This window comes from Oryza sativa, chromosome 2 (assembly GCF_034140825.1).
Source record: "Oryza sativa Japonica Group chromosome 2, ASM3414082v1".
In the NCBI taxonomy this organism is placed as follows: domain Eukaryota; kingdom Viridiplantae; phylum Streptophyta; class Magnoliopsida; order Poales; family Poaceae; genus Oryza; species Oryza sativa.
This window is the reverse complement of record NC_089036.1, coordinates 22,875,380-23,010,000: the sequence shown is the minus strand read 5'-3', so window position 1 is coordinate 23,010,000 and position 134,621 is coordinate 22,875,380. Positions and strand designations below refer to the sequence as shown.

At 39.9% G+C, this 134,621-nt stretch overlaps 11 protein-coding genes, 1 long non-coding RNA gene and 1 other non-coding gene across 24 annotated transcripts; 9 read left to right on the top strand and 4 right to left on the bottom strand.

Annotated features, from left to right (window-relative positions):
* Positions 1–31,089: 31,089 nt before the first annotated feature.
* On the bottom strand, positions 31,090–33,923 carry LOC4329799 (uncharacterized). The gene is made up of 8 exons (XM_015768993.3): positions 33,747–33,923; positions 33,474–33,651; positions 33,040–33,080; positions 32,580–32,945; positions 32,246–32,458; positions 32,068–32,160; positions 31,519–31,623; positions 31,090–31,434 (listed from the first exon to the last, which is right to left on the bottom strand). Exons 1-8 carry the CDS (start codon positions 33,921–33,923, stop codon positions 31,090–31,092), a joined length of 1,518 nt encoding a protein of 505 aa, XP_015624479.1.
* Positions 33,924–36,743: 2,820 nt separating this feature from the next.
* On the bottom strand, positions 36,744–42,286 carry LOC112937912 (uncharacterized). Its single transcript, XM_026023087.2, has 4 exons — positions 42,126–42,286; positions 37,761–40,190; positions 37,593–37,680; positions 36,744–37,511 (listed from the first exon to the last, which is right to left on the bottom strand). Exons 1-4 carry the CDS (start codon positions 42,284–42,286, stop codon positions 36,744–36,746), a joined length of 3,447 nt encoding a protein of 1,148 aa, XP_025878872.2.
* Positions 42,287–45,932: 3,646 nt separating this feature from the next.
* Positions 45,933–47,184, top strand: LOC9272019 (uncharacterized). The gene is made up of 2 exons (XR_010739053.1): positions 45,933–46,119; positions 46,557–47,184. It is a non-coding gene; the product is annotated as an uncharacterized protein (transcript).
* Positions 47,185–49,496: 2,312 nt separating this feature from the next.
* LOC4329797 (uncharacterized) lies at positions 49,497–50,641 on the top strand. The gene is made up of 2 exons (XM_015768647.3): positions 49,497–49,679; positions 50,067–50,641. The coding sequence occupies exon 2, from the start codon at positions 50,067–50,069 to the stop codon at positions 50,583–50,585; it is 519 nt and encodes a 172-aa protein (XP_015624133.2). The 5' UTR covers positions 49,497–49,679; the 3' UTR covers positions 50,586–50,641.
* Positions 50,642–52,753: 2,112 nt separating this feature from the next.
* On the top strand, positions 52,754–53,664 carry LOC4329796 (heavy metal-associated isoprenylated plant protein 46). Its single transcript, XM_015768615.3, has 2 exons — positions 52,754–52,857; positions 52,982–53,664. Exons 1-2 carry the CDS (start codon positions 52,852–52,854, stop codon positions 53,504–53,506), a joined length of 531 nt encoding a protein of 176 aa, XP_015624101.1. The 5' UTR covers positions 52,754–52,851; the 3' UTR covers positions 53,507–53,664.
* A 5,094-nt stretch (positions 53,665–58,758) lies between these two features.
* On the top strand, positions 58,759–60,280 carry LOC4329795 (heavy metal-associated isoprenylated plant protein 16). Its single transcript, XM_015768507.3, has 3 exons — positions 58,759–58,854; positions 59,133–59,211; positions 59,305–60,280. Exons 1-3 carry the CDS (start codon positions 58,849–58,851, stop codon positions 59,958–59,960), a joined length of 741 nt encoding a protein of 246 aa, XP_015623993.1. The 5' UTR covers positions 58,759–58,848; the 3' UTR covers positions 59,961–60,280.
* Positions 60,281–65,703: 5,423 nt separating this feature from the next.
* LOC4329794 (uncharacterized) lies at positions 65,704–69,053 on the top strand. The gene is made up of 4 exons (XM_015767380.3): positions 65,704–65,887; positions 66,011–66,113; positions 67,536–67,916; positions 68,582–69,053. The coding sequence occupies exons 1-4, from the start codon at positions 65,790–65,792 to the stop codon at positions 68,708–68,710; spliced, it is 711 nt and encodes a 236-aa protein (XP_015622866.1). The 5' UTR covers positions 65,704–65,789; the 3' UTR covers positions 68,711–69,053.
* Positions 69,054–70,708: 1,655 nt separating this feature from the next.
* Positions 70,709–75,796, top strand: LOC4329793 (pentatricopeptide repeat-containing protein At5g65560). The gene is made up of 3 exons (XM_066307502.1): positions 70,709–73,535; positions 74,342–74,724; positions 75,460–75,796. The coding sequence occupies exon 1, from the start codon at positions 70,826–70,828 to the stop codon at positions 73,361–73,363; it is 2,538 nt and encodes an 845-aa protein (XP_066163599.1). The 5' UTR covers positions 70,709–70,825; the 3' UTR covers positions 73,364–73,535; positions 74,342–74,724; positions 75,460–75,796.
* Positions 75,797–79,514: 3,718 nt separating this feature from the next.
* LOC4329792 (uncharacterized) lies at positions 79,515–83,433 on the top strand. Of its 2 annotated transcripts, none has more exons than XM_015770901.3 (4): positions 79,515–79,714; positions 80,568–80,786; positions 80,887–80,970; positions 82,260–83,433. In XM_015770901.3, exons 2-4 carry the CDS (start codon positions 80,624–80,626, stop codon positions 83,021–83,023), a joined length of 1,011 nt encoding a protein of 336 aa, XP_015626387.1. In that variant the 5' UTR covers positions 79,515–79,714; positions 80,568–80,623; the 3' UTR covers positions 83,024–83,433. The 2 variants fall into 2 exon arrangements, with proteins under 2 accessions (XP_015626387.1, XP_015626386.1); XM_015770900.3 differs by having other exon boundaries at positions 80,568–80,801.
* Positions 83,434–87,565: 4,132 nt separating this feature from the next.
* On the top strand, positions 87,566–92,319 carry LOC9269114 (uncharacterized). 2 transcript variants are annotated; one of them, XM_015772098.3, is made up of 5 exons: positions 87,566–87,729; positions 89,095–89,184; positions 90,157–90,860; positions 91,060–91,781; positions 91,910–92,319. In XM_015772098.3, exons 3-5 carry the CDS (start codon positions 90,285–90,287, stop codon positions 92,016–92,018), a joined length of 1,407 nt encoding a protein of 468 aa, XP_015627584.1. In that variant the 5' UTR covers positions 87,566–87,729; positions 89,095–89,184; positions 90,157–90,284; the 3' UTR covers positions 92,019–92,319. The 2 variants fall into 2 exon arrangements, with proteins under 2 accessions (XP_015627584.1, XP_066163845.1); XM_066307748.1 differs by having other exon boundaries at positions 89,566–90,860.
* Positions 92,320–93,327: 1,008 nt separating this feature from the next.
* LOC112937814 (uncharacterized) lies at positions 93,328–94,927 on the bottom strand. The gene is made up of 2 exons (XR_003240398.2): positions 94,145–94,927; positions 93,328–93,675 (listed from the first exon to the last, which is right to left on the bottom strand). It is a non-coding gene; the product is annotated as an uncharacterized lncRNA (long non-coding RNA).
* A 4,514-nt stretch (positions 94,928–99,441) lies between these two features.
* LOC4329786 (protein PHYLLO, chloroplastic) lies at positions 99,442–113,170 on the bottom strand. 10 transcript variants are annotated; one of them, XM_066307276.1, is made up of 27 exons: positions 112,735–113,170; positions 112,213–112,409; positions 112,013–112,130; positions 111,263–111,379; positions 111,034–111,135; positions 110,350–110,406; positions 109,793–109,861; positions 109,304–109,414; positions 109,046–109,240; positions 108,716–108,814; positions 107,615–108,181; positions 107,269–107,493; positions 106,499–106,801; positions 106,130–106,197; positions 105,732–105,890; positions 105,362–105,607; positions 105,157–105,288; positions 104,486–104,594; positions 103,554–103,706; positions 103,236–103,478; positions 102,975–103,142; positions 102,681–102,824; positions 102,138–102,599; positions 101,046–101,342; positions 100,813–100,970; positions 100,591–100,698; positions 99,442–100,363 (listed from the first exon to the last, which is right to left on the bottom strand). In XM_066307276.1, exons 1-27 carry the CDS (start codon positions 113,125–113,127, stop codon positions 100,105–100,107), a joined length of 5,259 nt encoding a protein of 1,752 aa, XP_066163373.1. In that variant the 5' UTR covers positions 113,128–113,170; the 3' UTR covers positions 99,442–100,104. The 10 variants fall into 10 exon arrangements, with proteins under 10 accessions (XP_066163373.1, XP_066163375.1, XP_015626291.1 ...); XM_066307278.1 differs by having other exon boundaries at positions 103,236–103,331; XM_015770805.2 differs by having other exon boundaries at positions 105,362–105,487.
* A 2,949-nt stretch (positions 113,171–116,119) lies between these two features.
* Positions 116,120–120,739, top strand: LOC4329785 (ASC1-like protein 1). Its single transcript, NM_001416695.1, has 6 exons — positions 116,120–116,447; positions 118,248–118,471; positions 118,557–118,712; positions 118,898–119,083; positions 119,873–120,054; positions 120,247–120,739. The coding sequence occupies exons 1-6, from the start codon at positions 116,298–116,300 to the stop codon at positions 120,276–120,278; spliced, it is 930 nt and encodes a 309-aa protein (NP_001403624.1). The 5' UTR covers positions 116,120–116,297; the 3' UTR covers positions 120,279–120,739.
* The last annotated feature ends 13,882 nt before the right edge of the window (positions 120,740–134,621 follow it).

The following is a 134,621-nucleotide window of genomic DNA, read 5'->3' as shown; positions in this document are numbered from 1 at the left end:
CGAGCGTTGCTGCGGGAGTTTAGTATGATATTAATTAGTATAAATAATGTATAAGATAGATAGATGATATAAACTTATGTAAATTGATATAGTTTATGATAATTTAAGTAGCATATATAATGATGATTCAAATGTAAAAATAAGATGTTGTAGCTTTATGAAAGAAGAAAAGAAGGTAGGTAATTTGGACCATAGATAAATCATCTAAGGGCCAAAAACAATTGATGTGATATGGCTTAATGAGAGAAGAAAATGAAGTCGGTAATTTTAACCACAGATTAATCATCTAAGTGCTAAAAACAATTGCTGTAATATAACTTAATGAGAGAAAAAAAAATAACTACATTAACTAACTGATGATGAACTATATAGGTATATAGGATATTATAAAAAAACGATGAAGATATATTGAAATATTAACATGCTTGCATTTTAAAACTCTAAAATATAATAAATTATAGAATTATAGATAATATAGCATATTGGTATGATGTTTTAAGGTGTAATAATTGTTAGTGGATGATGATGTGATATCTTTGTATGTTGAGATTTAGAATTTAGTGGGTTTGTTAGTGGATAATGATGTGGTATCTTTGCATGTTAAGCTTTAAAATTTAGTGGGTTGTAACTTCATAGTAAGATCGGATTTCCTTCCACTAATGATATTTGATGTTCAGTATAAGATTCGATCAAATGACTTCTGAAATCAGTATTATACAATAGTACTTAGTGAAAAGAAGGGTATGCATAGATTTTTCTTGAAAAATAATATCATAATCTTATTAGATTCTATAAATTTATCTGATATATATTTTTAGGACGGCTAAAAAGAGATACTACAAGTTCGTTCTAAAGGTCTATAAATTATTCTCATGTTAATCAAAGTAAAAGGAGGAAAAGAAACAAAATTACCATGAGATCGTGGTAAATCCAGGTTTATAAAGTTGTATATTAATCAAAATGATATAATTATGTGCAAAATACAATTCAAAAGATAGGGGAGGGGAGTTGTGAATTGTATGCCAAATCTGTTCCATATAAAGTAGGATTTGCATCTATGGAAACAAAAACTAAAAATTATACTCCCGTTGTTTGATAGAGATTGGTGTTCTAATTCTAAAATTCAATTTAGCATGATGCAGAAAACTTATTTGTTCTAATGTAAAGTTGAAGGTAAAAATTTAAAGATCTTATCCTAAACGTCAATGTTTATGACCAGAGGGAGTAAATTACAACCATAAAAATCTACTATGCTTGCAAGCGTTTAATTATTGGAAAGTGATGGGAATGTCACTACTATAAGAATGATTTTTTATGGCAACCAAAGTAGGCCTGTGATAATTAAATATTACGCCAACTGCCAGCGCCAATCCATTTTCGCTAGCGGTCTTCATATGGTAGCCTCCGGTAAAAATGAATTTGCAGAAGCGGCTACGTCATATTGTTTGCCTACGATAATACTGGCGAGTCCTGAAAAAATGACAGAGCGACACCACTCGTTCCACAACCATCAGCACCAAAAAAGAATCCGCTCATCAATGCCAAAATCCACATAAGTTATCCTCAAAGTTAAAAAAATTCCACATATATTATTCCCAAAGTTAACAAATCCATAAATCATCACAATTTACAATCACAAATTTCTATTCACGGGTTTTCAATTGGATCAGTCCCCATCTCCAAACGAACTAACCGGTGGATCGTTGTCGCTCCCGGTAATCGTCGCCATCACCGAGACGAAGACCGAGCACCGCCGCCACCCAAAGGATCTGGAGCTCCCTAAATCCGCCGCCCACGCCTGAGCTTCGCCACCAGATGCACCGCCCGTGCACTGAGCCATCACAGGATCCGCCGCCCACCTCCCACGACCGAGCTTAACCGCCTATGGTGACCTCACCACCCCAGGCCTCCGGATCCACCGCCATGGCCCTGAGCTGCCGCCTACTGGATCTAGGAGAGAGGAGTGGGTGGAGGAGCCGCCGAAACCTTCTCAAGGACCAGCTGTCGTCATCATCGTCGTGGCAACCTTCGCCAGATCCACCGCAACCGCCCCACTTCTTCACTGTCGAGGAGGCGTATCTAGCAATCTCAAGCATCGCTCACCACTGGATTCGTCCCCTCCACCGTCACCGCTGCTGCCCACCTCCCGGCCACGGATCCGTTGCCCGTGCCCCTCCCACGGCTGAATCCACCATCCGTGACACTCCGGTGGCCAGGTCTACCGCCCACGCCCCTCCCGCGGTTGGGTTAGCTACCCGTAGCACTCCGATGGCCAGGTCCACCGCCCGCACCCCTTGAGTCGCCGTCGCTGTTGAGATGAAGAGGAGAGGCTGAGGGTGTGGGGGTTGGGGAGGGGGTGAGATTGGGGAAGAGGAGATGAAGTTTTAGGAGGGGTGAGATGGGTGATTTTTTAATATAGCGACTTTTTTTTCAATCGGTGCTCCTTATACGCCGTCCAATTTTCGCTAGTGAGGTATTTTTGCAAGTGGATCTCTTAAGTGACAGCCAGTGAAAATGATGACCGGAATCTCTCTCAAGTATCTTTACAAGTGTGTAGTCATTAAACCGATCAGTAAAAATAAAAGGATGGTGCTATGAAAAATTGTTTTTGTAGTAGTGTGTTTTATATAGACTGTGAAATGATAATGAAATTAACACCAAGTAGGACTGAAGAAGCATGATAATTGACGTAGTAAAATTATATAGAGAGAGAACATGTTAATATCTCTGAATTTCTCAAGAGCAAGACAAAAGTATATACGTTTACAGTTTAGCTTCTAGGCCACTCAATCTAAGACAGTTTCTTTCCTCCTAAAGAATGGAAAAGCTTCAGTAATTCTGTTTCTAATGCTTAATTAGTAGGAGTTGTTTGCTGTTTAGTACTAACCTGTTCTTAAGCCGGACTATTAAAGTATTTTTCTCTGAAATACTCTCTCCGTTTCAGGTTATAACATGTTTTAACTTTGGTTAAAGTCAAACTGCTTTAAATTTAACTAAGGTTATAGACAAATATAGTAATATTTACATTACCAAATTAGTTTTATTAAATTAATAATTAAATATAGTTTTATAATAAATTTATCTTGGGTCAAAAATATTACTATTTTGGGACAATTGCATCCATACCCCCACTTTCAAAGCATATTGTTGTTTTACCCTCATTTTTTAGGGTTTGCAGTTTTACCCCCACTTTTTGAATCTGAATAAGCCGTCTACCCCCATTTATAATAGCTGGTTTTAACGGTGTTAGAGGTAGAGAAAATGACATTTATACCCTTGGCGATTATTGTATTTTTGCCCCTATTTTTTGAGCTTGGTATGATTTTGCTCCTATTTCGTGATTTCAGCTTGTGTGATTGTTATAAATAATTCAAATAAGAGCATCTCTTGTGATGTTTTAGTACTTTAACAAAAAAAAATCATAAATACTAGGCAATTACAAAATTTGAACAAAATTTCAACAACATTTCGATATAATTTTGATACAACTAGCACAGTCGATATATAGCAAGCATTACAAAGTGTCCACGAACAAGCACCGGTGACCTGCTTCCTCAGCAGCAGAAGCGGTTGATGACCAACGCACCAAACGCTGGAGAACACATGGCCACCAATCCAGCCGTTCTGGCAGCGGCAGCGGTAGTGGGTTCGACTTCGACCACCGACCGCCTAACTTGCCGCAACCGAAGCAGGAGCAGCATCATCGATTCATGGCAGAGCCGCGGCTGCCGGCTTGGTTACGCCTGGGAGCGGCGCGCGCGCGTGCCCGCCCTCCGGCTGGGTACCGCCTGTGAGCGGCACGCGCTCCCGCCCGCCCTCGCCGCGGCCGCGGCCGCCGCCTCGCGCACGCCCTCCCCGCCTCTGCCGCCTCGCGCGCGCCCTCGCGGCGGCCGCCGCCGCTGCGCCACGCACACGCACTCGCCGCTAGGGACCGACGCACGGGGTGGAGGACACAGACTCAACCTTTGTTTTATTTCGTTTTGTATTTCTTTAACATAAATTGTGGGTCCCACCAAACGGCCGTTACAAGTGAGGCTAGACGGCTAATTCAGATTTAAAAAGTAGGGGTAAAACTGCAAACCCTAAAAAGCGGGGGTAAAACAACAATTGGTTTTGAAAGTGTGGACATGGATGGAATTGCCCCTACTATTTTTTTATATAAATTACTTGTTTAAACTTAAAACAGTTTGACTTTGAAACATCTTATAACCTAAAATGGAGGGAGTAGATGATGTGCAAGTTACGAGATATTTACTAGAGAGATGAAAAACCATATCCTAATAAGTATGATGCTAGAGATGGCTGACATCAGCTGGCAACGACATCGGCCAGTATTGCTATATCGGCTTGCCAGTCGATCGCCTCTTTGATCTTATATTTATATATCTTGTTAGTTATAGCATCAAACTAACTGGCACGCTCGCATATCATTAAAGTTTAGGACCTGCATTAAAGCTAAACGGATCTTTCTGGCCATTGTGTTTGTCGACTTAGTTCGCTCCAACACAAATTTGGCATCATCGGTTGAGCGTGAATTCTTCGTCAACACTTATCCAGACTTTTCCAGAGTACAACTTCTTCTGTTCAGAATGATTGGAAACCTTCAATTAAAGTAAAACTCTTCCCATTCAGTATAAGAAACTTTCAACAACAAAAAAAAAAACCACAGCAATCAAACTTAATGTCAACTCTTCAATTTCGTGGAACCTTTACATGAGATTTTTGTGGGTTTTACTAAGATCCGCCAGCATGGTGATAGGTGGTGCTAGATTGCAGTGCCGATCGATAGCTAGACGAATTCGTACTAATAGGAAGCCCTCGCTGACAATTAGTTGCATTCCATGCTCACGTGTACGCTAACTGGCCTGTTCCCAGAGAAATTTGACGTTCATGTAGCATACTAATGATAGTCTTTTTACCGAATATGTTGTAATTCATTAGCATTGGTGCAGTTCATTATCTAGTTTTACTTTTGTAGATCAGTCCTGTGTCATATATTTGAATACAGTAAGCATGCTTGCATCATACATATAATATGCCGTGAGCGCTTCAACCTGACGGCTCAGATGGCACTAAGTATATAATGTCGAATTCTATGTATTCAAACTTAATACTCCCTCCGTCCCACAATATAAGGGATTTTGAGTTTTTGATTATAACGTTTGACCACTCGTCTTATTTAAATTTTTTTTGCAAATATAAAAAACGTGAAGTTGTGCTTAAAATACGGTAGATAATAAAGCAAGTCACAAATAAAATAAATTATAATTTCAAAAAATTTTGAATAAGACGAGTGGTCAAACGTTGGAAGCAAAAACTCAAAATCCCTTATATTATAGGACGGAGGGAGTATTTCTTAACCATTGAGTCGGTCATTATGAATATGATAATTCCAACTGGCACTAAAAACTAAAGCTTTTCCTATACTCAAACGGACCTGGCTCATATATATATATATATAGATCCATTTAATTTACAGTTTTGCACCTATAAATATATCTAGTGGGTGCATGTTTTATACATACAAACATACAAATTAAGATCACTTAACCTACTACCTTGCAGCCATGGCGTCCAAGGCAGCTTAATTTGCTAGTGTTCACTCTCCTGCTCGCCGCTGCTTTCATCGACGTCGCCTCCGCCGAGGACTCTCGTGAGCAGCTGCATCATTACTGCATATAGTTTACCTATCCGTTCAGATCTGTTGTATCGATCTATCTATCTATCTATCTATCTATCTATCTATCTATCTATCTATCTATCTTCTATTATCTATTATATATTAAAAGTCCATTAAACTTCCTACAAACGCTCCTAAGCCGCCACGTGGCAATCTACAAATGCTCCTAGGTCGTCACATGGCACAAGAAAATATGAGAAAAAAGCTAAATATCTGACCTTTGATTTTCGTTAAAATTAGTGGACCCAACATTCCAAACCGTTAGATTAGATTTATTTTCACTTATTTTTCTAAAACGTTTTGTGGGCCACCATCTAATCCACCTGTACGTTTCTCTCGAAGTTAGTTGTGCACGTTAGGTTGTACAAAAGTAGTTTAATGTGTCAATCTGAAGAAACGTAGAAGGGCAACTCTCCATACTTGATGATGTATGTATAGCAATACAAGGATTATGGAAGTCTTCCTCCAACCTCTCCAACTGTGATAAGTGTTATTTTCTCCTCTCAAAGTTCGCAACGACTCTACTTTAAAAGGGCCAACTTTTAAACCAAATACAACTCAATAATTCCAAATTTCGAAATCATTTAATCATGAAAATTCTATAGTTAAGAAACCAAACAGAGGACAATTATATATTCATTAATCACGAAGTTTAGAACTATTAAACCATGATAAACTATAATTGAGGTTTCAACTGAGTACAACTCATGCAAATGCTCCTAAGTCGTCACGTGACGCTCCTACAAACGCTTTTAAGATGCCACATGACGCTCTAATAAATTAGAGAAATTCGTACAAAATTTTGATTGAAGAAGAAAAATATCTAACCGTTAAATTTCATTTAAAGCGGTGGACCCGATAATATTAACAACATATATATTATATACTAAAAGTCCATTAAACTTTCTACAAACGCTCTAAAACCGACACGTGGCGCTCTAATAAATTAGAGTAAATCCTAAAAATTCTGAGAAAAACACAAAACATGGCTTCCACTTAAATTGATCGTCCTATTATTTTTAACCATTAGATTAGATTTAGATATATCTATTAACTTAAAAAAAAATCCCATACACCTCGCCCCTCCCATGCGCATGTGCGCGCTCTGCTCCCCTCCCGTTTCAACTTCTCGAGCTCTCTCCCATCTTTCCTCTTCCCAAGTCTCTTAATTAGTCAGTCTAAAAAAACTCTCTTACTCAGCGATGAAGTTTCAAAAAAGAAAAAATCTGCAGGTCGTGGAAAAATGTGGTCATCAAGCGGTAGATGATAAGACGATTAAGAATTTGTTATTTGTCTTATCTCCATGATACTATCATCAAACTTCGGTTCATTTTCTACAATCAAATCGATCGGAACTAATTGAAATATATCTTCGGGTCAACTCCATAATACTAAATCATATTCTCACTTTTCCACGAGTAACAGATGTGCTTTGGTAATTAGCGCAACCTGGTAAAGGATTCCAGTAGAAAACTTTTTGCCGTGTTGCTCTAGCGACGAGCAAAGAAGGTTTTGCTCGCCAGCTGCACATAAACATGGCCAAAGGATGCGAACCACTGGCTCTTGCAAGAACAGCTGACCGGGGAAAGTCCTTCTGGGTTTATAAGAGCTATGCATACATCTATTATAAGATAGATTATTTTTCAAAAAAAAAATATATATATTTTTGGACGTGACTACACAGCTTGTGGTACTCTATTTATAAGAGACACCATCCACCTATACTTCAAATACAATTTTCTCTTAAACTACTCATCCAATTTACGATCCGATTACACCGTTGTGTTCGTAACAATTAAATCTTTACAACAAGATCTCCCATGATTATATTTTGATGAAAAATCACAAATTACTTTTATGATATGTCTAAATTACTTTTAGATTTCACTAAGTTACTTCTTAGACATACAAAAGTAAATTCGGTAAAACTTAAAATTAATTTACATATATTATAGAAGTAACTTATAACAAAAAGAAAGTAACTTTAATTAATACCTTTTTTCATTGAACAAATTATCATATATATAATTATCATATATAAGTTACTTTTAGATTTGATTAAAATACTTCCTATACATTTATAATGCTCTGAGGTGATTACTTTTATTATTGTTTTTAGTTAATTTCATAATTTGTGCTGATTAATTTAATTTCTAGATAGAGTCATGTTTTTATCTTTACAACGGATTTACTTCAAATGACATACCAAAGTTGCATTCGTTTTGTTTTAAGTTACTTCTATAATATATGTAAATTACTTTTAGGCTTTACTGAATTTACTTTTGTATGTCTAAGAAGTAACTTACTGAAATTTAAAAGTAATTTAGACATATCATAAAAGTAATTTGTAATTTTTCATCAAAATATAATCATGTGAGATCTTGTCGTAAAGATTTAATTGTTACGAACACAACGGTGTAATCGGATTATAGATCGGATAAGTAATTTAAGAGAAAATTTTATAAGAAGAAAAAATATATGCACAACCTAATAGCAAAAACTACTTGCATGCATGTCTGTAACACTACTAGTAATTCTCACGTAATTCACGTAATTGTCCGCGTCGCTCATTAAGTCTAAATCGAGATGCCTCTCGAAATAGATTTTGCGATTTATTATATACTAAAAGTCCATTAAAAATCCTATAAACGCTCTCGAGCCGTTATATATACTCCTATAAACACTTCTATGTTGTCACTTGACATTTTAATAAATTAGAACAATCACAAATATTTGATTTTCATGTGACCCATTGTTTTCTATCACTAAATTTATTTATTCAAATAGAAAAGAATAAAAAAGACCCGCATATCCCACCCCTCCCGTACATACATGTGATGTACATCCTCATATATTTCCTTTCTCTTATATTTTTCTCTTTTATTTTTCTCTTTTAGTTATACTTTTCACTGTGATTTATCCAAATATGAAAGGATAAAAAAGGCCAGCATATCCCACCCCCTCCCGTTTACGTGCGTAACTTACCTCCCCACATATTTCCTCTCTCTCTTATTTTTGTCTTTTAGTTAGATGGGAAAAAATATGTTATGATAACAAATTTTAAACAACTATATTATCTAAATCATATAGCTATTTTTTTGGTGCACACCGCTAGATTATTTACTATAAAATTTTAAATTGAAGATCCAAATGAACTATATTATTAAAAAAAATGCATTACTTTGGGTCATATATATTCTACAGACTAAGAATTGTTCACTTATCCATATATTTTTAAGAAAAAGTTAAATAGATTTATAAAGCTTCTGATTAATAATACACACTAAAATCAAATCAATTTAAGCAGTTTAATTATAAAATACAAAACCCAAGTATTTTATATTTTATATTATATCTATGATTAAATGTATTTATAAAAATAGATAACTCAAAACTATAGGACCCATTCTATCTATCTTAAAAAAAGTAATCTCCTCCCATCATCATGCCTTATGTATACCACCTGATCCTCCCCCTCTTGCTCTCGCATCCTCTCCTCTCCAATTCTATTATCTTCTCTTTTATTTTTTCTAAGTAACATAATATTAAAACTGTCATAGCTATAGTTTTATTTATAATTAAACCGTCATTAGCTATATTTTGCTGTATAAAAGTTAAAATACATCATTTGAAGGTAGACCCTATCGTTTGCATGGACACTAAATAAAAACGAAAATTAATTGAAAATATGTATTGTATTATACTAAATCATTGCACATAACAAAAATTAATTGAACATCCTCCAGAGCGTTCATAAGTCACCAACTACATAATTAAAACAACCATAAGCTCCATATATGGAATACTCATGTGCCTTTTAAACCAGTGAAACCATTATTTCTAACCATTAGATCTATCTTATATATATACAAAAACAAGCGTGTATTCATGGTACATCATATTTCAAAAATATTACCGGGCAATTATATTTTATCATTTCGTATTCATGTTAGACTGCCTGGAACATCTCACTCAGCATGAAATGCTTATAGATGGATCGTCTCTCAAACTACATAAATCATATTAAGCTATATAAACACATACATTTAATGGAGCTTCATGTCCCACCCAATTCATCCTTTAGTATAAACTATGATTATATATATACAATTAAAAAAGAAAAACAATTTACTTTTACTTTACACTTATTTTTACTTACGCTCACATGTTTTCTAAAGAAAATAAGTCTACTTTCTTTTCAAATGATTATAAGATTATAAATAACTACTTATAGATATTAATTAAATATGATATAACATAAAGCTAATAGGTTATAAAATTATAAAAGCAATTAATGCCACGAAACCATTTTATAGAGAAACTGTGAGATATTGTCTGGTTAATATAGTATCTCAAACTTAGCGTATAACACATGCCCGCGCGAATGTGCGGGCTACCTTGTTGTTCTAAAATGGGTTACAATACTTTTGGAACGAATATATACATAGTAATTACATCTCATTAGTGAATTAAAAGCCAAGATCGATCGAATTAACCTTTCGATACACACTAATTAACTGCACTGCACGCATATGCATGCGTCAACTGAATTTTCGTGTACACCGTTTATCGATGATCTGATCCCGTATTCCCATGCATATGCAGACGGCGGCGGCGGCGGCGGCGGCGGCCATGACTGCCACGGCCGGGGTTGCTGCCACTATCCGGCCGGCAAGTGCATGCGTTACTGTCGTGGCCATCATCAGATCAAGGGCTCGTGCTGCCACTGGCACGGCAAGTGCCACCGGTGCTGCATCTGAAGACAAAGAGATACAGTATAATTTGATGTGGATCTCTCACAAAAATGAAGAAAAAAAAACGCAACGCGTATATATATACCTACAGTTTGAATTAATGTTTGATTGATTTAATTATATGCCCGGGTCCGGGTTTGCTAAATATATATCTATACATGATGATGTGTTTTATAGCCAGTCCCTATACAGTTGTTTGGTTGTTGATCAATGTATGAAGGCTTGTGTGTGTACCGTGTACACTCGTGCATGTCTATAATCAATAAATGAAATAATTAATGAGTTTTTATCTCAACATCTCTGACGAAAATATATTAATGGTGTGCGAAATGCATGGGGGCGAACTGGGCCCAAAAACTAAGGCCCTAAATTTTTGATATTTTAATTCATGTTAATGCGTTCCAACATGTTTAAACGCATCTCACACTGGTGGAGAAGTGCTTTTTAGTCCCGGTTCGTAACCCCATTGTAGTCCCGGTTTTCAACCCGGGACTACCAATCCGGGACTAAAGATCGCTATCTTTAGTCCCGGGTGAAAAAACCGGGACTAAAAATCGATCTTTAGTCCCGGTTGGTAACACCAACCGGGAGTAAAGATAGGGATCTTTACTCCCGGTTGGTAACACCAACCGGGATTAAAGAGAGGGTAGCGGCAGTCTAGCTGGTCCTTTTTTTTCTTTTTTTCTTTTCTGCTTTTTTTTTTATTTTCTCCCGAATCGAGTGGTATGCATATCGTCAAATTGAACCCCAAATCCACATCACAACTCCACAGCACAATTCACAGATTCATCACAAATTCATTCACATATTCGTTCACAACATCACAAATATATTCACAATATTGATTCACAGGTTCATTAACAACATCGAGTCACATACTCAGTCACCACATCACAGATTCATACATTCAATCACAGATAAAAACATCCAAACCACAAATAAAAAAAATCAAAAAAAAAGACTCACCGGGCGGCCTCCCATCCCGCCGCCGGCCGGCCACCCATCCCGCCGCTCCAGATCCGGCCGGATCTGGGGGAGGGGGGGGGGGGCGAGGCCGCCGGCGACCGGCCTCCATCCCGCCGACCCGCGCCGGACCGCCGCCAGCCCCAGCCCGCGCCCGACCGCCATCCCGTCGCCGCCGGCCAGCCGCCGCCAGCCCCAGCCCGCGCTCGGCCGCAACCGCCGGCCGGCCGCCGCCAGCCTCAACCCGCGCTCGGCCGCCATCCCGCCACCGCCGGCCGCCAGCCCTAGCCCGCGCCCGGCCTTCATCCCGCCGCCACCGGCGGCCCGCCGCCAGCCCATGCCCGACCTCCATCCCGCCGCCGCTAGCCCGCGCCCGGCCTCCATCCCGCCCCCGCCGGCTGCCTCTGCAAGGGGAGGAGGAGAGGGGGTGAGAGAAGAGAAGGGGAGGATGGAAGGAGAAGGATGGAGAGGATGAAGATAAGGAAGGAAAATAAAAAGAGATAAGGGTGGAGAGAGAGGCTGCGCATGCACAAGGTTCAGAGAGAGAAGCGTGGGCTGGTGCGTGCGCTATCCTCGGGATCTTTAGTCCCGGTTATTAACACCAACCGGGACTAAAGAGCCTATTTTTAGTCCCGGTTGGTAACACCAACCGGGACTAAAGATCCCGGGGGGCCTGAAAAGGCCTGATAGGTTTAGAACCGGGACACACCAACCTGGACTAAAGATCAAATATGCCCGCTGTAGCCATCAACCGGGACTAAAGATGATCTTTAGTCCCGGTTTTTAGTGGAACCGAGACTATTGTGGATTTCGGCCGACCGACCAAAGATGGTTTCTCCACCAGTGTCACTATATTTTTAAAAGTTCTGTTCTCCCTTTTTTTTAATGATTTAATTTAATTAATTGGCTAAAACATACTTATTTTCTATGGTTTCGATTAGTATTCAATGGTAATCATGGCCAACTCAAAAAGGTATAGGTCACTACAACGGTATGAGGGTGCATTCCATGCATCAAAATTTTCTTTTTTTTTTCAGATAATAAAAATAAATCACTATGATGGTGTTTGAATCTCCTGAAGATAAAGATTAAGTGTTTAAAACGAGGTGGTAATAACATGTGATTAATTGAGTTTTAATTATTATAAATTTAAAAAATAGATTAATCTGATATTTTAGAGCAACTTTCATATAGAAAGTTTTTACACGAAACACCCCGTTTAGCAGTTTGATAAGCGTGTCACGAGAATCCAAATCTTTATCCTAGCCTTACAGAAAAAACGAACGGGACCTATATCTAGACATATTTCTTTTTCCCAACCTTGACTTAGTAGAACGCCACCAGGCTTCAAATTTATGTTTTGACGGGGGCTCAAATTCCTAGACACGGCCCTGATCTTTGTCTACCATACAAAAGACTCTCAGGGTGCTATCTCATGATCAACTGCAAGATCTGCTAGATCAAGTATACTATTGGCTATTTAGGGCGCCATAGCCCATTGGATCATAGCGTGGAGTGGGCGTCCTTATCCTCCCACAACGCCCTTATCCCCTACGTCACTCCCCATCATTCTCCATCTCGATCCCGTCTCCTAGCATGGCGGCAGCCGCCTTTTCATGGCGACTACCTCTTCTTCTCCCTACCACGGAGTTAGCGGAACGGCAGTGGCCGCCTATTCCTCTCCTCGGCACCACGCTGTAGCAGTGCCTCTTCCTCTCCCTGGCGCCACGGTGGTGACCTCTTCCTTTCCTCTGTGCGGCGGCCACCGGATCCGGCTACCACGAGCTCGGGGGTGACCAGATCCAGCCACCATGAGCCTCTTCCTCTTTCCCGCGCGGCGGCGACAGCCTCTTTCTTTCCCCTACCAGACGCGGCAGCCACAAGATCCAGCCAACACGACAGTGAGCGTAGGTTACTCCAACGCGGAGAGTGGGGCACTTCTAATTGGAGTGCCAAAATTTGTGAGTGGATTTTTATGACTTGTGTTGTGTGATTTGTGCGGGGGATGTTGTTGTTTGATGGATCGATAGTGATTTGTGTTGTGTTATTTGGGGGATATTGTTGGATTGATTGATTGTGGTATGTGGATGTAGGATGGTCTAGGTGTGATAGGGAGTGGCTCGATGCATCAGCTCAGAATCGAGCCAACTTTTTTTTATACTAGAAAAAATGCGAAAAAATGCTTGTGTGTTGCAACGGGTGAAGACTATTTTGATTTTATTATTGTTATATGGTTTCGTTAAGGTAAAAATCATGAGCTATAATTAGGAGTATGATCATCTCAAGTTAGTATTCGAGTTTTTTTTAAAAAAATATTTCTTATACGACTCCTTCTGTATTTCCGAAAGCGAACAAACTTAAAATCCGACTCAAATACGGATCTGTATTTCTAAAAGCGAATAAACTTAAAAACCGACTCGCACACCGGATGACGTACCAAAGTGCCAGCGAAAACATCTTCAACTTTTATAATATTAGAGATATTTCTGGAACTTTGAAGGTGCTGATTCCTAAGCTTGAAAGGTGTCGGCTGAAAACTCTGGCACTAGTGGATTTTCAATTAGCACCTAGCTATTACGGTTTGTGCAGTAGTGAGAGTTAGTCACTTAAAGATTATTCCATACTCACTCACCTTTTGGTCCGTCGTGACATCAGTTATCCCAACTAGATGAATACCCGACACGTTGCTGCGAAAAATTAAGTTGCATAATATGTATAAAACTGAAAACAATTTGATATAATTTTGAGTCTAAAAGTAATTGAGATTGCATGTTTTTAAGAGAGAAATAAGAAGAGACAATTTGGTCCATAGATCCATCTTTCAAAGGCTAAAAATAATTGGGGTGATGTGGCTTAATTAGAAAAGAGAGAAATAACATTAACTATACTTAGTGGAGATAAATTATATAAGAATATAATAAACTATATAAGTATATAGGATTTCCGTCCATCCGTCGTGGGCCTCGCGGCCACCTCATCCTGCTCGAGGCGCTCGGCGGGCTCGGCTGGGCCTCTCTTTTATTGTGCCCCCATGCACGCCCACGGCCCGATCCCAGTCTGCGCCCGCGTGTGCTTCAGCTTCCAGCCGAGCGCAAACTCCTTGCGCGCCGGCCGCCGTCGTGCCATTCTCCCTCGCATCGAACAGCAGCGCCGTGCGCGATGAAGTCCAGCGCGGTGGCAAGCGCGACACGTCGACATGGGCACCGCGTGGTCCGCCGCCGATGATGTTCATGTATACTAGTACTCCATAGAAAGTCGTTTAGGACAATGTTTAAGTCAAACATTGAAAATATAAATCATGAATAACTCTCAAGTAGTTGAGTTTAAAAATGTAAAAATTATATGTATAGATTTGTCTTGAAAAATACTTTCATAAAAGCATACATATATCACTTTTCAATAAATATTTTTTATAAAAATAAGTAGTCAAAGTTGTGTTTTGAAGACCGTGTCGCTATCCTAAACGACTTCCTTTAAGAGTATGGAGTACACATGTGCATGCATATGTGCATGCATGCGCAGAGAGAGCTAGCTAGCTGGTAGGAGGAAATAATACACAGCATCCCTATCGATCCTGAGGGCAGTCGGCCGGTGATGATGTTGTCCATCACAACTTCGAGGAGATCTACATCGAATTGTGAGTGTGTTGGAAATTGAACATAAGATTTCAGAATTAAAATATTACATCCCTACCACTATAATATCAAGTGCTTCTCTACATCTAATTTGAAAATTAATGTCGAGTCCTGTGAGACCGTGACACCATCGTAAGACCGGCATTGTTATACACACATCAATATATATAATGCATATTAATTTTCAGACTTCAGACACAAAAATCAGCTTTGCCTTCTCATTCTTCTAGCACATATCAAAATTCAGATTCTATTGGCATATGAGGAAGAGGTCAAAGGGCATCCTGGAGCTCCATCATTTCACTTATTTGTGAAATAAGCCAAAAGACATATTTACAAACAAAAAGTAACTTGTGAATAAAATTTTTATATACGTGTTCTTAGTAATCTAAAAGCTAAGCTAAAAAATAAACTTCAAATTTAAGGTTGAAAATTCAAATTTTGGCTGATAAACACCAGCATAAGCAAAAAGATGAGGCCCCTGGTGAAGTGTGCCGATGCTCCGAGGAGGGGTGCTGGCTCCAGTCATGGTCTCATGGATGAGCTTGATATTCTTGATGCCAAACTCCTTCAAGCTTGTACAGCTCAGCATTGACTGCAATCTTCTTCAGTTGTTGCCTTTCCATATGGAACCTACAGCTATAGATGGTCAAATGGGCCACCTGGCCAGCACGACCCAGGCATGACCGGCCCTGGGCCGAGGCTAGTCGGGCCGGCACAACCCGACCAACAAGCCAGGCCAAGCCAGCCCACGGGCTACACCCTCGGCCCAGGCACGTCCCAATAAGACTCGGGTCGGGCCTGCCCACGGGCTGCACCCCCAGCCTAGGCACGGCTCAATAAGACTCGGGCCCAGCCCGAAGGCACAGTGGTCCATCGTGCTTCTCTATTAAATAAGTCTATTTTTCCTCCCTTATCTCTTTGGGCTATGTCTTATATGGCTAGAATAAGTCTATTTTGCCTCCCTCATCTCTTTGGCTGTGTCTTATATGGCTGGAATAAGTCTATTTTCTACACCTCTTTTCTTTGGGCTGTACCTCAAATGGCTGAGTTAAGTCTATGATGGATCCCTCAATTATTTTGTTTGGTCGTGCTGGGCCATGCTGGCCCACCATGCCGAGGGAGCACGTTAGGCCGGGCCAGCACGAGCACGACCAGTCGGGCAATGCCGTGCTTAGGCTGGGCCAAATTGCCGTGCATTGGGCCGGACTGTCGGGCCTCGGATCATATGGTCATCTATACCTGCAGCTTACATGCATACAAGGTGGCCTTCTTAATTCTCCACGAATAACTATATTTGATTGGGTAATAAAAAATAAACAGTTTAGAATAAGTAATCTGGCATACCTATATGAAGAATATGTTTTCTTAAGGTATTCAGCTTATCATAATAATTAAGCCCTAATCATTTGATAAATTTATTTAATTTTAGGTTTTCTTGTTGCAGCGCACAAGCACTTTTGCTAGTTATAATTATATTTAGAGAATCGAAATGCTTCACCCAGGGTTGCAACATACACGGACAAGACTATTACTTCTGAAGGTTTAACATTTACTCTCTTCTCTTGTTTCGGTTTGAATGAGTTTTGATTTTGATATTGGAAACTTCCTATTCAGATTTAAAAGATCTCTATTGGGGATTGAAATGTTTTGATGACTAAAAACTTCTTATTTAGGTTAGGCCGGGCCAGCACGAGCACGACCCCAGTCGGGCAATGCCGTGCTTAGGCTGGGCCAAATTGCCGTGCATTGGGCCGGACTGTCGGGCCTCGGATCATATGGTCATCTACACCTACAGTTTACATGCATACAAGGTGGCCTTCTTAATTCTCCACGAATAACTATATTTGATTGGGTAATAAAAAATAAACAGTTTTGAATAAGTAATCTGGCGTACCTATATGAAGAATATGTTTTCTTAAGGTATTCAGCTTATCATAATAATTAAGCCCTAATCATTTGATAAATTTATTTAATTTTAGTTTTTCTTGTTGCAGCGCACAAGCACTTTTGCTAGTTATAATTATATTTAGAGAATTGAAATGCTTCACCCAGGGTTGCAACATACACGGACAAGACTATTACTTCTGAAGGATTAACATTTACTCTCTTCTCTTGTTTCGGTTTGAATGAGTTTTGATTTTGATATTGGAAACTTCCTATTTAGATTTAAAAGATCTCTCTTGGGGATTGAAATGTTTTTATGACTAAAAACTTCCTATTTAGATTCTCAATTTTAAGTATCTTCTACATGGAATTTTAATTTCGTAGATTTCACTAAGATTCTCGCAAGTATATACGATGGTAGGTGGGTTGGTACTAGTACTTGTTAGTGGTAGTAAAAACTTCCAATAGGTTATCCTCGCTGACTTGGTTATCACGTCGTGTAGTCGCATATGTGTGTGTATATATATGTAGCCTGTTCGCACATCATCTTTTGTACTCTTTCACAACATATATATACAATGATATCTAGTTTACTCAATGTGTTATAGAAAAATTAACGTTGGTATCCATTGTCAAGTTTAATTCCAACACACACTAAGCACGTATCACATAGACGTCGTGCGTTCTTATCTAGCTCTGACTAAAAATAATCACACACTAATTAATGCCGTACAGAATGCTACGTACAGTCAACTTAATATTTCTTCACCATGAATCGGTCCATGTGATAACGTCAACGGGATCGACTAAAAGGCTCCCCTGTACTTGATCGTACCTTGGATCACAAGCCATTTTCCGCCTATAAATAGGCCAAGTTCACGCTTGCCATCTACTACACAAAACACACGCATCATCGTAAGTGAGATCGAGGGAGCTAATTAATCAACTAGCTAGCTTGCACAAATTAATGGCGTCCAACAAGGCTTTCGTTGTGTTCACTCTCCTGATGCTGGTGGCTGCATCTGCCGTCGTCGACGTCGCCTCTGCCGGTGATGATCACTATCTACACTACATATATACATATGCATTTATAATTCAGTTTAATTATAACATCAAGGAATATATAATTAATCGATCGATACTCATTAATACTTCCCCCATCCTAAAATATAAAGAATTTTAGATAGATGTGTGATACATTCTAGTACAATGAATCTAGATATACTGTATATCCAGATCCATTGTACTAAGATGTGTCACATCCATCCAAAATCTCTTATATTATCATATGGAGGGAGTACGTATATACTTCGTGTTCGATATCAGCTTCTACTTGCATTGCTTAACACCTGCTGATCGATGATGCTTAATTAATTTGATGTTTTTGTTGGTCTTCTTCACGAGCTTGCATAAAATTAACGAATATATATAATATAGGAGTATATCACCATATAAATGAATCAATTTCCCATATATATGTATCCATGCAGACGGCAAGTGCGGGCCTTGCAACTGTAAAGGCTGCTGCGACTATGACGGCAAGTGCATGAGCTACTGCAGCGGCCATAGCGGCCCATGCTGCAAGTGGAAAGGCAAGTGCCACGGCTGCTGCTCATGAGCACGACGAGGCAAGAACCGAACGAATAATGGATTATGACAAATAAAAACGCACACATAAAACCTTACAGATATATGTATCTGCTATACATGCATGATGATGTGCTTGTATAGCTACTTAATTATCCCTATAGCTGTTTGCTTGGTCAATAAAGGATTGCATCTGCTGTGTGTATACTGTGTACACACGGCTAGCTAGTATGTATGTATGTATATGCTCTTATACAAGGGCTATACGTACGCAACAATCCGTGCCTTTGGTGTCGTCAGTCGTAGTGTCGTGTCAGGTATTGTAGTATTGTAATTTGTGCTGATCTATGAATAAAATGCGTTATAATAACGCTTCTATAGATGTATTTGTCTGCCATATACTCCCTCCGTATTTTAATGTATGACGCCGTTGATTTTTTGACCAACGTTTGACCATTTGTTTTATTCAATTTTTTTATGCAAATATGATAATACTTATATCATGCTTAAAGAACATTGGATGACGAATCAAGTCATAATAAAATAAATGATACTTACATAATTTTTTTAATAAGACGAATGGTCAAACGTTGGATAAAAAGTTAACGGTGTCATATATTAAAATATGGAGGTAGTACTTATTATGACTCCTTCAGAGAGTGCTAGCTACCAAATGAATATCAGGGGCAGATCCAAGGTCTCGCGACGACCTCATCAGCAGGGGTAGCCACCCTTCCGGCTCATTGGTAGCTAGATTACTTATGATATAACGCCTTGTATTTTGGGTGTGCAACGACGATGACATAGAATAATTTACACATGTGTTTACCAGGCCTGGGCTATGGAAAATTTTTGAATCCATATACCAGACCACCACAGCTTATGATCAACCGTAAGACTTGTTGAATCAAGCTAAAACTACCCATTTTGTCATTCGTCACTTGTATTTTAAGGACTCGCTACGCCTTATATCATTGCCTAACCATCTCGTAAACCAACCCATCCGTCACTCGAAAGCGTGATCTTAGAATAGATCATCCCCTAAGTTAATACCCATTTAAATTTATCAAGTTATTACAACAAAACTATGCAATTTTCAATTTATTATTATTGTGAATTGTATCTAGTCGTGAAGATGTTGTGCCCTACAATTTACTTTAGAAAAGCGATAAGTACAAGAAACTCTTTTTTTTAGAATTACGAGAAATAGTTAAATGCAAATGACAATATATGTATGCACACATCAAATATTATTCCTTCCAATCATTAATAATATTTGATGTTTAGTATAAGATTCGGTCAAACTTTTGAAACCATGATTATCAACAACTCATCAATAGTACTTAGTGAAAAGAAGGGTATGCATAGATTTTTCTTGGAAAGTACTATCATAATATAATAATATCATAATTCAAATGATAGGGGAGGGGAGTTGTGAATCGTATGCCAAATATATTCCATATAAAGTATAGGATTAGCATCTATGGAAACATAAACTAAAAAAATATACTCCCGTCGTTTCACCAAGATTTTGTTGTTCTAATTATAACATTCAATTTATCCCAATGCAAATGCATTGGAAAACTTAGTTATTCTAATGTAAAGTCGAAGGTAAAAATTTAAAGATCTTATCCTAAACATCAATGTTTATGACCAGAGGGAGTAAATTACAACCATAAAAGTCTACTATATATGCTCGCAAGAATTCGATTATTGGAAAGTGATGAGAATGTCACTATAAAAAATGATTTTTCATGGTGGCCAAAATAGGTTTTCACAAGCAGCAGGTGACACCGCCAGAGACCAAAGGCCAGTGATAATACAGCATTTTAGCTAGCATTTGCCAACTGCCAGTGCCGATCCATTTTCACTAGCGCTCTTTGCAAGGTAGCCACATGTAGAAATGAATTTACACGGGAGGCTACGTTATATCATCCGCCTGTAATAATACTAGCCAGCGCTAAAAAAATGATGAAGCAACCCCACTCCGTTCACCTCCGTCAGCACCAAAAGAGAATATGCTGCTCGATCCCAAAATCGATAGAAATTATTCCCAAATCCCAAAGTTAACAAATCCATAAATCATCACAATTTACAGTAACAAATTTCTACTCACAGGTATTCAATTGGATCAATCCCCATCTCCAAACAAACTAACCGGATTGGATCGTCGTCACCCCCGGTCGTCGTCGCCATCACCGAGAGATGAAGACCTAGCACGGGCCGAGCACCACTGCCGCCCGAAGGATCCGAAGCTCCCCAAATCCGCCACCCATGCCTAAGCTATGCTGTCGAATGCATCACCCAAGCCCCAAGTCATCACCATATCCATTGCTCGCCTCTCACGACCGAGCTCCACCGCATCTGGCGACCCCACCACCTCGAGCTTCCAGATTCACCGCCTGCCGGATCTGGGAGAGGGGAGGTGGTGGAGGAGCCACCGGGACGTTCTCGAGGCCTAGCCATCATCATCGTGGTAGTCAATGCCGCTGGATCCACCTCCTCCACCATGACCGCCCCTCTCGTTTGCTGTCGAGGAGGTGGATCTAGCGGTCCCAAGCACCACTCGCCGCCGGATCCATCCCGTCTACCATCACTGCCATTGCCTGCCTCTCGGCCGCGGATCCACCGCCCATGCTCCTCCCGTGGTTGAGTCCACCATCTGTGACTCTCAGCAGCTAGGCCCGCCGTCCGCGCGTGCCCCTCGATCGAGTCGTCGTCGCTGTCAAGAGGAGGAGGAGGAGAAGGAAAGGATAGGGGCACGAGGGTTGGGGAGGGGGTGAGCTTGGGGAAGGAGCTAGGAGGTGAAGTCTGAGGAGGAGGTGAGATTGGGTGATTTTAAATATAGCTATTATTTTTTGGCAGTCAGTGCTCCTTAGCCGCCGCCAGTGAAAATCCAATTTTTGCTGGGTGTCAGTTAAGAGATCCGCTTAGGAAAATAGAGGTATTTTTGCAAGCTGATCTCTCTTAAGTGACAGCCAGCGAAAATGGTGATCAGAATTCCTCTCAAGTATCTTTACAAGCGTGGGTTCATTAAACTCGCCAATAAAAATAAAAGGTGTTACTATGAAAAATGGTTTTTTAGTAGTGTGTTTTTATATAGACTGAAATAATGATGAAATTAACACCAAGTAGGACTGAAGAAGCATGATAATTGATATAGTAAAATAATATATAGTGAGAATATGTTAATTTCTCTGAATTTCTCAAGAGCAAGACAAAAGTACATACGTTTACAGTTTAACTTCTAGGCCACTCAATCTAGGACTGTTTCTTTCCTCCTAAAGAATGGAAAAGCTTCAGTACCACTCAATCTAGAAAAGTTTCTAGTCTAAATTTCTAGCAAGACAAAACTGTATTACGTTTACTGTTTGTCTTCTATGCCGGTTCAATCTAGGACTGTTTCTTTCCTTCTAAATTAAAGGATAGAAAAGCTTCAGTACTCACTGCAATCTAGAAAAGCCTTCTACTTTAGTTAATTTGTCTAAATTTCTTGAGAGCGAGACAAAAGTATATACGTTTACTGTTTGTCTTCTACGCCAGCTCAACATAGGACTGTTTCTTTCCTCCTAAAGATAGAAAAGCTTCACCTGTCGTGATTAGCGGTGAAAATGGGACGGGTATTTCCCGACCGCCCGCCCAACCCAAGGCTCGCGAGTGGAATATGGGAGAAAAAATGGGATACCCGATACTATCCGAGTTCGAATCCGAATTCGTTAGAAAAATATGGGTTAGGATACGGGAAGACATGTATCCGCCCGGATGTCCCGTATTATAAAATATGTATGAAAATTTATTACAAATTCACTTAAAAACATGATAAAAGATTAGTTAATCACTATTTTACATGCTCATTTGTAAATTGTATAATTTTTTTCTTGATGTATGTCTTTTAGTACTTCAATTAACTTATTATATTTAATATCTATGAATTAGAGATACAAATAGATATCCGTTCTCGAATCCGACTCGAAGGAAATAACATGGGATAGGATACGGGATGAGTGATATATTATTCGGCACTACCCGTACCCAACTCTGAATTTAATATGGGTTAGGATATGGGAATGTTATAGTCCGACCGTACCCGCCCGTTTTCACCCCTAGTCGTGTTGCAAACATCTATGGATGAGATTAATTACTTCTGAATGATTAATTAACGTACTGGCAGAATCGCTCGTTAATGTGTTTTTGTCATGAACGAGGGAGAGAAAGATCGCTTTTTTGAAAAAAAAAAAGAAAAGATTCAATTCAGGTGGGCCCTACCCCCGGTGTTTCTCTAAAAAAAAAGAAAGAAAGAAAAAACAAAAGCTTTACATGACTCGTATATATAGATAGAACAGGAATTCAACATCACTTTAGAGTTCCAAACTTTTTTTCTCAAACTTTCAGCTTTTTTATCACATTAAAACTTTTCTACACACACAAACTTCTAACTTTTCCATCACATCATTCCAAATTCAACCAAACTTATAGTTTTGACGTGCCCTTAACTGTGTACAGGACCTTGCAAAGGCAAAAGAAAGAACTTCACGTACGGAACTTCTCCCGTAGCGGTAAATGCAGATAAATAGCTGACTTTTTGGCCAGACTAGTTGGGAGAACCTGCAGTATACAAATTGGTAAATTGTCGTTTCCTGTGTCGTGTAGCATAGCGGACAGATCTACTGATTTGCCCAACCTCTTCTCTAAAGTCTATCAGTTGTCCAGACTCTATTTTACAGAACCAATCATGTAAATAATTTGTATTTTGATCACACCCGACACTTCTATATTGTTTCATCAAAGATTGTTTTTGCCACTCTCAAGGATATTGGAGTTGTAAAAGCTGACTTTGCCGTTTATTCCTCACTCAGGATGAACTTCGCAAGGGACATAAGATTAATTGTTTTTTTACATGAGACGATATACATGGCATGTCAACGAGATGACCGAGAGATGCATATATATGTTGTACGGAGATCGAGTCTATTGCTGAGATATACGTCGGATGTGGCCACACCGCCTAATAATATCCTAATTTTGTTTGAAGCTTTGATGGAGCATTCACACAGAATATTCTAATTAATTATTGGTCACTTTACACAGTTACAGTACTCTTGACTTTAATTTGATTTTACAACTGCTAAGGCCATTGAACATATATATATTCATGCATACGGAGGCAACAAACTGAAAGTCTGAAATATAAAATTAGTACACTCGCTCTCACAAGTGGTTTAATTTGTTCAGTGATTTTTTTAGATAGAGGGGCAAACTCGAGGGGGAAGCTAGCTAGTGCGTGCGCGCCAGCGACACGCACTTCCGCGCGTAACTAACTTCATTAGTTAACGCTAATGACAGTAATTAGAAAAAAATATGAAGATTTTTTTTTTGAGATTTTGATGAGGACATCCTGCACTATTACCCGCTGGCAAAGACGCAAAAGTCGGGCGGCGACCGTGTGGGTCTCTGAATAATCCCACCTTGCTTAGCTTGAGAAGAGGAAGCCGCCTTAAAAGGAAGAGCCACCCTTTCTTTATTGGACTAGTCTTTTAGGGAGATTGGGCATTTCCCCGAGTGAGTGTGCCTAAGAACTTTTGGGGTCCGGATATCCTTAATTTGTTGGGTCTCGGCCAACCCCACCTGGACCGGATTGTTATCAGATTTTTTTTACTAATAGATTGAAAAAATTTTCAGTTAGATTTGAAAACTTTCGACTTAACATTTAAAATTTTTAAAGCCAAAATTTGAAAACTTTCAACTCAGATTCGAAAACTTTCAACTCGAGATTCGAAAACTTTCAAGTCCAGATTTGAAAAATTTGAAAACTTTCATCTTGAAATTTGAAAATTTTCAACTCGATATTTGAAAACTTTCAACTCGAGATTCAAAAACTTTCAAGTCCAGATTTGAAATTTTTAAAAACTTTCAACTTCAGATTTGAAAATTTTTAACTCAAGATTTGAAAACTTTCAACTTAAGATTTGAAAACTTTCAAATATAGATTTAAAAACTTTCAACTTGAGATTTGAAAATTTTTAACTCGAGATTTAAAAACTTTCAACTCGAGATTTGAAAACTTTCAAGTCCAAATTTAAAATTTTTTAAGTTCAGATTTAAAAATTACTAGTAAAAATAGAAAACTAATAACTCGTAAAACTAATTACAATTTTTTCTCCTATCCATACGGCATCAAACTGCGAAAAAAAGGAAAAAAGGAAAAAAAAGAAAAAACGGCGGTAGAGGTTAGCGAAAAAAGAAAAATCGCGCGCGCGCCGCATGGGCTGTGTGGGCCGGGAGTGCGTGCTGCCGGCGCGCGCACGTATTAGGATTCTTGCAAACTCGATTATAGTTGCTAACCACGCTTTTAAATGAGAATTTGTCGAACAATATATGAGAGAAATATCCCCGTTTTGCCATACATTTGCAGTTGGTAAAAATTAAACTAAAAAAGTTTCTCCAAAAAAAAATGAAAGTAGTAAAGAGTTATTTTTCCCGTGGACAGAATTAATGGGCCCTCGTTTGCAAATTATTATCATAATGGGCCAATTATAAGCCCATGACACATGGGTCTCTTAGACTCTTACGGTCGCGTGCAAGCCTGGTGGGCCTGTGCCCCTGCCCCAAAATGTGAGGGCCGAGCAGGATACTTTTGAATCGAGTTTGCAACTCGATAGTATCGTATTTATTACATACGTATTTGGAATTATTTAATCAACACAAGTTAAAATTAGGAATTTCATGAAAATGATTTTTTATTTATCAATATATAATTTCAGAAATTTTAAATTGAGGAAATATCTTGAAACGAATGGAAAACATAATAGGATGGATTAGTTATACATATATAATTTTCAAGTGGTGTATGTATGTATGTATTAATTTTGGAAATAATAACAGAATTAAAGTTTTCTGCTCTGAACATAAAAAAAATCAGTTTTTTTAAATAATTTTCGACAGAACTAGTTAAATAGCCCAAAGTATGACCACTGTGTTTAATTCATGAAACTTACGACTAGCTAGAAACACTTGTCGACTTAGGAGCGGAAATGCTAATGGGTGGGTGATAGCTCCCCCGCCCGCCCAGCGATCACCCGCCCGCTCCCTCCCTATACTACTAGATACACTCCTCCCTCCTCCCCTACTACAGTACACCACACAAAATTTTTTTAAAAAACAAAAAGTTAGAAAAATTTATGTATAGAAATACTATATATAAAAAATTTGAATTCAAATTCAAATTTGAATCTGGTATGTACACTTTTGACTTATAAACTTTGAGTCTACAAACTTTAGGTGTATAAACTTTTAGATGTATAGAAATACTATATATAGAAAATATTTGAATTCAAATTTGAATTTGAATTCAAATTTGAATTCAAATTTGAATTTAAATTTGAATTGAATTCAAATTTGAATTCAAACTCAAATTTGAATCGGGTATGTAAACTTTTAACTTATAAACTTTGGGTCTATAAACTTTAGGTGTATAAACTTTAGATGTATAGAAATACTATATATAGAAAATATTTGAATTCAAATTCAAATTTGAATCGGATATAATTCAAATTCAAATTTGAAACGGGTATGTAAACTTTTGACTTATAAACTTTAGGTCTATAAACTTTATGTGTATAAACTTTAGGTGTATAAACTTTATATGTATAGAAAAACTATATATAAAAAAAATTTAAATTCAAATTCAAATTTGAATCGGATATATAAACTTTTGACTTATAAAACTTTTGGTCTCTAAACTTTAGATGTGTAAACTTGAGGTGTATAAACTTTAGGTGTATAAATTTACTAAAATAGGAAAGTAATACAGTGCCAAAAAAGGAAACCAAGTGGAGGGAGGGAGGGGGTAGCGAATCTGATCGCTAGACCCATTGGCGGGAGATCGATCGCCCATTAGGGCTGCCACTTAAGAGTGTGGGCATCAAGCAATAAGCACGGGATCTAACTTTTTTTAAAAAAAAATAAAAAAACTAACCCTTTTTTTTGAGTTACTACTACCTCCGTTTTGACTTTTTTATAAACTAGCCGATAATCTTTTGCTATTACCTCCTTTATATATATATATATATATATATATATATATATATATATATATATATATATATATATATATACACCCCTCCCTAGAATAACTATTCTACACCCCCCTCCCATGGGTCAAACCCCTCCTCCACCCTCCCTTGGGCCCAAAACCCTCCTCCCACCTCGGTCAAAGCGTCCTCCCGCCGGTCAAACCCGCCCACCACTCCTTCCCCCACCTACAACTTTGTTGCTCTCGTCTTGCAGGAATCGTGCAGTAACAAGACGGTCATCGTGCAGTAACAAGACAACATTATCGCAGTAACAATGTCAAAAAGTAGCCATGATCTAGTTTCGTTGAGCGTTTTTTTATGAACTTCATGGTGCAAACGGATTAGAAATACAAGATATGATGTGAGAGATATTGCTCTCTAAAGATTGAGATGTACCTCTTTTTTAGTCATCGTCTCACTGAAATAGCGTATTAACACGATGGCTAATATGTAGTAACACGTCTGCTTTTCGCAGTAACAACGTTAAAAAATAGTTATTACGGTTCTAGTTTCGTTAAGCACTTTTTTTTACGAACGCCATGATACAAATGGGTTAGAAAAATAAGACATGACATGTACGTTAGTACTCTCTAAAGATTGAGATTTAAAATACTCTAGATCTAAAAAACATTACTATTATAGGGCCACTGTTACTATGCATATTCTCTGTTACTGCAAATTTCGTCATATTGTTACTGCAAAAAGTGCAGTAACAACCTATAAAGTTTGCAGTAACAACCTATATATTTTTGCAGTAACATATGATGTTACTACCCTTCTAGGATAATGTTACTACCGAATCATAGTAACAAGGTATGATTGTTACAGGTACATAACTGATTTGTTCACAAATCATCATATGGTGATTTGGTTAGAAGTGCTCGCCATGAACCATGAGATCCTGGGTTCAAGTCTTGAATTCACCAATTTATTTTTATTTTTTCTAAAAAAAAGAGAAGAAGGAGGGAGAGAAGAAAAAAGAAGAAAAGGAGAGAGTGGGGGGGGGGAGATGAGAGATCGAGACTTCGGGAGGAAGGGGCGTGACGGGAGGGAGAGAGGAATGGGGGAGGAGCGACAGGAGGAGGAAGGAGGGGGAGGAGCGACTTTTCTAAAAAAAAGAGAAGAAGGAGGGAGAGAAGAAAAAAGAAGAAAAGGAGAGATTGGGGGGGGGGAGGAGGAGGAAGGAGGGGGAGGAGCGACTTTTCTAAAAAAAAGAGAAGAAGGAGGGAGAGAAGAAAAAAGAAGAAAAGGAGAGATTGGGGGGGGAGATGAGAGATCGAGACTTCGGGAGGAAGGGGCGTGACGGGAGGGAGAGAGGAATGGGGGAGGAGCGACAGGAGGAGGAAGGAGGGGGAGGAGCGACGGGAGGGAGGGAGGAAGTGGCGCGGGTGGTGGGGACGGATGGAAGGTGGGAGGAGGGGTGTAGAATAGTTATTCTAAGGGAGGGGTGTATAATAGAGCTAATATATATATATATATATATATATATATATATATATATATATATATATATATATATATATATATATATATATATATATATATATAGAGAGAGAGAGAGAGAGCTACTATATGGCACCTTAGGGCATCTCCAAGAGAGGGCTAAATAGGTTCCTAAAAGATAAATTTTAGGATTTTGATGAAAAACAGGCCTCCAATAGATTCCGAACCATGGTCCCAAAATTTACCTCCGACTAAAATCAGGGCCAATCTGAGCCCAAGACTTGGGAGCGTGGACGCGCTCCCAATCCCACTAATCGTGCGACTTTTTCTTTGCCTGCGTCCTTTTCCCCTCTCGCGCATGCATGTCTGATGTTTACGTACCCTCGCGTTTTCTTTCTTTCGTATTCTCTAGCTGCGGATGATACCGCACTCACGCCGTCTTCGATTCCTCGCCTAGATTGCCGCATCTCCTCCATCCATGGCATGGGGTCCCGCGCCGCCTCCGTCCACGAAGACTTCGTCGTGCGCCGCCTCTGTCGTCTCCTCCGTCCAGGCCCCCGCCTTCCCATCGTCGAGGTCGCTGGCAGCCGTCCATTCAGGTGCTGCTTTTCCCCGTTCAGGTACCGCTTCCCCTCTGGCCATGTGAGCAAATCTTGTGTAATTCGGTGCTACCTAGTTGAAGTGTAGCCAATACTGATTAAATGATAACGAAAGTGCAATGCAAATATTTCTGGTGGAGATTATGTGTATGTTCAAAGTGTAGCATGAATTGAGAAAATCGCCAATAACTTTTGATGGTGAAAATCTGTCTCTCTGAAGTTAACAAATACCAATACCATTTCTTGATGAATTGTTGAATAAAATGGCTCCATGTTGTATTGTTACGCAACCCTGCTGATCTGTGCTTTCCCTTTTTGTTGCAGAAATTTTTCTTTTGTTCATTCATGGTTGAATTACAGAGATTGCATAAAGATTGGCTTTTAGTTACGTTGACACAGATTTTTAATCTGTTTCTTTGGTTCAAATTGTGGAACTTTAGGAGTCTATCATGTCTTTCTCTATTCATTAGAATGTTTGTGCTTTTTAGCGTGGAGGATGATGACTTGGCAGTATAGTTTCAGTTCTCTGAAAATCAATTCGCTGTACAGAATGCAGAGTACTCCAACTTCAGCCTTGACTTTTTATATTCAGATTTATAATTTTAAGTACACTAGTACATCGCGTTTATGTTGTTCCTCTGAGATTTTATGGTTCAGAGTTTCTATAATTCTTGGACAGTTCAGTGTGAAGTCTGATTCTTTTTCGGCTCAGTGTGAGAACATGGTATATATCCCTGTTGTCCAGTAATGTAAAAAATTCAGTTCTATCCCTGTTGTGGAACTTCAGGTTTTCAATTTTTGTTGCTTACTGATCATCAGATCATGTCAAACTTGTTGGTGTTTTTTTCTTTGTGCAATCCATTTAGACGTTGTACTGCAAAGTGCAGACTGGAGTAGCTGAAGCTCCCATAAATAAAATTTTGTACTGATTTGAGCAAGTGGACGATTAGCAACTTTGGTCTTGAGATGAACTAATCCTGTCGATAGGGAGAGGAACATTCGGCTTGATACAGAACCTGATTGCTGATCACCAGCACTTAAATTTGGAGCAGAACTTGTCATGTTCTGTGATAATGTAACTTATGTTTCTCACATGTTCAGGTAAGGGATCACCTTTGCCTTCTGTTTCTCTACACGTTCAATCCGCCGGCGACGTACTATACCGGTGAACAGAAACAGTACAGAGACAATGGCGATGACGCGATGTACTGTAGTATTGATATTTGACTATTTTTAATAGTAATTTTTTAACTATTAGGTCATATTAGCACGTACAGTGTTATGTTGTTTCATATGGAGTAATTATTTAACTCGGTTTAACATTTTTAGTCCAACCAGAGTATTTTTTTTTCAATATGTGTCAGACGACATCTTTTTTTTACTCTACATGGTGTTAGCTTACTAGTTATGTTTTAACTCAAGTTAGCATAACCATCCGCTCACTGTTACGTGCCACAGATTTTATAATTTTATTTGTTTGTTTATGTCATAAAAATACTTTTTGTTATTATATTTTTGTTCTCACTATCCAGAGTAATTTTATCACTATCGCAAACCACCACATAATCCTGCCAATGTCATCACACATCCATGCACTACAAGAATCCTGTTAATCCGTGATGAAAAATATCTGTCACGGATCACTAGAAAACCATCACCAAACAGCATCTGTGATGGTTTAAGAAATCATCACGGATTGAGCGTCATGGATTGACATGCGTGACGATTTGTCGAAAACCATCACAGAGTACCAGAATCGGTGACGGTTTTAAACCGTCACGATATTGCCCTAGACCTAGTTAGTCCAGCCCAAGCCCATTTCCTGTGACGAAAAATAACCGTCACGGATGAATTGCCACATCATCATAGATGCTTGCATGGTTGCTTACATGGATGATGACATGGACACTACCTCAGCCCATTTGTTAACAGGCCAGAATCAAAGATGGGCCAATTTTGGCCCAATTTCAGCCATTTTCGCAGCAATTTTTCAGCCTTTTTTGCAAGCCCATTTCAGCATACTGCAGCCCAAATTCGTCACTAATTTTTAGCCCACTCTTCAGCCCACTACTGCAGCACATATAGCCCATATACACAGCCCATTATCAAACATTCAGCCCACATACACAGCCCACAAGGAATTAATGTAGCAGCACATTAAATAAAAAAAATCTTATGTTTCCATCCAACAACATATCACATGAATTTTCATCCAGCATCACATTACACAAGTCTTCATCCAACAACAGTTACCATACAAAAGTGCACACAGCCAATAACACAGACTCAGGAAATGCATACAAGTCCAGCAGCTTGATTCATGCAGCATGCAGTAGCAGCAAAATGCAAGTAGCAGCAACAAAATATATACCACCATGTATGACTTAACTTGGTCGAAATTGACTTGACACAAGTTAGCAGCAGCAAAATGCATGTAGTTAGAGGCAAAAGATATGCACCATGCATGTCTTAACTTGGTCGAATTTGACTGAGCAAAAGATTAACTTTTGCTTCCATCTCAGATTGACTCCTCTTCATCTCCTCTCGGTCTTTAATCCTTGCCTGCTCAGATTCTTGCACTTTGTTTGACAAATCAGCCACCTGTGCACGAAGCTCAGCATTGGTCCTTTTCTCCGCTTCTAGTTCTGTCTCAGTGCTCTGCTCACTGAATCTAGGCTGGGCATTATGGAACCCCACATTCTTCAAGAACCGATTCTTCTTGGTGTTCTCAGCAAGCACATCAGCAACAACTTGAGCCGCTGACTTAAGTTCTTCACCTTCTGTTGTTGTAGATAGCTTGTTTTCCATCCGAGTCTAGCAAGAAAGTAGCAAACATGGTTGATGTTGAGAGAATTAAAAATAAGCACTACAAAGATCAAAGTCTGAAAATTATCTTACAATAGCCTCCTGTACAACAGGGGTGTAGCATTTTTTTTTCTTGCTGTAGTGGAACTCCTTGAACAAATCAAATGCATTAGGTTCTTCATCATTGTATTTGTCATCCTGAGAACAACATATATGCATTAGGTCCAGCATGAATTAAGATGTTACGAAAATCTGGGCAGCTACTGTTCAATTGAGAATCTAAAAGAACATGTTCAACTAATTTCTAGCCTCATTTGTTGCACACAGTCACACTATGTTTTCCACTTAGACAAACAACTGCAACAGAGGTCTTTCACTGCATACACAGACATAAAAACAATAACTTTTAATCTATTAACACACTCAACTTAGACATAGATGGAAACCTAACTCGTCACCTTTCACACAATGTATTGGCATCGGATCAGATATAGTGTCCTTGAACATTCCACAAACTAATGGACTCTCATGAACATAACAACATGAGCATGGACATCATCTTGTTTAGGCTGAGGCAGACGTATTTAAGCAGTAGCTTGTTCATACAAAAAAATTATATGGTGCTTAAAATGGCCCACTTACCAAATTTTCAACATGAACCATGTATGCACGAGATCCGGTTGTGTGATGGTACTTAACATTCCCTCGGTTTTCTTTGTTCTTTTGACACATCTCCTACATTAAAGACAACAATACATGTAAGGTTGGTGATAGATTAGCATGCACAAGGCATCAATCTGGTTTTGCAGAGAGAACATACCATCTTTTGGGGACTCTTCCATGATTCTAGGAGTTGAGTCCACTGTTCATTACTCATGAATTTGACAGGAGAAGTTTTTGTAACCAAATGTAGTGGAAAAGGATCAAAATATTTTTGCTTCAGCCTGTATCTTTGTTGGCGAACTGCGGACTTCATCATCTCAGTACAAGCCATTTTAACTGTATCATCCTCTATGTTTATGTCAAACTTGGCCTAATCGAATGGAAGAACATTTATAGAAAAGAATATCAATTCAGTAATTTATGGCTTAAAATAACAAACAATGGATCTTCTATCGAGACTAAATGTGGAAAGGACCAGAGAATGCATGTACCTTTAGTTTTCCTAAGAACAGATTAACGTACGCAGATGCAGGTTTTTCCTTGTATAGCTTCCAATGCGGGAGTATAGGCACATGGTTCCTAACTATGATGTTGCATTCAGTTGCAAACTTTGCAGCAACAAGAGGAACCACTGGCCTTATATTCCCTTCAGTTATGACAACTTGCAGCTTGCCACGGCACGCTCGGTTTAACCTTTGGAGACCACGTCCCATATTATTTCCCCGGTCCCTTCTCTCCACTCCCCCTAGTTGTAAATGTACATTGCAGTTGAAATTAAAACTAAAATTATTGAGGTGAAGCAAACATTGATCCAAGATGATCATGAATTGAAAGCTTTGCATACAAATATTGATCAACTGAGACAATATGAAATATGGAAAATAGATGAACAAACTCACCTTCGTTGGTAATCTGGTTGTGGTCACCGTGTTGAGTAATGCCATCAACTACATCAGCCACAAGGGTGTTGTCATCATGCTGGGTGAAGCCATCTAAAAAAGGGCAGCAAGTAAGAAAAGCATTCATCATACAAACAAAACTTACATAACGACAGTAAGAATTCATCACCTCCATTGTCCATATGGTTGTGCTGATTATGTTGGTCGATAGCATCAGACCCGGTGGTCATGTGAGTGTTGTCAAGTAAAAATGTGAAAATTGGTTTCATTAATTTTTTTTATTCTTAAAACTCAAGTTAATATTTTCAAAAGGTAAACAAGCAATAAACTTAGATCAGCAAGTTAAACATTTTTATAGCTGACTCATGTTAATGGAATGTAACCAAGAAATGTGGCAGTAGAACTGGCCTTCAACAGCAGCCTGTGTGTGGTCATCTAAGTTGCCATCGAGATCTCCAGCGTTAGCTTGTGATGTAGCTGGCATACAAATATCACTTGGTGTGAGACTTGCATCTTGTTGGGCAATGCTTTTCTTTGACCTTGTAACTTTAGGAGTCATTTGCTCTGCATAAACTCTCTTGCGAGACCGAAACTTGACTCCACCAGTCTGGATACTTGAAGTTTTGTTGTTACAGTTCTTGCGAGTCTTCTCCTTAGAGCACTGCTGGAAAGAAAAGCATGGATTGGTCAACATAGTATTACATTGAATTAGGAAGAAAAATAACAAGTTAAGACTTGTCAACATAAAGGAATTACAACCTTTGCATTCTCATCATCAATCAAATCTCCTTCACCAGTATCATCCTTTAAAGGATCATACTCGGACTCCGAATCTCCACTTTGATTCTGGTCAGAATGAACACCAACATAGCCTTCCAAAACTGGGGTGTAGCGATCAGGAAGTCCAAGCTCCTTCAGCCTTGCACTGTTCTTCATGCATTCTTTTAGGCGCTCCAATTCGTATGGACTCAGATGAACTGGTGGATGGTAGACAGCAACAATAAATTAATGTGTTACTGACTCAGTGAACAATAGATAAGCCACAAGAGTAGCAATAGCACACCATGTCTTGGATGAGGTACAGATGAATTGGAATATTATTAATGGTTAGTGGACTCAAAGATATATATTGCTAGTAAAAAAATGATATATACTGCTGGCTCTTTGAGATGCCTTTCAACTAAACGTTGTTTAAAATATTGTCATGAATTGCATGCACAAGCATCAGGAGAATAGATGAACTGATCAGGAATTTGTCAACAAGACTGAAAGTGCCATATGCTAAATGAATTATTGTACTCTTTGATTTTTGTTTACCAGTAATTAAGCAAAGTATGACTCTCTCCCCCTCCATTCCATTCCATATTCATGTATAACTGTAGGGTATGAACAAGAATCATCTTGTGAACCTATTTTTTACTGCAAAGGCAGAAGCATGTACCCTATCTTTTCAGGTAAAATGACCAACACTGCAAATGGAAGTTCTAACTATAATCCAGCAAACAGAGCTTTGCATCTATCATCCCTCAATTTCCCAAATCCACCGGTCTTCTCCACAAATCCAAACGCCACAAAAAAGTCAAGAGCGAGGTGATGTTAGGACTATACCTGCTACCCGATTTCCTTTTGGATTCTTCGGCGCCATAACAGCGATGCTGGTGGTGGCCGCGCTCGGAGCCTCCCAGTGACGATGGGCGCGCGGGCGGCGGATGGAACCTTCCAACAGCGTTCTAGGGTTCCATCGGGGCTGGAGGATGGGAAACTGGAGGATGCGTGGCGGCGGGCAGGCCTTGATGCGCCGGTGAGATAAGGTGGCTGGAGGATGGGTGGCTGCTAGGGTTTTGGAGGATGGGTGGCGGCTAGAAGATGGGTGGCGGCTGGAAGATGGGTTTTGGAGGATGAGTGGCGGCTAGGTTTTTGGAGGAATTGGGAAGTGCTGTTTCATAATTACCGATGTACCCTTGAGAAATTTTCTGATGGAAGTGTTCTCTATATTTTATATTTTATGAACCTAAGGGTAGTAAGGTAATTCGGACTGTGAAATATTTCGGGCTGGCGCACATCAAGCGCGCCAAGCCGCTTGGGCGCGCGGGATTTCCCCTTATCCTGAAAACTCAAAGCCCCTGTTTTGTTTGGAACCTTCTAGATGAGTATATATTATAATAAGTCTTATATTTGAGATTTGCTACTATGTAAAATTTGTTCCCCTTGAATGATTGAATCTGTCTCATTCCTTCATACTCCATTAATTTTTTTTGTTGGAATTAGAAAATCAGGTTAGACAAGCACCATATATGATACACATAGTTCATCATGTTATGATCCCTTATGTTGATGATTATTATCTTAAAAAAATGTTGATAATGATTAATAAAACTATATAGGTGTTGATAATTTCCCAATTAGTGCTTCTAGCTAGTAAGTGGTATAAAACAATGCATGAAGCAAATTTGTTCCCTTGAATCTATCTTATTCCATCGGTATTAGTCATATTCCACTAATCTAAATTTAGGAATTAGGAATTTTGGCCAAACAAGCCCCATGATCCCATTACTTTTTCGCGAACACGCAAAAGGATTGCACTTCAATATGTACAGAGTTTATGTTACACAACATGATCAGCTGGGAGGAGACAGCACACCGTACTAAACCTACGGAGCGAACGCACAGAGTCAATGTTGCTTTCTCTCTCTAGTGCTGAGGAGAGATATGCGAATTTTTTTTTTTGATATTTTTTTCGAGTCTCGGAGCACACTGCAACCAACCATAGAAATTCTTAGCTCAAACGGACAAAAGATGAAGCATGAGGAATTTTTTCAAAGTTCTATCCAAGGGGTTCCGGAGCTTCTCGCCTAGAAAACATAATTTTGTAAGCGGAATTTGGTAGTTCTAATTTCACCGAACCCGGCAAAGCGGGGAGAATCGGATGTAACTTTTTCTGTAGATGTCTGTGGATATATTATATGTCTAATTTCGAGTCCGTATGAAAAAGATATGATTGTTTTAAAGAAGGTCAGTCGAATCAGGCACTAAAAGCACTAAAAACAATAGGTCACTCGCCCAACGCCAAACAAGGCGATCCCCGATGTCCGGCGAGAGCTGTATGTGAAGCACCGCACATGGTTTATCATGTCATGTGGTGCTGTACATATCCTAGGTGAGTGGTGCATCACGATTATATTTTTAAAAACATTTTTAGGCTCAACTAGTACCCATCACAAAGTGTCTACTATTATAAAAATTGAAGATGTTTTTGCTGGTACTTTGGTATGTCATCCGTATATGAGTCGTTTTTAAGTTTGTTCAGTTTTGAAAATACAAATCCGTATTTGAGTCGGTTTATAAGTTTGTTTGCTTTTGGAAATACAAAAGGAACCGTATAGGAAATCTCTATAAAAAACTCGCACACTAAGTAAGTTGAGACGATCGGATTCCTTCACCCGTTGCAACGCACGGGTATTTTTTCTAGTTAATAAAAAAATAAAGGCTCAACTAGTAGAGACTAAATCTGTAGTTTCATTGACACAGGCAAGTTGAAATGCCATTTAGGCCAACAAAGAATCAAAACTTGAAAAACGGATATGAATAGTTTGGCATCGAACCAATTATACATAAATTCCATAGATGAACATGATCTCAAATACAAATTGAGGCTATCTAAAATAATAGAACATATGGTCTCAAATAAGTAGAACATGGTCTCAAATACTAATTGAGCCTTACGACAAAATATTAAAACATAAAATTCAAACAGAACTATTCGTCGTCACTATCGACCTCCATAACTGAGTCATCTTCTTCGTTAAAATACTCCATAAGTGTGTCATCTTCTTCATCTTCATCTTCATCACCAATGACATTCACTTCTTTGCTAGATTCTTTCATCAACCGAGCAATTTCAGCAGCTTCAAAAACAGGGCCACGCTCATCATCTCTATTTAAAGGCGTATCATATATAATGCTAGAAACTGGTCGGCGTGGATCCTCCTCATCATAGCACTCGTCTTCTTGATATGCAGTAGCACTAACCTCCGTCTGACTTACGTTATAAAGATGCCTATGGTCAAATGTCTGTACAACTTGCCAATTTTCACCCAGCTTTGTATCTGGCAAATAGAAAACCTTCGTAGCATGAGTGGCCAATATGAAACAATCATTCTTGTACCACAAACTTCCAACATTGATGCTTTTAAAAAAGCCATCATCTTTAAGTGCAGTCCTCTTTCCATCCAGTTTGAACCAGTCACACTCAAACAAAACTACGGACCTCTCCTCTAAGTTATAGTCCAACTGAATTATCTCTTTTATGTTTCCAAAAAAATCAATTAACTGACCATTATGTGTAGCTTGTGACATTACTCCACTGTTCAGTGTCTTCTTGTTCTTGTCACGGTTAACTGTGTTAAACCGCACACCATTCACTATGCACGAGGAGTATTTTCTAACTCTCAAATCAGGACCGCATGCCAAGGAGAAGATATCAACATCCACCTCTTCTGGATTTGTACTATACTTCTTCAAAATCTGCCACATGCATACAACACACATATATTAGAAAAATAGAAGTTACATTATGCAATATATAACTTGACAATGAACACTAACATGGTTCCTAAACCAGGTCTGAAATCCTTGTCGAAGCATTCTTTCAATGTTAGGCACCCCTTGTGTCTCTAACTCTTCTATGAACAAACTGCAGAAAAAAAAATAAATTAGTGTGCAACACAAAGGTAGCATATAGAAGAAGTCTAAAAGTAAGTATATAGAACATACTTGACGTAATACTCAACTTGGGCACAGTTGTTTAGCACAAACCACACCATTTGATCAATGCCATTTTCATCATATACATATTCAGGTGCAGAAGTAAAATTAACTCCATGCCCAAAAACATCAACACCATAAGCTTCTTCATTGGAGAAACCTTTATTTCTTGGCTCCCGATTAAATCTTGTTTCAACATCGTCCATGTATTTAGAGCAAAATGTCAGACACTCATCAGCAATATAAGCCTCGGCAATTGAACCTTCTGGTCGTGACCTATTCCTCACATATCGCTTCAAAGTATATAGTCGCCTTTCAATTGGGTACATCCACCCATATTGCACAGGACCCCTGAGCAATGCCTCATCAGGTAAATGTATAGCAAGGTGTACCATCACATCAAAGAAAGCTGGAGGGAAAATTTTCTCAAGCTTCACCAAAATTATAGGGATTTCTTTCTTCATTTGAACCAGCACATCCTTGTTAAGAGTTCTGCTGCACAATTTCCTAAAAAACATCCCCAACTCAGCTATTGCTTCATAAATATCACTGTCCAGAAATCCTCTCATGGCAGCGGGCAAAATTCTTTGCAAAAGAATGTGACAATCATGTGTTTTCAGCCCCTGTACCGTTGTTCCCTCAGCATTTAAACATCTTGAGATGTTGGAAGCAAATCCATCTGGAAACTTGACCTCTTGTAAAAAAGCACAAAAAGCCTTCTTCTGTTCAGTAGACAAGGTATATCTAGCATGAGGCATCTCTCCATCCTCTCTAAATTGCAGCTCCTTTTTAATACCCAAATCTTTCAAATCAAGCCTAGCTTTAGCTGTGTCTTTTGTCTTGCCCTTTATATTGAGAATTGTCCCAATTAGGTTCTCACATATGTTTTTTTCAATGTGCATCACATCAAGATTATGTCTCACCTTTAGTTTTTTCCAATATGGCAACTTCCATAAACTAACCATCCGGCTCCAAATTTCCACATGACCCCCTTCAGAGTTGGAACGCTTCCTTTTCCCAGTTCCTTGTGGCTTCCCAGGTCTGACGTCTTTAACTCTCTCCAATTCAGCCAGCAACTCTTCTGTACAGAATTTACCTGGTGGATCATTGCTTTCGTGAAGTCCAGTAAACTCATTGTTTCTCCTCAAAGGATGTTCCTTTGGAAGGAAACGGAAGTGCCCAAAATAACCAATTTTGCTCCTTAAGGCATATGAAAGAGGATGCTTGTCACAATGGAGACAAGCAAAATAGCCCCTTGTTGTACGCCCTGAGAGAGTACTCAAAGCTGGGTAATCATGGATGCACCACAAAACCGCTGCACGAAGTTTAAATGATTTGCCAGTAATAGCATCATAAGTATCAACACCTGCCCAAAGCTCAAGTAAATCCTCTACAAGAGGCTGTAAAAATACATCAAAGTCCTTCCCAGGTGATTTCGGACCTGGAATAAGCAAAGCCATCATAAAGTTTGATTCCTCCATGCACTCCCACGGTGCTAGGTTGTAGGGCACAACAAACACAGGCCACATGCTATATTTTGTGTTCTTTTCTGAAAAAGGATTGAACCCATCAGTAGCTAGGCCAAGTCTAAGGTTTCTTGCATCCTTTGCAAAACCAGGATATTCACGGTCAAAATCTTGCCATGCCTCGCCATCAGCTGGGTGGCTCATATTATTCTCAACGGGCTGTCGCTTTAACTTGTGCCACTGTGCCGCTTCTGATGCTTCTTTGGTCGAAAACATCCTCTTTAGCCTAGGTGCCAATGGAAAATGCCGCAACACTTTTTGTGGAATCTTCTTTCTTTCTGCATCTTTCCATCTCGAGAGACCACAAACCGAGCAATTGTCATGCTTCTCATATTCCTTTCTGAACAGCACACAATTATTGTAGCACACATGTATTGATTCATAACCAAGACCCATTTCCTTTAGAATGCCTTTTGCTTCATCATATGATTTTGGGAGTGTATTGCATTCTGGGAAAGCATCAGCCAATAGCTTCATGTGTGCAGAAAAAGCAGAATTGCTGATCCTATATAATGACTTCATATGAAGAAGCCTTACCACAAATGAGAACCTTGAAAATTTGGTACAACCAGGATAAAGTTGACGCTTTGCCTCTCTCATGACAATATTCAAAAATGACTCTTTATCACGAGGTTCTTCAGCACCAACTTGATTTTCTACATCCGGTCTTGCTTGTGCCGCTGCAGTCTGTAGGTCTCCTAAAATTCCTTCCAAACGATCACCATAGTTGTCATCCTCTGTCACCATAGTTGTGGAACCATCATTATTTTCATTCATATCAATAGGATCGTCAATAACATTGACATCTAAGCTCTCTCCATGATGAATCCACCGAGTATAAGTAGTTTCCATACCATTCATCAGTATGTGCTTCTTCACAACAGCCTGTCTTTGGTACTTCTGATTAAGGCATCTGCTACATGGGCATAGAATTTCAACATTCTCATTGAATTTCCCCTGAATGAAACTCATAAATTCTTTGACGCCGTCAATGTATTCAGGGGAAAATAGTCTGCTGTGCACCCAACTTCTATCCATCTAATCAAACATTGTAGATAAACCACAATGAGCAAGCTGCACCAATTCAAATGCTACATCCAACTAAATCGAAGAAGAAGAAGAAGAAGAAGAAGAAGAAGAAGAAGAAGAAGAAGAAGAAGAAGAAGAAGAAGAAGAAGAAGAAGATATTACCTTGGCTGGCTGTTGAGGCAGATGGGAGAAGAGGCTTCAGGAGTCCGGTCAACAGCTGAATTTGTCACCAGGTGGACGCATGGCCGCACTCGGCATCGCTCGTTGGTGCGGCAATGGAGGGCGGCGGTGCTGCAGATCTACAGGATGGCGTTGTAGGGCGGCGGTGGTGCCTGATGTCGCTGTTCGGCTGGTGTGCAGCGGTGATGCGCGATGGCACGGTAGGCAAGGAGGCGGCGTTGCTGAACGACGCGGCAGTGGTGGGCAGCGGCAACGCCGCTCCTGCCAAATTTCGCCGTCGGCGGCGGCGGTGTCTTAGATTGGTTGCGGCTGGGTGTCGAACTGAATAACTGAGTCACGGTTGAGGAAACCTTACTCCTCCATACATACACAGGTCAAAAAGAGTACAGAATCCTACAATAACACATCAAACCAACTAGCGCAGTGGTAGGATGGGGCGCCTTCTACTAGTAGGTCATGGGTTCGATTCTCGTTGGTTGCATTTTTTTCTTCTATTTTACAAATTCGAGTTCTTTTTTTCTTTTCGAAATGCCAACTCCGGCTGCTGGGCCCCATTTTCGAAATGCCAACTCCAGCTGCTGGGCCACACTGTGGGCAACATCCTGGACCAACTCAACTCGAGTGAATGGCATTAATGGGCCACGCCAACAGGGATGCTGGGCCAATAATAAATAAATAAAAATATATAAGTGCAGAAGTGGACATCTACAACAAGTGGTTCAATTGGTAACATATTTCCTACCTTCCTGCTCAATGTGGGTTCAAATCCCACATGCTGCGGATTTTTCCCCCATGCGCACCATATTTTTTTAGTTTGCCATATTATGCATCATATACATGTAACAAATTAACAAAATTATTTTGTTCAAATTTAACAAATCATCATATACATGTAACAAATTAACAAAAATATTTTGATTTTTTCCGCATGCGCACAATATTTTTTTAGTTTGCCATATTATGCATCATACACATGTAACAAATTAATAAAATTATTTTGTTCAAATTTAACAAACCATTATATACACGTAACAAATCAACAAAAATATTATGTTCAAATTTAACAAATATTTTGATTCTTCTTGCAATCATATTTTTTGTTTTTCTTTGCGCTACAATTTTTTTATTTTTCTAGGCTAACTAGAGTATGACGAATTTAAAATCATACATTGTTTTTTATTTTTCTAGGCTAACTAGAGTATGACGAATTTAAAATCATACATTGTGACGGTCCTGATAAAACCGTCACGAGTTTGTGGGCTGTGAATATCCACTGGGCTCATCTGTGACGAAAAACAAAATATCGTCACGGAGTATGTCTGTCAGTGACGATCCGTAAATCCGTCACGGAGAATCCATCACGGATTAACAAGTTTCTTGTAGTGATGATAGTAATTTTTTTACCTACCAATATAATGAACATCCATGATAGTAATTTTATGGGAACAGGTTGGATTGGGTTGGCACCCTAATCCAACCTGTTCCCATTCACTCTCCAATCTCTATCCTTTTTTTCCGGATCTGGGAGTAGCCGGCAGCATCATCGGCCACCGGGGCGACAACCTCTCCCTACACCGGCGACGTGGTTTGCTCCGAGGGAGTGAGCCTAGGCGGCAGCTCGTGGACATAGATGGTGCACCGCTGGATCTGACTCCTCTCCGGTGTTGCAACAGAATCAGGGGCATAGAGGAAGCCTGTCCTGGTCGTCTGCGTCACCTTCCGCCGACACAGTCCTGCGCGGTCGTCGGCGAGCACATCCGCGCGTTGCCCTGATTCTGTTGTGTATTTTTTGCACGCCATTTGTGGTCGTCGTCCACCTTCAGTGAATAGTGATGGATACTACAGCTGCGTGCCTTCTTTTTAAGCTATAAAATGAATCTTCGTCCTTTTTATAGATGTGTATTTTTTCCCTCACATTATAGATGTGTAATTTTTTGCCTCACATAATGACGCGGCACGGTACGGCTGCGGGCACGGTGGTGACGGGCGACTATGGGCGGGAGACGCAGCGGCTCCGCCTCCACCGCCGAGCGACGGCGTGCGCAGCGTCAGCCGATCTGGCCGTTGATTGTTCGACCGTTGATTGTTCGACCATTTATCTTATACAAAATTTTAGTATAAATATGTAAAAGTAAAAGTGTAAGTTTATACTATAATTTCTTTATGATAAAAGAAGTCATAACAAAATAAATGATATTTATATAATATTTTTAATAAGGAAAATAATCGAATGTCATCTAAAAGTCAACGATGTCATGCATAGGGAGTACTAATTAGTTTTCTTTGGTTTTCTCGGGAGAGGTCGTGAAATGACGATGGCTTGTCATTATTACAAAATCCATTTTTCCTAATGGCCATAACACATTTTCACCAGCGGACTCTCTATCCGCATGTGATCAGGGTCAATGAAAATAGATAATCATCGTAGGTGGGCCTTATCGGCTTGCGAAAAACAGTTTTCAATGGCGGCTACATTATACGGACCGCCAGCAAAGAGATTTTTGGCTAAAAAAAATCGACCGGCAAAAATATTAAATTTTATTTTTAGAACCTCCAAAACCAGATTCACAATCTACATCAGTTTGTCATTAATCCCGCAATCACAAATCCAAATCAAACATCACATCCCACAATCGCAGATTCTATGAATTTGCATCTAATCCCACAATAACAAATCCACAAATCAAACATCGCATCCTCCAATCCCACAATCACAAATTCAAGAAATCACAAACCACAACATGCATGCAACACACTAAAGATTCACAAATCGACCACCACAGCGCACTTGGACACTAGTGTAGAGCATCTCCTGCCGGCGCGGAGGAAGGAGGTCGAGGTCCACGTCGCCGAATCTTTGTACTTGTTGTTGCCAACACACCGTAGGACCCACGCCTGCAAGCCTCGTCGTCGCCACCCGCTCATAACCTTAGCCACGGCCAAGCTCCGTCGCCGCCTGAGCTTCATCACCCATCGACAGGCGCGCCCGAGCTCCGTCGGCCCACCTGTGGGCCTCCCCACCACCAAATTCACCACCCGAATACCTCCCTGTCGTCGGATCCGCCTCCAGCCACCGGATCCGCAGCCCACGCACCTCCCGCCACTGGAACCACCGCTCGCGGTCCTCCCCGCGCGCCTCCTTTGTGGATATATATTTCCGTTAAGCTAGGTTGGCTGTGTACCCTTTGCAGATATCGATGCCGGTTTAATAAAATATCTATTATTAAAAAACGGTGAGCTAGCGAGAAAAACACACTTGACAAATTATGATGACATAGTCAAATATAGAGGAATTATAAAACGTCACTTGCTCATTAATTACTTTGAAGAATATTAACTTTGGCTTTGCTTGTTTCAATGTTCTGCCCTGACTTACTGAAGAAACATCAGACATCTTTCGGCTAGCTTCATAAAATGATACACTAGACGATCTGAGTTTAAAATCTAATTATTTGATATTTAATTATTCTCTAATATTCGCGTATTCGGAGAGAGATTGCGTCTGTCGATCTTATTCCCTACACCTACTAGATACGATTGAACAGGTCACAAGGGCTGGGGCGTGAGACATAAGATTATATTAGTTATTATTTACATAGATATCCCATTGTATGTCAACAAGATGACTGAGAGTTTGAGAGAGATGTTCATTATGGAGATCATCAAGTCAAAATCATTAATTTTGAGATGTGTACACTTTCGGCCTTTCGGGAAGGCTATGACCACATATATAGTAGGACCAATATATATTTTTTAAAAAGAATATATTATTGTACTTTGGCAGTCTAGATATGTATATACGGAGAGCTGAGCTACTAGATATCTACACCTACTAGGGAAAAAAAATATTATTGTACTTTGACAGTCTAGATATGCTAATATAGTCTTGACAACATTTAGAAATTACATTATATTTTTATAAAATTTGCATGGGGATTAAGAAGCTAAGCCTAGGACTCAGATTCTAGTTGTCCTAAGCCTAGCTACGTTCTACTCCCTCCGTCCCATAAAAAACCTACTAGTACCTGTGACATATCCATATACTACGAATTTAGACATACATCTATTCAAATTCATTGTATTAGAATATTCAAATTCATCGTATTAGAATATGTCACATCCGGTTCTATATTTGTTTTTTTATGGGATGGAGGGAGTAGTGTTTATACTTTTTTTTTTCTTTACAGTGATCATTACGAGTGTTGTGGAAAGACAAACACTTATCTCTAAGTATATAAAGGCAATAAAAATCATATCTTGGAGTCTATTTATAACTTACAAGCATCTGAAGCAAACTCTAGTGTTTTGTTTATGTTGGGTTTTACATAATCATCTCTTTGATAGGAACATTTACATGGTATACTTGTCATTTCGTAACCTGTCTAGCCTAGACAACTTTTGTGGGTCAGCGTTCTCATAGAAACGTTCTTTAGAGTTGACCTTCTTCGGCCTAGTTGGCCTACAGGATCGAGCTTATGGTGGTGTTTAAATGTCCTGAAGATATAGATGAAGATAAAAATTAAGTGTTTCACGTAAAACGAGGTTGTAATAACGTGTGACTAATTGAGTTTTAATTATTAATTACAAACTTGAAAAATATATTAATATGATATTTTAGAACAACTTTTATATAGAAAATTTTCGCACGAAACGTACCGTTTAGCAGTTTGAAAAACGTGCTACGAGTATCCAAATTTAATCCAACTTTTGTTGGAGAAAATGTTTGTGTCCTATCTATCCAAAATGTGAGAAGCAGCTAAACCTTTTCATAACACAAGGATCGATCGACGAATTGATAGCCCGCTCCCCACCTCATAAGCAATCTCACGAATGTCCATAACGTACGCCTCCTCACGGATGGATCGCTCAATCTGGACTAGCTAGCTACTCCTAGTTTTTCCCCCTTTTTATCTAAGGCCACCTCATATCTTATCTTACGTTTATTTTGGTCTGGAAAATAGAAATGTGCGTACTTGGGTTTCCATGAACTTCGCTTAAATAGTGACATATATATATCCAGAAATTATATGTGTACATATTGTGAGGATGAATTAACTAAACTTGCCACATTTGTGGCCGACGGCCCTGGCAAATATAATTGAGTTTGCTTTTGTAGCTGAGCACCTCCATTTGTGGTTAAATCGATCAAATCGAACGATTGACTTTCACTTAATTTGCAACTCGATTAATTTCCGGTGAATCGAACGAGCACGTACGTATGGTAGATGCCAAGCGTACTTGCATATATGAAGTACTTGCATGCAGTTATTAGCCTGCTAGTATATTACAGTACATATTTCTTTACCTTGAATCGGTCGATCGACGGCGTCAAGAAGCTCAAAATTAAGCACCGGTTCGTCATCTACTAAGAGTACGTATACAGTACTAGATCACATGTATGTGCCTCATCCTGCCTATATAAACACGTCTAGTTACGTTATCGATCGATTCTCATCACACACTCGAAATAGTTCAAATTAAACTAGCAATTTCGATTACATATATCTTCACTTCGTGAGGAGAGAAATTAAAAGAATACATGGCGTCGTCCTCCTCGTCGTCGTCGTCCAAGGCTTTGCTTGTTTTCGCTCTCCTGCTCGCTGCTGCTTTCGTCGCCTCTGCCGAACAAACTCGTGAGCACACACCGACACACCGTACCTCATTAATTCGTGCATATAATTTAGTTTGATTTTCATACTGGAGTTGAAATATTTTCTTAATCAATTCGATCGTTTTTCTCACACACACACACACATGCATGCATAATTTCATCTTTTTTCAAAAAAAAATTTAACGAACCGGCTCATCGATGAATTATATATTGTGCTCGTCGGTTTGATGAACTTGAACATAGGCACGTACTCTCTCCGTTTCACGATGTAAGTCATTCTAACATTTCTCATATTCATAGTGATGTTAATGAATCTAGACATATACATCTATCTAGATTCATTAATACCAATATGAATATAGAAAATAATAGAATGACTTACATTGTGAAACGGAGGAAGTACATATTTGTTTTTGCATTTAATATGTAGGTAACGCGTGCTCCCAATTAATGCTGCAGATGACGACGGTGACAATCCGCCGGAGTCGCCGGACCACGAAGACCCACCGCCCTCCCCTGAATACTACGACCCACCGCCATCGCCGGACTACTATGACCCGCCGCACTCACCGGACTACTACGACCCGCCGCCATCACCGGACTACTACGACCCGCCACCGTCGCCGTACTACGGCGGAGGCGGTGGATATGGCAAACCACCGCCGCCGCCGCCATGCTGCCCATGCAAGGGTGTCTAGGACTGATGCGACTGGTCCGGCGAGTGCTGCTCGCCGTAGGCCGATGGAGCGAGCTCCGTACAACTCATATGAAGCAGATCACACATGGTGGTTCATAAATAAACACTTCTCCTTAATTAAATATTATTCAAAATTACTAGAAAAATGTATACAGTTCAAATAAAATAGTTGATGTCATGATCTGATACCTATGGTGTCATGCTGACATCATCATGATATGAGTATTACGTCCGGTATCACGGTATCATATTCGATATACCTATCTAGTATCATAGATACCACATCTGATACCTAAGGAAATAGCATTATAAGTATTACATATTCTTTTTTATCGAAACGATATAGCATTATGTAGTAGCCCTCAATTATTATTTGCATGTACTTTTATATACACCTGAGTATTAGTCTTAGTAACATACATCACTATACCATATTAATCTACTCGACTACTCCCTTTATTCAAAAATATAAGCATGCATATTTAGCGCTCCAGCTACATACCCAGAAATACTTTCTCAACTTCTCAAATTGTAAGTTTGCAAGGTGCCACAGATAATTGTTGTTTTGGGCTGAAGAAATGGGCCATGCTCCCAATAAATCCTCAACAGTCCAAATCAAATCCATATGTACAAGCCCATCACTAAGGAGGAGGCCGTTGATACGCAACCAGCTCCACCTCTATTACGTATACGTATATGCATATGCATACAAAGTATATAAATTTGTGTATATATATAATGTATATATAAATTTATATGCGTATATATAAAATATTTGTGTATATACTTGGTACATATACACTTATACAATTTTTTATATGTATAAATTTATATTACACACTATAAAGAATTATATATATATATATGTATATATATGTATATATATATATATGTATATATGTATATATGTATATATGTATAAAAACTATGTATACATGTATATAAGTTTACATGTTAATGTATAAATTTTGTATTGTATATATAAATTTTACACGTATAAAATTAAAAACAAACTTAAAAAGTAAAAAAGTTGAAGAAAATAAATAGGCCAAAATTACTGAGCCCATGGAAAAATCAAGCCAAAAAGGAAAAAGAAGTATGCATAAAACCAATCTAGATTTAGCCTATATAGTAAAAAAATTATTAAACCGACATTTACATAAAAAAGAAAGTAGATAAGCCGACAAAACATACGTATGCCAAAAAATGAAAAGGCGGGGTTCTTCGTGCGAGTAGGCCGGTGCGTGACTAGTCACGAATTAGCACTTTCGCATCTAATGAGGCCTTTTTCAGTTGGGTCTCACGTGATGGATAGGCCAGCCCATTGGGCCTTAGGCCCGCCACCTAAAAAGGTGAAAAGGTTTGGTCTCATCTTTTCGCTTATGCTTATCCTTATCAACCAAAATTCAAATTTTCAACATTAAATTTGGAGTTAATTTTGAGGGTTTTTTATCGAAGTTTATTTTTCAGCATTTGCTTTTAGATCACTAATAACACGTATATAAAAATTTTTTTGCAAATTATTTTTCATTCGTAAATGTGACATTTGACTTATCCCCATTAAGCCATCCGATGGCCTCCTCGGTTGCAGGACCCCGTCCTGGACGACCGATCGACGACCCAATCATCGTAGCTCGCGGCGAGCCGACCGACGACCAGCGCCGGCGTGCTCGCATTTTCCGAGCTCACCTAACGGATCGGCGAATGAAATTAATCCTACGCGCGCCCAAATAAAATCGCCCTTCTCCTATGGCGTCACACACTCACACTTGTACTGGTGGTGTTTGGTTTGAAAAGCTAAAATATTCTAAACAGACATGTGGGCTTGGGGTTTCCACGAATTTTGCTTTCATATGACATATATATTTGATGCAAATGGGCATGCCTATGGCGTGATTAGTTGTTGACATTGGTGGCCGGGCCATCGTAAAGTTGACCTTTTATGAATAATGTACTCCTCCCACTCATTTCTCGTGTGGTTCTGATTTTCCGCACCCAACATTTAACCATCCGTCTTATTTAAAAATTTTATTAAAAAAAATTAAAAATAAGTTGAGCATAAAGTACTATTTATATTTTATCATCTAATAACAATTAAAATACTAATTATAAAAAAGTTTAATAAGACAAGCGATCAAATGTTAGACATAAAAATTTATAACTGCAATTAATTAAAATGGAACAATGGAACGGAGGGAGTAATCGGCAACCGGGGATTAATGCGGTAATCAGAATGGCAAAACGGTTAGGGCACCCACAATGGTTATCTATAGGCTCTCTACAAGAGATCCATGTCAGCATATTTTCCTACTTGAAAGGTATTAAATGAAGAGAGAGAGAGAGCAAAGCTATCTACTAACTTAAAGATAGTCTATAGAGAAAAACGAGGCAATGAATGAGAGAGATATAGATACCAATATAGACATACTATTAAGGTGGTTTACTATTAATCGAGTCTATTGCTGAAATATACATGTTTTATAGAGAGCACCTTACTTTACTATTGTGGATGCTCTTATAGCTGGTCGCTAGTCAGCTTAATTATATATGTTCTGCTATACGTATAACCTTGAATCGGTCGACATGAGAAGACGCAGTGTGTCATCAACTAGTAACTAACGCACTACTACCAGAACCCTAAATCTCATAAGAAGGCTTCATCCTGCCTATAAATACGCTTGGTTTGCACGCATAGGCTTCTCACCACACTCGAGATTGTGCGATCCAGTCCTAATTAATTATACCGTGAGTTGAAAATTAATTAAGATCACTTAAGGTCTTAAAGCTAGCAGCCATGGCGGCATCGTCCAAGTTGGCTTTACTGGTGTTCACTCTCCTGCTCGCCGCCGCTGCTTTCATCCACGTCGCCTCCGCCGAAGAAACACGTACGTGAGCTAGCTAGCTAGCTAGCACACACCCTGCATGCATATATATACATACAATTTTTCGTTAAATTTTCTCCTGCACATACACATATATACTGCTTCCTCCGTTTCACAATATAAATTATTCTAGTATTTCTCACATTTATATAAATTATTCTAGTATTTGTTACATTTATATTGATATTAATGAATCTAGACATATATATCTATTTAGATTCATTAACAATAATATTAATATGGATATTAAAAATACTAGAATGACTTACATTATGAAACGGAGGGACTACGATACGATATACTACTACATGTATTGTGTTCATGCATGCCTTCTTCATAGTATTCATTTAGTATTAATTAGTATTTGATATGTCGTCTATATGCATGCAGATGACGATCACGACGGCGGCGATCACGACCCGTCGCCATCGCCGCCGGACCACGAGGACCCGTCGCCGTCGCCGCCGGACCACGAGGACGAACCGCCGCCGCCGTCGTCTCCGGGGAAGGAGGACGTCTGCAAAGGCAAGGGGTGCTGCGACTGGTCCGGCGGCGACTGCAAGCACTACTGCGACGGATACGACGACAAATCCTGCTGCGACGACTGGTCCGGCGACTGCCACAAGTGCTGCTCCAAGTAGCCCGGCCCGCCGTATATACGTCGATATCGCCGTACGCCGTACTATGTGTGTATACGACTGTATACGCAACACAAGCTCGATCGTAGTATTGCTTATTGCACTCTTCGTCGTCATCAATAAATTAAGGCACGCGTGTCAGCGTGTGTACGCGGTGCCGACGTGCGTTTGTACGTACGTGTACGGCTTGCTAGGCCATGAGTGTGAGCTCTTTCCAAAGGCTACATGTACTATGCGCCAGTCGATGGCTTATAATATTGTAATAACATAAGTTGTGCGTGAGTGTAACATGATATAATATAATAATAATAATATGATGTGCGTGTATGTTTGAACGTGAATAATATAGATCTGCCGTTCAAAATAAAGCTATAGGTGTAGTTGTAAAATGACTTTTCGTTTATAGGTTTTCATTAGAGAGAATTTATCATGAGATACTTAAGAAGTAATTTTCATGGTGAAGGTCTGAAAAGAAAATAAAAACACCGTTGTTAGTTTGTTACCTTCAGTCCGAACACCTTTCGCCGAGGAGAAGAAGAAGAAGAAGAAATGGAAAGTGTTAAAAGGCAACCCAAGGTGTATTTCTCTGGAAACTGGGCCATGATCTTCATATGGTTCTATATTGGGCCGTTCTCGCAAGAAGTGATCATTAATGGGCCAAATCACCTCTTGAAAGAAATAATGGGCCAAATGATCAAATCCATGGGCACTAGCCCAGTAATGATTTATTCTTCTTTGTGAAGTTTCTGAAATAGAAATTTCGTTCTTTTCCTCCCTTCTGAACCATTATACTTATTTCCTAAGGAACATCCGAAAGGCAAAGCATGTGTTAAAAGTGAAATCTTACATCATATTGGGTTCTGTTTATTCTCTTCAAGGAAGAGAAAGTCCCACCGAACACGTGTTAAAGTAGCAGAATCACAAAAGACGGTTGATTATTCCTGGGAAATTTTGTTTTATTCGGGAGACATTTCCTGGTTCAATTCTCTTCTCATTTTCTTTACGGAGAAAGTGAGAGCTTTCTTACTCAATTAAAGATGCTTTCGTTCACCAAGAATTAAAGATTCAATTAATGGCCGGTGGAATATCACCCAAATTAACTATTTAACCAAACCGCTAATCCAGCTGAGGAATTTTTTTTTTAGAATGGGAAATCGCAAAAATATAGATCGGTTAGGCAAAATCGTAAGTTTAGCACCCTGTCAAACAACCGTGGTTTGACGGGGACCTATCAAACTGCAACAGTTCAATAGGGTAGTTGGTCAAAATAAAAAATAAAAAAAGTACATAAACAGTGACGCTACAGTGATTGGTAGGGGCATGTCGAACTACCCATGTTCGATATGTTTGATGAACAGTGCCACTACAGTGATAATTCTCTTTTTTAAAATTTTTTTATCACCTCGACAAGTACCATGTCGAAGATAGATACCCTGTCGAACAACCGACCTATATTTTTGTGATTTTCGTCTAACCGACCTATATTTTTGTGATTTTACTTAAAATCGTATTATTTCTTAAAATAAATTCTGCAGCTGAGTGCTACACTGTTTTGCTCTCTCCGCATCTTTGATAAAGTCGATGTAGCCCAATTCTGTGAAGATATAAACAACATTCACAAAAATAGTACGATCAATTGTTACGAACTTACAAACTGAATCGCAAAACCAAGAACGGTGTTCAGCCAACAGAAAATTAACTCGGGGTTTTGCAGGCGGCAGCTTGCGCTGCATCACGGAAACATCCGATTGTGCATCACGCACGGGTTAATTAACAAAACTCAACTTGTTTCTAAGTAGGGAAAAACAAACTAGAGAACGAAAGAAATTAATGTTTGTTTTTGAAAAAAAAAAAAGAGAACGAAATGGAAGAGATTGAAGATACATGCATGCATGAATCGTTGATAGTCTGATGAAGTTGGATTGACCAAAAAATAATAATTGTCAACTCCTAACTCCAACCTCCACTGGATGATTTTTTTTTTTTGAGCCGATAATCATTTGAGTTATCATTTTTCTCACCTGCACTCGAGCTTATCACTTTCAGCTCACCAAAAACCCGAACCTTGTAACCCATTTTTGTACACCCCGATCGGACCGTCCGATACACCGACTGTCCTGCATCCAACGGCCGAGATCGATCGCTCTGCACCAATCAAATGGAGTACAAGCGACACGTACCCACGTAACATCCATTAAATTACTTGGAGTCTTCCTCGCAGTCAACCGTCCATAAAAAATTTTCGGCTCCCGCCGTGTTCGTTGATAATTGGTTCGGATCCCCGCTGCTTCGTCGCAAATTAAAAGAATCTCTTGAAAAAGATGTGCCACCCAACGCCGCAACCGCAAGGTGAATTGGAATTGCCCTGAAACCGGTAGTAGCATCTGTGTGCACGCATAATCTCAGTATAAAAGCCCGCGACATCACGCTATATCTGCTAATCTGCTCTGCTCTGACACAAACCAATTCGATCAATTCTGCTCTCTCTTCAGATCGAACGCTAGCTTGCTCGATCTGTTGCAAAATTGTACGGCGCCATGAGGGTAAATTTGCTCTCTCTTCAGAATTCAGATTGATTGATTGGTCTTAGTGACGATATATGAAGATGAATTGAATTTTCTTTTCTTTTTTTTCTAATGGATATATGTTGCTGTGTTCTTCTTGCAGACGGAGATGCTTATCAGGATGCAGGCGAGCTCGGAGAAGAATGGGAACGCCAAGGCCATGAAGGTGGCGGCGGCGATGGACGGCGTCGAGTCCGTGACGCTGGCCGGGGAAGGTCGGAACCTGCTGCGGGTGGTCGGCTCCGGCGTCGACTCCAACCACCTCACCAGCCGCCTCCGCCGGAAGGTCGGCCACGCCGACATCGTCGAGCTCCGCACCCTGCACGACACCTACCCACGTGGCGCCGCCGCCGGCAGCTACGCCGCCACCTCAACGAGCGGCCGCCTCGGCAGCAGCAACGGCGGTTACTACTACTCCTCCCAGCTCTCCGCCGGGCGCGGCGGCGCCTACAGCTCCGGCGGCCACCAGCTGTACGGCGGCGGCTACGACTCGCCGTACTACCACCAGGCGCCGCAGCATCCGTACGACGGCGGCTACTACCCGTCGCCGTACGGCGCCGCCGCGGTGCAGCACGAGTACTACACGACGAGCAGCAACGACGATCCCAACGGCTGCTCCATCATGTAGCAACGACTATAGTTTAAGCTTAGCTATTGTGTATAGCTGTTTCTATTTTTTTTTTCTATGATTTCTTCTTCTCATTTCATTTCGGTGAGGTTTGAGCAGTGTTTACTACTACTATTTGCTGGTGAGGCTGCTAAATAACTGGGGAAATTTGTGCTTCAGTTGATTTGTTTGTTCATCTCTGCATGTAAACAGATTTGTGTGAAGCCGTGATCGGTCGAGATAGAGGGGCTATGGTTTTTGTCAGCCCCTTCGATCGTTCCATTTGATTGTAATTAATTGTTAATTTGCAGCTGTGTTGTTTTCAGATCTGCCAAGATAAATCAGTGTGAAATGCAGAAATGATGAATGAATTTTCAGAGATGCACATCGACCGACATTGATTGGCTGAATCTTTTTTCCTTTCGGGAAGTAGGAATCGATCCTTTACACTGCAGAACACACTAGTACACCATATTTGTGTGAATTGTTTTCACATAACGTAACGTGGAAGCTAGTCAGTAGTCACCTAGATATACAAATTAAGCAACAGAACAAGTCGTGTTATCGGTAAATTATCATCTCTTGTATTGCACATTTGTCTTCTGGGGCTAATGACAATTGTCAAGAGTTCGGGTGATTCATAGTCACACCAAACGTAGATAATTGGATGATTTGATGTGTTAGACACAGAGACAACGACAGAGGGTGGATGGGAGATCAGTCTTAGCCATCGCTGTATTGAGTTGCCTTTCTGCCAGGCTCCACAATATTGGGAGAAGGCAGAGCACAGATAAAAGGTCTTGCGCAATCCAAGTGAGAAAATTGACATTTGTCAACAAAATGGAAGAAAAATATGGCTTATGTATTTAATTAAACCTCTGCAGTATTACACAGAGCATCTTTAATAAGTATTGAACGGAAAAATATATAGTGTCCAGTATAAACTTCATGTACAGTACAAACATGAAAACTATATATCATCAGATACATGAATGTACACACCTAAGATGGAGAGTAAAAAATTTACTCAAAATAATATGGACAAATCACATATATCTATTTGTGCATCCTATGATAGCTTTTTAGTTTACACTACACAGTTTCCCGTGTTGGATAGAGTATCTATCATTAAATATGTTGTTTAGAAATAGAGCGGATTTTTTTTACTTTGGACCACACTTTATTATCAAAAATTTTGTTTTCGATCCTCATTTGATCTATCTTCTCACTTTGTACCAAATAATTTTATATTTGTTATACTTTAGTCCACCTTAACTCTCTTTTCAAGCCATATCTATCAAATCCTTAGGCAAAAATATGGCTGGGGCATGGATGAGGGAGTTTATTGAGGTGTGAGTGATCCAAATTAAAACTTTGTTAATAAAATATGGTACAAAGTATAATTAACTCTTAGAAATATACTAAGTCGTATGTTAACAGTTTAATTTTGAGCTTGACCAACTATTAATTAAATAATATTTAGGTTTTTCAAAAAAAATATTATTGTATTCATGTTCAAAAATACTAGACCATGAGTATGGTTCTATAACTTTGAGCAAAATTGTGTAAGAGATATTTACAATCAAATTTCATTGTTAGGCAGTTAATATAGTACGTGATGTGATATATTTCAGTACTATAAATCGATGTGACATATGCTAATATCATGAATCTGAACATTTATTTATTCAGATTCGTGATACTGAGATATATCCTACTCCCTCATCCCATTTTAAGTACAACCATAAGTTTCCGTGTCTAATGTTCGATGGAGTATAGCTAGCTTTTGGTCGGGAAAGCATTCCAAGGATCGAAACGGTAATTTCCCGTCTGTACAACGATGCGTCGTCGATGACTCGATGGCAACCCCACCCGGCCAGATTAAGCAACGTCGCGAGCACGGTTAAGTTAACCAACATACTTGCGCAAGTTGCACATGGACATACCCGTGCAGTTAATTAGTTTGGTCGCACGCGCGCGATCCTTTTCTCCGCCCCCTAGCTGCTAATTAACATGTTGCGTCATCGGAGACGGGATCGGAGGACGTGTTTTCCGTGACGCGCGCGCCACTGCGCCTCGCCGACCGCCCCCGATCGACGACGTATAAAAACGAGTACGACGACTTGGACATGAGTCCGCGGGTTTTAATTTTCGCCCGTCGCCACCGGTGTACATGTGGATCAGCTACCGCGCGCGCGCCCACGTATATATCACGATCGGCCACCGAGTTTAGCACGTACGTACGTTTCGCGATCTCAGCGGCAGTTTTCCTAGCTAGCCCATGTGGCATACGATGCGTACCCAAAGTAGCTAGTGTCGCGCGCGCGCGCGACTCGCGCCTACGATCCTGTACGTGGTCGAATCCCTGTCCAAGCAATCTAGTCCTAGCAGCAGCAGCAGCAGCTACGACACGTATACGTACGATCGAGAAGGTACAGTACGCACGTTGCGTTGCGCGTGGCACGAATTGCCAGGAACTTGAGCTCGGTGCTTCAGTTTCTCGCCATATATGATTGATTTTATCATATCTTTCTCGCTGATCCGTCGACGACGTTTAATTTGGCCGGTTTCATGCAATAGTTCTTGGCCACAGCTGGTTAATGAGCCGATCGATCCCTACTCTGGTAGTATTAGTTGTTTGGTACATCGCGATTTGCTCCTGGAAGCAGTGGGCGGTGGCGCCGATAGAGAGCGAGCGAGCTAGCTTAGAGCATCTCCAATAGCCTCTTCAAATTAACCTCTCCAAAAACTCATATAGCCAACTCTCTATCTAATTTGGCTAGTTAAATTAGATGATCACTCCAACAGACTCTCTACTGATCCTCTCCAAAATAACAAAGGACCCACATGTCAGTCTCTACTCCTCTTCTTCCCCCCCCCCTCTCTCTCTCTCTTCCTTCCTTCTTTTTCTTTTTCTCTTTCCTTCCTTCTCATCGTCGCACGGAGGGCGCGGCGCCGGCAAAGGACGACGATGGCAGAGGGACGGCGTCGGCAAAGCAGAGGGCAGCGCCGTGGAGGGGCGGCGCTGTGGAGGGGCGGCGCGGAGGGACAGTGGCGCGGAGGGGCGACGGCGGCGTAGGGGCGGCGCGTGGAAGGGTGGCGCGGAGGGGCGCCGCCAGCGGAGGGGCGGTGGGGCGGAGCCGGCGGACGGGCAGCGGCGCGAAGCGGCGAAGGCGCGGCGCCGACGCTCATCTGACGAGAGAGAGAAGGGGGAAAAGAGATGGGACCCACAATTTGGCTAGGTTATTTTGGCTGGCCAAATTTGGCCAGCGGGAGGAGTAGTTTGGCTAGCCGGATGGCTTAGCCATCCGGTTAGCTAGTCTGTTGGAGCATGATTTGCTTTAAAATTGCTAAAATTTAACTTGGAGAGTTGAATAAGGAGGCTGTTGGAGATGCTCTTAGGCCGGACCATGTACGTACATGTGTATGTACTGTTCAGTACTCTCTCTATCTTTTTTTATAGACATATTTTCAAATCTGAAAAATTTACTTTTGATAAGCATATTTCAATCCAACCACCTATTATCTTAATGACTTTCTCGGATTTAATGCATGACTCTCTATTCTTCTACACAAGATTAGTTATATGGACATCGAGAAATGTAAATATTAATGAATCACTTATTTATGAGAAATAACTAGTAGCATATTTAAATAAATGATAAGTAAAATTACTTATTCTTAGTCATTGTGCCAAGATGAAATATAACTATCACCGATCTCTACAAGTGTAGCGAGGGATAACAATCGACGATAGATGATGTGACGCCGACGAACCATGCAAATTAAATGATCATGCATGTAGATATATATCCATCGGCTTTAATTCGATACATGTATTTGCTGAAACTATATGTGTCGGTATCAAATTATCTAATCTCCTTTTTGTCAGTTCGTTTAATTTGCCATACCCCAGACCGATCTCGATCGGGTATGTCCTCCGTGCGTGCAACACTCGGAATTGCTCCACAACTAACTTGCGACAGTAAGCTAGGCTATATATTGGCACGTCGGGCACGTGAAATATTTTGTTTTGATACACAGAGCGCAAGCAAGATAACCATGCCATCAATTTTCTTAGACAGATCAGATCGATCTCGGGTAGATGATCTTCTTCTTCTTTTTTTTGTTTATTGCAACTGCTTGACTATAGGTCTACTACAAATGCTTTTTAACTCCGCCGTGCATGCAGAAGCTAGCTAGTGGAAACGTGCGCGGAAAAGAACCACATTTAGTCAATCCACTTTCTAGTGTGTGTGTATATGTTCATCCATTTTAAACTTATACTACCTTCATTTTTTTTAATAAATAAAGCTGTTGGCTTTTAAAATAGCGTTTGATCGCTTGTCTTATTTAAAAATTTCGTGTAAATATACTAAAATATAAGTCATATTTAAAAGTGTGTTTAATAATAGAACAAGTCATAATAAATATATAATTTTTATATAATTTTTAAATAGGACAGATGGTCAAATGTTATGCTAAAAATAATCAATGATATCGTCTACTGAAAACAGCTTTTGAACCGTGGGTGTTAAAGATTTTGAGTTGCATTTGGATGCAACAACTGTTAAAGTTACTTGTCTACTACTCCCTTCATCTCGAAAAAGATTAACTTAGGTGGGAAGGACAACGAATCTGAATCCAGATTTATTGTTTTAGATGGTGTTAAATCTTCATTTAGGTTTTTTTTTAAAAAAAACGAATAGGGTATATTTTTATGGTACATGGAAAAGTTATCGACCAACATGAATTATTTTTTACTAAAATAATTACACGTGACCAAAACAATACTACTACGACGACGACGAAATTCAAGTAAAGGCACGTGGTGGTGGACGTCTGCTCCCGTCAGCAAGGAGATCCTGGCATGTTTGGCTGATATATCTCGTATGATATTTGTGAGTGGATGGGCCTTTTGTTTATGCATAAACAAAATCCATATGGATTGTTTTGGGGGCCCAACAGTGAGACATGCCCTGTATAATAATCCTCCCCTTCGAGATAACTACACACAAAGCCGAGCCAAAGTCTCTAGGTCAAAGTCAACAGTTAAATATGCATTTCTCTCAAGGTCTATCTAATCAGTGTGTTTCTTTCGCTTGGCTACCAAGTACTAGTACCAAATAAACAAGATATTATGGTATTGTCAAATAAACAAGATATTATGGTATTGTCACACATGGCAGGTACAAACCACTGAGCTAACCACAGTAGCTCACAGGCCATTATCCTGTCAGTACTTAAGAGAGTGAAGCACGCAACACACGGTTGCTAATCTCCTTAGCCCTCTCCTCCATTGGAGCTATAGCTAGCAAACTTTTTTTTTTTACTGAGCAAATTCAGTTAGCGAAGCGAAAACCATGAAGGTAATTAACATGGTTCCTTTTCTCTCATGATTCCCGTGTTTCTGCAAGTTTGAGTTCGAATTTGGTGTGTTTTAATTTCTACGAGTTGCACCACGAATTGGTGCGTGTTTTATGGAGGTTTATTTGCAGAGTTTAATTGGTGTTTCCTCTGAAAGTTTCTTCTACGTACATATTTTGCTTTGGTCTGCTTGAAACTTTTTGTCCGAGACACAGGCGAGATTTTAGTTAATCCATGTCTGAAGAACTTATCTGTGAAATCCATGCGTTGAAAATTTCAGAAGGAGATCATTATCAGGATTTCCGTGAAAACCGACAAATGCCAGAAGAAGGCCATGAAAGAGGCTGCTACTGTCAGCGGTAATCATCTTTGTTTTGATCTTGTTTTGAATGCGAAATCGTGGTTGTGTTCTTGTTGATTTCATGGTTGATTTGATTCCGGTCGAGCTGCAGGGGTGCAGTCGGTGACGCTGGCCGGCGGCGACCGGAACCTGCTGCTGGTGATCGGCGAGGGCGTGGACACGAACAAGCTGACCAAGAAGCTCAAGAGGAAGGTGGGCTCCGGTGAGATCGTCGAGCTGAGGACCGTCGACACGTTCGAGGCGGCGGCGGCGATGTTCCCGGGCGGGATGATCATGCCGCCGCCGGCGCCGGGGAGCAAGGACGCCGCCGCCGCCAGGGCGATGGCGACGACGCGGGCGTCGCCGTACCACTACCAGCCGTCGCCGTACGGCCCGTACCACCAGCAGCAGCAGTGGCAGCCGCCGTACGCCATGGCGCCCAGCCCGTACGCGTACCCGTACCAGTACCACCCGTCGCCGATGGCGATGGCCGCCGGCGGCGGCGGCTACGGCTACGGCGGCAGCAGCTACTCCCGCGCGGTGGCGCTCAGCCACCCGGCCATCTACTCGCCGCTGGTGGAGAAGCACGACTACCACCCCATGAACCACTCCACCACCACCAAGAAGAAGACCACCACCACCACCACCACCACCGGCGCCGGCACCGGCCGCGCCGCCGCCGCAGCCGCCGGCGGCAAGACCTTCAAGGCGGTGTCCCGCTCCCGCCGCCACCACGAGAGCGACAGCAACGCCTGCTGCATTCTCTAGCACCAAATTAATCTCGATCCATAAAATTACCTATATATGTGCATGCATGTACATATGTGTGATTTTGCTTGTTGCTTTCTTGCCTTGTTCTTTTCCATTTTTGAAGGTCGTTAACCTTTTGCTGCTTTCTTTTGCGGTTAATTAATTTGGCAGCTTTTGCTGCACAACCTAGTGAATTAACCATGTATAATAATAAAACTGTATATCGTAAAAACTGTACCTGTAAAACTCTGTTACTGCTTGGATTTCTTCAGAGATTATCTGAAGTTCTTGCAAGAACAACACCTCTCCTATTACAGAAGAGTGGTAGCTTTGTCTTGTACTATTAAAGATTGTGATGCAAAACTACTCCCAGATTTACAATTCATCTCGGTTAGAGACTACAGAAGAGTAGTAAACGATCAAAGGAACAGGGAACTGCAAAAGACAGTAAATTGAATAACTGATAAAGATCAAGGAATAGAGAACTGTAGAAGTAGAAGCTAACTTGCTAGATACGCACACCGTTAATTGTTTGGATTAGTTGATGGAAACCAAATTGCAGCTTCAGAAGATTAAACAAAAAAAAAATTCCTGTAGCAAGTCACCATCAGTACAGAGAGTCAGAGAAGATAGATATTGAAGCATCCCGAGAATCCAATCAGCACTCACTCGACATCGATTAAACATAGCAACCGATCGTCATCGTCGCGCCCCCGTTTCTGAACTATTTTAATTCCTTGAGCTGATGCCAGACGCAAAAGGGATAGTTAACCGGCATTGCTTCTTGGCTGGACTTCAAATTCTTTCAGCACTTTCACTTTTTAGTTTGAGTTGAGTCCCGATCAGCTTTCTAGGCTCCGTTTCTGATTTCCAAATGGAGATTTGTCAAATGTTAATTGTCAGTAGTAAGGTAGCACAAAACAAAAACCACCCTAGTTAAACTATTGGGTGATTGTAAGCTTCATCTCAAATTTAGCAGATTATTTACACGCACTACGCAAATTTATAAATTGAAATGAAAATTTTACAAGTTTATTTACTAAATTATTCTCCCTCTGTTTCAGATTATAAGACGTTTTGACTTTGGTCAAAGTCAAACTGATTTAAGTTTGTCCATGTTTATAGAAAAAAGTAATAATATTTTTAATCCAAGATAAATTTATTATAAAAATATATTCAATTGTAGATTTGATGAAACTAATTTAGTATTATAAATATTACTATATTTGTCTATAAACTTAGTCAAACTTAAAACCGTTTGACTTTGATTAAAGTCAAAATTTTTTATAACCTGAAACAGATGGAGTACATATCTGTTGAATAATCTCACGTTGGTTGTGGAAAGGCAAGTGGCCTAATATATAAGTGGGGGACCCCCTCACCTCATTGGCTAGCTTTTGGGGTGGAAAATACCCTTCACGATCATACAATTTGTATCAGAGCCTGGTTAGTTCAACATCTGGTGAAGGGGTGGTAAAGGGCTGAGGTACGTGTGAAGGCCTGATGGACCGTGGATCTCACGTTACCTCATTGGTCAGCTTTTGGGGTGGGAAAGGGGCAGTAAAGGGTTGAGGTACACCAATGTGTGAAAGTAGACCTAATATATAAGGGCATCCACAATGTAAGCCATTCCTAGAGTGTCCTCACTAACTGAGGACACTCGTAGGGGAACTCAGCTCGCAATGGAGAACACCCCTGGATGGGCTCCTCAAAATCCCAACCTATAAAGCCACAAGTGTTGTTTTCCTCTTCTACCCCTCTCTTCAAACTAAGGAATTTGAAGACATGAAGCATTCAAAATACACGAATATATTCAACACATGAATTTTCCATCAGCAACGGGTAGCCTCAGGGGCGTGTCCCTAGCTCCTTCCGTCCATCTCCATTTGCTTTTTTCGTTCGCACCGTCCCCCAGCGACGCCACGCGACTCCTGCCTGGGCGACGCGGCTCCTCCTCCTTTTCGGCCAGGGGACGGGCTCGAGGCACGCGTTGCGGCGACGGGTGCTCCACCTCCATATTCCCCTTCCACCCCTCTCCCCCCTCTCTCCTGTTCCCCTCGAGCTCAAGCCGGAGGGAGCTCATGGGCGGCGCTATGTGGCGGAGTCGACGGCGGCGTGGTGGGGCAAAGTCGCAAACCACGCAGCTCGAGCTTGTGCTGACCATGGTGGCAGCTCGCTCCTACCGTGCGCCCGCTTCAATTGCTCCGCCTCGCTTGCTTCGCCCGGTACCCAGCTCGGCCGCGCACGCGAGCTCGTCGGCCGACTGTCGCCTTGCTTGCTTCGGCCGGTACCTAGCTCGGCCACGCACGCGAGCTCGCTACGCCATCCACCAAGCTCACCATCGGTTTGCTGCTCTCGATGCCTCTAGAAGATTGGGGGAAAAGATGAGATAGAGTAGTACAGATGATGCGGTGAATGGCTATGAACGAAGAGGATAAGATAGAGTAGTACAGATGATGCGGTGAAGTAGTACTAGTACTTGAGAGTGAGATAGAAAATAGTATCCTATTGCTTAATTAGATTATAATATATAGGTTATCCTTGATTGGTCCCTCACCTCGTTGAATAGCTTTTGGGTGGGAAAGGCTCTTTACGTTTCTTCGATTTACTTTTATCATAAACCAAGCCGCATTCCGGTGTACTGGCTAATGGACTTTTCTCAACTTATACACTACCATTTTGGTTTATAAAACGAGATAACTTTTAAATCCTTATTTAGGCTCAGCGATCAGTGGCCAAGGGACAACTGCCGTTCCGTGAATGAAGTCAAGTCAAGGATTGTTGTATGTTTGCTCCAAGAGTCAATTAAACGCTTAGGTTATTAGGACGGTTTCACACGTTCATTTTTCAACATGGTGAGATGGACCACCGGGAAATTGGGTTTATTTTGTTGACAAATAGGATAGCTAGCTGTACCGATCATGCATGCTCATGTCACGAAATGACAACAGTAGATTAGGGGGAGACGACATACTCGAATCTCCTTGATATATTCCCTCTAGAACAAACTTGGACAACCAACATGATTGTTGGAATACTTGCAACTGTTGAACTTGTTCGTAAGTATTTTCAATGAAGAATTATTCAAGTAAAAAAAACAGAACAGTAGTTTGTCCTTTCTCTAGAAAATATGAGAGTTTTCATTTTTAAATAAGAAAGGTATAAATCCCTGGTATCTGCATCCGACGTCAACTTAAGGATGCACATTACCACTACATTAGCTAAATGTTAATTGAGACCTAAAACGACTAAGAAGAAAGAACAACATGATAAAAACTTATCAATGCTAAGACTGGTCTGAAATGGAAAAAAAAAATCTGAACCTGTCATTGAAACCATAGGCCGACCAACCACAAAATTGCAATAGTTTTTTTAGCGAGGAGATATTTCAAGCTTCATTCCTACAATAACGCTTTCAAAGAAAGGGTACAACTTGTACAATCGTCATCAAAATCCAATCAGTACAAAATTTTCACCTTAGTGTATATGTACCATTCTCCTGTACACATCTTCAAGACTAGGACATCCAATATATCCAATGTTTTTGGACATCCAATCCAATGTTTGATGCTTTCACTGTCTCCAACCAGTGAATGCCAAAACCAGTTTTTCCACCTCAAGAAGAGCATCAAAAGACTATGCCTGGGTATGGGCTTCTTTTACAATTACACGACATACACACACGCAGACACATCACTGCACACGTAAGATGATACTCAGTAGTACATCCATAATCTCACTACAATCTCGTTAGAAACCTATCTGCATAAACGTAATATTTGTGGGTACCAGAATTTAAACTCCGACGAATGAAGTCATTCGCCCATGACTCCACGCCCCCGACTATTCGCTAAATTCAACCAATAGTAACTTATCCTCACTAATTAGGAAGCCAATATAAACCCTATGTTTCAATCTATTATATTATTAAAGGAATAGAAAAATGAGCCTCCACGTTCGCTCTCATGGCCTAGAAATTGTCACATTAATCGGAGAAAAAGAAAAAGCAGAGTCCATATAGAAATACAATTTAGAAATAGCTGAAATTCGGAATTGAAAAATAAGGAATATTAGAAGAGGAGACTAGAGTCCATATAGAAATACAATTTAGAAATAGTTGAAATTCGGAATTAAAAAATAAGGAATATTAGAAGAGGAGACTAGACTCCATATAGAAATACAATTAGGAAATAACTGAAATTCGGAATTAAAAATAAGGAATATTAGAAGTAGAGTATAGAGTCCATATATAAATACAATTAAGAAAAATATAGAAATTCGGAATTAAAAAATAATGAATATTAGAAATAGAGTATAGAGTCCATATAGGAATTTAAAACTAAGTAAAATTCGGAATAAACATAATAAAATTAAAAGTAGAGTTTTAGTCCGTATAAAAATACAATTTACAAATAACTAAAATTCGAAATTAAGAAAAACATGGGAAGAAGAGTTTAAAGTCAATATAGGAATATAATTAGAAGTAACTGAAATTCGAAATTAAAAATTAAAGAATATTGAAAGATGAGTTTAGAGTCCACATAGAAATACAATTAGAAATAATAAAAATTCAGAAATAAAAATAAATAATATTGGAAGAAGAGCCTAGAGTCTATATAGAAATACAATTTACAGAAAATTCGGAATTAAAAAAATATATTAAAAGATGAGTCTAGAGTCCATATAGGAATATATATAATTTACAAATAACTAAAATTTGATATTAAAAATAATTAATAACTAACACATATGTAAAATACAATATGAATATTACACATTTGTAGTTTCGTAAAGTTATTGAAAAATTTAAAATTATGATGTTATTTTAATATATTTGAATAATATAATGAGAAAACATATATGCTATTATATGAGAAAAATATAATGATGCTAGCCGCGCAATCTGCGCGGGCCACCATGCTAGTTAGGTGTTAAGAGAAGCAAATTTTGAGGATGGTCGTGATTACATTCAAAGCCAATAATACAACCGTTTGATCTTAATGTTTGATGAGCATGATCTCTTCCTCTGTTGTTACATTTTCATTTTCAAATTGAACTATTTGCATATTGCTGTGCTCATCACAGTAACACAACTTATTATATATACTGCCATAAGCGTATCTTTCATGGGAGTAACTTTTATACTCCAATCATAAAAACCTAAGGGCCTCTTTGTTTTGGAGGAAAAATATAGAAATTTCCTATAGGATTTTAGGAAAATTTCTTATGAAGCCCTTTGAAACAAAGAATTGAATCCTATCCAATACTTTGAAATTCCTATGGAATGGACAATCCTATAGAGATTTTGGAGAAAATTTAGCAAGAGCTTCAACCTCTTGCTAACTTTCCTTTGAGTCTATCTCTCATCCAATTCCTGTATTTTTCATGTGGTTTAATCAAACGGTCATTCCTGTGTTTTTCCTGCGTTTTGCAATCCTCTATTTTACACTTACATTTCTATCAAAATCCTACGTTTTTCCTATTCATACGTTTTCTCAATCCTGCGATTCAAAGGGCCCTAAATTCATACGTTTCATAACCAATTTTGTTCACGGTGACGTGAACAAATCCAAGAAACTTTTATATGCTGTAAAATATAAGATGAATAAAAAACAATCAAGAATCTGAATTTTTTTCAGACACGGATACCAAATACTACTACGAATTCAAATTTGAAGAGACTACAAATAATTGGATGGACTTCTAAACTTCTAACGAATTCCCTCGTTATTACCGTTCTACCCTCTATCTCTGGCTCTTCGCGTGCTCAACCGCTAATTCCCTCCCCTCTCCTCTCTCCCTCCGATCATTCGCGGCGGCGGCGGCGGCGACCGGCGACCGGCGGCCATGCGGGTGGCACCCAAGGTCCTCGTCCTCGTCCGCGACGCCGCCGGCTACGGCGCCGCCCTCGCCGACGCGCTCCGCCCAACGCCGGGGCTCACGAGGTCCCCCCTCTAAAACCCTAGCCTCTCTCTCTCTCTCTCTCTCTCTCTCTCTCTCTCTCCACAAAAGGACCAAAATCCAGCGCCTTACGGTAGCTGACCCGTCGTCGCTGGATGCTTTTGCAGGGAATCCACGCCCCTGGAGCTCCCCCTCGCCAAGTACGGCCTCGACGGGGAGAAGGCCTCCGGCGAGCTCGTGAACTTCTCCGATTCTAGTGGCGATCCGCAGGTAAGCGTCCCTTTTTGGCTTTTGGCCCCGTCTGATAGATCCAATTCGCGTGGTGTGAAGGTTTTGGATCAACAATTAGCTGCTTGAGCTAAATGGAAAGCATTTTCTTTTGGGGGAATGAACCACACGGTTCCTGGAATAAGCAATTGTAGGGGGAAATTAGTTATCGTGCACAAATGTACTGTGTTGAGCTGGCAGATTAGCCTCTGTTTGGCTGCATACTAGGATATTTTCGTTTGGTTTTATGATTATTATAGTTAGAAGTTTTGGAGCAATGTCAGTGAACCGAAAGATATAGGGTTGTTTTGTTTGATGCCGATTCTTGCCCTACCAGTTATAAATGGTAGCTTCAATTGGTACTATGTGGCCATTTGGATTGGAACCAAAATTTGCCGATCTATAATGCTAATCTATGGGTTGTTTTGTTTGATGCCAATTCTTGCCCTACAACAACTTTGGTAGGCTTCAAACCAAAACGGCCTATATGTCGCAATTTTACTGAAATGCGTGAATACTATAACTTACTCTTACGATATGGTTTAGTCACTTAGTAAATCTTGCGTCTTGGGGTTTGATGTGGTATGCACCAATCAACTTACTGGCGAGTGTGTTTTGGAGGCACAGAAAACTTTGTTGCCGAGGAAGAGAGAACTGATGGTTTCAGTATGAACATATGTGTTGTATCTGAGTTTTTGGAACTGATTATCATCAATTCATCATGATTCAGTTTGAGCACTTGATATATGAAGCCTGAGTTGTATTTGTCAGTTGTCACTCTTTTGATTGCTGCGAGCCTATTACCCTTCATTTTGAACTGACTTATATAAGCATGCGTTCATGTATACTGGGCTTATTTCTGTCGGTGAAGATCTTTGTACTTCCTGTCTAGCAAACATAGAATAGACACTTCTGTTTTCATGGTTATGGATGTAGCGCTCTAAATTATCTTGTTGCATTTGGTCAGCGCAAAAATTACATATTTTACAGTTGATTAAATGGTACCTCATATTATGGTGGAACAACCTGAGGCAATCCAGTGCAAAAGGCTACTTTTTTGTGATTTACTGGTTGTCATAATTTTTTCAGATGGGCAGGTTTACCTTGTGCCCTAGATCTATTGATTTCATGTTGCTTTGCCCTGTTAGGAAAGGTTAATTTTCATGTCTTATGGTTAACTGCTAGTCAGCTGGCACCTGATAGCTTTTGCAGTTTTCACATTATGCAATTGTAAGGTCGTAGAACTGTTGTCATGCACTCTCTCTTTCAATGTCACTTTATACAGTTCTGCAGTTCTTTGATGACCAATAGATACTGAATGACTGGCTGACCAACTATATATAGTTTTTTACCTATTTCTTTTTATTATTACTTGGGAGTGTTCATTTCTTTCTGATATATTTAATTTCTGTTAACTTTTGCCAGGTGTCCTTTTTTGTCCTACCAGACTATAAGCCTCCTGTTGCAGCATGTGCTATGAATGAGATTTTAGCATTGGTTTCTTCGGAAGCTCCATCCACTCAGCCAACCCTCATTGTCCCATTTATGACAAGATCGCCAAACTATTATCATGGAGCAAAAACAGGACAGTTAGCTACACTCCATGGTGCTGAAATAGGAGCAACAACTGAGTTTACTCAGATGTTAGTTGACGGAACTACTAAACTTCCTCAATCTTTACAAGTGCGAAGTGAGCCAATACTCTGTTTGCTGGAAATGGTACGTGTGTTGAATATACCGACAGTTATTCTTTTTGCATCCGGTGGGCAGCACCAAGGAAAAAGCTCTACAGATGTGGACCTTGAGGTACATACTCACTGACTGCTGAGTTCCAATTGAATTTTGCTTTGCAGTTTATTTCTTCTTTCTCTTGTTCTAAATGAAGATAAGTGCAGAATAGGAAACTACTACAGTTTTAATGGCTAAGCTTGAAGTCAATTTTATGGTAATATAGTAAATGAGAAAAGGTTAACCTGTAGACTTGGTATCTTGAAAATATTATGTTAGAACCAAGATTGAAGTTGAACTATAAAATATGTGTCCAGTAATAGGAAAATGTGCTCTATGTCCTCTTCTTTCCAAATAGAAATCCAGAAACCATGATGTTTCCAAATAATTGTATGTATATCATCATGATGTCGGAAATAATATTATAATGGTTAGAGATCTGAACTTTCAGCACTTCCATTTCATGATGTAAGTCTGCAATATTAAGCAATATACATGACAGTAAAAATTATGTAGGAAAAGGAAATAGTTTTTTAGTTTCGAGCAACTGTGATTCTGTGAAGGAGGCAAGGAGCTAGTCTTTTGGTAATTATATAAGGATTCTTGCGTAATTTTGTCTGCCCCACACTCCCACCCAGGAACTTCAACTTCTCTGTACCTGTTGCCACTATCTTCAAAATATATCTGCAGTTTTTATACTTGCATTTGTTGGCTCACCCCGACCCCTACCTGTTGTGCTTCAGGTGCTGCAGTGTGTAGGTGATCACTTGGCTAAGCACATCAACTTGGAATTCAGCAAAGAAACCGTTCTTCAGAGGGGGATCGAAAAATCACCCGTCTTTCAGGAACCATGGCGCGAACTGTACCAGTGACAGAATTCTGGCATGCCAGCACCCTCTGAATTTAGTTTTGTAGGCCTTACATGTTGGACTAGTACGGTGTACCGGAATGCTGGATTTATTCTGTCAAAGGGTGTGTAATATGACGCTCTGTTTGCTTCTGTTTACTTCCATCTTGATCAACTGCTTCTCATTCCTTGCTGCCACTCTAGAGCAAAGCTCCTATAAAATTATAGAAGAAACCGCTGGACTGGTCAATCTGGTCTTCTGGCAATCCTAATTTTCCCAAGGGTTGGTTGTTTGACTTGAGCGTGTAATGACTGGAATTAGTACTACAGAAGTTTGTCATCACTTGTTTGGTTGATGATTCGGTGCAGATATCACTGTTATCATTACATTTGGACATTTAAAGGTAACTACTAGTAGAATGCAAGAGGAAAAGGTATTTCATGTGTGCCTTCGTAAGAGATCGATTCTGATGTCCTATTGGTTCCTGAAATGTGCCAGAGCATCATGAATATGGACGATTAGATCGTTACTATGGGCTGTTAGTGTTTGAGGAATATTTGATCAAGGGAAAATACTGGGACTAGAATCTCGAATGTACTTATTAACTGAAACTAGATTTAACCATTGATATCACAATATTCATTCTGTCTATCACAGAACATCCATGCAAACTGGAAGAGCGCCTTTTTTTTTTCTGCATTTGTATGCTTTGGATTGGTACTAGAGAGAGAATGAACATAAAACCAGTCTCAAATATTGTACTCCCTCCGTCCTAAATATTGTACTTTGATCATTCGTTTTATTTAAAATTTTTTAAAAAAAAATTAAAAACATAAGTCACGAGTAAAATACTATTTATATTTTATTATCTCATAACAACAAAAATGCTAATTATAAAAAAATTTTAAATAAGACGGACGATCAAAGTTGAGCGTGGAAACTAATAGCTGCACTTATTTTGGTACGGAGATAGTAGTAGAGAAACTAACACGAGGCTCTAAGAAAAAGACATTTCAGAAGAAGCAACCGGTTCTGACGAATAAATAATTTTATTGGTCCACTTGTCAGAAACAAGCAAGAAAGAGGGATCCGGATCGTCTGCCGTAATAAGAGGAGAGAGTACGGATTGAGAGAAGAATTATATCGTTATCCGTGCCCACGCTTTCTTACCTATTAAACAGGGTGTTCTTTAAAAAAAATTATATAGAAAAGTTGCTTTAAATGATCATATTACTTTTTAAAAAAATTTAAATGAGTTACTCCCTCCGTTTCAGAATGGAAGTCATTCTAGCATTTCCCACATTCTATCTAGATTCATTAACATCAATATGAATGTGAGAAATGCTAGAATGACTTATATTGTGAAAAGGAGGAAGTAATACTCAATTAATCATGTGTTAATAACTCACGTCGTTTTACATATATTCTCCATATTCTTTTTTTCCTCTCGTCTCAAACACAACCGAGGAAACAATTATTGGTGACGTAGCTAAATCTTAGGTGTCCATTTCTAGATCCCAAAGTATTTTCCGTAACGCGCGTGCACTCACCTCTATGAGCGTATACACACAGATAGGTACATCGCATACTACTGAAAGAATAATTAGCTATAAATGCAAGTACCATGTGGGTTGGTTTCACCACAAGAAAAATAACCGATTGAGTTATGCTCACTTCACATAAAATGTAGCGTAAACTTGAAATACGTAGGATATAGAAATGGATTGGGCAAATGTCAAGTGCTCATTTCTTTGTCCTACGATAGTTTCTATATTTGTAATACATATGAAGTTTGCGCTACATATTTTTTTTTTATAGAACCTCCATTCGTAATTCATACAGTACTTTACATCGTTGCTTCATGTAATACATTAATTTATACCAGGTTTAAAATCAAAACTCTATCCATTTTTTAAAAATAAATCTACAAAGGAATGTGACACATTTTTATATGAATCTCGGCAGAAAATAGTTGCTCCCGAAATTGGAATCTGAAAATCGCTTCCGTTGGTGGTGTTCCTTGCGCAAATCTCGAAGCAGGGGCAGCGTCAAGCCGTCAACCCGGCTCCTGGCAAAGGAGCAGAGCCGAGATCCCCCAGCAATGGCGGCGGCGCAGTGAGCTCGCCGCCGATTGCCAACATGCGGGCGACGCCACCGCCGCCGCCGCGTCCCCCGGCTCGCGCGTACCCAGGAACGTCTCCCATGGGCTCGTCTCCAGCCTTGCCGCGCTCCACCAACCCGGCGGCGCTCCTCGCCCACCTCGCCGCCGTCCTCACCTCGCCCGACTGGTTCCTCAACCCTTCCCTGCCCCGCCTCCCTGCCCTGCTCACGCCGTCCCTGCCGGAGTCGCTCCCCGTCCCGCTCCCCGTCCGCCTCGCCGCCGCGGCGGCCAGGGTGGCCGCGCCGTCCCGCCACCTCCTCGCCGTCGCGCTCCCGGTCGTCCTCCGCCTCCACTCCCTCTCGCCCCCGCCGCTCCGCCCGCTCTTCGACCGCCCCTTCGCCTCCCTCCTCGCCCACCTCTCCCGCTTCGCCCTCGCGCCGCTCGCCCTCCGCCTCTTCGCCCACATGCACCGCCACGCCCCGCCGGCGCCGACAGCCCCCACCTACAACGCCGTCATCCGCTCCCTCTGCCGCCGCGCCGACCTCGCCCGCGCCCTGCGGTACCTCAGCCTCATGGTCCGCTCCGGCTGGCGCCCCGACGCCTACACGTTCAACTCCCTCATCGTCGGGTATTGCCGCACCAACCAGGTCGACGTTGCCCGCGACCTGTTCGACAAAATGCCCCTGAGAGGGTTCGCCCAGGACGTGGTCTCTTACGCCACGCTGATTGAGGGGCTTTGTGAGGCGGGGAGGATTGACGAGGCAGTGGAGTTGTTCGGGGAGATGGACCAGCCAGACATGCACATGTATGCAGCCTTAGTGAAGGGGTTGTGTAATGCGGAGCGGGGGGAGGAGGGGCTTCTCATGCTGCGTAGGATGAAGGAATTGGGGTGGCGGCCAAGCACCCGTGCTTATGCAGCTGTGGTTGATTTCCGGTGTAGGGAGCGTAAGGCCAAGGAGGCTGAGGAAATGCTTCAGGAGATGTTTGAAAAGGGATTGGCACCGTGTGTTGTGACATGCACTGCGGTGATAAATGCATATTGTAAGGAGGGAAGGATGAGCGATGCATTGAGGGTGTTGGAGTTGATGAAGTTGAGGGGGTGCAAGCCAAATGTGTGGACATATAATGCATTGGTCCAAGGGTTCTGTAATGAAGGAAAGGTGCACAAGGCGATGACTTTGTTGAACAAGATGAGAGCATGTGGAGTCAACCCAGATGCTGTGACATATAATTTGTTGATTCGGGGCCAATGCATTGATGGACATATAGAGAGTGCTTTCCGATTGCTACGTTTGATGGAAGGAGATGGTTTAATTGCTGATCAGTACACATATAATGCGTTGATCAATGCTCTCTGCAAGGATGGAAGAACTGATCAAGCTTGCTCCCTTTTTGATAGTCTAGAAACTAGAGGCATAAAACCTAATGCCGTGACATTCAATTCCTTGATAAATGGGTTATGCAAGTCTGGTAAAGCTGATATTGCATGGAAATTTTTGGAAAAGATGGTTTCTGCAGGTTGCACACCCGATACTTACACATACAGTTCATTTATTGAACACCTATGCAAGATGAAGGGGTCACAAGAAGGTCTGTCCTTTATAGGGGAGATGCTACAAAAGGATGTGAAGCCCTCAACAGTCAATTATACAATTGTGATTCATAAGCTTTTAAAGGAGAGAAACTATGGATTGGTTGCGAGAACCTGGGGCGAAATGGTTTCATCAGGTTGCAATCCTGATGTAGTCACTTATACAACGTCTATGCGTGCTTACTGCATTGAAGGAAGACTAAATGAAGCAGAAAATGTTTTGATGGAGATGAGCAAAAATGGGGTCACTGTAGATACAATGGCATACAATACTCTGATGGATGGACATGCAAGTATTGGACAGACAGATCATGCAGTCTCAATCTTGAAACAAATGACAAGTGTTGCTTCTGTGCCAAACCAGTTTACTTATTTTATCTTGCTTAGACATCTTGTACGCATGAGATTAGTGGAGGATGTGTTGCCTTTGACCCCAGCTGGTGTGTGGAAAGCCATAGAGCTTACTGATGTCTTTGGGTTGTTTGATGTAATGAAGAAGAACGAATTTCTTCCTAATTCAGGAACTTATTCTTCCATTCTAGAGGGGTTTTCTGAAGATGGAAGAACGGAAGAGGCGACATCGTTAGTTTCTCTTATGAAAGAAGATAGTATATCTCTGAATGAAGACATCTATACTGCTCTCGTTACTTGTTTTTGCAAATCCAAAAGGTATTTGGATGCATGGGTGTTGGTTTGCTCTATGATTCAACATGGTTTTATACCACAGTTGATGTCCTACCAACATCTGCTTTCTGGGCTTATTTGTGAAGGACAAACAGATAAGGCTAAAGAAATATTCATGAATTCTAGATGGAAAGACTATAGTCCCGATGAGATTGTGTGGAAAGTGATTATTGATGGCCTGATAAAAAAAGGTCACTCAGATATATCCCGTGAAATGATTATCATGTTAGAGCGTATGAACTGCAGACCAAGTCATCAAACCTATGCAATGCTGACTGAGGAATTACCTGACAGGGAATAATATGCCACACAAGTCTCATTCATCACTCGAAGCGAAATCCCCATCAGCTGTGCAAACTGGCATCTCATTAGGTGCTGTTCAAGCACAAGGTGCACCAAGTGATGTGAAATGGATCATCCAACATACTCTCTCACACACAAAATGAGTTCACGCTCTATTTGCTCTCTGGAAGGTACAAAACTGGTTCTTGGTATTATGACTTTGCTATTTATTTGTTACTCTCAGTACATGACTATATGTGTTGCTTCCCATAAAGCTTTTGACCGAAGTGTACAAATATAAAATTCCGCATTCCACCTGATCAATACTAACCTTAACTTTACTTACTGAATTGATACTAAATTCTCTAGCCTTCAGTGTGTTCACTGAATAATGTATGGCACCACATGAGAATCCGTAGCTCCTGAACTAAGAAAATAAAAGAACTCTAGATAATGGTGGAAGCACATATAACGACTTGATGCTATATGTTGACAATTCTTTGTTTTTTTTTTTGGAACATTGTGTCTGGATATCCACAAATAAGGTCCATAGAGTATAACTTTGACATTTACCCATGTGAACTATTTTTCTTGGCAAAGGAAGATTTTTGAGCTATACAAAACAACTTGCTGTACTTGGCAAGGTTAGTTAATTGCTTGGGTTATCAAGGGAAACAAACATTGACATATATCTGAGGTGTTCAGAGAAAGCATTCATAAATGTATCACTAAATTGATAGGCCGTCAGGAAAAATGATGAATTCCGTGATTTCTTGAAAAAAATGGCTTTGTTTTGTTATATGTTCCTTGAGTTCTCTAGACCATTCCTTGGATTTCCTTTTCCATGCGTAGTGTACAGATTTTCTGAGCAGAAACATCCCTTTTGATAAAGCTGTAGCGCTGTACTCGAAAGATAACTTGAGTTTGAAGCTTAATAGAAAAAGGATATCACCAAAAGATCATAAAGCTAATAATACCGTGTTCCTTTTCTTTGTAGAGCAGTGATTATCAGATTTTTGAAGACTGATATGAGCGCAAAGCATTTGAATCCAGATTGTGTGTGTGCCTGTACTATATCAGGTCGACAGATAGTGTTTACAGATTTGTAGGAGCCAAAAGTCCCATACCGCTATGGCAGGCTTCGCTACTTTATTATTTTATTGATCTGAAGAGAGGTTGCCAAGTTTGATTCGACGATTTTGTCACGGATCTTCTGAGTTACTGTGTGGCACAATTTCTGATGCTGGTTGTTGAACCGATGAGTGATCTGATTTTTTTGGGTGGCAAGTATTGTTGCCAGTAAAATATATGGAAGGGCCGAAAGATTTGGAAATGCACTCAGCGATCAGTTTCAATAAATCATCAACATAGGAATTACTGGTAAGCCTCTTTCAACTTTTGCATAATGAATCTTCAGTTCTAATTCCATGTGCAATATAGGTAGATTTATCTGTAATTGACTGACAAAATGTTCCAAGAGAAGGAACTAATCTGGTCGGCTACTAACTTGTTTGCACTGCCAGTAATATTGAAATAAGCAGCAATCTTGAAGGTGTGTACGCGCAACTCGAATAATATTTGCATTACGTTGGCGCTGTAAAAGGAAATCATGAGTTGATGCTACGATATCAGTACTGTTATATCGCTTGATTTGATGTCTGGAAGCAACGGGATACTCCCTCCGTTCCAAAAAAAAAAGACAAACCCTGGATTTACGTGTCCAACTTTGACTGTCTGTCTTATATGAAATTTTTTTATAATTCGTATTTTTATTGTTGTTGGATGATAAAACATGATTAATACTTTGTGCATGACTTGTCTTTTTAATTTTTTTTATAATTTTTTCAAATAAGACGGATGGTCAAACATTGGGCACGGAAACCAGGGTTTGTCTTTTTTTTTTTTTGGGACGGAGGGAGTAGCTGACTAGAGCATAGTGACAATCTACAGAAGTCTCATTTCTTATGTTCAAGACCGACACATAGGATGCATATGGCACTACTTGTATAGTTACTATATGGTATCGGTATGTGTTATTCTGTCATATATGCTCACTTGTGCATTCCATCTTAGTACATTTATGTACTGATGAATAATCCATCTGGATGGTGCCAGGTCACAATCTGGGAAAGAAAGGAATCTATTAACGGACGGCCAAGATTCCCTGGCCCACTCAAAACAGCGAAATGCACAAAGCCTCGATCGGCGTCTGACAGGCTGTCACGGACGTGGGCTCACAATCGGGCTTTCAGGCTGAATGTATGGCCCAGCCAGATAGGAAAGACAGCGTTATAAACCAAAGCCACGCTGCAGCCATAGCTGAGCACATGGAGGTGCCACATTTTGTCACACTAAATGTTACTCCATCCGTCTCATAATATAATATTTTAAGTTTTTGTTTGCAACGTTTAACCATTCGTCTTATTTAAAAAAAATTTGAAATTATTATTTATTTTATTTATGACTTACTTTATCATCCATGGTACTTTAAGTATAACTTTTCATTTTTTATATTTGCAAAAAAAATTTGAATAAAACGAGTAGTCAAACGTTGCAAATAAAAACTCAAAATCCTTTATATTATGGGACGGAGGGAATACTTACTTTGTTTCATATATTATAAGTTGTTTTGATTTTTTAAAGTCAAACTTCTTTAGGTTTGATCAAATTTATAGAAAAACTTAGCAACATATCTACAACACCTAATTAGTTTCATTAAGTTTAACATTGAATATATTTTAATAATATATTTGTTTTGTGTTGGAAATATTATTATATTTTTCTCAAACTTAAAAAAGTGGAAAAAAATCAAAATGACTTATAATATGAAATTGAGGGAATATAAGCATGTTACACTTTGTTTGGTGGGTGTTTGATTTATTGTCATAACCGTGGTTGATCACACTTCTGCTCCACCGATCTTAGACATACTCTCTCCGTTCCTGAGAAATCCAACTTCTGGGGATAAATCACGGACGTAGTGGCAGCTTTAGGAATTTCTCGTTGGGTGATTCTACTCCATGCTCAAAATTCTCTAACGTATTTACTTAGAAGTATGATACAAATATAGCATATAGTACCTCATAATATTACAAATCCACTAAAATTAGCATTTGAGCTTTGTAAAAATTACAACATATATAGTCATTAAGCCATGCATATAAACAGTGGCGGAGCCAAGGCCCGGCTTGCACGGGCAATGGCCCGGGCTCTACCAGCTACATGCAGCAATTCACCAGTAAATTAGTGCCTAATTACCTTAGCAATAATCTTTCTTACTCACCGGTATGGCAGTACAATGCAACTAGTAAAGCAGCAAACACGCTCAACACAAACTTTTAAAGCAAATGTTCATACTAAAGTTATCTATTATAGGTTTGTGTATACCTTATTTGTTGTTAGACTTGTCCAGACTCATGAAAATTTTTGAATCCGCCGTTTCATATAAAGTGAAATTGGCTGGATTTGAAGGAGGGAGTCCTTCGGGACCAAAATTGATGGTGATCAAGGGATCACCTGGATCACCCTCAGAACTGTCACTGAGCACGGAGTATTTATTTGTTAAATTTTGTGGCTAGCAAACTCATAGCCACACTTTAATAAAACTTTGAAGAAAAAGCTTTGTGATAAAAAGGCATGGGGAAGTGTAGGTGTCAATCAATATGCTCTTATCATGGAGTACTCCTGATACGGACCAGGTTACTCTAATCTTATAATCATGGTGACTGTGGCCTGTGGGTCATGTGACTGTGAAGCAGGAGAATCCTAGTTTGTTGGAGACACGTCTGTGAGAGCCGGTACAATAAGGTGACGAGCAGGTATAACAAGATGATGCAAATAGGTTGTACAAGTTGCCACGTTATATTCGTACTTATTGGTGGGGGGGGGCAAGAAAAACGGGCTATAGATTTATAACTAGCTGCAGCATGTGCTTAATAATCTATGTGAGAGATAGGTAGATTAGATATTAATGATGCAATATTTATCTACAACCAATAACTAATTGTATAAATGGATTATTAGGTTGGCTTTTATATTAATTGACAGTTGGGCCCAGAAAGCTATCTGCCGACGTGTCAGCGTCTCACCGCCGGCCACGCGTGTGGGCTAAAGCCACTGCTGCTGTCCACGTCAGGTCGCCAGCTCAGCCGGGGCGGAGGCAGCCAAAGGCACGGTCGTCGTCGCCCCCAAGCTCCCAAGGAGAACAAACAACGGTCACTGTCAGGGCGGGCCCACGGGGTCGGAAGAGTAAAATCGCTCGACGTCGGTACGTACGGTACGAGCTCCCAATCCGGAGGCAGTAGGCTGTGCGAGTGTGAGGTACTGTTCCACAGTACACGAGTAAATGCTTTTGGTCCCCCTATTGTACTGGCCTACCAGAGGGTTAATGTGGACCTCCAACTTAATTGACTGCTCAAATCTTGTAGTATGGCTGTGTTGGTGAAATGGGTGATTATGGCTCTGGATTATTTGTTGGCTGTCTGTATACGGTATATTCAATTACAAGCGTGGAAGGTTTTACCCCTAGTTTTTATTTATTTATTTTAGATAATATGAGTTTAAACCATATAGCAGAGCACATTGATGGATATTGCTTTGGTAAATACTACTCCTAGAACACTGGATTGGTTCGTGTTTTAAAAGGTTTTCTATAGGGCTAAGGGACAGTAAGACATCAATATTTTTAGCAAGTCAAGAATATAGATATATAGATAAATGTTGCATTTGAGCAAAAGTAGTACTAGTGCGTAGTGAGTATTTTTACAAGATTATAATATCTAACTGATATACTGCAATATCCCGTCTGGATAGGATAATATTAGGTCTGATACCAAATGATACCCGTCCATGTCTAAACATGTCAATATGTGATACACATTTAGAGATGGAGTTGGATCGAAATGTGGTGGACCCGCTAGAAAAGCAGGAAACAACGACACATATCGATTTTAGGATGTTGGTGCTCTAAGGCATCCGGCGACAGCGAGGCACTCGAAAACTCCTCCTATTCCCATGATGACCTACACCTGCAACTACCATTGTTGGTTGTGCGCCACCACTAGCATACTGCCCTCGAGATTAAGACCACCTACTCCCTCTCCATTGCCTCTTTCTTCGTGGCCTTCTCATCATCATCACACCTGCGTAGGAGCAACAGCAGTGGTGGCATCCCCGCCTTCCAGCGTCGAACCCTTTTGCCGTTGCGCTCGAGTTCACTAGGGATGCGAAAGGAGAGGGCTACGACGGCCATAGAGGAGGAGGGACTTGCGGCAAGGATGACACATCCGAGGGTGGAGGTGATGGTTGTGTCGCGTACTCGAGAGAGAATATACTATGCATCGTAAGAAGAGTAGTATTTCGACTTGTGGCATCATCCTACATAGCACACGCTCTCTCTCTAAGGATACTCTTAGGATGGTTTTCACTGTGGATGCTTTAAAGTCTTAGCTTGAAATTACTCTTGCCATGTGTCATCGGTTTATAAGAAAAACCCTAAGCCCAAACACAGTGGCGGATCTAGAAAACCGATTTGTTAGTGTCATAACGTGTCTATCGGTGCCATAGTATACTAATAATATTTAGATCATAATGTTATAACATATAGATAAGCAATTTTGTTATAGGTTTTGCCGAAAGTCGTCGGTGTCGCCTGACACCGGCCTGAGTAACGTAGATCCGTCCCTGCTCAAACATGCATGCATTTTTAAAACACTACAATGTTTTCGACATTGAGATGTACTTCAAAGCATAAATTATGTAAAGTACTTATAGAACACAACAACATTACGGGGTTAAGAAAAAGCTATCATTTGTATCATGTCCTTTCCGTATTCTATATCGATGTCGTTTTCCACCGCTTGACCAAAGTATTTGCAACAACAATACTGACACTGGAATTATCCAATGCATTCCTAAATATGAAAAAAAGAAAACAAATTTCTTCTCGCAAAAAAAAAGAGAGAAAGAAACAAACAAAATGAATTTGGCGAATATAAACAAAGCAGAGAGCAGAGCAATCTCCAAAAAGGAAAAGGTAAAAGCGAAAAATAACCAAAGGGGAAAAAAAAAAGAAGAAGCAGAGGAGTGAAGAAGAAGAGGGTGGATAAAAACGGATTTACCTTTTTTTCCGAGTCTCCCAAACACACAATCTCCTCCTTCCCACTCTCTCCGTTGCCCACTTCCTTCGCATCTCCTCTCCCTCTCCACTCCTCCGCCGCGGCGGCGCCGGAGCTGTGCCCGCCGCCGTCGGAAGCGTAGCAGCAGGGGATGGCAATGCCCCCCCGGGTCACCGATCCCCGGCGGTGAATTTCAGCGGGCGGGGAGCCGCGCCGCCGCCGTCGACGACGACTCTGGTCCGACCTCCTCACTGGTATGGTATGGGGGGGGGGGTGTTCCTCGATTTGGCCTCTGTGTGCTCGTCCTTGTTGTGTCGGGGTAATCGGTGAAGCTGGCTCGTCGCCGGGGAAAGTGGAAGGTGGCTCCCCGGCGACGGGGGACGGCGGAGGCCGGTTGAATCCAATCGGCTCGGTGCGTGGAGGGAGGGGAGGGGAGGGAAAACTCGGGTAGATTCGCAGACCTGTGGTTCATGGACTTCTGTGAATTGTCCTACCATGAAAAATGGTTTACATCTACCGAATCTGTAATTCGCTATGTTCTCATGTCTCCTGGGGAAAGGGAGAACCTGTAATTTTCACTTTTCAGAAGAAGAAAAAAAATTGTCAACGTGATTGTATAAACTCTAGTTGTTTTTCTCTTTTTTTTTTCTTTAAAAAAAACTCTAGCTGATTCCTTTGTGAGTTCAGTGTTTGTTAGTCTATGAATATATATATCATCATGGTGTAGATGTTTAGAAGGCAACCTAAACTGAACCCTAAATAGCCAGGCACAATGCAAAGCCATTTTAGGGGTAGTAGCGTATTGTTACTGTCATTTTCCTTGGTATACTGTTTCTAAAGATAATTCCTCTGTATACTTGAATATGAAGGTGTCGCTGTTATCTTCGAAAGCCAGATTTTTTATGTTATTTACCGATTCATTTTGATCTTTTTTCTTTTGCAACTTGCAAGGACAATGAAGTCATATGGTTCAGTTTCAATTTTAACTGTACTTTTTTATGGAACATACATTTTCTAGAACTCTTACTATGAATGTCTTTATAACTGAAAATTCTGTACTGATATGGGAGCTGTTGTGCTTATTGCGTTTTTATACATGTCTTCTAGGTCAAGCTACTGCATTTGTACAGTTCGCTGAAGATCGGTAGTTCGTACAAGCTGGGATGAAGTCAAAGACTAACAGGAGCATACAGAAGGCGAGAAAAACAGATAATGTCCAAGGAGGACCAAACTGGGTTCTTGTTGCGGGAGGAGTTTTGCTGAGCACACTCTCAGTTAAACTTGGGTGCAAATTGAAACAACTATTTGATGCGAAGCAACGAAATAGTAATACTTCCAAAGGTCTAATGCCTCCATTTGCTGTTGTAACCTTGATTCCTTGTCTGTATTGTTTTAAATGTTGACTGCTGACTTTGCAAAATTGCAGCCCAAAGAAGGCCAGGAACATGTGAGTTACACTCAAATCTCTACCGGTTTAGTGATCACCTGAGCTGCTACCATTGTAATTCAGGTGCTTCTTCTGTAACTTAATACGATCTATTGCCTTTTTATCACTGTGTGCTGTACCTGCCAGCCTATGTGGTTTTGATTGTTATCACTCTTCCTTCAATTTATAGAGTTAAAATGCAAAACTATCTTAGTTACAGTATCATAAGATATGCATATATGCTATTTGCATTTCAAAAATAATTTGCAGTATTATCTTTGTATAGCTTCAATGGAAAAACATTAGGCGTAATACTTTCTGCAGCATTCATAACATTTTGTTTCAGCACTTCAAACTTGCTGAATACCCTTCTTCCCTCACTTTCAAGGCTCGATCTCAACTCATAAAAAAAATTATGAGTTGTACACCAAACTGTTGGGAAAAAATATTTAAGCATCATTCTTCGACATTTCCAAAAACCAAGGCACGTTTTTATCAAAATCACTACTAGTGGGATGAAAAAGTTATTAGTCGTCCGTGAAATAACCACGCTACCTTCTATAATCTGTACTATAGAGGCCCAGACTACCATCAGGTTTGCCTCTCATTTTAGCTCATAGTGTGATTAGTTCCATGAAATGAAAGCGCACTTGATCGTTGTTCTTTTGAGAACTTATCACAGACAGAGTAACTAAGTCTACTAGGATTCTCTTGACGAAGATGCTTTCGTGCAAAATGCTGGAGTAACAACAACCCAGAAATGATAACATAGCACTGCTGAGAAAATTGCAACTTGCTCGATTTGAATGGTAGAATAACAACATCCCCAGAAATGAGAACTAAATAACAGTGTTGAGAAATTGCAACTTGCTCAATTTTTCTGGTTCATACAGAAATTATCTGTTGATATGTAAGTTTGTTATAACTCTAAGACCTAATCTTGCACTGTCTGTTACCAGCTGTAGTCATTAGTCAAGAGTTAAGACCATAATTATGCTGCTGTACAGAAGAATGTTTATGCACAGAGAAAGAAAATTAGAAAAGAAGATAATGTTTTATATGAGTGGAGTACTATTGTCATTATCACATTTTCTTACTTCCTTATCGAGCACTTTGATACACAGAAAGTGCTGGTGTAGCTTTACTTTATTCCTGTCTTTCTGGCTGTGAAGCATTTACAGACAATTAAGCAATTTTCATGTTTCCTATCTGTTCTTACATTTATGTTCCTGGAATTAATATAACTAAGTTACATTGTATTGTGTTGTAGTTTCCACATTGTAAATTGTGTTTAAAAACTTTTTGTTAATTTTTTGTTGCCATGGCACTTTGTCAACATATGGGAAGTATTTATTCTTTGCTATTTTTTGCAGGGTTTTCAGGCAATGGAGTAGGAGTAAAGCAGGCACCTGCAAGTCCTGCATCAAAACAGATGGAACCCTCCCTTCCACTTGTGAAGATACCAGGACCAGAATCAAGCAAAGAGAATAATGGCGTCATGTGGATATCATCACCTGATCGACTTGAGGATCCTCGTAAACCATTTCAGTACTCAAACAGTTCTGGCTCTCCTTGTGTTTCAGAATCAGGATCTGACATCTATAGCAAGAAAGAGGTTATACAGAAGCTGAGGCAGCATCTCAAGAAACGTGATGAGATGATCATGGAGATGCAAGCTCAGATTGCTGATCTTAAAAACTCTCTTAACATCCAGGAGACACATTCCACCAATTTGCAGTCTCAGCTGGATTCCGCTAACCGTGATCTCTTCGAATCTGAGCGAGAGATTCAGCACCTGAGGAAGATCATTGCAGATCATTGTGTTGCAGAAGCACTCTCTCATGATAAACCTTTGCTGGCTGGGCATTGGCAGTCAGGTGCCACCAATGGGCATGCCAATGGCTATGCTGATAGCAGCAGTGTTGATGACCCTGAGCTGCATTTTATTGGCCTCGACAAAAGGAAAGGAGAGGCAGAAAGGGTGGAGATGCTCAAGAGGGAGGTCGGTGAGCTAAAGGAAGTTATCGAAGGGAAGGACTTCCTGCTTCAGAGCTACAAGGAGCAGAAGGTGGAGCTCTCTTCCAAGATAAGGGAATTGCAGGAGAAATTCTCAAGTCAAGTGCCCAACATCCTGTAGGATCTAAACATAATGTCACGTTGCTGCAACGAGCAGAAGCCAGAAGGTGGATCATCTCTGCTCCATTGACCGGGGAGTTTCAGGAGAAGAACTGTCAGCACAGATGCTGAACATTTTCCTAGGATATTTTCAGAATGTTAGGTTGATTGCCGTCTTTCTTTTCGGTCATCGTAATGTTAGGTTGATTTGCTTCCTTTCCAGTTTTTGTCACTTTGGTATCAAAAAGGATATCTTTTTTCCCCAGCTGCTAGTCCTAGGGTAGATGAATTAATGGAGATCTTGATACTCAAGGTGTTGTACAGGTTTTCGTTCTGCAGACACGGCTGTGTAATGTCATTCTTTCTCCAAACTACTTAAGACGCATTAAGCATTCATTTAGAATGCAACAATGGCATCTCTACATTTAGATCTGCTCGGCCCATGCCATGAGACATTGCTTTTACCTGTGGTTTGCAAATACTGAATACTGAGTCTCTTTCCATTCAATGCAAATATACACATTGCCCTTCTGAATGGACAAAGCCCAAGATCAGATATCATACAAGAGTAGTCACTTGAATCAATACAATTTATTAATTACTTGCACTTATATGTATCTTACTTTAGCTAACAGGAAGCGCATCCCATGTTCATGAGAACATGCACTCTGCTTAATTAAGTTTGGCCAAATGGCTCTCGCACATGGAAAGATCCTTCTAAGATTATCTCCTCTTTTGTTTGCTTTCAAAACGAAGAGTAGGCAGTGTTGCGGAATTCAGATATGGGAATTCAAAAAGGAAGATCTATCGGATGAAACAGAACATAGTTAGCAATATAGTAATATGGTAGCACTGTCACTGAAAACTATCTCATGAATCAAATCTAGTGAGCTCAGGCCAGGTTTCTAGCGTTTGTCCCTTGACAATATTATAACATTCGTGTACTACATATTCATGTTGTATATATAAGAAAACACAAGTCAGATCATATGACCTGGCTAATTGAATTAAACATATTTTTGCCGAATTGACTGCATCCCTGTCAGGTCGTCAGTGTGCAAGCTAAGCTGAAATATTTCGGTTCAATGTTTCGATTAGTTGGGCGGTCTATTCCTGAAACTTATGAGCCATCAAGTGTTGGTCAGCATCGGACGAAACCTAACGGAAGGCAGGATGTGGTTTAGATGGCTTAGCTTGATGGTGTTGTGTATATGCATTTCATTAATGTTTTAATTCTTGATTTCGAGAGTCTAGCATTTCTAGTATGTCAATATAGTAGCAGCCAAAAACGATTTTAAGGCAGAAATTTTACACTTCTACTCTTAGCGTTGTAGAAACAAGACTGAATAATAGAAAAGTGATGAAAACTAACTAGATATATTTAAAATTATATTTCAAAATTTATTTTTTTTATCAAATATTTCAAAATTCAAATCATGGTTGGGCTTGTAATTTAGCAGACGAGCTGCCAATAGAGTACTTGCTTGGCTTTGGTGACATCTTGTCTCTATCTTGTAGTAATATAATGAGATCCATATAGCAAAACTTTTTTTTTTCAGAGATTCTTTCTACGGCTTTCATCAATCAAAATTTCATATGATGAAATATTGCCAATCAATCTAAGACCAAAATTTCTCTCTGAAGATTATAGGTTTTCATTAGATGATACACACTAATTGGGCTGTAAAATTTCCTTGGAAAGAATAATACGCCAAGATACATACTAAATCAATTACTGGAAATGAACTTGTCAAGTTTAATTTATACTTTCCCACCTTAAATAAACAAATATTGCTTCCAATAAAATTTCAGATAATCCACAAATTACTTCCAGCTACTGCAGCAAGTCGTTATGTGGTTAAAATTTCCAAACTTCGGTCAAAATTTCCAAAACTTCGGTCAAAATATACTAAGGTGTATTCTTTATTATAAAGAAGACTACATTCTTGTTAAATTTTTTTTTACAAAACAAAGTGTTGCAATTTTTTTGTCTTTTTCAGATGACAATTTTGATATGTTTTAGTGACAAACAGCTACAGAAAGCAACACATTTTTAGACTGAAAAACAAAACTTTGTCCAAAAACAGACTGTTGGAGAAACTAATAAATGTACCTTTCTAGTACCACATTTACTACACAGTACCATGATGCAAAACATGTAAGAGTAGTAGCGTGACATGTTGTTATGTGTAGAGTATATTATTTCGCACGCTAACATCTTATCAAGTGACACAAACCTCACAGTCAGTACATCTGCCCCAATATTTGTTTTGCCAGTCTTAAACTATGATGAAAAGGACTTCACATTAGTTTTGTTCGAAGGAAAAAAAATATTTTCATAGCAAAAAGGTCATTAGTTTAGCTCGAAGAAGAAAGCTAGACTCAATATAATTGGATCCATTCCAAATAGCAAGAATTAGGATTCTATTTACGTGAAAAGGTTACATCGTTTACTATGAAATTGAAGCAAAAAAATCAAATTGGTACTTTTTTATTTAATTTTAAAAGTTTTTCCCTGTCTAGAAATGCTTCGTTGGTACCAGTATGTCTAATAAATTTTGGGTCCGTAGAGGTGGTTTGGAATTTGGAGCACTTAAATGTGGGAGAGCTGTCCTCTACTGCTGGTTTGATTTCGCCATTTCCTCCTCTATTTAATGCTTCTCTCCTTTGACTTATCTACCATTTCTCAATAATGCCCTGCTCATAATATGTTATTACCAGACATTCACTAGATATAGTTTCATTTACTTAAAATGGAATATTTATTCTATATACGCGATATGCTCTATGATATATATACTCCCTCTGATTCAAAAATAAATGTTATCGGAAGCAGTGAGTCTCAAAATTCTGAATTTCAGATCCATAAGTTGGTTCCTATATATTGTAATATATTTGAAAATCCCAACAGAATTATGCTATGAACATTCCTTTTGTTTTGTTTTGTTTTTGCTAGGAACATTCTTACCTGTATACATTCATTATGTATATTAGTCGAAGTAAAAATGCAACATCATCTTATTTTCTATCTACTGTAAGATGAAAATCCACTGAGTGGAAATGGATAATGAAATACTAAATGGATTATATGCTACTCAAGAACATGCTAGGAAAACATCAATTATGTTCCTCTTCGTCCCATTAAAAAAATCCAATCCGAACCTGGACATATGCGTATACAGATTCGTAGCTAGAATTTGCTTTTTTTTTTTCTGGACCGAGTAGTAATCTAGCATCTCGTCACATATTCCTAAGAGACAACTCTCCCACATTTAAGTGCTTTGAATTCAGCTTAAACTATCAACATTGTCAAATTTAGAGTTTTTTTTTCAGATGGCCTAGTGCGAAAAATATTTTTCCCATTTAGAAATTAGAAAATAAGTTCAAAAGTTACTTGCTCATATTTTAACATGCACCGTGGAGTATCCATAACCTACACAAAATTTTGTATGGTAAAAATAATTATACTGCATAGAAGAATAATTATTTAAAGTTAAATAAAAAAGCATCTCTATTTCTCACCGAGCTTAAAAAGAACCATCTATATAGCCACATAAACCTTATTTCGCTAAATATGAATTTTGTTACTTTTCGATACTCTCCAACGCAACCAAGACATTATTTTTAACAGTAAAAAAGGTCTATTTTACTCCTCTTAACTAATTCAATGGATCACTCAACCTCCTTAGGTTTTTTTTTCCTCAGTTTACCTTCTAAACAATTAAAAATGGATCACTTTACTGATTAATAACATTTCTATTTTTTTACTCTTAATACAAGTTGTATTTTAAGTTGAAATTTTTTAGGCCATAACTAATACCATTATTAAAGTTTGAAAATGTTTTCGAATTTTTTCGTGGATGCTTGTTTCAGCTTTAAAATTTTGATGTTTAAATCAGTCTTAAGTGCTTTCGAACTATATAAATAGTTAGAAAAATTCAAAAAAAAAGTTCATATGTAAGTTCTAAATGCATCTATATTCTACCAAATTTTGATTACGAAATATGATTTGTATAGAGAGAAAAAAAAAAGAGAAATAGTGTTAGGGGAGCAAGCTGAACCATTTTCAATAGTTCGGGGAGTCGAATGAGCCAAAAATAATTTAGGGGGTTAAGTGATCTGGTGGAATAATTTGAGGGAGTAAAATGAACTTTTTTTTCTTTACAGTATACTCTTTAAAGTCATTTTTTGAGTGTGCTTCAAAGACATTTCAGGTCACAAGGTTTTGACACCTGAAAATGCTATTCTTCCTAGTGAACATGAACATACAAGTACCCAACTGAATCGGACCTGGTCTGAAAAACTCATGAGAAAATACTCCCTACACACTAGGGCCAAACCACAAAAGTTGGAACACTTGTAACAAATTGTCCCAGCAACTTGTGTTGTAAGCAATCCAAGGACTGGCCTGTAAATATACACAACACATCCATCATCCAGAGAGGGAGGGAAGAGGGAGGAGAGAGAGAGAGAGAGCATCGATCGAATTTATTGCACAGCTCTGCGCCCTCATGCCTTTTATTTAAGTGTCCATGCTTCCGTTCAGATTTTTTTTTTCTCCTTCACTTCCGAATTCCTTGTTCATTAGGCTTCCTGCGATCCCCCGTAGGCTCACTCATACCTTCCTTCTCCCTCTGCTGCTTGCAAACTCTCTCCTTGACGTTTCTTTCGATTTTGGAAGAGGAGGTAGGAGAAGAGAATTAGTTGCCGAGTTTATCTGAACTTGAGGTGAGTTCTTGCTCTCGATCTTTCCTCTCTCTCTCTCTCTCTCTCTCTCTCTCTCTCTTATCGTCGTTTCTTTTGATCGCTATGCTCATATCTTTCGTTCTAATCTTCTGTTGATGAGTTCTTGGTGCTTTTGATTCTTCTTTCCTCATCATCTACTGTAAATTTCTCTCTTGTCAAACTCACTTACTCCACTCTGATTTTTTTTAAAAGAAAAACTGATGTGGGCTTGGACAGAGTAAAAAGCAACATAGTTTCAAAAAAACTTTTGTTCATGAGCATCTCATATGAATTTCATCAAGATCAAAGCAGCAATCTTTTCTTCTTCTTTTTTTTCCTGCGTCTCCTCATGCTTGCTGGTTAAGCTCTCCCTTTCCTGCCTGCCGGCCTGTGCCGTAGTAACTGCGGTGTGTGTGGGGAGAGGGCGCCACCTAGCTGCAGACAACGCCTGCTCCATGTAGTTAATGTCCATTAATTTTTCCTCTCGTTTCCTGCCAGCTTCTTGAATCTGTGGCCGTAGACCCGATCGATGTATTCTTGTTTTGATTTATTTCTGCGTATTTTGTTGTTGCGTAATGTGTTCTAAACTGTTCTTGACGAGTAGTAGGAGACAGTGTCTGTATTGTACTGTATGTCTAGGACGAGGAGAAGCACCAATTGATGGCGCATCTCCGTACTCCGTATCATGCAAATAAACCGGCAGTTTTATGTTAGAAAAAAATATGTTTAAATAATTGGACAGGAAGTTTAAATCTTGAAAAATTTTGGGTTAATAGATTGCAGTGTCGTTTGTTTTCCCTCATCTGAAGTCTGAAACAGATGGTAGAGGCTGTATGTTAATTTCCAGAGAGAGAAAGGAGAATTCGTTACAATCACAAACAACTATTTCGATTTTCGATCGAGGTAGTATTTTCGAGGCCATCTGTTGGGAAAAATCTAATATGCCTAGCATGCTTAAACCGTACGTTTCTTCATTTTGTGTTGGAGATGAGTATGCTTGTTGTGTATGTTTTTTTCTGTTGATGTTGCGGTTTGTACTAGGCTACTACTAGCTCATGCAAAGGACGTGAGATGCTTCAGTTTGTCGTCAGGACAGCTTTCAAGATTTCGTGTTAATTTTCTTCATTTTATTTTGACCGGATTTGTTAACATAATGCGAGAGCATGGAGTTTACAAAAAATAATAATAATAATCAGCATTCCTTGTTGCTAGTAATATTGTCAATATCCACAGAAAAAAATAATACTTGCAGTAACTTTTCTGATTATATTAAGTTGTTCGAGTTTATCCATTCAATGTAATTATTAGAACTCATATTGCTGCTGCTTAACCGTTGTTCCCATCTTATTATACCTCTTTCGCATGCAGGACATAAGCAATTCTTTTCTCCATAAGATCTGCATCTATATCGTGAAACTAGGTGACCTTTTCAGTTGCACCCTTGTCTACTCACAGTAGGTAAGAACACCAACTGTTTTCTAGTACGGTCAATACATCACTGTGGCTGGGATAAAATTTAGGATTATTTTTTTACTTTCAAGTTAACTTTGCTTGGTTAGTAAGGGTGCCAATATTCTTTGTTCTTGTAAGCTGTAAGAAATTGTGCAGTCAACTGCTGTGTTGAGAGTAGCTAGGGTAGTCAACTGCTACTTAAAAATTAGGATATCCAGCAAGTGATTCATCGTTAGTTGCGAACACTGATTATTCACTACCTAAAACCTACTCTGTTGACTCCATAGCTGTAGCCTGTTTACAAAAACTGAAAACCACTTTTAGTAATAATAATGCAGAAATTCAACTTGATCCCAATCAAAATGAAAGTCTACATTTTTTTTTCAGCAACTTGTGGACACTGAAAGGGGATATGGCCTTTTCTTAAGAGTGAGAAAAGGATCCAATTGTGTGTATTCGGGGTCTCGATCGATCTCGGTTGCAGGCCTTGCAGCTCTACCTGTCAAAAATTGATTTGTTAAGTGGGAAGGCATGATACTCATAATGAAAAATCAATGTCTTGACGTGGTCTTATGCTTATATATACGTTGGTTCCACCAAGACTACCACCAGTCCACCAGCTTCTTTGTTCAGAGTTTCAGACTGGGGGGAGAATTGTCCCTATCATGGTCTTCATATACTATATTTTAGGAAGATGGCAGTTTGCAGTCACAAGTCACTACAGGAAAATTTAATGCTTATAACTGATTAAAAGTGATTTAGCAACCAAAATGGAAGAGGACAATGCTAGAGATCTTAATTAGGTTGAATTTACATTCCATTCTGTAGGATTTGCCCAAATGATGTTTCATCGTGTATTAGTAGTCAGTCTTGGGTTATATGTCAAAAAAGATAACTTGGTATGCTAGCATGACATTTATTTAAAAATATATTTTTTTGCCTTGTGAAAGTTTTGATATTTTTGTATTGGCTTGACAGATGATGAAAATTTTGACAACGGTGAAATTTCTGATGGAGGTAGCTTGATAGCTACATTTGGTCTGAAAGACTGAAACTGGACACAGAAGTATACGAGAAAAGTGATTGGCTGGGTTTTGATAGGGAAAATGGTAGAAGCCTCAAATCCAACACAAGATATGATAGATATAACTGGACATGTAGTACATGATGATGTTTCTTACGACAAGGATGTTTTGGAGATAAAATTGCCAGATACTGTTGTTACTTCTGATTATGGTGGCAATTTTGTCAAGGATGTCTGCATCGATGAAGGAGTACTTCCGCATCGGAAAATTTCAGCAGAAAAAAAGTTAGATGAGAAGTCACCACCAAATTTTGATTTCCTAATGATAGACACGAATAGTGATCTAACATATGGGGGGAAAGGTGATGCTAAAAAATATGCACATGGACAGAAACCAAAAACTGTTCTCCTACCTGTTGGATTCGCTGCTGACGATAACACGGAGAAACAATGTGATCTTGAAAGCAGGGATACTGCTAGTGATATCAGTGAGAAGAAAATAAGTTTGCATGAGTTACTTAAGCTTGAAAGTGCAGAAGAATCCAAGGAAAGACTTAAACTTGAAAGTGCAGAAGAATCCCAGACCCAGCATCAAAGCACAACTTCTGCAATAAATGAAAAAAACATGCCCCCTGTTCATGAAGAGGCTATTGCACAGGTAACCACATAAGTTACTGGCTTAATCTGTAATCAAATTTGTTTTCTCATTACCACTATCACCAGGTTTGTCATTATTATTTTTTTATTACCTGACCCTACTCTTTTGGGTGATAACTTGAATTATATAGTTATGAGAAGTTCAATCATCCTTAGATTGGTTTTTTAGACTGACAAACAGGTTTGACACCACATTGCAGGTTTCCACAAATGACTGCAATGATGTTGCAACTGCATCAAAAACTGATGAACTTATTACTAGCAACGTATCAAGTATCAATAACACCAACGGTTCATCAGCAACAATATCTGACAGACATGATGCAACCGCAGCATTAGATAAACCCATGTCCACTGCTGAGACTACTGACGGTTTAATTGGCTCCAAACAATTTAACGAAGTTGGAACAGCAGAAGCCATGCCTGATGCTCTGACATCAAGTAGTTCTTCAGAAGTCCAACCATCCGAAAAGAGCAACGACCACCCCGAAAGCTTCACCAGCGAGCCGATAGCGGATCCACAGGATGAAAATGCAGTGGCCACATCCTCATCACCTCATGTTGTAGAGTCCAGTGATGCAAATAGGCAGATGAACAACAAGAACTCTGACAACGATGGTGCTACTGATGTGCATGATTTCAACCAGACAGATTCAGAGAGCTGCGCAGACGCAACAAACGATGGCAGAATTAGCACGAGTTCTACCGATGCGCAAAAGGATTCCACTCATGTGGATGAACTAGATGTGCCTGATAATAATGCAAAGGGAAAATCTCTGATTGGCAATGGGTATCCCCTTGAGCCATGCTCTCTTGGGCCTAGCATCATGTGCAACCCAGTGTCGACCTCTGGTCACATTGGCAACATCTCCATCCGGTCAGATAGTAGCACGACAAGCACCCGGTCCTTCGCATTTCCAGTGTAAGCATCCATCCTCATCCACTCTGTCATGTTACAACTATAAACTTAAACCTTCTTTTGTGTTCATGAACAACTTTTGTCTCAAAACTGAAAGTTGGGAGGTATGTGCTGCTTTGGTGGATGAACAGGTTACAGTGGGATTGGAACAGCAGCCCGGTGAGGATGGCGAGAGCGGAGCGGAGGCGAAACAAGCGGCGCCGTGGCTGGAATAAGGGCTTCCTCTGCTGGAAATTCTGAGCATCCCCTTTTCTTATACCTCCTGAAGAATCTCTGAAATTCTGATGCGCTGCTGAAGTCGGTCGAAATCTATCTGTAACTCCACCGAAGTGTCTGATTTGCACGCCATATATGTATACCCTGCTTCTTCTTTTTTGTTGGTCCTGTAGCAGGTAAGATGGCTTGTCGGTTTTGTCAGTGGCTTGTAACTCTGTACCGTGAGCGAGAAGAGGAGTGAAGAGGTGTATAAATAGCGTGTAGCCTAGGGGGTGATGGATCATTGGATTGCATTGCTATCTGTAAAAAAAAATTAGTTTGTGTTGATCTTTGCTGGTTTGAGCCTTTGAGGAGCTAGAACGTATTCCTTTTCTCTTCATCATACCAATATTCGTCTTCCGGTCTGAATTCTGAAGTCTGAACTGACATCTGGTTTTCTGAAACTGCGACCAAAGTGCTGGAATCTGAAACTGGGGCGATCATCAGTTCATCACGCGATGTCGCGATGGGACTGGGACTGGGAGGGGAGAGGGGAAGCGCTTCTCTCACCGTTCCGGTGGCACGTCTCCTTTTTTCACCGCCGACCCTATTATTTTTTAGTACCATACCGCTCGCCGTGGAGCGCGTCCCCCAGGATAAAGGAGTGCGCCCCGGAGTCTCCATCGCCGGGCCTGGTAGCGCGGGCCTTAAACTCCAGCTTCTTTGGAGGGCAGAGTTGGTAACGAGTCGGATATCCGTGGGGGCGCTAGTCTCTCGTCCTGGGTCTAAGTTTACCCGAGGCAGGCATTGCTCCCGGGGTCAGTGTCGGTAGAGCCCATGTCAAAAAAATAAAGGCCCCAGAGAAAATAAACTTTTTACCCCCGCACAGCCCACTAACTTTAAAGCAGTCATCGTGATATTTCGCGTGCTTGTCGCGGGTCTGTGGACAGAAATAACTCTCACATGCTGAGCTTACCACTTAGCGGAGTTCATCGTGATAATTCGCGAGCCCGTTTGCAAGTGTGGATATAAATGGGGGGGAGGCGGGAGGCGGCTGTGTATATGTGTTCTCGCACCGCTTTACGAGTGTACTTTGGGTTGCGCTTTAGCCACAGGTGCGGGCTTCCACGTAGTAAGGAGACGAGGAGCCTTCTCTTGTGGGAATAAGTTCACTTTAGTTCTTTATTTGTCGCCCAATCCGGGCTACGCCCCGTCCCCCAACTTTCCATAACCGTGCAAACAAGTTCTCTCGGTGGTTTTGGTTGACGTGGATTGTTAGACTAGTTCTCCGTTCCACGTGGCGCTGATGTGGCAATTGTATATTGGAAAAGTAATAAAAATCGTGGTCCCACAATTCAACCATAGAAAAAATAATTTAAAAATAAATATGGAGGGGCCCAAATGACATGTCATTCCCAAATGATCAAATCCAATCCTCTTCTTCCTCCTCTCTCCAGCTCTCCCCATCTCTCTGCTCCCTCCTCTCGCCGGGCGGCGTCCAGCACGACGGGCGGCGCGGCGGCGGTAGGCGGCGCCGGCGATGTACAGCGCATGGCTGGCGGCGGGCGATGGCGTGCGCGGCGGCACGCGAGGCGCGTGGGGCAGAGGCGGCCATCTCTCTCTTGCGCAACAGATGGATTAAGTTGTGACCACGATCGATCACTTCAAACCAAATTGAGTTCACAGCAACGAGATTCACATACTGCAATGCAGAAACGCAAACAGAACAGGCAATTCAGTTGGCCAAATGCGACAGAATGGAAGAGTTAACCACAATCCAGAGCTAGAGGATTCAAACAGCAGCACCAGAATTGCTTCACTGGGTTATGTTGCGATCGCCTAATAACCAAACTGAAATCACAGCAGCAAGGTTCAAATCACCGCAATGCAAACATAGACAAGCAATTTATGAGGCGATTCTCCACTGCTTCATCACAGATGCTCAAATCCAACCGAGGGACTCCAAGTTAGTTCAAAGTTCAAACCAATTCCCTTCCTCCAATCCACCGAACTTCCAGAAACACACGCGTACATTGAAACCACACTCGATTAAGAACAAGGCACGTAGAATCGGAACCAATTTCAAAAGTTCAAGAGCTCCGGAATTTACTCAAATTTGCCATCTCGAACTCGAAGCCACTCACGCACATGGAGCAGAGCGAATCACTTACCAGTGGAAGGGAGGGCGACGGCGAGCGAGGAAGGAGGCGCGTGGAAGCCTGCACGCCTGGAGCGGCGCCTCGCACGGACCGCACACGGATGGCTGACGCACAGGTGTGGCGCCGGCGGGAGAGGAGGGAGCGACGCCCGCGCGCTCGCCGGTAGGCCAGGGAGCTCGCCTAGCCGTCCGCCGCCCTTCTAGCTCGCCGGCGGGAGAGGAGGGAGCTCGGCACGGCTCTAGCTCCTTCGTTCCTCTTCCCCTTTCCCATACGCGCGTGCCCGGGAGGGAGTGAGGGGAGTACGAGCCGCCGCTGCCGCTGCTGTTGCCGCTGTCGCGGCGGACAGGGAGAAGAAGCCGAGGGCGGAGGCCGGGTTGGGGGAGAAGGCGAGGGCACGGAGCGTGGTGTTGAGCATGAAGGAATTGGGGGCGCAGGGGAGGGAGGCGAGGAGACGGAGCACGGCGTCGGGAGGGGAGAGCGCGGCGTAGACGGCTTGTGGAGCGGCGGCAAGCAGCGGCGGGAGCATGACGAGCGCGGTGTAGAGGCGCTTGGCAATGCCGTCCCGGCGCGCGCGGAGGGCGTCCGGGTGGTCGGCGGCGGCGACATGGATGGCAGCGTCGATGGCGTCTAGGGCGCCGCCGCGCTGCTCGCCTTCACGCGGAGCGGCGGCGCCGACCACGGCCACCGCCGCCGCCGGAGCTCGCCTGCTCCGCCGCCCACCCGCGCCGTCCTCTGCCTGAGAAAGAGAAAGAGAGAGGGGAAAGGGAAGAAGAGAGAGAAGGGAGAGGGAAGAAGAGAGGAGTGAGACTGACACGTGGGGCCCACATGGCCCCCACAATTTTAAAATTATTTTTTTGTGCAGCTGACATGTGGGGCCACGTTTTTTATTATTTTTTTTAGATATAATTGCCACGTAAGCGCCACGTCAATGCCACGTGGGACGAAAGACCTATTCAAACAAGTCACGTATGCGTCACGCCAGCCAAAACCGCTGAGGGATCACGTTTGCCCGGTTTTCGTAAGTTGGGGGACGGATCATACCCGGACAAAAAATAGAGGGACCCAAAGTGAACTTATTTCTCTCTTGTGGGGGGCAAAAAGGGCTCGCGCACTTTGACCCCCTCTTTACCAACTCTCAACTTTTTTTTATCCCCCTCTTAAGAGGCTCTAATTTATTTAGAAAAATCTTAGAGAAATCAGTTGTCAATCTCCCTCTCAACATGGACTTGAGGACGCATTGGATATTTGGGTATCCATCAATTCTTCAAAAAAAAAATTCTAGTTTTTTCCTCCCTTCCATATTCAAAAATTTTCTAAATAAATTGAGAATTCCGTAGTCAAATACTCTCTGGACTCAAGAGAACGCCATGGATCGGATACCCCTGAATCCTTCAAAAAAAATTCTAAATAAATTGAAAAATCAGTAGTCAAATACAGGCTACAAAATTGAAAAGATGCTATATGTGACATCTTTATTGAGGTTAATTTCTCAACGACGTGCTGCTGGAAAGTAGTACACTACTAGCTATGATCTATGGAGTTTGGTCACTCCTCTCCTATCTTAGCCTAGGGAGAGAAAGATAAAACTGAGAAAAAGAAAAGCTAGTCTAAATCAAAATAGATACAGCGGGATGAACTTGGCAGCTATATATCCATCTATCTTGGCTATCTATACTCATAAGTTGTGCTTCTTAGGGTGAGGCGTTGGTCCCCGGCGTTCAACCACTACTATCTTCGCAAACTGATGAACATCCGGGCTCCCTCCATGGACAGAGTTTGATCCAACTTGCACGGCTTCAACCTTCTTGGTCTTCTCCTCATCGAGCTTCTTCTTTGAATCTTCTAATCCTCTTTCTGTTGATGAACCACGGCTCGACATGGACGTGTTCTTCACTGCAAAAAAGATAGTAATACTGGTTAAAATCAACAATAGTTGAACATACGAAGAAAGAAAAAGGGAAATGCTCCTGCCACAAATTTCATGGTGCTTTTCTCAGAGAAAAACTATGGTAACAATTAATTGCTGCAAAGATGAATATGAACTTACAATGGCGTGCGTGAGCAATGGGACGGTCAAGTAAGAGCAAGGAGATGACCAAGGCGATCACAAGAAGACTCGAAGTCCTTCGGCAACTCATGATGAACATGAACTGAACTCCAATCTTGGCGTACGTGCTTCTTTTCTCTGGATGCACTACGCTCTTCTGCTCTAGCTTAGCTAGCTTGGTCAGTCAGTGAGTGAGAAAATTAACAGTGTACAGAGGAGAGGGGGGCTTAGATCGAGTAGTAAGATCTTTATAGGAAGGCAAATGCTTAGCCGCTTAATTTGTCAGTCAGCTGAGAGGAAGGCGTGGTCAAAGGCTTTGCTCAAAACTCATCTCAGATTTCTTACACACACTGTTATTATATGCCGTACGTACTCCTGTTTCTACCCTTGTTTAACAAGCCCTAGGCCTAGGCGTTGTTCTTTTTTACAGCTCGGTCCTAGTTGCACTTGCACCATATGCCACGCACTGATGCACCACGTGTGGGCTCTGCAACAATGCGTGCCGGTGCCGTGCCTTCTGCCGAGATCGAGCTAGCAGTGGCTGGGCTTCGGGAGTTGAGCTCCCTGTTGGAATCCCGCGGCCAATCGGCCACAACACCACACACACATCTCGCCAATTCGCCATGAGACTGGTTTCTAATACATGGGTGGTGTAAAGTTTTGGCGTGTAGTATAGAGTGTTTTGACATTAATAAAAAATAATTATAAAATCATCAATAAACCGCGAGACAAATATATTAAGCCTAACTAATCCGTCACTAGCATATGTTTACTGTAACATCACATTCTCAAATTATAGAGCAATTAGGCTTAAAAGGTTCGTCTCGTAAATTAGTTGTAATCTGTGTAATTAGTTACTTAACATATATTTAATACTTCATACATGTGTTTAAATGTTCGATATGACAGGATGAAAAATTTTGTGTTGGGATCAGGGCGTGTGTGAGCGTGTGACTGGGCAACACTTCTCACATGGTTGCGCCTGCGCGGCGGCAGGTTTTCTCGTTTATAAAAAGAGGGAAGTTGTAGAGCGATTCTACGGCACTGACACTAGTGTTAAAAGACCAGGATCCAAGGCAAGGGGCACCCGGGATGGATCAAGACTCGCACCCCTAGGAAGTTTTGAAAAACCAACATTCAGGAATCGGGACAGAAGTCACAGAAGGCGGAGGTGTGAGATGCCTCTCTCTGCGTGCAGTCGGCTGGTTATTACGAATTCCGACACGGTTTTAACCCACAAAAGTAACCGACCGCGGCAACTTGGTAGCAACAGTACCATTGCAAACGGAAGGCGGAAAACACATGGAGCAAGTGGTTTCGAGCATAGTTTTATTGCACAAATCAAGCAGATTCATTTCTAGCTTTACAACTGCAAACTTCATTTGTTCGATCAGCTTTGAGCAGATGAGATTGTAACACCATATCCCATTTAAAGTCCATAATGATGTGTTGCTTTATACCTAGGTGATCAGCAGTGTTATTGTAGTTGTAGGCGATTGGTACTGTGAAATTAATGTGTTGATTTAATCTATGTGATAAACAATTGTCAAAAGTAAGTGTTTATTGAAAATACAGTGAATAATGTTTTCGGTCGGTGAATAGTGCAGTCAGCAATGGGTGGTCGGTCAGACCGGAGGTGTTGGATAGCCCGGCGGTTAGACCAGCAGACTCTGGGTTGTAGTTGGTTTCGGGTTGTTTTCGTGGGATTTCTAAATTGCTTCATGTTTATGACTTTTAGATGTTTCTTTTTGTATGTGATACTATTTTATGCTGATATGAGTCAAGTTGGTGCGAACTTATACTCGAATACAGAGAGTCTCTTTGTTGTTTATGTGCAGGTGTTGCTTGAGGTTATGTGAGTATAGTCGGTAATGGATCAGGACTAGGCTTGGAAGAAATTGAGGTCCAAATGGTCATATCACACAGGATGCTTAGGCTAGAAACCATGCATGTGGAGTGAAGGTTTCCATAAAGTATATACATAGTGTTGTGTACGTATGGGAAGAGGTCCAAGTTTAGAAAGATTAGAGCGCGGAGTTGTATGAGAATGTTGTTTACCTTGTTGAGTAGGTTTCCTATGTGATTGGGAATTCTAGTTCTTGTAGGATTTGTGGCTAGGGGTAGCCACGTTGAGGATATAAATAGATGAGGGGTTGATGCTAGAAGTATATCAATTTTTTAGGAGAGAAAAGTTATAGTTTTGCTTCGAGGCTTCAATACTAGTTGACAGAGGAGTGCTTTAGATACACTTTGTAAACACATATTGATGCAATAAAGTTGATCTACTTTCAAGAGTTTCGTCTCGTCGATATGTGATTTTTGGATCCCGATGGTCAGACCGACAATTGGCGAGCAGTCTACGGCAGGACTACTGCGGTTTAACCGGTAGCAATCAACATGTTAGGCCTCCCCCGCCCCTCTCCTCCCCTTCCCGTCTCTGCCGTCGCAGTGTCGGCAGTGGGCGGCGAGCGGCGACAGCGCCCTCCCCTCTCCGTCAGCAGCGGGCGGCAAGCGGCGACACCGCTCTCCCCTCCTCCCCTTCCCCTCTGTCGGCGGCGTCAGCAGCGGGCGGTGGCAGGCGTCGGCGGGTGGGAGGCGGCACAGGTGATGCGGGCCCACCTTATCGTCACCGGAGGCACTCCGCCTCCTTCCCCGCTGGCCTCCGGGTTGCCATCGCCGTCGGCATCCTCGTCCTTGACAGGAGGGAGGAGCGCCGGGCCCGGGCCGGCGATGGCGCGAACGAACAGCATCGCGGCGAGCGCGGCCAGGAGCTCTCCTTCTTTCTTTGTTCTTCTCTTCTCTTTTTCTTATTTTCTGAAGGACTGTAGTTCAGAATTAATGTTCATGTATATAATTAATCTTCTGTTTGAAGAAGTGTAGCTGCAAATTAGTCCCCTTTTTGCAAGTGAGACTAGGGATGTGTTCGGATTCCAGTGATGGGAACTAATCCCTCTCACACGGAAAACGGAGCGGTTTATTAGCGCGTTATTAATTAAGTATTAGCTATTTTTTTCAAAAATGAATTAATTTGATTTTTTAAAGCAACTTTCGTATAGAAACTTTTTGTAAAAAACGCATCGTTATACAAACACAGCCTAGGAGTTGTGCATAGCAATGAGTTATGTATGATTTTGTTGTTGAATATGTTCATTCAATCTGTGGTATCAAATTGTTGTTGAGTATGTACGTTCAATCGGATTTGGGTAATATGCAAGTAGTAATAAACAATGAAAAAAAAGGAAAAAAATACCTTTAGTCCCGATTGACAACACCATTCGAGATATCTTAGTCCCGGATTAGATATCTCGGTTTGCAAAGGGTTCCCCAGTAGTGTCACTGTGTCAGGAGCTCAGCTCGGATGTGAAGCTGGCCAACATGTTTTTTTCACGGATATGCATAGGACTTGCATATCATTTTGTATTAATAAAAAAGGGTCACGGCGAGAGAGAGTGGCAACTAACCAACAGGCAACAGCATATACAGAGCAGCAAAATATGAAAAGAGCACTGTACAGCTCGGGACAATGCTGCAGCACACAAGTACTCCTAGAATTCGTCCTCACAAGTACTCCTATACCGCTATACGTGAAGCTCATCAATGATGATTTTTCCTGCTACTCGTTGGAGGGAAGAATCTTCATCTCTGAAGACCCTCGCATTGCGTTCTTTCCTTACCAAGTCTGTCACATGGTTAGGAACTTTGCATGATAATGGAGTCACATCCCTTCTCTCTGGATCTAATCTTTAATCCTCCCCCACCAGTCCACAATGAGAATAGTTCCCGGGCTGGTGTAGGTGAGACTACCGGCGGCAGAATAGCATCCAGAACTGCCGCACCCATCCGCACCAAAGAGTTGGTCTGCTCTGCTGTCTCTGGCTATCGCTGTAACTTGAACTCCTCTACATAGATAATTCCATTTCGTAATCTACTTGGATATCACGTCTGGTATATCCCTTACCAAGAACTTCCTGATTGCTCTAACTAAAGGAAGAGGGTTCTCAACGTGCACGGCGTGGCCGCTGTCTGGAATAATGATCATCTCACATAGACCATCGGATTCGCGATCCTTGTGCTTTCTTATCTCCCTGCACATTTGCTGCGATATCTCTTTGAATTTTGGGTCCTTTTCACCTGCGACGATGAGGAGAGGGCTCTTCAAGTGCTTCAAATCTTCCCACAGGGACCTAGAACATTGAAACTAACATGAGATCGAATCACACATGATTTTCTTATTACACAATCACTAATGTAATATGACCATCAAAGTGTTCACAGGCTCTATATGTATCATCGGCACACTATATTTTTTACCACTATTAACGTCAAAATTACTAACGGACTCGATGGAACATGACTTTATGGATATCATCAATGAAAAATATAATACGGAGTATGGGAAGGCAAGCCTTACTTTTGCGTCCCTATGCTTGAGTCAGCGAGAACCTTAGATAGAGCTTTGATATTATTGTGTTTCATTCGTGTCCTCACTAGAGAATCAAATTTAGGATGTTCTCGTAAACTGTAAATTTGGTCATCCATCAACAGAAAATATCCCAGAAAAGGAAAAGAAAAAAGGCATGTCAATACATTTTTGGCAAAACAAAAGTATATTGTCACTGCATAACAATATTACCTGGCCCACATTTTCGCAGAGTACCACGTCTCGAGAAAATTTTCCAGTCCACAAGAAGACAAGAAGTGGGCTCTTGATCTATCAATAGCACTACGACGTCTTTTACTTGCCTCGTCTCTCAATCCAGGACTACCCGAAATTATAACAGCTCCACTTATCTGTCTTAACGGGACTGCGTTAGAATCATAAAAATAAAGAAATAAACACAAAAGGTACAATGTCGAGAAATTTACCTTGTGGTTTTGATTTAATGCCATGTGTAGTGCAATCCTTGCACCCATTGAGTAGCCAACAACAACCACCGCTCCATCAGTTATATTTCTTATCAACTTCAGTAACAAATCTGCAACTGATTGAACTGAAAAGGAGATTTGGTTGGAGTTTTCAACATCATGCTGTAGAATTTCGGACTCGCCATGGCCAGGAAGATCGACAGCTATAACCCGTGCACTAGGAGAGAGAGCTTTCATCATTGGAACCCAGTCTTCACTCGTACCAAGAAATCCATGAAGAAAGAGAATAACCTTTTCCTACATTGGTTAAATCATGACAATAGTTACTGTGACAGCACCATCTTACTACATACGGAGAAACTACCAGTATCTCAAGTATACAGTGCAAGTAAAACTTAGATAATTGAACATATGCTTGCATCTGGTTTTTAAGTGGATAACTGGACAACCAAAATCAAAGGAGTAAAAACATAAGCAGAAATTTAACTATTACTGAGATTAGGAACAAGGCACACAAATGAAAAGAGAGCGTCAAAGCACTCCCAGAATGTATGAAACTTGTCCATTGATTGAATGATGTGAATAGAAAACAGATAACATCATAATTAGCAAGAAAGACAAACTCAAGAGAAAACATGTAATTATGAATGTGCTTCCTTCAAGAAATGAACCAAGGACCTATCAAATATATTATTGAATCATTCATATGGAGATAATAATGTTTTCACTTGAATTTTAACTGTTAGTACTAAGAACAGTAGTTTTAAATCAATACGTGAACAATATTCTGCAGACCTTTGTGATAGTTCCGCGGTCTACAGCATACCTCCTTAAATCCCGAGTAAAGTAGGATACATGTCGATTAAAAGAATTCCATCTTTTGAAACTATGATATGCTTAGCAATATATTCCAGTTAATATGCTACTAGCAATAGCTCCTGCTGTTTGCAACTTAATCATCTAATTTGCTCTCATACTGCAAATATCTAGCCATGGATCTCGTGTCAGACACTGAGCACTAATCTAAACCCTCTTATATAACAAGCTGGTAATAAACTGTTGGTTTTCAAAAGAAAATTGAAGAAATCTTACATGTGTGCAATCACCACCCTCTTGAAGCTTGACTTGATAAGAAAAATTATCCCCATCAACTTGGATGAAATATGACCTCAATTTTTCTTCACTATAAGTTCTTTCTATCTTCTTGTCGTTTATAACTAAATGCTGGAGATAGCCATGGGCATCTTCTGCCGAAGCTCTGATTCCATCACCAAGTGGTGGCGCATGGATTTTTAACTTTTGATCTGAAACATCTTCCCTTAACCATTGGTATGTTCCAAGTCCATGTGCCACATTTCCACAAGAACCTCTGTTCTTTATTCTGGATGTTATGTCATTTTGTCTGTCAACATAATGTGCAAACTGTATATAGGTTGCCAAACCTACAGAACTCTCATAGGTGCTACTGATGACAGCCATCTTATCATGCATGTGAGCCCATTTTGCTATATAAGCTGCAGTCTCAAAGCCACCAACAACACTGGGTTTTATAACCTGAATATCAACATGAAAATGAGGTCAAATCTAGAAAATGAAGCATCAGCTTGAAAACTAGCCCGTAAAGTTTGAACTCACAAGAGCAACTATTCCTGGATGTGAAAATTGATGTAGCTTAGGGATTACATCCCCTGTAAGGTTGTCGATAGTCTCGTCTAGTGCAACAGGCAAGCCACTATTTTCACAGAACTTGATGATGTCATTTACAGAGTCCACTGGTTCCTGTGGTTAAAACAAATGAAGACTCTCAAGGAAGAACTGCATGAAAAACAGTCTCTTCCCCAACCAGTATTATGATATGCTGGGTACAAATTTAATGCTTTGTCTATTTTAGATTTTCGATGCATATCAGATGAATAAAAGGCAGATTACCTCGATGTATTGCAAACATAAGCCTTTTACCCTGGATCCAAAATCAATTGCCTGTTCATATGTCCATTTCCTATTTGCGTCAGCACGGATATTGATCTTGTATCCTACAATTTCCCTTACTTTTTGAATAACAGCTGCATCTTCAGCGGGATTTTCGCGACGCCCAACCTTTGGGAGATTTTAAAAAGAAGCAATGTACAGATTCTTTTAGAAGCTAATAAATTCAACTTCCTATAATTACTGAACTGGTAGAAGATTTACCTTCAGTTTAACGGTGGTGAAACCTTCAGCAACAAGTTTGACAACAGCAAGTGTTACATCCATTGGAGTGCCACAGGAGTCTACGAGTGCACATATCTGTATGTTTGCAGTGCTGCTCTGATTATATTCGACCACATTGGAGCCAGTAAAAATACCATAGGATCTATCTATTCGTTGTGACTCCAGCAAATTAAGAATAGCCATCTCTAGACCACACTTAACACTAGGGAATACTGAAGAAGGCTGTGAAGAAGAACACGCGGAAAAATATCAGTCTCTCGTATGTTTTTCACAGAAAATTTTCTTAAGTCAACTTACAGGAATCCCAAGGGTTGTCCATATCCAATTGGAGAAGGATCCTCTCAACAAAGGAACAACATCTAGCTCAGCATCTTTCATTCTGTGAAAGAGAAACCTAAGCTGTTCTTCAACATCCAACAGATCCTCCTCATGAATTTCAATTGGTGCAACCTGTTATTTTACAAGGGTAAAAAATAATACTTAATAAAAGCTAAATAAATGCACGGTGCAACATGTAATATATTTTTAGACGAAACAAAGTTAGGAGTTCTGCCAATCAATTAAGAGGAATGAAGAAATAACAGACCAGCCTCAACTAAGTTTACAAAAACTAGAAGCCAATAAACATAAAATAAAACTACTGTAAAACCAACACCAAACCTCCAGTAATATGCTGTATATTCCTTCAGTGAAACATGGGCATGCATAAGAAACATTTTTCTGTATTATCCATTTGAAGGATAACATCTTCTTCAAGTATAAAACTGTGAGGTAAGGTAATTTTTAGACCAAATTAATTTGCACGAGGAAAAATATCCTGCCTACTACAAGTTTGCCAGATATTCTGGTTGAAGCACAACATGAAAAGTAACCTTAAACTGCTATAACATATATTCAGCTAATATACAAGGTCAAATGATTATGTTAACTGGAGTATTTTTTTAATTAGTGTTTTATGTAAATGTTCACCCACTCTGTGGTTCTGAGGGTTTTTTTCTAGTATTAAAGTCAGAGTTTAGATCTGGACCCACTTCCATGCTTCCATGAGTATTTGGATCAAGCTAAAAAAATTGTAAAGGAGAAATGCTCCAGACCAGTCCATTTCCTACTTGAAAACTGTGAGTAGACAACTAAGATAACATTTTAGTATAGCATAATTCAAGAACAGTAATTAAGGCCCACAATGAGTTAGAAAAAACAGACAGATTACAGTAGTAATAAAATCAAACCTCGCCGAATCCCACAATGCTGTCACCCACACATAACTTTAGTATGAAACCTTCATGAAAGAAGCTGCTTTCTGATATCCCAGATGTACGTGGTGCAGCAAGTTGGATCCTGCATAGAAGGTAAATCCTAAAATAAGAGAGTTCCCAGTTCTAACTACTGTTACACACTTTGTAATTTGTCATTGTATACTTTTGAAAATTCATAAAAAAATCTATGTTAAAATATGTTCACTCAAAAAAATATGTATAAAAATATAATCGTTGTACTGTACCAAAAGGAAAATAAATGACTTATCAGAACTTTTGCAAACAATAACTTTCTTGTCTTTTGTGTGTGGTGATACACAATACATTTGATCATATATTTGCGCAATTTGTGTCTCTGCACATTGTAGCATGCCCTGCATGTTTTTTTTTTCTAAATTTTGTAAGCTGCAAAATCCAAAACATGACTTTCTTGTCTTTTGTGTGTGGTGATACACAATACATTTGATCATATATTTGCACAATTTGTGTCTCTGCACATTGTAGCATGCCCTGCATGTTTTTTTTCTCTAAATTTTGTACAGCTGCAAAATCCAAAACATGGTTTAGCTACACTTATGTTTAGAATTTCCAGGCTGTGTGACCTGTGCAGGAGTGAGGTGTGTATTGATTGGTTAAGGATGTACCTGTAAAACATGTATTCTGCTGCATGTATTCTACCAACAGAAAAGCCATTTACCCCATCCTTACAATATGGACCTCCCAGAAGATATGCCAGATGCATGGTTGCACTATGGTCTGTGAACATGCTTATAATTCTGCAGAATGAGAATGAGCATATAAACGCGATGTAGACCAAAATAATCAAAAGAACTAGTTTGAATATAAAACCTATGAAAGTTGGCATTATCAACAATGCGATTCTCCACTTCGACAACACAATCAACATGCCCCTCATGGGACTTCACTAAGGCATCATGAAGTTCAGCTTTTGTCTGAACTAGAATATGTTTTATCCTGAAATACAACTCATGAGAATGCTGGGGATGCAAAATTGCCACCAGAAAGTTATTTGTTGTATCCACAGCTGACTCCATAACCAATAATGTAACAGGCAGAAGTCTCAGCAGAAAACATCTAATAAATCCCAGAATCAGTAACAGCGATGCTACGTTAGCATCAGGCAGGCATATTGTTAAAATTGTATTTCTATAAGCAAGGCCGAGGTATGTAAGCACCAGAATACAACAATCGCTTTTACCTGTGTGCAGCACAGAGTTTGGAAATCGATATGTCATGCAAGGTGTAGAAAAATTTCTCCAAAATTTGGAGTGAAGCTGTTTTTGCAACTGGTAGAAGGCTGAAGATTGCACCACCATGGTTGTTAATGACAATTACTGTCATGGGTTTCCTCTGCGTCCTTCAGGAATGTGAGATGCATTATCACTTTATCAGAAATAAATATTCATTTAAGTAGATGGTTATACAATAGCTTTACAGAGAGAATATCTGTAGTTCTTTTTATTTCTTTGACTAAGTAGTAATGCAAAAACAAATGCTTGGGTCAATGAAAAATAAATTAAGGAAATGACAATGAGCCAATGACTCGCAGAAAAACAAACGGTGGTGGATAGCATAGAATAGATTCAAACTGTAAACCTTTGGTTCAGAAGTGACAATCCATTGGTATCATGAAGAAAAGATATGTCACCAATCACACAGAATACCTGAAAATAGTGCAGCCAAGTCAAATTTCTGCCAAAAGCTTACTCAAAAAGAAGTACAGCATAAATGCATTGGCAACTGTCAGTATCTAGGAAATACACAATAAAAATATTATAAGATAATCAGAGTAGTTTGAGAACTGCAGGTGGCTGTGATGAAAATTAGGAATATTCTCTTTGAAGCATAGTGTTTTTCATTGTCCCCAAGTTTGTGCAGCTGCAGCAAGCGCATTTATGCATTCCATATCTAGGGTAACAAATTTCATCACATGAAGTACCCATATGAGCTAAATAACTAACTTACATGCTTGTTTGATCCAATGGCAAATCCAATTGATGTACTAAGCAAACCATCAATACCACTTGCTCCCCTGTTCCCAGCTACTGGTGCACCAAGAAAGCCTGGAAAATGGTGCATCATAGCATTATTTGCATTTGTACTATGGTCAATCCAGCCCTTGCCAAACATATCCAAGTCTCGAATGACCATGCTATTCCCAATAAACATAGTAGCATCGCCATAAAGTGCTTCTCCAATTACATGAGCAACATATGGTTCTGTAAGTGAACATTCTGAATGCACCTGAAACATTATCTCCTGTGAAACCTGGAATAAACAACAGTTATCAGGATTAGAAAAAAGCAGATGATGGCAACAAAAGGTGTTTGTTAGTTATTTCCAGAAAAAATCTGTTCAAGGGCATGCTTACAGAATTGAATTCCTTATGTAGTCAAGTTTCCATGGGGACAAATATATGAACTAGAGGCAGTTGGTTAAGTGATAAACCCCTTCATGCATGCTATTTACAGATTTCAGAAAGAGACATTAAATATCAATTGAGTTTTCAACTTTCAATGTCAATACTATTTCAAATCAATTTGTGGTGACCTTTTACCTATACTATAACCTGGGTGTAGGGTGTATAATACCAAAGTTTACTGCAGAAAATGATTGAAACAAATGACTAAGGTTCAGGAAGGTTGCTTACACATAAGGACAAGTTTTATCCTATCCATACTATCAGAATATTTTGTTGCATATTTTCAAGATAACTACCCTCTTATGGACCATACCGCTGAATTCAGAACCATTAAAATATCTGACCATCTGCTTGTCTTTGTTTGGAAATTACACTGGCACAGACTAGCAGCAAATTCAGTTATAGTAGCCTGGATTCTGTGAGTGACAACATGTGAAGGATCATGGCGGCATGGGTGTGCATCAATTAAGATGTAAGAAGACGGGGAGCAGGACTCAAGATATGTTCCCACTCGTTTGCTAGTGATCCGGCTTCCAATCTGTCAAGCAAAAAAAAAAAGAAAGGTGTCATTATAAATATATCACATAATGAAAAGGAATTCAAATGATTAGGTAATGCAAAAGTATGGAATAAAAAGAAGAATCAGTGAGGAGATGAACCTGGACAATAACATCTGGAGTTTTCCAGCTTTTAACAGATTCAGACAGTAGAATTTGATCTATGTGGTCTATAAAACAAATGCTCTTATCTAGTCCTGGAATTGATTTCTGTACTTTCCTCATTCGCAATCCAGACAGAACATCAGCAGCAATCGGCCAGGAAAGGTGTCTAGCTAGTAAAGTCACAGCCCAGATATCATCTTCTGTGTGAATAGCACCAACTAATAAAAGCCCCTGGTTTGCGTTCTTTACAATCTCCAGAACCTCCCTTACTGAACAAGAATAGTTACCTAATGCAGAAACCATTTTCATTCCTAGGTATCTAGTGTATGGTTCTCTATTTATAAACCATTTGTCCAACCCTTTCAAACAGTCAACACTCCAATCTTGATATCCGTAGTCTAGTGGTTCTCTAAAAGCACAGTTTATATGCACTGGCCCTTGTGGTGCTTGCATGGCATAGTAGGCTGCTGAATCAACTGTTGTAAGAACCATTCTCGCGTAAATATGATCATCTGGTGGAGGGAGACTAAAAAAGTGTCTTACAAAACTGCCAAAATGATTTACCTGAAAATAGTTAAAAAAAAATGTGACGAGTTCTTCACAAGAATAACAGAAGAACATCATAGGCTTACCAGATAAGTTTGCATATGCTATAGAGGCAGTATGCCATTAAAAGGAAATAAACATAAAACTATATGCATAAACTGGAATGGTAATCCAGCAAATTCCAAGTTCACTGTATGGGTCTTATTGCGTGAGGAATATAGGCCTTTGCTTCTCAAGTTCACTGTATGGGTTTGACTAGTGTTCTGTATATGTCTTTGCTTGAGTGAGACACATAGGTCATGTGAGGAATATATATGGATTGTACAGGTAGGACATAATTTTGATGGTGCTGAGAAATAAAATAAACACTAAAACATAGTTAAGGGAACAACATGATTGGCTTTATGTGCATGACAATACTTATAAGCAATTTAAGGCAATTAAAAGGTAGCCAAAATTCTGAATTAACAGTGCTGATTCGAAGCTCTTTTCAGAATAGGAGCTATTGCCAGAAACTTTTAGTTTTTGTAATATTGTATTCAGTTACAATACCTGATTGATGGCTTGGTTGGCTCCTACATCCTGCAGCTCAGGAGGACGATCAGCTGTGAGTAAAATAAGTGGTACGAAATCTTGACTTGCCTCCACCACCTACATATGAATCTTGATTAAACACTATAGACTATTTCTCAATAGTTGATATATCCATTACTGCATGGATTGCCTGTAGTAGCACATAGAGAGCATAAAGGTATACACTACACAGATGAAGTTATAGCAACAAGACTTGTTGAATTGTGATTTCAGCAAATGGTGGGTATTTCTGTAAAGGCTGGAAGTAAGGAAATAAAAAAAGTAAGAAAGAGAAATGTTCCAACTCACTGAAGGAAGGAGATTTGATACAGCAGTTCCTGATGATGTAATTACTATTGCAGGCTTCCGAGAACCTCTCCCATAGCCAAGAGCATGAAATCCAAGTGAACGCTCATCATAACATGATATGCAGGTTGTCAAAGGATGGACTGAAGCAGAAAGTGCAAGTGGGGATGATCTCGACCCTGGAGCTATACAGAAGTACTAAAGCAAACCAGGTCAGAGGCATGGTAAAAACGCTAGAGCTATGTATTCAGTTAAGCTTACCGTAAAACCAAGCCTGACAAATTCTTCAACTATGAAGGATGCCCATGCCAAATTAATGTTAGAGCATCTCCTAATGAAAGATTCAATTTTGTTGCTTTGCAAACATAAATCCTATAAAAAAATTAGATAAGTACAACTTCAATTACAGAGAGCAAATTACATACTATCTGTTTTTAAGCTAACCCACCAATTATATCATATTCTAATTATATGCATCATTTTTTTTAAATTGGAAAGTAGAAAATGCTGTAGGAAAAGGCTTACTACAGAAAGCTTGTACTCCCTCCGTTTCACAATGTAAGTCATTCTAGCATTTCCCACATTCATATTGATGTTAATGAATCTAGATAGGCATATGTCCAGATTCATTAACATCAATATAAACGTGGGAAATGCTAGAATGACTTATATTGTGAAACGGAGGAAGTATTTAACAAAATAATTTAATGGTTATTTATGAAAAAAAGAAACTCAGGTAGAAACCATTACCATGTTTGCACAAAACAAGAACTGCGGCGAAAACCGAACAAATGACTGATCAGAAGTTGGGCAATTCTCCTACAGACAAAAGAATAAGTTCCATATCCGATCAGGGATATAAATTCAAGTTTATTGTGTCTAGTCTTATAAGAGAACATGAACAACAAAAAGTTTAAAAAGGAAATAATAGGAAAATTATGTCTGTCCTAATAATTGTGGCGAGGTCTATGTGTACCCATGAACTTCTTGACTTTAACTTTTTGGTCCATGAATTTGTGGAGTTGGTCAAAAGCAATTCAACTAACTAACAGGTAGGCAAACTTGTTAGTTACCAGGTAATGCAGGGCAGCAGGGACGTAAAAAAAATAATCTTGAATTACTATTATAAATGTGATAGGTGTGAATGTGCCTTCCAGCAAGATACAGACAAAATATCCATAAACCGCAAAGAAAGAAACATAATATTCCTTTTTGCAAGGGGCATTTCTTATATTAAAACCAGGGATTAATCTCAATTGCAAAGTAATGAAATAGCTTAAAGAAGCTTACCAGGGTTAAGAGGATACCTTTTCCGTGACAGCTTTGCCATCTATTACAGCGAGAAATTCAGCATCCAAGTATACCTGGAACAGTGGATTCAACAAAATCAAATTGAGCACTTTGATGTCTGATGATAATAGGAATAGCAGATAACTGTCGAAATACATAAACAGCTATAAAGAGTGTTTGCGTGCAAACTAGAACTATGTTCCATAACTCACAAACTGGTTAACGATGAATAGCCAAAACTCTGTATGGAATACAATATGAGCACCCAATCTATATCATTAGCCATAGCTAATTTTTTTGGAAGCCAGCATGTTCTATATGTTAAAAGGCATAGACGTTTCATTTATCTATTTTTGTTGAAAAAGAGGATTTTTTTTATCATTCAACCAAAAACAAAATGGTGGGAAGAATGGCCATTAGAGATTGGAGAAGCAATTGTTGCAAACTTCAGTAGAGCACATCACAAAACTCTGCTATTATAATCCTCCGTAATATAACTAAATAATGTTTCAGACTCAAAACCCTGTGAACTAATTAAGGCATAGAAGTAAGAACATCGGAATAGTGAATATGAGTGTTCATGTGAAGGCCTGATACAACTGAAGCTTCATCACAGATGGACTTTGCAGAGTGGAGAACAAATGGCACAAGCGTAAATTCATGAAATTAACAAAGTGATTAAGATTGATAGAAATATGTACCAACTGAGTATTCCTGCTCTCTGACATACGCGATTCTCCAATGTAACTTGTTACCATGTTTTCATAACAGATAGTAGCTGAAGAATCATAGCTACTCCATATCTTACAGGGGAAAATACAAAACAGAAAATTAATTGTTTTAAAAGAACATGGAAATGCTATATTAATATGAAAGAAAGTTAAACAGAATTAAATATATTTTTTTCTTAATCTAGTTAGTTCCACATACCTGACTGAAACAAGATTCAAATAAACAAACAGAATCCTCAAATGTGTGAGACACGGAGTCATCCCAAACAATAGTTGACGATAACATGGAATAGCCATCAAATTCACTCAGCTCAACCTGTAAATTCAATTTTGCTGATCATCACGAATGCTATAAGATCAAATATCTACATTATGCCTGCAGAAGATAACCAAGAAAGAATTCTGTAAATTCTTACTGCCTCCTATGTGACTTGTATGCAAGAATGCAAGAAAAATCCTCAACCAAGTTGACCTCCACTTTTAACCCTTTGCATTTGCATTACTTTCTGTGCAATAACTTACCAGTCAAAGTAGGTCATAAAGCGTTGTGATCCTCTTGTAAATTGTTTATGTAGATCTTTTTAATACATTAAAAAAATGTTCTAATAGGCTAACTTCTATGTCATTTTTCTAGATATAAGTGCAGTACTTGTGCCACTCATGCATGTTCAGAATAGGACTTTCTTTGCACCAACGGATTACTTTGAGGACCCCACCACAATCATAAAAAGGCTAACAAGAAAAATTCAGGTGTAAAACTGTTTCTGTTGTCTGACAATATGATATTAAACCATGTAACCAAATTTATACAGGGAATGTCATATCACAGAACTTCGAGGATTTTCCTTGCTAAATTCAAAATGGCTTGTACACATAGTCTGTATCTCGCACCAACTTGATAAATATTCAGGTAGCTAGAGTAGCACCACAGAATACTGAAAGTTGTTACCTGAGGAATAAAGAAGTAAAATGAACCAATTCTCTCCTCTAAAGACAATAGTTCCTTGTCATATTTAACACCTACTGATCCATAGGCTCTAATCAAGTGTGAATTAAACGAAAGATATCTGCAGGGACAAACAGGTCCTAATTTAGTTAGAAACACCCTGCATCACACGTACGCTACGGAAAGCAATAGAGAGGAGGCACCTTGATATCAAATCAAACCCATTATCTACTCGAGAGGAACCATGAAAGCAAATTGCAGAGCCAGCGCCAGAGATTTCAAGCTGAATTGATGAATCAGTGGTTTGCTTCCTCGACAAATAAAACTGAGGAAACAATGATGATCTCTTAAACTGTGTGCACAGCCATTTGAGCGCCTTCGTACTGGGTGGAACAAGCACCTGCACCGTTGCATTGTCAGAACTGAGAATTAATCATCATTGTTTCACTTGTTGCTTAGACCGTAAGGGATAAACAAATCCAAATGCATCGCAAAGCATAAACAATGAGCTAGACGCGAGCTCGATTTACGCCTATTGCGTCAAGGAGCTGAGTGGATTATTCAATAATTTCACAGTGCTGGATTAAAATTCGTAAGGGAGGGGGGGGAGCATGTCGCCTCGCCGCCGCGCAGCAAATATTGCAGCGGCTGCTCACAACGAAACCAACTGCAAATCTGTAAAACACGACATATCCCCTCCCACACAGCCTCGCTGGGCGGCTCACCTCGAACCGGATGACGCCGCTCGCGGCGGCGGCAGGCGGGCAGGCCTTCACCTCCTCCCCGGCCCGCCGCAGCGCGGCGAGGCCGTCCCCGAGGGTGAGCACCGGCGGCAGCCTCCGGGTGAACGACACGTCCACGGGGAGGTCGCGGTCGCCGACCTCGCCCACCTCGTCGACGTCGATCACGATGCCCGCGCGCCTCGCGGCGACGGCGCGAAGGAGGAGGAGGCCGCCACCGCCGCCGCCGCATAGGCAGCGGCGCCGGCGAGGGGCGAGCAGAGGACGGCGAGGGGATAGGAGAGGAGGAGGAGGAGGAGGAGGAGGGGTGGTGAATGTGCCGGGGAGGACGGGGAGGGGGAGGAGGCGGTGACCGGAGGAGAAGACGACGGCGAGCATTCCGGCGAGGTGGGTGGAGTGAATAGGAGGAGACGGCAGGTGTAGTGTTCGAAATTTTTAAGCAATTTTTAATGTGAGGGGATAAGGTTTCTGGGCCCACGTGGACAGAATTTTCAGATTTCCGGCCTACACGTATATATGGGCTAGAGATCGGCCCAATCAAAATATCTCAAATCGTCCATGCCAAATATAATGTTCATTCAATTTTTCCTCAGAAATATTCGTTATACAATTTTTTTTGCAGAAATATATTATCGATATCGTACAACCGTTACGCGAAAATAACATGGTGACGTCGTGGACGGTATCGCACGATGAAAGTACGAGATAACGCGAGACCGCGCGGTCTCGCGGAATGAAAGAGCGAGACCAAACGCTCTCGTGAAATCAAACAGCGAAATTGTCCAATATCTCCATTTGATTAGTAATTAATTAATCAATTAACAATCAACTAGTAATAATTAGTGATTAATTATCCTAGTTAGCAATTAATTAATAATTAATTAATCACTAATTAGGATAATTAATCGCTAATTAAATCATAATGGCACCGGTATCGCTCCTTGCTTGAGCGAGACCGAACAGTGTCGCACTTATAATCCGCGAGACCGCGCGGTCTCGCGTCGCGTCGCTACGCGAGACCGCACGGTCTCACATTTTCTTTGCGCAATACCGTCCGCGACGTCATTCCACGTCATTTTCACGCAACGGTTGTGCGAAACCGACGGTATATTTCTGCAAAAAAATTTGTATCCCGAATATTCCTGAGAAAAAATTGAACGAACAATGTATTTTCAAATTTAATTCTGGTTATAATAGGGTTAGAGATGGGTTGATCCATCAACTTGGACTAAATAGATGGGTAATTTACAGGGTCAATCCACTTGATTAATCTATTAAGTGAATTTATGGTTTGATTTACTTGCATCCATGCCTGGTAGGTTTCATACTGAACTTAAACTTTTGAGTGGAACCAAAACTAAACTTAACTTTTTAGTGGAACCAAAACTAATCCATAGATAAACATCGCTTTCTAGGTTGATCTATATTATCCATGGGTTATTAGGGTTGATCTAACTTGATGTCGGTAGCCTTGTCACATCATAGTAGAAGGAGCAACCACTCCATACAACTCAAGCTCCTCCATCTTCAACATTGCTAAGACCATAAACAAATGGTGATCATGTTGACGATATAGCTCTAAGCCTCTAACTAAAAGGGACAATATCAAGATGTGCTAAGGTTTAACTCTTTTATTCTTGTGCGTCTTTAGTCGAGACCTTTATTATTTTGGATTGATATGACTCTCTACTACTTAGAATTGAGTATAAAGACAATAGTTCAACACTCGAACAGTTCCTATGCCTACAAAACATAAGAAAAAAAATTACTATAGCATAAGGGGAAACTTTACTGTACAAGTTATATCTTTAAATACTTTATTTTAGAAACTTAAAATAACATACTTAAGGGGGAAAACGACTATATATTCTCACACATCATGTATTGTTCTTTTGCAATGTTCTATTTACATCGTAATCCTCATATGTGATGCACTTATTGACTTTTGTACTTGAGTACTTTAATTTTTTTTACAATAGAAGTATAACTTCGGGTGAATGTATTAACCAATACTCTACACATAGTCATGCTTATGGGCACTATGATCTAAATCTTGTTATATAGTAGATTAATACACTCACAATTCCTAGATGTGCAATATTCATGATTTAGAAGTTAAACTAACTTTGTAGGAATACTTTTAAAATGAATCTTTTAAGAATATCTCTAACAAAAGATGTATCAGTGCTGTTAAGGAACAATAATTATAAACCCTTAGGACAACCACAATGTATGAAAAGATAACCTTAAAATAACGATTGAAGTTATAAAGTGAGTCATATACATTGTGGAAAGTAGTATTACCTTATGGTATACCTTATGCTTATGCTTAAGGTCTACCACAAGAAAAAGAAATCATTATTTTCCTCTCGCATTCACCTCATTAATCAGAGCCAAAGCATTTTTTTATCTCATGTGGGTCTATCTTGTGACCAAATCCTATCTATAGAATTGTGAGAATTGCTTTAACAATGATCAATTATTTATGGGATACATGTTAAGGTTACACCAAAAAAAAAACACCGACATTGCCTTGTGGTCTAATATTTTTCTGATCTTATTTTTTCTCCAAATGCATTTCCTTTGTATGATAACATTTATATTCAGCTGTATGAATAAGTTACAAATAATTCACCTATTGATTATTTACAAACACACAAGAAATATACAATTATTTTTGAATCTCGATGAATCCTACCCATAGGATAAAAAACCCACAAAACTCGCTAAACAAGTTATCATAACCATTTTCGGATTATTAATCATAGTACACCAAGTCAAAAAAAAAATGTCAAAAATGGTTGAAAAGTCAACCTGGCTACAATTCCCATCTCTTCTTTTCAACGGTAGATGCAATACAATTCCCAGCTTCCTGGGATTAGGGGCCTGTTTGGTTTCCACGGACTTATTCCAAGTCCATGTCACACCAGATGTTTGAATACTAATTTGGAGTATTAAACATACATTAATTATAAAACATATTCCATATCCTTGGACTAATTCACGAGACGAATCTTTTGAGTCTAATTATGTCATGATTTTGACAATGTGATGCTACAGTAAACTTTTTATAATTATAGATTAATTAGGCTTAAAAAATTCGTCTCGCGGATTAGCTCTCATTTATGAAATTAGTTTTTTTATTAGTCTATATTTAATACTCCAAATTAGCGTCCAAACATCCGATGTAACATGGGCTAAAAAGTTTTAGCCCTATCTAGACACCCCTTATAAAACACGGTTCATTACGCGCTTTCTATTGTACCACTCCGTGCAACCACTGCGAGACTAATAATAAAAAAAGGAAAAATATAAAATAAAAATAAACAAGTGGGGAGTAGTAGTAGACTCGTAGTGGTAAAACAGAGGCGTCGGCTGAGTCAGAGGGCGAAGAGGAACAGAGGAGGGAAGTCCAATCGGAATCCACCCCGGCCCCAACCGGGGTCGCCTCCCCTCCCCTCTCGATCCTTCTTCATCCAGCTTCGCGGCCGGCGCGGCGGAGGAGAGATCGATTTCTTGCTCCTACTCGATTCGGCCTCCGGCGGCGGATGGGGGTCGCGGCGGCGGCGGGCCGGCTCCTGGCGGCGGTGGACTGGGAGCGGGAGGCCTACCCGGCGTACCGCGACTTCTTCGCGCTCCCCTTGTTCGCCGTCTTCTTCCTCGTCGTCCGCTACCTCCTCGACTGCTTCGTCTTCGAGGTGAATCTGTTACTGTTGACCTGTTGGGTGCGGAAAGCAGCGAAGCTTTTGTTTTGCTGGTGTGTGTGTGTTTTCCCTTCTTCTTCTCCGGGCTGGATTTCGCGTTGGAGGAATCACCAACCAATCCGATCGCGTTGGATAGCTAGCTAGCTGGGTTTAGTTTATGTGTGTGGGGGGAAACAAAGGCGCTGCTAGCTTTTTAGCGTTTTAATGATTGCTTGTCGGGCTAGCTTGGCATGCGTTTCGCGTTTCCTGGAATTGTGGGGGGAGAGATCAAACGCTCGGATTCTCAGGAGAGATGTGCTGGTACATCATGGCATTGCTGTATTGGAGAGTCGTCCTCTTCTCTTGTCTAATGATTATCTGGTACTCTGAATCTGATTTTTTGTTACGGAGGGGCCCCTGTTGTGTTGCGCTGCAGTGGTTAGTCAGGGAGTATAATGGTTTAAGATTTAAGGTTTGTTCTTTGGTGATGAATAGTGTGATCTCTGAGGCATAGGCGCATCAACTATAACAATAATGGTATACAGTTTCAACATCTTAAACAATAAGAATTTAGTGATTTAGCTATCAAGATCCATATATGATTCCCTGGGTTAGTTTGTCTTCCATTAAGAAAATACATATATAATGTATTTTTCGAGGCGAACAATGACGGACTTACTGGGCCAGCCTGAACACAAGTTTATTAAGGTAAAAGTTCATGCAAGGAGAAGGGTTTTGCGAGCAGAGAAATGGATTGCAAGTTGAGTTGATATCTCTCATAACCTATCACACGACTATACAATTTACTGTTTATCAGTGGCATAAGGCAGCGATGTGCTGCGAATTTGAGGTTGTCAGCAGCTCAGTGCAGCAACAGACCACGAGTAGATCTGAGTGGTTTCTGGCATAAAGAGAGCAGTATTTCTCTCGTGTGAGCATCTTGAGCAAGGTTAATGTAATTTATATCCCTCAAAAACTAGAAATACCTCGCGGTTATAAATTTGCAAATTGCAACCATCTCATTGCAGTAAGAATAGTTGCAACCGCCACATTTATTGTATGAGTAGTATACCTTTCCACTGGGCTATCTGTAACCAGGAAAACATTTGTGTCGTGATGTTTTCTTGAGATTTTTTTTAGATAATCTTGATATGTATGTTGAGGTATATGTTAGCATGCTATTCATCTTTATGTTACATACCATTATGTTATTTAAAAGGTAATTCTGATCATTACAAGTCATCAGGACGGAGAACTAAGACACTAGTGAGGGAGAGTTCTTTCACTTCTAATATGGATGGACTTAAGCACAAGCACACAATGATGCCTTCTTTATGAACATTTACTAACTCAAAGTCTAGGTTGGAGTGCGATACCTAAGTTGATTACATATAGCTTTTTTCACAAGAAAATTATTTAGACAGATGCATGACTACAATATACAGACATCACAGGGTACTGCAATTATGGCACATGGCCATCTGGTTACCATTTGTTCTGTATTTGTTTGAGACATTTTTTTTGTTTGCTAGATGAGATCATTTGCTTCACTATGAGGGTTATTATGATTCTAAAGTAATTTATGCTTCTTAAATACATGATTGGTGAAAGGTTGAGCACAACAGCTACTTTAATTCTGTATTCCGAACCCACCAGAAAATTACTCTTGTTCCTGTATAGTTCTAATAGATTCTCTCAGGCTCCACGTTGTATCATAGATATTTTTACTTTAAATAATTAACATTTTCAATTGTTAATGTAATTCTAAAGCTTAATGTTGACACTTTCATTGTTTTTCTTTTATTTTCGTTTCAGTGGATTGGAAGAAAACTTATATTTGGAAAGGAAAAGGTTGATTATGAGAAGGAGGAAACAAGAAAGAAGATAAGAAAATTTAAGGAATCAGCTTGGAAATGTGTCTATTTCCTATCTGGAGAGATTTTATCTTTGTCAGTTACATATAATGAGCCTTGGTTCACAAACACTAAATATTTCTGGGTTGGACCTGGTGACCAGGTTTGGCCTGACCAAAAGATAAAGTAATACGAATTGGTCCTTTATTGCTTCATGTTCTTACTAGTTCTCAGGCTGGTGTATATCTAACAATTTTCCCCTTATCTACAGATGGAAACTTAAGGCTGTCTATATGTATGCTGCTGGATTCTACACATATTCCATATTTGCACTTATGTTTTGGGAAACAAGGCGTTCAGATTTTGGCGTGTCAATGTCACATCATGTTGCAACTGTTGCGCTGATAGTTTTATCTTATGTGTTCAGGTCTCTTTTTGTCTAACTTTTAATTTTTGTTGTTTCTTGAATATGAACTTTTTTTACCTTGATTCAAGCATTACTCTATGAGTTAGTAGCACAGGGCCTTAATATTTTATCTTCACTGAGTTTATTTCACTCATTTTTATTAACACTTAACTAATTTATTTCTGAAATTTTTCTTCATGAACCAGGTTTGCTAGAGTTGGCTCAGTAGTATTGGCAATTCATGATGCAAGTGATGTGTTCCTGGAAGTAGGGAAAATGGCCAAATATAGCCATTGTGATTTGCTTGCCAATGTTGCATTTCTTCTTTTCGTCGTTTCATGGGTTCTTCTCCGTCTCACATATTTTCCGTTCTGGATTCTCAGAAGTACAAGGTAAATGTGATGTACTGACCTTGTTGAGATATGCCTAGAAAAGTCAGCCAGAATTTTGTGAGAAAGAAGTTTTTTTGAAAACTAGCCTAGAACCCGTGCATTGCAATGGAAAACAAATTGAGTTTTTAGCTTATTAAATCAATCAATAAGCACTTATTTGTTCTAAGTAATACTATGATTTTTCTTATTGAACAAGTGATTTTGAAATTTAGGGGAGCCAATAGTGAAATGGGGGATGACTTGTTGAAAGGTGGTGTAATAGTTGTGGGGTTCAGATGTTAGTGGTAGGGGTGGTGTGGGGATGGACACCACCACTTCTAACATTTTAAGTACTATAGATGTTGTGAATTGTCAAAAGCAAGCATATTATTTACTATGCGAAATTTGTACCATATGAACTTTGGATGGTGAATTCTGCTGTTCTTGCCAATGCCTTCATTTTAAGGGGAGAAAAGAAACCCAAGCCAACAAGTAATTCAGTTAGAAAACAGTAATTGTATCCAGTAGGAAAAAGACCTTTGAACATAGCACAGTATCTTATGCCTCTTGAAAACAAACTTATCTAGATCATGCCACCGCATGCTGAAATTAATTTTGGATTTTATTTCCGATCCTTTCTATGCCATGATAATCATACTTATATTGTACAAAATATATGTGTGATAGCAGACTAGAATACTATGTACAATAGTATCTTGCTGTCCCATTGTCCCAGCATGTAACAAAATGGTGTTTTCATTCCTTATTTATTAGAAGTTACATGAGCTGACTAAGTCCCGATTGCTTCAGCTATGAAGTCTTGTTGACCTTGGACAAGAAGAAGCACAATTTTGATGGTCCTATATATTACTATGTGTTCAATTCTCTCCTATTTTCACTACTTGTTCTTCACATATATTGGTGGGTTCTGATATATCGGATGCTTGTGAGACAAATCAAGACAAGAAATGTTGGAGATGATGTTCGATCTGGTAAGCTCTGCCCCCTTAGAATCTTGTTTTTGCACAGGATGAGCATGCAAAATTGCATGGTCTTATTTTCAGTCCCATCTGCATTGGGACAAGACAAAGTCTGCTTATAACATGCATTACTCCAACCACCATTGTGAGTTGAAAATTATTTTGAGTTTGCTACCATCTAAAACTGTTCTGCTTTATGTGCAGACTCTGAAGGTGAAGACGAGCATGAAGATTGATTGCTGAACCATCTGGTTTCTATCTTCTCATGATGCTAGGAACGCCAATATCTCAGCTTATGATGAATTCTTTTCCTGGATGAGGGAACATGTGCAGATTGTTTGGATATGAGTATTATTGTTCATGCGAATTCGCTACAGAGCCGAGCAATCATTTCCTCTGTCCCGGTAGGATATTTGTGTGTTGATGCATTGTATGCACGAGAGGTCGCACTCCGAACCTTCCCTCTGGCTGATCATCACAGAAGATATTCTTTGACTTCTCAGTTCTTGTAGAGATTGAAATGTACCGAAAGGTGTACCAGTAGCGAAAATGTAGTATATAATTCCAGAAATGCAGTCTACATATACTAAAACCCTTTCTTGGTCATTTGTGTAAGATACGTATACCATATGACCATTATATGAAATTGTGTACTATTACTATCGTTCTATCAGTATTAAACTACATTACAGCTGCCCACGATCACTTTGTATGCTGGGAGGTGCAGTTTGCATCTTGCGAGATGAACTGCGAATCGTGAAGTGTGAAGCGATAATTATTTCACTTCCCAGGTTCCATATTGTAACCAGTCTTATGTGAAGAATGAAGCCACATGGATTTGTATAGTAAAGCACACGAGCTACTCCCTCTGGTCGATAATACTCTGATTTGAATAAGACTATTGTCAAATTTTAAGATCTTTATAACATCTAAAATATTTATCTTAGAAATATGGAAACCATATTTATAGATAAGTCTTAAAAAAATACTTCAATAAATTATTGATATTTATATATATATATTATAAAATAGTGACCATTTGTTGTTTCTTGGAGACTGTCCTTATATAAAACGACAAATATTATTAACTTAGAGAGAAGTCGATATGAACTAAGAGAAATATCGTCAATATCTATTTTATATACTAAAAGTACTTTAAACTTCCTCAAAACGCTCTTATGTTATCACGTGGCTTTCTCAAAACACTCCCAAACTGTCACGTATATACTAAAAGTCCATTAATCTTCTCCAAAAGGATTTCAAGCAGCCACATAGCTTCTTCATAGCAGTAGTATGTGTCACATTATTCTCTTCTAGATTAACTTATTTTAGAATGGAGGTAGCATCCTTTAATTATCTACTATCTTCTTCGTCATCTCTAAAAAGAAAGTAGACTTCGTTTGTCTAGAAAAATGTCTAACAGATTATTAAGAGGGTACAATGTGCATGTTGTGCGTTCATAAAGATGACTGTGCGCACGTTTACAATATTATTAAAAATATATAATATTCAAATATTATCCAAATTATTCAAAATAATTTTAATACAAATATTAAAATTATCAAAAAAATATTCAAAATAATACAATATCATAATGGTCAAAATGCCAATAGCAAAAAATTATGACAATTTCAATAAGGTGTCCGTGAGAATGTGTGAGCTACATTTCTAGTTTAGAATAATAGGGGTAGTTTAGAACAGGTTATATAAGCAACGCTGTTGCAGAAAATTTTGACAGAGAAATTGTAGTTTGAGAACCGTGGTAACAATAATAGTTCATAATTCGATAACTAAGCTGAAAAAAACGTCTCGCGATTTCCGGACGGGCCTACCTCCGAAGGGAGGCGCTAACGTTGTAAGCTTGTGCAGAAAAGCAGATGGAGAATCGATGAACCTGTGTGCGCGCCGCTGCATCTCTCCCTCTCTCTCCTTTCACCCAAATCGCGAAAGCAAAGCTGGCCGATATTTGCTCGGAGTAGGGGACTACTCCTAACCCCAAGAGGCCAAGATTCCCCCGAGAAATATGGTCTCGGAGAGGGAATCCACGACCGTGACGTCGGAAGGGTAGCTAGGGAGCAGCGCAAATTCAATCTTCCCATGGACGATCGATCGATCGACACGCCGCTAGCTCACGCGCGCGGCGATGGAAAGCAAGCGAGCCAGAGGCACAGGCAGGCAGCCTGCCAGCCTAGCTCCGCTGATGGCCGGCCGGTCACGCACCGCGCGCCCACCACCACCGGGCCACACACCGTCTCGCCCACATGCCCCCCACCACGGCACCGCGGGCAGCTGGGCCATATTCACCCGGTATTTCTTCCCCTACACCTACGACATGACAAGTGTACAGGAGAGGAGCAGCATTCTCAGCAAGATTTTGGACTGTGTACGTCCGTGTGCAGTATATGGTCCTTTCTTTATCTCCAACCAAAGTTAGATGAAGATTACACGCTTTTCAAACTACTAAATGGTGTGTTTCGTGTAAAAAAACTTTCTATATGAAAGTTGCTCTATAATATCATATTAATCTATTTTTCAAGTTTGTGAAAATTAAAACTCAATCAATCATACGTTAATACCACATCGTTTTGCGTAAAAAACTTAAATCCTCATTTTCATTTCATCTTCATCTTCAGGAGAAAAGAACGTGCGATATGTGTTCAGATCAGCCTGTTCACGGTTTGGGCTCAAACCGTTCAACCCGTGAAACCAAACCAACCCAAACCGTTTTTCCATTTATTCACGGGCTGGTTTGGGACCAGCTTAACCCATTGAACCCGGCCATGTCTCGTCCTTCAGGACCTGCGCTGCCATTACCTGATAGCTTCCGCGGCAGCAAGACGCCATGGCGAAGGCATCTGCGTGATCGAGGAAACCAAGCAAGCATCGGCTATTTAGCACGCACGTAAGTGAACAACCCCGTAGACGTTGGTGCCGGCGGCGCCGATGCCGGCGAGGATGCCGAGGCAGCCAAACGGCGGCTCCCATCCAAGGAGGAAACAATCGCTAGCTCGCCGCCGCCGCTGGCTTCCTGCCTGCCTGCCTCCATCGCATGGAAAGGCTAAGAGCCATGGTGCAATCGCCCGCTGTTGAGCTTGGAAGGACATCCATGGTTGTGTTGCTGTTCTTCTGCTTAATCCCGGTTTAACCTGTCAAAACCGTTCAAAACAAACCGTATAAACCGGTACTAGTATTTCTGGGTTGGTTTGCCTTTTCTGACCAAACCGCTAAAAACCGTCGATGAACAACCCTATGTTGAGATATATCACATATATAGGTGGTGTTTGAATCTCCAGAAGATGGAGATGAAGATGAAGATTAAGTTTTTTTACGCAAAACGAGGTGGTATTAACGTATGATTGATTGAGTTTTAATTATTACAAATTTTAAAAATAGATTAATATGATATTTTAGAGCAACTTTTATATAGAAAGTTTTCATACGAAACGGACCGTTTAGCAGTTTGAAAAACGTGCCACCAAAATTTTAATCTTCATTCAACTCTTGTTGGAGAAAAGAACTGGGTCATATTAGATTACATTTATATTGAGATGGGTACAGTACTACTTACTTCTCTCATTAAAAAAAATAAAAAAAAACTAAGATATTTTCATGTACAACGAATATAAATTTTAGGAAATGTCACCGAGGTATATTTTCAAACGGGGAGAGCAATTAATTAATGAATCGCCCGAGGCAGAAAGTGATAGCATCGCGGCTTTTGAGGCTAGCCTAGCTTCCTTCTGGGCGCTATGTGCAGGCCGTTGCTCACCAAAGCGATGCATGGAAACTACCCACCGCTTTGGTCTCTTCATGCATAGCTACAGAGCTTTCTGGCAGGTTCGCTCCCGCTTTGCCGTACGTGTCTGCGCGTGACGATGCCGCGGAATCAACCGGAGGAGACGCTCCCCATGCATTTGCGGCTAGCTTTGCAAAGGCTATTTGCAGCTTAAAATGTCTTTCAGAATTTTCTAGACCTTTCTAATTAGTAGTGTATCAAATTAAAAGTATGATGCTAATTGAGAGCGTCTGTTGAGCGGTTAAAATGGTGGTGGGAACGCGCACCGAGCCGGGCGAGGCGTGGATTCTATCTCCCTTGATTTTGGCTCTCCTCCGTTAGACACCTCCATTCATATGGTTCTAAGCTGCACTTAGGTTCTCCCCGATCCTGAGCACTTGCGCACACAAGTATTCGGACGAGCAGGTCTTAACTCCATCCACCAGAGTACCTGCAAGGGCAGGTGGTGATTAAATTTTTGGGGAGCGCATCCTTCATGCGACTGCTCTGCGTCAAACTGACGCTACTTCATCTACACCGAGCCATCTCTACTTCCTCTGCATCAACCTCCGGACCATGTTGATTAGTACCGGAAACAGAGACAATGGCGGCAATGACCACTGGGGCGACTACACCAACACCACCGTCTCTGGATTCAGATTATTCTTCTGTACATTACGCACCCTTTTTATTTTAGTGTTAAACATGTTACTATGATGATATTAATATTATTAGCACTATCATTGAATCATCTATTACTTTTATGTCATGTTTAGTATAATAATTTTCTGAATTAAAATATACTGAATTATGATTAGATTTTCAACATATTTGTCATGAAAGATTGTGTCATGTAGTTTTATTTTTAGTTTTCTTATAGACATATAGTTTGAGAAAGTAATTAACCACGTAAATTCGAGATTGTGTCAAATGTTCAAAACATCCTTGTGAGTACGAAGGTAGTATAATATTCTTTCATACTCTTGTTAATTAAATGCTACGTACCACTCTCATATATCAATGGAGTGTTTTAAAAATCTAGCAAAATGCCCATGCTTTACTATTGGTAATTAAATAAAATATATAATAATATGTCATAGGTGATTTTTTTTCTTGTAAAATTGCAAAAGTAGTAGTGGTGTTGGCGAATCACCATCATCACTATTATTTTTTAGTAGTATAGAAATTAGAAATATATAAATGAAGTATCCTTTCAAGTATACGATAACTGTATATGACAACAAGATCATTTTAACAGTTCTCTTATTTTCTATGTACAGCTCTAAAATGATATATTCATATATAGTATTTGGAGTCAAAGGGGAGTACAAATTAAAGAGTGTCTTCTGGTTGAGGCTTTTTTGAGGGATTCGGCTATTTAGCATCACTGATATATATGGATGGTTAGAAAAGAAGATATATAGCTATGTTAAAGCTACGTATATCTCGAAAAAGACACTATTCAAGTCGATCGGATCGGACTGACATGAGTGACTGAAGTATTGGTGGTATATATTGACTCCCTTTTAACAATATGATCGAACTAATGATTAGTAGTATCAGTCAGTACAATAACACAGAGCGGACAAAAACACATATTCCCTTCATCTAAAAATATAAGCATTTTTTACTCTGATACGGTCTTCGAAATGCTATTTTGACCAACAATATCTATCAAAGTAAGATGTTTTAAATAAAAATAGTTACATATTTTAATAGTTGTTCAATGATAAATCTAGTAACATCAATTTTACATGATTGATGTTTTTTATTTTTTTCTATTAATAGTCAAAGTTAAAAATGTTTAACTTGTTACTATGTTAAAAATGCTTATATTTTGGAACGGAGGGAGCAGTAAATATATAAGGGAGATCAGAAGGCAGCAGGTCCATCGTAAAAAAAAAACATGGAAAATTAAAACAGGTATTTCTAGTCTGCATGACATACACTCCGATATGATCTAGAAACATCAAATTCATAAATATTTTCCATTAAAGATGGTCCATGCATGCAAAAGTGTGATGCTAAAATATGTTTATTATCTTTATATATATATTTTTGAGAATTACTTATATATAATTAATATGTGTTGCTGCTTAATTAATTTCCACATTCTTGTTTGTGTTTCTTAATTTTAGGTATACGGGGCCGAAGTCGGCTGTGTGTCATATATATGATGTAGAGTCGTTTGAGATTTCTATTCTATTATTAAAAAAGTTGGAGGTATATCATAGCTAGCTCCTTTCTGAAAATTGCAACGAATTAATAAAAGGCGAAATTATATGCATGTTAAAATTCAATCTCTATATAAGTTGTACATATGCTCACATGTGACAAAAATAATAAATTTAAGTCAATCTAGTATACATATGCTCATAGTCATATTTGATTTTTCAACTTATATAAGTCAAATTAATTTAACCCTATATTTTATATATATAGTGAGATGTATCACATACTACTTATCTTATTATTTTGTTAAAAAAATATAACTATTTAAACGATATGCAAAGTACCATAGGACAGTAGGATTAAAAGAGTTCACATGCTCCACATACATATACACATGGCAAGATCTCGATCTGTGAACCGGCATTACAATTATTCGTGGTCTAAATAAACATATATAACATAATAATCCACAACAAACATACATAACAATTTAACATATACATATATGAGAAGAATTTAATTATGTAAACGGAGACCTACGTACGTACATGCGGTGCGGTACACAAATGGCCGGTTGAGACAACAGATGCAGTACATATATATGGCCGCGCCGGCGGCCGTCGTCCGCCGTCGCCGTCGCGCGTACGCTAGTCCCCCTCGATCCAATGAAAGATTGGTATCGTTGAGCTGTGGGTGTGGTTGGAGATCGAGATGTGTAGATCGAGCTAGCTAGGCGGCGGCGACCTGCTTCCTCTGGTGGAAGCTGTTGATGTAGTCGGAGGCCTTGCGGTCGACGTCGCGCTCGCCGACCCACCACGCGCCGTAGTCCTCGTCGCTCGACCTCACCTTGCTCCCGTACCTCGCCGGCCACTCGCCGCTCAGCTCGCCGTCGTCGTCGTCGTCCTCGTACCTCCTCGACTTGCACGACAGGAAGCTGAAGATCGGGCACAGGAACGACGACTTCCCTCCCATCCCCTCTTCCTCTCCTATATCTTCTAGCTTCCTCTCTTCTCTTCTCTTCTTCTTCTGCTGCTTATGATGCCAATTAAGCTAGCTAGCTTAATGCAATATTCGATATCTGCAGTGGCTATGCTAATCACAAGGTGAGCTGAGGCTGAGGTGCTCGGCTTGGAGCACAAACCCCCAATTTATAGAGGCTGATGGATGGAACTGTACATGTACTATGGTGGATGCAAGCTAGCTAAGCTGATTAATTAAGCTAGGGCTCTAAAAAAAATTAAGGAGCACGCGTACGTATACGCGGCAGGGGGATCGGGGTAGGGAGGAGGCAGGTATTGGACGGACCAGATCGATCGCGAGCGCGCGAAAAACGATGCCAATTAAGAAAAGGGGCAAGATGCTAAAGCGAATGCATGTATGTTTAATTCTCTCTATTGGATTAGAGAGGAAGAGGCAGAGAAGATTATTGATGACGAAACCGGCGATAGCTAGATTAGCTATGGCGGAAAAGGGCAGGGCAGCGCGGTTTCCAGTCCTCTGCTTTAGTTTTCGCTAAGCTAGGCTATAGCTAAGCTAGAGACCAAGGAGAAAAAAGAACTTGGAAAAAAGCTAGGCAAAGCATGCATGGATGAACTGATCTCTCTCTCTCTCTCTCTCTCTCTCTCTCACTGGCTATCTCTCTCTGGGCCGTCCTTGCTGCTGCACAGCTTGATTCAACTGATGCTTAATTGAATTGCAGGATGAATCGATGATCGATGATGATCATTGGCAGCATATATACATCACTATCTCTCTCACTCTCAAAGAGAGCTTTGGAGAGCACTATGCAGAAAGGGCATATGAAAAATATCCAAGAAAAGAATATCTCATCATCTCATGTGCGTTGCTAATTAAGCTGTGTGTGGTACCGTGTACTGGGCTGGCTTTGTTTGCATTTCGCAACTTGCAGTTAAACATAGCATGAAATAAGCTTAATTTGCAGTTTAATTAGGTACATAACATGCAGTGTAAAAAGTTGTACTATAGTTTAGCTTGCAGCTGCGTGCTAGCTGCGTGCATGCTCTCTCCTAATTAACACAAAAGTGGAATGCTCTTCCTTTGAAAAGGCAAAGGGGGTCAAAATTCAATTTAACAATCTGCTTTAGTTAACTTAATTAGGTTACCCTTTGAATCTGTACCTTACATGCAGGCATGCAGCTGCTAAGGAAGCACTTGATTTAAGGGTTACTGCAAGTTGGTCTCGTTTAGCCTTCCTTGAACAATCCTACAGTCTCGAGTAGTACCATTTTACATAAGTTGCTCCAGTCATAAATATTTAGCAAATTGTAATACATGACATACAAATTTTTGTGTAATTTGTTGTTGGATACCGCAAAAACATGTCACGGCTAGAGAACCCAGAAAACTAATAACTTGTTAGAGAAAAGTTTCGGTCCAATTGAAGAGAGAAATTCTTTTAAAAAAAGTATCTCTAGAGGTACAAGTTTCTAACCTGACGCTGGAATAAAAATAAAATATGATATATATTAGCAATATGTAGTTGGGGTGAAGGCAAATTGAGAGCTGCATCTCAGTTAGGTTCGAAACTTATGGCCCCAGGGGCATTCTCTCTTTTTCTAAAAGAATTTCTCTCTCCAATTTGACAAAAATATTAATTCTTTAGCAAATTACCAGTTTTTGGGTGTTCTCCAACCGTGACACGTTTTTCGATATCCATCAGCAAATTACCCAAACTTTGAACCGCATAGCAAAATTTGCCTAAATATTTTACATTTAAACAAGAATAGGTTAGATTCTTTTTTCAAGACCAATAAATTATGAATATCCTCAAATTTTCTTACGTTTAAAATTTGTCAAAAATAGTTCATTTTGTCCTTTTACCTACTCTCGAGTCATAGAGCAAGAAGTTTTATCCTTTCAACACCCCTCACATACCTTGTTATCACTTGTCCTTTTACCTACTCTCGAGTCATAAAGCAAGAAGTTTTATTCTTTCAACACCCCTCACATACCTTGTAATCACTTGATAACACTACTTTCTTATTAACAAGGAGCACCCATGCATGCATTTTTTTCTCCTCGCTTGTAATTTACTTCCTCCATTCTAAATTGATCTACATAATTTTCTAAATTGATTTACATATTTTGTAAGGTACACCAAGACCAAGAAAAACTAATAACTCTCTAATACTATATTTACCCTAGCAACAAACTCGATGCATGCAACATCCCCACTATTTCCTAGCCAATAGCAAATCAAGATATTGCATGTGGATTATAAATACTTGTGTGCATGGATGCATGCATCAATGTCCATTTACTCCAATGCACAAATAACGAATATATTTAATAAATGAACACAAATATGTACAGTAGATCATTTAGAAATAACCTAAAAAAAACTATATGTAGATCAATTTAGAATGGAGGGAGTATCAACCAATTAATGGTGTAAGTCAAGTCTTTTTAGGGACATAACCAATATATATTATTCTTAAATTAAGCATGTGATAATTTACTGGTGGCCCAAGTTGTCGAGTATTTTGGGGAGCACTGCAGCCTCGATCGAGCTTCCATTCTGTTTTGTGCAGTGGTTCGATATGATCGGTGTACGTACATACCGTTGTCCAATGATATGAGAAGAGATCAAAGTGGGGTATCCAAATTCGATCGCCACTTCCACTTCTCAATTTCTTTACACAAAATGTCGAACATTTTATAGATGCCACCATGCACGTAGGACAGCTCTTTTACAATGTAGGATTAAAGTTAAGGATAAACTATGTTGCAAATTGCAACCATAAATAGTTAGGCGCGCTGCCTAGCTTCGAACCTTCCGTTTTGCGGCCCCTGGTGGATTCGTAAATCCAATTTAATTATGTACGTAGTGTGTGTCGCTTCTTTTTGTATTCTGTGTATGCGTTTAACTAGCTCCATGATCATGCATATGGGAGGTCTGGATAGTTCTGGACGAAGCGACATACCACGGGGTTCTACGGCCGGTTGTCCACATTTTCTAATAAATCAAAACGGTTTATTAAAAAATAAAAATTAATTTATATATAAAATTTAAATACCAATATAAAAAATTAAAAATATCTTAAAATTAGCTTCAAAATTAAGATAAAAAATTTAAATTTGGCTTTGGCTTATTAGGCCAACCGATGATCCCTAGTCATAGACTAGCGCATGGGTGCTTTTGTTGGTAGTATTACTGCCGTCCTATAATATTATAAGCAACTTTTAGTTATAAATTTAGATATATAGTTGTTTAGATAACTAAAAGTTTATATTTTAAGATGAAGGAAGTAACAATTTTGACGATGTCGATAGGCTATATCGTGACTACGGTATTTGTAGGGTATGGTGTTCGTCGGTATCAGGGTGTACGCGATATTAGGGTAAAAGAGACAATAGGCAAGAATTTATATATAGTTTCGGCCCCCTTAACTGACAAGTAATAGCCCTACTCATATTAGCCAAATCCAGAGTTACCTTTATATATCAATATCTCATTAGTACAATAATTGGATGACTTAATCCAATCCTTGTTAGCATAGCGGCATTGCACCCTTACATGCAGCCAACAGCTAGTGTAGTCTTTTTCTTCGAATGTGAACTCGGTGAGATTGGAGGTAGCTCTAGATCCCTCATGTTTGCCTTTGTAGCTTCAGATTGGATTTGTCTAGGCTTGTTCTGGTGTATATATGTTGGCTTGTCTTGGATTCTCTAAATCTGTATTGGCTTGTGTAGATTTGTTCTAGATCTATCTTCTGGCTTGCCATCTCTCATCTCCTTCTAGGGGGTCATGTATTTATACCCTCAGGTGCCCCCTTGTCCAAATAGAACTAGAGAGACAAAGTATGAATATGATCCGAGTAGTCCTTATAGTGCCCGAGTAGAACTTTACTTCCCCTTCCTTATCCAAAATATCTTCCGTATATAATGTATGATTCCGTATAGAACTGGGTATATGGTGGGTCCCGCAGAGACTAACCCAAGATTATTGGGTATGACTTATTTATAACATTAACAGACGGGTACACGTAATCTATCCCTTATTAATTTAGGGCAGACATATAATCTCGTACTAGGATGTGACACATCGTAATACAACGAATCTGGACATACAATATTGGCTTTTTTCGGGATGTACGAAGGGAGTATATACTATTATACTGTCATATGTCTAGATTAGATCAGCCATGGAATTAATTTATATGAGAAATTTTATAATTTTTAATACTAAGAGGTACTAAATTTTTTAAGTGATTTATTACAATACCTCGACTGGAAGGTACAACATTTTAGTGTAAAATTTGATACCTCTCGCTACCTCTAATTTTAAAAGGTACCAATGTTAGTATAAAAAAAAATTAGTACCGGCCTCTTATTACCTCCCAATGATAGTAAAATTTCTCAAAATTTTTAATACGAATTTTGGTATCTATTAGTACCGAATGGTATAAAGAGATATCAAATTATACACCTAAAATCACTCTACTTATATATAAGTACTGATTAAGGCATTTAAGCGGAACAGAAGCTAGATTGATTAGTTTGTTCAGCGGTGATCAGTACTGATCAAGGGTGATCAGCCTCCTTTTCCAGTATCAGGCTCTGTACGCGTACATAATGATTAATGCATTTTTTTTCTGCCTCCAAAGTAGCTGGCAAACCGGCGATCGATCTGTGTGCTGCAGGCAGCAGCTGAGTAGGCCGAAAAGAAATACTCTCCCGCCACCCTTCCCTTGAGCCACGAAGCCACCAGGAAGAAGAAGAAGCATTAATATACAAATAATGAGCAAACTATTAAGGAATATAAGGAGCAATAATTAATGTAGTCTTATCTTTAAACTAATTTTCTAGTGATAGTCTTTCTGGGGAACGCATCTCAGCCACTGGAAAGAACGAGGAACGTACATCTCATCAGATCAGATCACACCGTCGATCATCAAATATATAATCCCCCTTTTAATTTGCTCTGATGCTGCGTGCATATATACCTGTATGCTTTTCCTCCATCTGTCAGCTAGAGCTTGCCAAGGACATATGTAAAATTCAGTGACAGCTTAATTAACCAGCTAGATACAGTTTTACTACTTTACATGCATCTATACCATGTACGCCTGTATGGATACATGTATATATACATAATGTTCATATCCTTAAGCTCTAAGCATATGCTAGATCAAGGCAGATCCCATCTCTCCAAATTAAGTATAGCTACACAAGTACTATAAAGCTACATGTGTGTACTGGCAAACAGTATGCTTAGCTGCTGTTTTGTGCATGCATCGATCCGTATGGCATCGCATAAAGCAATCTAAAGGCGTTATCTTGATTTTTGGGGCTTTGGCTTAATTAGGTGCGTCTCTGTCGTCGTTTGCGCTGCATCATATCGACCGGCTTGAAACGCAACAGGGGAACTTTGGATAGTGTGTTATATATCTCACCAACCTGATCGTGAAGCTTCCAAATTAATCATGTGTCAACAGGTCATCTCGAGATGCATTGGAGCTGGAGATTTCAGATTTGTGATAAGATAGTGTGGTTATGTTGGTATTAAACAATTCAGCATAAAAACACAACAGCATTTGAGGTAAAGGAAGAATATTAAGCCGATGATTAAATTGTGGGTCTAAATTATGGCAGTATAGATTAAAGCAAAGAGTTCATAAAGAAATACAATTTAAAATATATGATAATCAAATAAAGTTAAATTAAAAGAAAAAAGAAAAGTCAATGTACAACACAATATGGTACTAATTGCAATTCAAAATTAAAAAATAAAGCCATCAATTTTATTTCAATATGAATTCCAAATTAAAATCACCAACATTAGAAACAAAATAAATAGATAAATAAATAAATAAATATGAAAGAAAATGTAAATTTTGCATTGACAGTTTTTATATAAATATCTGAAGTTACAATTAAAATACCAAAAGTATAGTCCATGTAAAAATATTAGAGTTATTTTAACTATAAATTGAAAAAATAAAACATTAATTGATTCCACTGAGAAGTTCATAGAAAATGTCTAAAACACTAAGAATTGGTATAAAAAAATTGCAAACATTACAAATTTGAACAAAAGAGTCCATACCGATACCATTCAATGGAGAATATAGCTGAATCTTTAATATGAAAATTAGCAATTGAATTGCCATGCAAATTTCATAAAATTTGTTGAATGTTATAATCTGAATATAGATTAAATATATTAATGAATAATGCATGTTAAACATGAATAAATAAACATAGGGAATAAATAAATTACATGTTAATTGGAACATCAGGCATAAAATATATATATGATCAAGTTGGACCAGAGTTTAAAGTTATATTGTCATCTTTTAGTATTTTCCTTTCACAATAAAATGTGTAAGTATATCTATTATGTATGAGAAATTTTGTAATGTGCTAGCCGTGCAATCTGCAAGGTCACCACTCTTGCTTTGTCAATCAAGTCGGAGATCGGCTTGGCACAGAGAGGCGCAGCCGATGGCAACGGAGGCCGGCTCGATGCGAGAGGCGCGGGCGGCGGAGATGGAGGCTGGCTTGGCGCGAGAGGCACGGCCGGCAGTGGAGGAGGCGACCTAGGTGTGAGGAGGAGCTGCCAGTGGGTGGCGCGGTCTTGGACACACGAAGGCTGGCCGGCAGGGGATGCCGGTGCAGGGGTCCCACATGTTGGCAGAGCTTGTGTGGTGGTGGAGCATCGGTGCGTCAGCCGTGCATTCGCAGGTGGTGAGCGGCGGGTGAAAACCCAGTCCGGCCTTGGCCGGACCGACAATGATGGTTCATTTCCCCTCCTGAGGGCGTTGTTGCTGTCTCACCCCTCAAGGGTGATTGCCGGGCGAAAGCCCAGTCTTGGCTCCTTTGAGTCCCGACGGACGGCGGCGGCGGTTTTTCCGTCGCTTCTGTTCTTGAAGACGTTGTTTTGGCATCCCCTAGGGGACGATCTCATCTGTGTCCCTTTGTTGGTTTAGTGGAGGTCGGTCACGCTTAGCGGCGGTCGGTCCGGTGCTAACCTTCTCCTGGGCTTGTGTGTTGGCGATGTCGGTATGTGGGTGGTGGTATTTTTTTCCTTTCGCCTGGTTACGACCCTCTAGGGTTGTAATCTTGTAATTTTTTCCTGCTCTATCAATAAAACTTCGCACCGTCTCGTGCGAGTCTTTGGAAAAAGAACCAAGATATTTGCAATTGTTGCGTAGCTAGCGTTTTTCCTGTGTGTAAACAGAACAGAGGGTGCAGATCGAAGAACTAAGATATGTGCATGCTGTATAGGTACATATATGCAGCTGGCCGTCAGTCATCAGACGTAAAGGTATTCAGAGAAAACAAAATGGCAAGTATTAGACTCAAGAGTGCTCGAGAATACTCTTGGAATAACACATGTACACAATGTCCCGTATAGGAAGGTCAGTACAAATTTGTCCGGCGTGCATATGCTTTGTTGGAATCCCATCGATGGATCGTTTCATCGATCGGCTCCAGCTGAATGCGTACTTTTTTCTAAGAACTTTGCATTGCCTAATTAATTCTAAATCCTGCCCTGGCCTGCAAAGCAACGCTGCAACTTTGAATATATGTAGCTGGAAGAATGTTCGGCGCCGTACGTGAAGTGAACTTGTTAGGTATACACGCTACTTGTTGAGACACAGCTGAC

What these genes read in the sequence shown, in the direction of transcription:
- LOC4329799 (XM_015768993.3), bottom strand. Translation starts at nt 33,923, where the DNA reads ATGAAGAACAGTGCAAGGCTGAAGGAGCTTGGACTTCCTGATCGCTAC. An exon ending in ACAACACCCTTGTGGCTGAT is followed by an intron (nt 32,946 to 33,039) that starts GTAGTTGATGGC and finishes ATATTGTCTCAG; the next exon opens with TTGATCAATATTTGTATGCA. An exon ending in TGGTTCATGTTGAAAATTTG is followed by an intron (nt 31,624 to 32,067) that starts GTAAGTGGGCCA and finishes TGTTGTTCTCAG; the next exon opens with GATGACAAATACAATGATGA.
- LOC112937912 (XM_026023087.2), bottom strand. Translation starts at nt 42,286, where the DNA reads ATGGCGTGCAAAAAATACACAACAGAATCAGGGCAACGCGCGGATGTG. An exon ending in CAAGTTGAGTATTACGTCAA is followed by an intron (nt 37,681 to 37,760) that starts GTATGTTCTATA and finishes TTTTTTCTGCAG; the next exon opens with TTTGTTCATAGAAGAGTTAG. An exon ending in AGACCTGGTTTAGGAACCAT is followed by an intron (nt 37,512 to 37,592) that starts GTTAGTGTTCAT and finishes TGCATGTGGCAG; the next exon opens with ATTTTGAAGAAGTATAGTAC.
- LOC4329797 (XM_015768647.3), top strand. Translation starts at nt 50,067, where the DNA reads ATGACGATCACGACGGCGGCGATCACGACCCGTCGCCATCGCCGCCGG.
- LOC4329795 (XM_015768507.3), top strand. An exon ending in AGAGGCTGCTACTGTCAGCG is followed by an intron (nt 59,212 to 59,304) that starts GTAATCATCTTT and finishes GTCGAGCTGCAG; the next exon opens with GGGTGCAGTCGGTGACGCTG.
- LOC4329794 (XM_015767380.3), top strand. Translation starts at nt 65,790, where the DNA reads ATGCGGGTGGCACCCAAGGTCCTCGTCCTCGTCCGCGACGCCGCCGGC. An exon ending in ATTCTAGTGGCGATCCGCAG is followed by an intron (nt 66,114 to 67,535) that starts GTAAGCGTCCCT and finishes AACTTTTGCCAG; the next exon opens with GTGTCCTTTTTTGTCCTACC. An exon ending in CTACAGATGTGGACCTTGAG is followed by an intron (nt 67,917 to 68,581) that starts GTACATACTCAC and finishes GTTGTGCTTCAG; the next exon opens with GTGCTGCAGTGTGTAGGTGA.
- LOC4329793 (XM_066307502.1), top strand. Translation starts at nt 70,826, where the DNA reads ATGCGGGCGACGCCACCGCCGCCGCCGCGTCCCCCGGCTCGCGCGTAC.
- LOC4329792 (XM_015770900.3), top strand. Translation starts at nt 80,624, where the DNA reads ATGAAGTCAAAGACTAACAGGAGCATACAGAAGGCGAGAAAAACAGAT. An exon ending in AAATAGTAATACTTCCAAAG is followed by an intron (nt 80,802 to 80,886) that starts GTCTAATGCCTC and finishes GCAAAATTGCAG; the next exon opens with CCCAAAGAAGGCCAGGAACA. An exon ending in CTGCTACCATTGTAATTCAG is followed by an intron (nt 80,971 to 82,259) that starts GTGCTTCTTCTG and finishes TATTTTTTGCAG; the next exon opens with GGTTTTCAGGCAATGGAGTA.
- LOC9269114 (XM_015772098.3), top strand. Translation starts at nt 90,285, where the DNA reads ATGGTAGAAGCCTCAAATCCAACACAAGATATGATAGATATAACTGGA. An exon ending in ATGAAGAGGCTATTGCACAG is followed by an intron (nt 90,861 to 91,059) that starts GTAACCACATAA and finishes ACCACATTGCAG; the next exon opens with GTTTCCACAAATGACTGCAA. An exon ending in CGGTCCTTCGCATTTCCAGT is followed by an intron (nt 91,782 to 91,909) that starts GTAAGCATCCAT and finishes GTGGATGAACAG; the next exon opens with GTTACAGTGGGATTGGAACA.
- LOC4329786 (XM_066307275.1), bottom strand. Translation starts at nt 113,127, where the DNA reads ATGCTCGCCGTCGTCTTCTCCTCCGGTCACCGCCTCCTCCCCCTCCCC. An exon ending in CTCCAGATGTTATTGTCCAG is followed by an intron (nt 107,494 to 107,614) that starts GTTCATCTCCTC and finishes TTTGCTTGACAG; the next exon opens with ATTGGAAGCCGGATCACTAG. An exon ending in TCTGCGAAAATGTGGGCCAG is followed by an intron (nt 100,699 to 100,812) that starts GTAATATTGTTA and finishes CCAAATTTACAG; the next exon opens with TTTACGAGAACATCCTAAAT.
- LOC4329785 (NM_001416695.1), top strand. Translation starts at nt 116,298, where the DNA reads ATGGGGGTCGCGGCGGCGGCGGGCCGGCTCCTGGCGGCGGTGGACTGG. An exon ending in GTTTTATCTTATGTGTTCAG is followed by an intron (nt 118,713 to 118,897) that starts GTCTCTTTTTGT and finishes TTCATGAACCAG; the next exon opens with GTTTGCTAGAGTTGGCTCAG. An exon ending in TGGATTCTCAGAAGTACAAG is followed by an intron (nt 119,084 to 119,872) that starts GTAAATGTGATG and finishes CGATTGCTTCAG; the next exon opens with CTATGAAGTCTTGTTGACCT.